This window comes from Ceratotherium simum, chromosome 3 (assembly GCF_057802395.1).
Source record: "Ceratotherium simum simum isolate JZ-2026a chromosome 3, ASM5780239v1, whole genome shotgun sequence".
In the NCBI taxonomy this organism is placed as follows: Eukaryota; Metazoa; Chordata; class Mammalia; order Perissodactyla; family Rhinocerotidae; genus Ceratotherium; species Ceratotherium simum.
This window is the reverse complement of record NC_141902.1, coordinates 10900032-11020326: the sequence shown is the minus strand read 5'-3', so window position 1 is coordinate 11020326 and position 120295 is coordinate 10900032. Positions and strand designations below refer to the sequence as shown.

The 120295-nt window shown below is 37.2% G+C and overlaps 1 protein-coding gene across 4 annotated transcripts; it reads left to right on the top strand.

Moving 5' to 3' along the window:
• The first annotated feature begins 9645 nt into the window (after positions 1-9645).
• Positions 9646-109671, top strand: MIA2 (MIA SH3 domain ER export factor 2). Of its 4 annotated transcripts, XM_014792106.2 has the most exons (30): positions 9646-9781; positions 12104-12237; positions 14373-14459; positions 17408-18641; positions 25139-25357; positions 25464-25564; positions 43130-43261; positions 45512-45533; positions 45628-45716; positions 56113-56184; positions 57747-57773; positions 58308-58418; positions 59264-59335; positions 59890-59994; positions 64132-64254; positions 65838-65943; positions 67166-67212; positions 67987-68077; positions 71018-71156; positions 75533-75634; positions 76578-76638; positions 77189-77224; positions 81055-81122; positions 82302-82384; positions 84264-84392; positions 88237-88395; positions 102647-102769; positions 107005-107063; positions 107728-107962; positions 109042-109671. In XM_014792106.2, exons 1-30 carry the CDS (start codon positions 9667-9669, stop codon positions 109218-109220), a joined length of 4260 nt encoding a protein of 1419 aa, XP_014647592.1. In that variant the 5' UTR covers positions 9646-9666; the 3' UTR covers positions 109221-109671. The 4 variants fall into 4 exon arrangements, with proteins under 4 accessions (XP_014647592.1, XP_087278425.1, XP_087278419.1 ...); XM_087422299.1 differs by lacking the exons at positions 9646-9781; positions 12104-12237; positions 14373-14459; ... (1 more) ...; positions 25139-25357; positions 25464-25564 and adding an exon at positions 30207-30225; XM_087422293.1 differs by lacking the exons at positions 9646-9781; positions 12104-12237; positions 14373-14459; ... (1 more) ...; positions 25139-25357; positions 25464-25564 and adding an exon at positions 31237-31539.
• Positions 109672-120295: the final 10624 nt, after the last annotated feature.

Genomic DNA, 120295 nt, shown 5'->3' with positions numbered 1-120295 from the left:
GATGGCCCAGTGGTTAAAGTTCAGTGCCCTCACTGCTTTGGCAGCCCGGGGCTTGCGTCCTGGTTGCAGAACCACACCACCTCTCTGTCAGTTGCCGTGCTGTGGTGGCTCACATAGAAGAACTAGAAGGACCTACGACTAGGATTTATAACCATGCCCTGGGGCTTTGGGGAGGGAAAAAAAAAAAAAGAAGAGGAAGATTGGCAACAGATGTTAGCTCAGGGTGAATCTTTCCCTGAAAAAAAATTTATAACTAGAAAGGGAACTTGTCATTCCTAAACCAACCATAATAATCACAACATTCAGATAATTCCAGAAACTTCCAAAATAGTATGGTTTGTGAAGATGAATTCCCAGTGTCTCTTTCATCACATTGGAGGAGATAAAGACATAAAATATAATCCCACATGACCCAGGAAAAAAATCACAAGTTGTCAGCTTCTCAGAGTGACAAGCCAGGATGATATCATGCCACATGTTTCTGGAATCTCAACTAGCAACCTTGCCCCACAAAGCTTATACGTTAGTAAAAATTGCCCTGGGTCCTATCAATTTGACGTAAAGAAAAATATTACTTGGTGGAGAAAACATATATTTAAGAAGGTTGTTATGTGAAATCTTGTTGTAATGAAAAACGTAGATTCATATACATCATAAATGGTAAATAGTGTTTGAAAATCTTTTGTCTTGAGGAAATGTAAAATAAACTCGATAGAAATACAAAAGGCTTGAGGCATTTGTTATGTGACTGCCTTCTATGAAGCTGTGGTGAGCTCAAGTCATGGTTACTCTTGAGGCTAAAAGGATGGGTATATTTAGTAATATAATTACAGCAGATTTAGTGGATTAATTCTGGTTGGTGGGCAAACTCTTGGAAAGCACCTTCTCAAATGACTTCTTGTTGTCTTCATCATCAGCAGTACATTGTTAATAGAGTTTGCTGAATTAAAATGATACCACACGCTTATTCTTGAGGTTAGTCAGACTGTACATTTTTGTCGTTGTTGTTGTTTAGACCGAACAGTAGGCTTGTATGTGGTGAGTCATTGAGTGTTACCCTGTAGATAACATGCTTCGGAGAAGAATAAACGTGTGCTTGAATTAGGGCATCACCTGCTGGATCCCTTCCATCTCTAGTCTCTTCTGCTCCATGAGACTGCCCAGGGAGGGGAGGCCAGTACTCACGGTCCAGAACCGGGCTGCACACACCTCACCTCATTCAGCCCTCAGCTGAGGCTGCAGAGAATGAGGATGCTGGTTTTTCTCCCTTCCTAACCTTCCTGTTGCTTCTCCCTTCCCTCTTCACTGCCATCTTCTGCCACCACTTGATTAGGAGCCAAGCCTAGTTGGAGGACAGTTATGTAAAACCACATGAAATTGCCTGGCAGTGTATTGGGACCTGAATGAGTCATGGAAATTATTTCTGTGAGAAACATTTTTAAAATCAGTTATTGTGTTTCCAAATGTATTTCAATTAAATTTGATGAGTCTGATAATTGATTTTTATTTTGCGTTTATTTTTGTATACTCAATGTCAGATTTGTGTGATTGATCTAATCTTTGACTAATGAAAAAAAAGGTCACAAAAGATACATGTATTTGTTTAAGCATCTACAATTTTGAACTGGCAGACAAGCTCAAAGGTAAGCTTTATTGGAGTTTTATCTTGCAAAGATCAAAAGATATATTTATTTTGCTTTCAATGATCTTATATATTAAGTATCTTTCTATTCTGCTAAAGGATTATAAGCTTCATGAAGAGAATTGGCAAAGTTAAGAATTTTCCACGTAATTCAGAAAAAATAAGTTTTTGGCTTAAATGTTAACTTTAAATTGACTTAGAACTGTTCTATACGGTGGTACAGTGGTAGTGGATACCCAACTACGCGTTTGTCAAAATCCATAGAACTGTATGCCACAAAGAGTTAATTTTACTGTGTGCAAATTTAAAAAAATCAACTTGGATGGCAGAAGAACCCAAGATGGAGTGTAGGTTATGACAAATAAATCTAACTGTATTACAAATGTATGACATAACCACACTGAAGGGAATGGGGAAGAAAGGAGCTGACCTAAATAACTTTGTAAAAAAGTGTTTTGATTAGATACTGTAAGGCTATAGACAAAAAGAGTTGTACACAAACATCTAACTGATTGATAAATTCATTTATCACAGGGTATGGGTTATCAATTTTGAAACTACTTTACATTTATACTCAGGTTGAACGAATATGTAAATATATTGTAGTTAATATGCCAAGTTTCTTATTGTTGGAGAACTCACTGTTGAGTTCTTTGATACGCGTCCTTCTAGCAGGTGGAACTAAGTTCTCCTCTCTTGAAAGTGGGCTGGACTTAGTGACTCCCTCCAAAGGAAAAGAGTATGAAGACAAAAATAGTTATTTTACACTGAAGACACCTGACAGACAACATCTTAACCATGTAATCACGATGAACAATACCAGTAATCAGACCTATTGATATCATGTGTACCGACTGACAGGCTGTGATGAGATGGGCACAACACTCTGTGGTATTCCCCGAAAATCTACAACCTCAGTCTTACCACAAGAAAGCATCAGACAAACCCAAACTGAGGGACATTCAAAAGTGTCAAGATCATGAATGCAAGGAAAGAATAAGAGACTGTCACAGAAGATTGTCATAGAAGACTGAGGAGACATGACAACTAAACACAATGTAGTATCCTGGATTTGATCTTTGAACAGAAAAAGGACAATAGTTGGAAAACTAGGGAAATCACAGTCAAGTCTGTAGTTTAGTTCATGTATTATACTAATGCTAATTTTGTATTTTTGATCATTGTACTATGGTTATATAAGATGTTAACATTAGGGGAAGCTATGTGAAGGGTATACAGGAACTCTATATGTGCAACTTTTCTGAAGACATACAATTATTTCAAAATAAAAAGTAAGCCTTCTGAAAACAGGCTTATGAATAATTTCCGAAAACCATTGAATTTTGGGAAATAATATTTTTTTTCTGCAAATAATTTGCATCACTTTACTTTCACTCAGCACGTCCTAAACCAAACTGGTGATCTTCCTCTGCTCTATTCCAAACCTGCGCCTCTCCTGTGCTCCTGCCTCAGTAAATGGCACTCCCACGGTCTCTCTCAATTGTCCACCTAGGAAATTGAAAGTCTTTCTTGACTTTTCCTTCTCCCTTGCTTCACTACGAATTAATCACGAATTCCTACTCACCAATCCTAAATGTCTCCCTCATATTCTTTAATTTATTTGTCTTGTTTGTCTTCCACCATAGGTTACAATCTCCATGGGGGCAAGGGCGCTGTCTACTTGACTCCCCATGTGCTCCACATGCCTGGCACGGTGTCTGGTACACAGCAGGCACTCAAAAGCTATGTGTTGAATAAGAGAATGAACGTATATTTTATTGTATGTTACCCTTTATTGGTATTTTCACATCCCAACTCCCTTGTATCTAACATAGTGGGATGCATCCATATACCTCCTTTATTTATTTTTAATCTGTGGTAATTGAGTTTTAGAAATCAACTGTGGCCTCCTCATTAACAGAAGTTTCACTAAGTCCAATTTGATGTTCTGATTACAGAAGTCAGTGAGATTTTGGAGAATCATGGAATATCTGAGCTGGAAGACTTGTAAAGGTCATTTAGTGCAAGTTTCTCATTCTATGAACAAAGACCTTGAGCCTCCAAGAGGCTAAGTAGTTTGCCAAGTCCTAGCAGGCGTCCATTGATGGAAGAGGCATTTATTTCAATGTCCTGGGGAATCTGGAAGAAAGGAGAGAGAAAAAAAGAAGGAAAAGAATGGCATCAGATCCATTATTCTACACATCTTTGAAAGAAGTGGATAAAATAAATAATAAATAATAATTATAAAAATTTATCTACTCATTTCCATGCAGAAATTTTATTCTATAAACTCTTTTAAAAATTTAATTATTGGGGGGAGGCATAAACATTGAGTTGCTGATTTTTTGGTGAGTTAATTTTTTTTCTTTTTGCAGGGAAGGGTTCATCCTGAGCTAACATCTGTTGCCAATCTCCCCCCTACACACTCTTTTTATTTCTCCCCAAAGCCCCAGTTCATGGCTGTATATCCTAGTTGTAAATCCTTCTAGTTCTTCCATGTGAGCTGCTGCCACACCATGGCAACTGACAGAGGAGTGGTGTGATTCCACGATGGGGAAGGAACCCAGGCTGCCGAAGCGGTGAGAGCACCGAACTTGAACAACTAGACCATCAGGGCTGGCTCTAATTTTTTTTCTTAAAGAGGCTTGGGGGCATGAGGTACTTAGGGATATGGATACCAAAAGAGGCAAGAAGGAAAACGTACATAAATGGGGAGAGGATGGCAGCAGGGAGTGAAGGAGGATGATTTTGCAGGGGATGGTGTAAGAGTATATACAGTTGACCCATATGGGTTCTTAAGACATTCAGGCTATTGATGATTGGAAATAGTTGGAATACTAAATATTTCTATACTGTTGCTCATTAACCTACAAGTATATAGCAACTTGTCAAGCATCCCTTACAGCAATTTGGGAATCCAAAGGCTTTTTATAGCTTTGCTTGCTGGGTATTTAGACTCTTACTGATGCTACTAACATCAATCCAAAGACAGAGATAAATAGGGGATCCAATTCTTTTTGTCAAAATTTTTTACAGAAGAGAAAATTCAACATCAAAAGGATTACTTGACTTTCCTTTTGAAATGAGAGAGCAGTTGAGCTACACAGCTGAAGATAGAATTTCATTTAGTCATAAGGCATGAAGAATTTCGCTCTAGAAAAGAAATCAATTCGTTTATTCATTCACGAATATATTTTCATTCATTCAAAAAAAGCTATTGAGTAATATATTTATTAAGTGATTTAACCTAAGAGACTTGAAGAATAAGTAGGGGTTAGCTAATCAAAAAAGTGAAGTTGTATGATAAAGACACAAATAATGTCATTCCCTTCCTTAAAGCTTCCTCTGGCTTCCCACTGCACTTAGAATGAAACTCACACTCTTTTCCACAAAAAATGCATGATTGGACCTCTGTCTCCTACTCCTTCTCCTACCACTCTCCATCTGCCTTTATGTTTCTTGATTATATATGCCTGTTAGTTTCACCTTTAAGCCTTGTTTCTGACATACTGGAATGCATCCAATATGCCTCCTTCATTTTTTCTTTAAATCTTTGGCGATCAAACTTCAGACAATGAAGTACGACTTCCTCGTTAATTCTTCCCCCTGCACAGAATGTCTGCCTTCCTATTCCCTCCTCTTAAGTCAAATGTCGCTCTCCGGAGATGCCTTCCCTGACAACTTTATCTAAGTAGACACTTTTCTGCATAATAACTTATCAGTACCTGCAATTATCTCGTTCATTTATTTGTTTGCTTGTTCTTGTCTGTCTCCCTTCATTTGCATGCAAGGTCCATGAGAGCAAGGACTTTGTCCTGTTCACTCCTGTACCTCTAGTCCCTAGAAGAGTGACACATCATAGGCATTCAGTAAATAAAGCTTATCCTGGAAGATGAGATGTGTATGTGAAATACATACACTGATACAAAGTTGGTGCTCAACAAACATTAAATTTCTTTCTTACCCATTGATGAGACTAATCAATTCAGTCCCCTGATCTGCACATATCACACAGATATCATCTTGGATGTAGAGGATGTTGCATGCTATTATTCAAAAATACATAGTAAAGGAATGATGACAGTGTGTGGGGTATTCTCTTTTTGCTCCTCCCAATCCACTCTCCACTCTTTGCCCCTCTGCTCTGTGTCCCTGGAACACAGACCTTAGGACTGCCTCAAAGGGTTCCCTTATTCTCTGGCATCTGGCTGGGTTTGGTCAATGGGTGCTACCATCAGATCAGAAATTAGAAGAGTGAGGTTCTCTTGTCTGAGTTCCTTTACCGAAGGCTTCAAGTTCCTGCCAGGCAGCTCTCTCCTATAGTTCTCTCCAGGCGGTGGACACCGTTGCTTCAGGCCTGGGGATGTTACATCCCTTGTTGGTTTCCCTTAACCCTGCCCACACCTTTGTAAATAGTCCTTCATTAAAATCTCCTCAATCGTTGAGGAGTGCCATCCCTCAAAATGGAATACCCTTCTGTTACCTGCTAGAACTCTGACTGATACAGACAGAATGAGAAAAAGTGGGCAGAATTGAAACACGGCCTTCAGCAACACAAAAGAAGCAAAGGTAAAAAGAGCCACTGAGTGACTAGCGCAAATGATGGGCCAAAATGTGCGTGTTCTACCGTCTCCTCTTTTTGCACCTGTGGATCACTAGCTTCTGAGGTTGGTTCCTCTCGCAGTAAAGGCTGAAACAGAGTTGGAATTCAAGGGATCAACCCCTATGAAAGGAAGAGGGAGACAGCAGGACTGGGCAGAGGGGGAAGTCAAACTGCACTGCAGGCTCTACAAAGCTTCAGTCAACCCAGCAGGAGCTCTGGAGGGAGAGGTGCCCACATTAGGCTGCCATTGCAGCCCTGCCTTTGTACTCTCTCGTCATTTATTCACCAGATTCACTAGATCACCAGGAAGGGGCAATCTTGGGTGAGGCGGCTCTCTGCAGCTGGGGCAGACCTTGAAGTAGCTGCCAGAGGGAGGCTGTCTGCTAACTGCACTCCCTGCAGCTGCGCAGAAAGCCTCTTCTTGAAGAGGGAGCGTGGGGGGCCACCTTCATGTCTTCCACACCAGTTGGAATCTCAGTCTCCCCTGGGCTTGATCTCACGCTGCACAGCTGTCTGCCACGGGAACTGTTTCCAAAGGCTCTGTTCTAGCGCCCCTCCCGAGAAAACACCCTGGCTTCCTCAGCTCAGCTTTCCCCAAGCAACTTCTAATCAAATTTCTCTGTCTTATAGATTGCCAGACCAACAGACAGCTGGTGGAAGGAAATATGTTCCCACTTCAGGAAATCTGAGGTATTGAGAGAGAAGATAGTACTATACAGATTCAGAAATAACCTTACCAAGCAGTAGAAGTGCAGCATTGGTGATGATATCTTTACATTCTCGTGGAAAGGGTTGCTCTGTGATACTATTGCTGAGATACTGAACATATGTGGCTTTGATGATTCATTCTTTAGCTTTATGCAGTAGGTTCTCTTACCTCCTGTATGGTTTCTGAAGAATGCTACAGGCTTTCCAAATCAGTATTCCTGACTGTTACCATAAAGTCTTCCTCAGCAGCAGCATTATATTTTAATATTGACACAACACTTGATCTGAAAAATGCATCAGCAATTAGATAATATCTGGCTAAATTAACATGACTGTTGTTATAGCGAAAGTTCGATACTTTGGTTTCTTTAAACTAAATGCTCTTATCCCTTCCTCCATCACCTCTTCATCCGAGTCTGTTGGATACAGTTACCATTGTGCTACCACATTTTCAGATATCTTGTTAAGATATGTTTAAATAACAATCTAAACATGGAATGAGATCATCTGAGTGCATCAAGTAGCAAGAAAGTGGGAGCATTTCTATAAAAGCAAATCTCTCCAGGCTGCTATCTTCGGCAACAATATTTCTCGTTTTTCTTGACTCAAATCTCCTTCAGGCCAATCAATAGACAAATTTAAATTTATCTGGGTTCTTCTCTGTCTTAACTTACAATATAACTAAATTAATTGGTGCAGAATTGAGCCGTAATGTCTTTAATATTGAATACAATAAAGGATAAAGTATATTAATTATGAAATATTCTCTATTTGATGTTATAAATTATGCTAATAACCCTGTGCCAAATTTTGAAGCTGAAGAGCTAATCTTTCTTTAAATGTCTTTGACGACATAGCCTATAGATTTGCAAAGGTATTCAAGAAACTAAGCTACATCTTTTTGAGTGTGGATGTGCACAGCTATGCCGTGCTCTGAGTGCAAGCCAATGATCCTCAAATTCATGCTCTATCAGATCCTAAGGACGTAAAAATCTTTGATCCAAGAAAGCAGGCTTCCTACTAATTATTGTTTTTGGAAAACAAACAAACAGAAAACACACGTCCTTTTTTAGGACTTTGAAAGCAAAAGTCCTTCACTTTAGTTTGCTCAGGTACTGGATATTTGTCTTGTTTATGTCAGGCACTAGAGGGGGGTGTGGTGTCATACAAGGGCTGCATTCTGTAAACCGAGTACACGCTGGTAGGCCTGAGATACAGGGAGAGGGTACAGCAAAAAAAGGCTTAGAAAAATATTTTCTCAAGAGTGAAGTACGACAACTGTGGTTTCTGAAAATCTACTGAGATCTAGTGTTTTACACAAAAACTCCCAATATAGGGCTTTGATCCCTTTTGTAAACCATAATAACATTCAAATAACGTGATTTTCATAGGTTTACTGTTATTTTAAAATGATACATCCTCACTGATTTTAAAAAAGAAAGTCAAACAATATAGAAAAGTACAAAGAAGAAAGTGAATACAACTTGAAAGCGCACTGTGTACTCCTACCGTATGGAGGAAGATTCTTTCAGACATCTCTCTCATTCTCTCCACCTACAGAAAAATGTATGCAATTTTAAATATGGACTAAGACTGTACCTGCTGTTCCTGGAATAGCATTGTTGCAGACAGCGTGGACATCTTTCTGTGGCAGATGACTTGATTCTTGGTGGTAAGGCATAGCGGTTATGAGTAAGGGGAGTCGCAGGGCTGAGGTTTAAATTCTTCTCCACTCCCTGTGTGACACTGGGCAAGTGATTTAGCCCATCTCTATGTACCTCAGTTTCCTCATATGCAAAAATGGGGATGATAATATTACCCGCCTTAGAGAGTTGGTGTGAGGGTTAAATCAGATCACATGATTAAGTGATTAAGACAGTAGCTGGGACATAATAAGTACTTACTACATTTTAATTATTATTCTTTTTTTTTCCCCCTGAGGAAGATTCGCCCTGAGCTAACATCTGTGCCAATCGTCCTCTATTTTGTCTGTGGGTCCCCGCCACAGCATGGCCACTGGTGAGTGGTGTCAGTCCGTGCCAGGAATCTGAACCTGTGACCCTGGGGCAGAGCTTGCCAGACTTAACCGCTAGACCACGGGGCCGGCCCCGTAACTATTATTCTTAACTAAATACAAGTTTCAACTTCGTAATAACACCAAAGATTTTTAAAATATGAAAGTGGGATATTTTTTCAAATAACTTTCATCATGATATTTCAAAACCACGTTTTTAACATAAATGATTACTGCTTCTACACGTAACTATATACTTTCTCCACTGATGCTGGTGTCTGCATGCAGCAAACACTCAGTTTGTACGTTTTGACCGAGCTCCCTGAAGAGAGAAATCAACTGCCTTTTTGTGGAGGCCTGCTTAGGAATTGTCCTGCGGAATGCCAGGTGCCTTTAAGGGAGACAGTGTTACATGGGCCACCTTTGTAAGACGTGAGTCCAACTAAAAATCTCTGTTAATTATTAAACCCTTAGGTATTATCTGGATACCTGACACTGCAGATTGAGAACGGAGAGTGTTTTTCTCTCAAGGTAAGCCTAAACACTGATAGAAAAATGTAGTTACGAAGGGAGTAAAAAGAACCAAACCCCTTTCTCTTGTATTTAGTGAAGAGAGTGGGGTGTCTCCTGTTTGGGCTGGCGGACCTACAGCCTAAACAGTCGGTTTAAACCTTGTTTGGGGTTCCTGCTTGTTTTAGCATGGCGGAGCTGGGAGTTCACAGAATCCTCCTTTTGATTATTTCTCTGACAAAGTGTCTGGAAGGCACAAAACTGCTGGCCGACTTTAAAAAATGTGGTGACTTGGAATGTGAAAGTAAGTTGCTTTGCTTTTTTTCCCTCTTAAATTGAGGCTCTGAAATGACATAAAATGTTATTGTGGACATGTATGATAAAAATGAGCGTTAATTCGTTACAAAATATTTGCAATTATAAAGTATAGTTCACTATAAAAAGGAAATGCTGGAGGCAAAGCATTTTGTGATAGTTTTTAATGCAAATATACAAAGCGGCAAAGATCAGCCTGGTACATAAATATATCAGAAATTATAAAAATATTAATCCAGACCTCAAAAACACACAAATCAGATCTTTTACTGTTTTATAAGATAAATGTAATTGATTTGCATTAAAAAAGATATCAAGCCATTTAATAGTTCTTTATTTATGAAGCCCTTATATTTTTTAGTTTTCTAAAAATGTTTTTATTTCAAACCATTGTGATTTATTGTCTAAATTTTATCAAACATTAATCATTTCTGTGTCTACTTATTAAGTAAAAATACTGAAATTAGTGTTAGGAGTACATAATTTTATTTATATCCTTGAATATTAAACTTCTATATTTTACCAAGAGAAATTAATTTTCATTTTATTGCTTAAAAACTTAATTTTCTGTTATTAGCATTATGGTGCAGAATGAATAGCATCCCAATATATTAAAATTGCTTTAAATATGTTCTATCTCTTTGGTATGTGAGAATTATTTCTAATTTGCAACATGTAAATTAAAAGTGCAAAATATTATTAGTATAAACATAAATAATTTATAAGTAAATTTTTTGAGTAAACATTTTCCTTAATCATTTGGATATGTAATGTAATATATAGAGAAAGTTTACTAGATTTTTTAAATAATAATAATAATCTTTCTTTCCCTTTTTACAATCTCATTTTAGTTTCCTTAGGGCCAGACACAGAACATGGAAAGGGAACATTCAAATTTATAGTAATATATAATGTTATTTTAACTTTAATTGCATGACTTAATTAAAATGTTTTACATATGTTAGTATAATTATAATAGTTAATATGGTATGTATATTACTTTATGTGTTAAAGGCCTAAATCTAGCATATGTGGTTATGATCATTCATGGTTATTGAGGGCCTGTCATGTGCTGGGTCTGAGGGGCTGGGGGGTTTTGATCTAAGAAGAAGAAAATAAAATATAAGTTTCTTGCCCTCCAAGAATTTTCATTCTAGTGAATGGTGACAGGACAGGTCAATATGAAACAATAAATAGTGATACAACATAAGAGTGAAGTTCAGGGGCTGGCCCGGTGGCGCAAGTGGTTAGATGCTCGCGCTCCGCTGCAGCGGACTGGGGTTCACCGCTTCGGATTCCAGGGGAGCACCAACACACCGCTTGGCAAGCCATGCTGTGGCGGTGTCCCATATAAAGTAGAGGAAGATGGGCACGGATGTTAGCCCAGGGCCAGTCTTCCTCAGCAAAAAAAGAGGAGGATTGGCAGATGTTAGCACAGGGCTGATCTTCCTCACAAAAAAAAAAAAAAAAGAATGAAGTTCAGAGAAGGGGCAGAGTAGGCTGGACCGATTAGGGATGTCTCATAGAGGAAGTAGGATATGAGTTGACCCTGAAGAGAGACTGAAGGGGCAGAAAGAAAAGCACAGAATATGGAACGTCGGGCCGGCCCTGTGGCTTAGCGGTTAAGTGCGTGAGCTCTGATGCAGGCGGCCCGGGTTCGGATCCCGGGCTCGCACAGAGGCACTGCTTCTCTGGCCATGCTGAGGCCGCGTCCCACATACAGCAACTAGAAGAATGTGCAACTATGACTTACAACTATTGCCTGGGGCTTTAGGGGAAAAAAAAAAAAAAAAAGAATATGGAACGTGGATGGTGAGTGAAGAGAGCCTCAGTGCAAATCTGGCTCCTCTAAGACGTAGTTAAAGGCTCATGTGTTAGCCTAAGATGAGATTATTTACCTCATAGGTCTGTTTTGAGGATTTAATAAAATAAAGATAGGAAAGAGCTTATCATAATGCCTAGAATATAGTAGGTGCCTGGGAGAAAACTAATGATCTTTTCCTTCCCTTCCCTACTGACGAGAATGACAGCGACACATTCCAGGGACAATGGATAGATGAGCTTGACTGTAAAGAAATAAGAGGAAGTCATTTTAAGTAGGGAAGAAGGAGCAGGTTATGACAGCCTTGAATACCAAGCCAAAGAGCTTAGAATTGATTCTGTGTGCAGCGGGAAGTCTGTGTAGGTTTTTGAGTTCATAAATGTTATGAAGAAATTAGCATTTGGAAATACATAGGATGGATTGGAGGAGGGCAAGATGGGAGGCAGAGAAATGACATTTTAATTTAAATTTTGTGTTTTTCTTACATAGCTTTAATAAGCAGAGTCTTAGCCTTGAGAGATTACAGAGGACCTGACTGCCGATACCTGAACTTCACTAAGGGAGAAGAGATATCTGTTTATATTAAACTTGCAGGAGAAAGGGAAGATTTGTGGGCAGGAAGTGTAAGTATCTAGTCTTAAAAATTGAATGCAGAATAAATGACCAACTTGCACAAGGATGCTCGCTTTTCATCCCTAAAGAAACTTTCCTGGGCGGCCTGGTGGCGCAAGTGGTTAAGTGCGCGCGCTCTGCTGTGGTGGCCCGGGGTTCACTGGTTCAGATCCCAGGCGTGTACTGCTTGTTAAGCCATGCTGTGGCAGGCATCGCATATAAAGTAGAGGAAGATGGGCACGGATGTTAGCTCAGGGCCAGTCTTCCTCAGCAAAAAAGAGGAGGATTGGCATCAGATGTTAGCTCAGGGCTGGTCTTCCTCACACACAAAAAAAGAAACTTTAAGAATTTCAAAGTGATATATAGGTATATATATAGGTATATAACCTTTAACATATTTAAACAAGCAAAAAATGGTCATATTCAGTGTTGGTTCCAGAATTTCCATAAAAGCAGAATTTTGGGAAAGCAGTCTGGTTGGGATGGAGGACTAAGAATGCCTTGAAATTATTTTACATAGCATGCGTGGTTTTTGAACTTAGGTTTTATATTTACTTGGAGAGTAAATTTACCTACTTCAGAGTTACTGATGGAGATTATGAGATAGCTAGGCAACCCCAGGGATTCCTTGGTGCTGCCAATGGCCAAATTTAAGGGAGATTGGGAAGTTTTAGTTAATCAAATTAAAAGACATGTGTTTCTGAGCAAATGAAGGACTGAGTTGCTATTGAAGAGATCCTCAGAAAGATTAGTAGCCTAGGGAAGTGAGGTATATGAATTTTTCATGGGAAAAAAGAACAACTGGGAGAGACTTTTATTTGGCCTAAATTCCGATTACACTGAAATTCCTAGAAGTTTGAATCATGTCTGTGAATGTAAACACAGGAAAATTAATGATTAATGTTTTCAGTTGAAAATAGGTTTACCTCTTTGATTGTATCGTTATGCTTTATAATGAAAAGATGCCATGATAAACAATTTTACTTCCAAGTTAGACAAGCATGACCAACCTGATGCATACATCATTTCCATACTGAATACACCTCACATCTCTCCCTTGTGTAGCCTCTGTGATCGCTATTTGAAGGAGCAGAGTCTATTTGGATCTATCCTGCTTTTTACCGTCAGTGGCTGTAAGACCGAGCGTCTGACTGTCGCTGGCCAGAATTGTTTGTCTGGTCTCTGCAGCTCCCAAGATTCCTTACTGCCTATGGTCCCTTAAACATGCCAGTGTATGTCTTGAATGTGTTGGAGGCATCCAATGCAGCTACAAGAAAAATGACACAGTAGGTATCATAAGAGGAAAAGAAAGTGTGATAGTTCCGCACAAAAGCAGCGTGTAATGTGTGGAGCCAGGGTGAAGTTTCAAGCACCCTCAGTTTTGTGCATTAGGTGTTTAGTCCGGGCAGACAGCTATTTAAGCAAACGGGCTGCAGAGTTTCCAAATAGTAGCAGCAACTGCAGAGCTAGAAGAATCACAATTGACGTGTAATGGTGCCGGGTCAAAGGACCAAAAGAAATTTGTTCTTTAGACTTTGACAGGGTTAGGAAATGGGCTGAGCATGGTTGTGTGAAGGCTTCACTTTCAGGGGACATCTCGCATATGCTTAAACTGGATTAAGAGGATCTCTGTTCCCAAGGTAGTCCCAGAAAAGTTGAATGGAACCAAATCCTCTCTGGAGGACTCATAGATCTTTACTATCTTGATTTAAACCTCTGACCTGAGATTGACATCTTGAAAAGGCTGACCATGTCACAGCTCCGTCTAGCTTGGCTCCTGCCACCATTCCCTTGCCTTTGATATCCCGGGCTTACTTGTGTAAATCTGTGGTCCACCTGGGCAAGACAGGTCTTTAAAGAACACAAAAAGGAAGAAAATGAGTATGTGGGATGGTTTTCCCTCCGAAGTTTGAAAGTCTGAAAAAGCTTTACAGCTTGGCTCTTTGTTCCCTCAAATGAATGCTGTTCTTTTGGATAAGGACAGGGATATGATTTCCCTCACTTTCTTTTAGACAGCAAAGGAAAGCCAATTAATGTTTGTGATTTGAAATAGATGAGAGCCAAGGACACGGGGCAAAATTAGGCTCAATAGTTATTATTGCTTTGGTCACTCTTCCTGGCTAATCTTTGTTCTTCATTTCGATAGAAAGGAAGGGACTTTGGCTATTTTCCCAGAGATGCAGTCCAGATTGAAGAGGTGTTCATATCTGAGGAAATTCAAATATCAACTAAAGTGAGTAAACTCATTTTGGTTATTAATTGAATTTAAAATTTCTCGGCTAAAACAGTTTTCTGTAGTATAAGTGCCCATGTGTTATGTATCTTGTATAGTGAATACATAAAATAGTTGGTCTGAGAACTCACTCTAGGAATAGTTTGAGTGTGTGAATAAAATTAGGTAAGACAAAGTTGATGACAGGCAAAGATTTTGCCTTCTGAAAAATTAACAGACAAGCAGTAGAGTGCAGTGGTTAGAGACGGATTCTGGAGGTGGACCAAGTTCAAAACCTGACTCAGACACTTAGTAGCTATGTGGCCTTGTGTGACAATTTTCTCATCTGGAAAATGAGAATGATTATAATATAATGCTATCTCATAAATTTATTGAGGAAAAAATGAGCATATGTAAAGTACATAGAACAGTGCTTAGTAAGTGCTATGTAAGTGTTAGATATTATTACTAATGTTATTGTCCTACTAGGAAAAAATTTATTTCCCTTCATACTCTCTAGGTCTCGTATCTGTACAACCTCTGTTGCCACTGGAGGTTTAAATGAGCTTGATAATATTGGGTTTGATAATGTTGGGCTTGATAACGGGAAGGGGAATCAGAAGGTGACTTTTCAATATGTGAATTTGATTAGCCCCTTTAATTCAGATTCCAGATTAAGCCAATTTACCTTAAATGAGGTCAGTGTGAAGTGAGTCTGCCTAGTTAAGCAAACTGTCTATTATCAGTTCTTTCTCAGCACAAATTCTGGGACTAACTGTCCATTTACTGTATAATTACTGGTCCTGTCAGTTTTATCTCCAAAAAATATCTGGAGTATATTGTCTTCTCGTCATTGTCATTCTCCCCGTACGCCTAATCTAAAGCATCATCATCTCTTGAGTACAATACTAGAGCAGCCTTCTAACTGGTCTCCCTGCCTCTACTTGTGCCCTCTTCCAATCCATTCTCCAAACAGCAATGAATCTTATAAAAACAAAAACAAAAAAATCAGACCATGTCATTCCTTTGGTTCAAAGTCCCTTAATGGCTTTTCATTGAACCTGGAATTAAGCCCTGAATCCTTACCGTGGCTCTGCATGACCCGCTCCGGCCTCCCCTGCTGACGCTGTCTAATGCCACTCTCCCCTCATGCACTATGCTCTTGGCCACACTGGCCTGTTGACTGTTCTTAGAACATGCCAAGCTCTTCCCAGCCCAGAGATTCAAACAGGCTGTTCCCTCTGGTTGGCATGCTTTCCCCAAGTTCTTCACTTGGCTAGTTCCTTCTTATCCTTTAGGTCACAGCTTAAACATTAGTACCTCAGAGAGGCCTTCCATGACGATTCTAACAGAATTACTGCTCTTAATCACAGATTCCTGTTTGTTTCCTCCATAGCACTTGTCACAAATTATAATTACTTTTTTTCATTATTTACTGTAGAATTCCAGCACCTAGCATAGTGCAGAGCACATAGTAAGCATACGAAGCCCCAAATTCTTAGGTCAAGTTCTCTGGGAAATAGATTCTGAGCTGGACCTTTGCATCTAAGAAGTTTACTAGGGAGTACTCTTGGGAATAGCACCTGTGAGGGAACAAAAGAAAAAGTGGGATTGGGCAGAGAGAGAAAGCAAACTGTGATGCAGTTGCAACAAAGGTCTCAGTTGATTCCATAAGGAACTCTGAAGCTGGGATGGCCTTTCAGAGTTGTCCTCAAAAGAGGCAAGGGATTGAGCCTTTTTACGCTTGCATTAGTGGCTCATCTGGGGCAGTGTAACCTTGGGCTAGGTTAGGCTAGTGTTTTCTGGAGACAGTTACTGTTCTAAGCACTTGATTCATTTAATCCTCACAACACCCCATAAGGTAGGTACTGTCATTATTCTCATTTTACAGATAAGACTGAGGTATAGAAAGCTCACGTAGGGGCCGGCCCCGTGGTGTAGCGGTTAAGTGTGCGCGCTGCGCTGCTTGTGGCCTGGGTTCGGATCCCGAGAGTGCACCAGTGCACCACTTGTCAAGCCATGCTGTGGCGGCATCCCATATAAAGTGGAGAAAGATGGGCACGGATGTTAGCCAGTCTTCCTCAGCAAAAAGAGGAGGATGGGCATGGATGTTAGCTCAGGGCTGATCTTCCTCACACACACACAAAAAAAGCTAGCTCATATGATTCACCCAAGGTTACAGAGCTAGTAAATGGCAGGGTCAGGATTTGAATCCAGAGAATTTGGCTCCAGAGTCTGTTTTTAATCACCTCCTATATTGCAGTGCCAAAAATATATAGTAAAATTGTAATTCTGAAGCTTATTTTCAAAAATTCTGAACTTTATTCTCATTTCATAGGGGTGATATTCAAAGAGCAGTGCATACATATCACTGTTTCATACCTTCAGATTTAAAAAAGAATAGCTTCACCATTTTTCTTCTTGATGATTTGGTTGTTCTGTGAGATGAGTGAGAGAATCCCCACCTCCATTGGCTATATGCAATATCTCAATAAAAGCAGTCTAAATGTTTTAGTGCTGCTTTTAACCAGGGTTTCAAGCTTTACAGTTTCTGGTCCGTCTGAGCTGTGACCATGTGCTGTGAAACTCCTCTCCCTCAAATCACTACACAGCCTCCTGTGTCCATTCAGTGCTCTCTTAGGAGGAGTAAGAGTTTGTGGACATGTATGCTATTTCATCAGTTTATTTGCAGAATATACCCAAAGCCTTGATTGTTTCTGCTTCTCAAATTCTTCAACTATTTAATAACAAATAGATCCTAATGTAAAAGGATTTTTATTTAAGTTTATATCATTAACCCTGAAAAGTCAGCTGTGATACAAGTGGTTGAGATTAGGAGATTTGATTTTAGTTTTTGCTCTGCTGTTGAGCTAGTTGTGTGGTCTTGGGAAAATTATAGTCATCCATTTTAAATGATTTAGGGAGAAACATGGAGTTTTGTATGTCAATCATAATTTTTTTCCTTTTAGGAATCTGATTTTCTTTGTCTTCTTGGAGTAAGCTACCCATTTGAAAATGAAGATAGTGAGTTAAACAGTGATAATGGTGAAAATATATATCCATATGAAGAAGATAAAGACCAAAAATTTAGTGTATATGAAAGTGATTTTCAGATAGAACCTGGATTTTATTCAACTTCTGAAAGTACTCTGTTTGCAGACCGATTTCCAGCATCAGAGGCTCCTGAAGGCATCAGAAGTACTAGTGAATCAAAAGACTGGGAAGGAGCAGAAGCTGGTCATGTGGAACAGGATCCTATTCCAGAAGTGGATCATGTCCCACCATCTTCAACTGTGCCAAACATAAAAGGATGGTTTGGGTTCGGAAGGGAACAAGGTGAAGGGAAGGCTTTTGACTCAGTTATTGAGCCTCCACAAGAAAGCTCATTTCGAAGTAGAAAAATAGCAGTAGAAGATGAGAATGACCTAGAGGAATTAAATAATGGTGAGCCCCAAACAGAACATAAGCAAGAACCTGAGTCAGAATTCGATTCAGTGCCAAAGAAACAGTCTGAACTAACGGCCGAGTCAGAGCACATTCTCCATCCTCAAGCCACTGGTTGGTTTGGTAGTAGATTTATAAGTTATTTAGGCTTTGGGGGTGAGGATACAGGGCTTGAATTATTGTCCAAAGAGAGCAATCCACCACTACAAGATGTTCCTAATTCCATATCATCTGAGGAAGGACCCACAGTTCCGTGTACAGAAATATTAACCGAAAAAGAAGACACAGTCACTAATGATAGCTCAATTCTCAAGCCAAGTTGGTTTGATTTTGGTTTTAGTATGCTAGGCTTTGCATATGCCAATGAAGATAAAGTTATGTCAGATGATGGAAAAAATGAAGAAGGGGGTGGAGAAGATAAACATGAACATTCTCCAACAAGTGAATTTGACCCTGATAAAGAACAAGAAATAAAAACAATAAAAATTATGGAAACTGAAGATCAAATAGGCAAGGAAAGAGTCTTAGAGAAAAGAGATGATTCTGATACCTTACCATATTTTAAAAAGTTCTTGTATAAGTTTGACAACCCTTGGAACTTCCAGAACATTCCAAAGGAAAGAGAATTGCCATTTTCCAAGCAGACACTAGATGAAAATAATGCAGCTGAAAATGATGAAACAGAGGCATTTTCAGTTGAAAATTATCCAACAGATAATATGAAAGTTATAAAGTTGAAAAGCAGATACAGTCAGTCAGGTTGGTATAAAAATGTCTATAATATAATACACTTTTTATTTATTTATTTATTTATTTTTTTTTTTTTTAAAGATTTTATTGATTTTATTTTTTTCCCCCCAAAGCCCCAGTAGATAGTTGTATGTCATAGCTGCACATCCTTCTAGTTGCTGTATGTGGGACTCGGCCTCAGGATGGACGGAGAAGTGGTGCCTCGATGCGCACCCGGGATCCGAACCCGGGCCACCAGCATCGCAGCGCGTGCACTTAACCACCAAGCCACAGGGCCGGCCCCTAATACACTTTTTAAACATAATTTATTTTTATAAGTACAAATCAGATGAAAAAGTCCAGGAATCCATGTTTTTCAAAATACCCAATAATCAACAACAACCTTATCAACCACCCTTTTACCAGTTTCTGGTTTACTTTGGGACTTTGATCTTAATTTTATAAAATAAAATCCCAAGGGAAAAGAATGATTGGAGATATATGGATGTTCCAAGAAGTTCTTAAGGAATTTTACAGTAAATTTTATATTTATCAAAGTATTATATGTAAACAGGTTTAAAAATATAAATGGTGCTAAGGCTTTTTTTTTCTCTCTTAACAAAAGCAATTTCTGTTCCCTCTGTCCATCTCTACTCCCACTTCTGTCCCAGGGACAATAATTTTTTTTTTAAAGCAAATTTCTTTTAGTACTTATCTCTATTTTCTAAATAAAATCTTCATATTGTTTTGCTTTGATTAATCTACTTTAAACTATTTCCGGGCCGGCCCTGTGGCTTGGTGGTTAAGTGCGCGCGCTGCAATGCTGGTGGCCTGGGTTCGGATCCCGGGTGCGCATCGAGGCACCACTTCTCCGTCCATCCTGAGGCCGAGTCCCACATACAACAACTAGAAGGATGTGCAGCTATGACATACAACTATCTACTGGGGCTTTGGGGGAAAAAAATAAAATAAATAAAATCTTTAAAAAAAAAAAAAAATAAAATAAACTATTTCCATGGACTTCCTATTCTGGTAGATGACGATTTTTGCTTATTTACACTCACTTTTAGCTCATTTACGTCTTCCCAATGTAACTGTATTTGAATGGTTTTCTTAGAAACCTAAGCTAAGGGAAACTTTAATAATTCAAAATAGTCTTGATTCCTAAATAATATTTTATTCTAGGTCTGTAGTCCCCTCCCCTACCCCAGGAAGACCTATGTTACCAAGGGTTTTCTTTAAGTGTACAAAATAATAAGGAAACTCAAGCAAAAATAAGGTAAAAAGTTTTTAACTTTCTCCCTCCAGTCTCAATTCTGAGAGCTCAACAGAGGGCAGCAGAAGACGGCAGAGTATCAGAGGATACTTCTAGATCTAGATGTCCAGGTATCTAGTAACTGCTATGATTAAAAACATGTGGACTGTATTTTAAGTGAAGCAATATATAATATGACTTTCCCACATCTTCATTCTGATGTCTCTATGATGGACAGATTAGAAACTCAGCAAATATTAGCCAATAATACAGAAACAATTGAACCCTAAAATGACAGAAAACCTTTCCTGAGACAAGATCAACAATGTTGCAAACTCAGAAGGAAACACTTTTCCATTAGACCTAGTTGATTTTCTTGACTTTCCAGAACTATATGTCATTTCTTAATATTCTCCAAAATGTGAGCTCTTTACTTGATCAACATCCTCAACCAGAATATAGACTTTAGATTCTAACCCTTTTCTAAATAAGAAAGGTGTAGGTGTGATGCTTTTCATGACTAAAAACATTGGAGAGCTAGATGGTCAAAGGCTAAAGAAGAAATTATTTTGTTCTAAACTTATTAGATCCTAAAAGAATATTTGTGAAAAAGCAGATAAGAGTAATTGGGAAGAAGAGAGACTAAGACAACACAACAATATCAAGCCCAGAAATACAGAAGATTCAAAATATAGATCTATAAAAATATTTTACAGCATATTTACAGAAACTCCAAAGCATCTGAATATCATTTTAGTAGAATTTATTTATCATTTCATTTACTGATGCTGGGAGAATTTCTAAATATGAAAAACTTGGTGAATAATCAAATGAGAATCGGGCATTTATGCAATTAGAACTAGTTTTGAGGGACTTTTATAAAAATATTCAGAAATTCCTTTAAGTTTCAGAAAAAGGATATGTCATACTATATAAACAAAGTGGATTATTCCAAAATATTACAATATTAATTAAACTAAAAACAACCTAGGGTCATGCAAAATTTGTTTTAGAAAAAGAATACTAAAAGAAGGATTCAGATAAAACCACAAGCCATATTTTCTGGATATTGGAGAAATAGCTAAAACAGCCAATATTTTCGGATAATTTCAATAACTCTTTTAGGGAATAACAAATGAAAATGTGCTTTACTTAGAAAGAACGCATAAGAAAAATGAATCACTGACCTTGAATCAATGTTTGTGAAAGGCTGAGACTTGAGATAACCACGTTTACAGAAAAACTAATATGCTGATATAAGAATTTGCAAAACAGATAAATTAGAGAGCAGTGATTTATATTATAATATTAATAATTATTTTACAAAAGGACTCCAGTTGAGCTTATTTAAATAATGAGTTCCCCAAGTACAGTTAAATATGAAAAATTATTCATTATTTTATCTGAGAAAATTCTGTTTATAAACGATTATAAGAAAGGCATATCTGTATCTAACATAAATCTTTTTTTTTTTTTTGTGAGGAAGATCAGCCCTGAGCTAACATCCATGCCAATCCTCCTCTTTTTGCTGAGGAAGACTGGCCCTGGGCTAACATCTGTGCCCATCTTCCTCCGTGTTATATGGGATGCCGCCATAGCATGGCCTGTGGTGGTGCCTCGGTGCTCACCCAGGATCAGAACCTGGGCCGCCAGTAGCAGAGCACGAGCACTTAACCACTACGCCACGGGGCTGGCCCTGCTGATGTATATCTTAAAGCTTAGATTTAAGTCATGTGAAAATAATACCTTGAAATTGTAATTAAATATGAAAATACTATAGGAAATATTCATTTTTCTTAACATATATATTTATTTCTAATGTAGTTTAAAACAATATTTTAAAAGACTCAATTTAGCCACAGATAAATTTGACTGTAATTAATTATTGAATAAGCCCCTTTTCCCTTAATGCATTAAACATCATTGTAGATCACTATGAATCCTGTATTTACAACAGTCCCCTTGTATTCAGACTCCTGACTTGATTGCTCATTTTTAACTTTAATGTCCACAGATGGCATTATTAAATTACTGATATGTGTTTGCTCACTTGGGACCTTCATCTTTTAAACAATGCTAAATAAGTGACAGCATCAACATGCTGTGTTAAATTCATAGCTAAATTAAATGTTGAATAATTGACATACTACTCTTTAATATTGATTTTACAGACTGCACTGACACTTTGCTATCCTTGTCTCAAAAAGTAACTGAGAAGTAAATCCCAAAGTTTACTTGAATACTATACTTTAGGCTAAGACTAGTCAGAACTTTTTTTTTAAACTTTTTTTTTTCTTCTCCCCAAAGCCCCAAACATGGTTGTATATACTAGTTGTAAGTCCTTCTAGTTCTTCTATGTGAGCCGCCACCACAGTATGGCAACCGACAGCCAGGTAGTGTGGTTCCGTGACCGGGAAGTGAACCTGGGCTGTCAAAGCGGAGGGCATGGAACATTAACCACTAGACCATCAGGGCTGGCTCAGGACTTTTTTTTTTAACCCTGTTTGATTAGTTAATTCAATCAAGCGATCTGTTTAAACTATGTTTGAAAATTGAATTAGTTATCTTAAAATAAATTGATAGCTATTTGACATGGCATGCACACAAACATATGATGCAACATTACAAATGTGGCAAATTTTGACATATATGTTTCAGATTAAAATTTTTTAAATTAATTTTGGGGAAGGGTAATCCTTTTTAAATGAAGGTTCTCAAGAGAAGTGCATACACCTTTTCACTCTAAATTTGTATTCAGGTATATTATCATTTAAAGGTATAAATCATTTAAATATTTAATATGTAGCAAAAAAACAGAAAAATCAGGAATATTTTATTTAAACTTCTATCAGCTTTGTTTCATTGAAATGCAAAATAAAACATTTTCCTAAAGTAACGATCACATTATCAGTTGGATAATATGCATTTTTATTTGACAGTATAGATTTATTTGACTTCTGTAAAAAAGCAGTGATAAGATTTAGAATTTCTTGAGTTCCCTTTCGGAAATTTATGACACTTTCATCTTACTGAAGCAATATGTGAATTTCACGAGATCACCAAATTAAGGAAACATCAGTATCAGGTGAAGATTTGCCTTTTACAGACACATTCATAGTATAGAAATGAAATTCAAAATACAATTTACTATTGATTTTTTAACTTGATTTCTCGGCACAGCCTTATGCTGTTATTGGGTCTGGAAGAGGAAAAAAGCATATACCTGTGTATACTCATGGCAGCATGTATTTTACTAGCAGGTGAATGAGACTATCTTGTAGTTATTATTTTTATATTCTATTTAAAATATCAGTATTTTTCCTTTACTGAGCCAACACAAACATACAAAATGTTATTTTAATGCTGTCAATCTTTTCTTGATAATTTCTAAAATAAGTGGATAATTCCTAAAATAAATAACAATGTCAAGAATATATTTTGAACGTAATATTATCTGTATTTGTTTTACTCAACACACTCTAGTAAATTGGTAAATAATATAATGTGCTTTAAAATAGAAAATATCCTATAAGTACTAACCAATAAGGATTGCTCTCAATCATATTTTCCTCCAAAATTTTAACTTGATATAAAGAATGTATTTGATTTGGGGATTTAAAAAGCTTTTATTCATTCTTTTTTTAATATATTCACTGGATGATATGATATGATAAATAATAATCTACTGGACATAGGATGAAGGGGAAAACAAAGGTTGAACTTTGAAATTAACATAGCTCCAAGAGAGAAGAAAAAGTACAATACCTGACACTTGATTGGTACCTTATCATTTTCAAATTTGTTTCAAATATCCTAAGATTATGGGTGCCTTTCTATGCAAATGGCTAATATAGTTTCCTTAGTGGTAGGTGGTTCTTCCACCTTTGGAGTAACCTCATTAAAAGTTTGAATGATAATGGCCATTATATTAATAGTACATATTAGCAAATATGTATCGTAGATATGCATGATCCAGTGGACTAGATTTCAGAACTTGGAAATTAATTGCTGTAAGTTCTGATGTTGCCTTTCTTTCTAGCTCAGTTTGTTCTATTTATTAAATAGAATTTACTATCAATATCGAGTAGGCTGTAGATAGTGTAAATAATTTTGGTTATTTTGACTCTTTCTGGTTCTATAACAGGTTAAGAAAAATCTATTTCACCAATTTTCTTGAAGGGCAGGGATATATATATTTGCAATGTCTTTTAAATATTATACCTTCTTGGATAATAAATGTATTTAAGAGAAATGAAATCCTATAGGGATTTATTTACTATCTTATTCTTAGTCATAAGCTTCTACAGTAGAATACAGTTGTTGTTGACAGTTATGCTAGCTTTTTTTAAACAGTTTTTAGAACAAAAAGGCAATATAGAGAACTGAATTGTATACAGTTTTTAAACTCTTCCTTGGCTGAATAATGGCCCTTCAAAGATGTCCATGTCTTAATCCCCCCCCCCAGACCCTGTGAATATGTTACTTTACATGGCAAAAAGGACCTTGCAGATGTGATTAAATTAAGCATCCTGAGACGCAGAGATTATTCTAGTAGGCCCAATATAATTGCAAAGTTTCTTATGGGAAGGCAGGAAGGTCAGAGTAAGAGAGAGAGATTAGAAAATGCTGCATTGCTGGATTTGAGGATGAAAGATGGGGCCATGAGCCAAGGGATGCTGGTGGTCTCCAGAAGGTAGAAAAGGCAAGGAAATGGATTCTCCTCTAGAGCCTCCAGAAGGAACGTGGCCCTGCCACCACCTTGGTTTTAGGACTTCTGATCCCCAGAACTCTAAGAGAATATATTTGTATTGTTTAAGTCACTAAGTGTGTGGTAATTTATTACATCAGCAATAGGAACTAATACAGGCGACAATTATGTTTTGGTGAACTCTTTCCATAATGAAGTGTCACAATGACCACAAAGGTTCAAAGAATGACCTGCCTAGAAAACAAAAGGGAAGCCCACAACAAAGCAAATATTAATAAAACCCACCAGGGGTCAGCCTGGGTTAAGTTTGGCGCGCTCCACTTTGGCAGCCTAGGTTTGCAGGCTCGGATCCCGGGTGTGGACCTACATCACCCATCAGCCATGCTGTGGCGGTGTCCCATGTATACAGTAGAGGAAGATGGGGACAGTTGTTAGCTGAGGGCCACTCTTCCTCAAGCAAAAAGAGGAAGACTGGCAACAGATGTTAGCTCAGGGCCAATCTTCCTCACCAAAAAAACCGAAAACAAAATACCCACCAAAACATTTCTCTATATTTATTTGCAGATATGCCCTCTAATGTAGAGTTACCTATGAGAATTCACGAAGAAGTACATTTTGAAACTCCATCTTCTGAAAATAATGATGAAAAATCAAAAACATCACTAGATACTGAAGAGCCTACTCAGGTAGAAATAGACAGATCTGAGGAAAATACTCTGCCAAACAGTCAGATAGTTTCAACTGATTACTCTTTGTCTTCTCAAAATTACATTGCTCAAAAAGGTAAGAAATAAGTTATTTGTTCTCTATTGCAGCAATTAAGAAAGAAATTAGTTTCAAAAGTTACATCACATCAATTGTTAACATATTTTTATTTATAAATCAACAGAAGATGCTTCCGAGTGTCAGATTCTGAAATATTTATTTCAAATTGATATTTATGATTTCATGAAGTCTGCATTTTCACCAATTGTAATTCTTACAGAAAAGGTAAGTTGATCTTTTAAATCTTTTGCAATAATTTTACCTAGTTTGCTAAACATAGGAGCAGCTGAAAATTATGTTTGAGTGAATCCTCCCTATGTAAACGTTACATAATGTTTCTCTTTCTGTAAAATCTTACATGTAAGATTTCTCCTTAGGTGAACGTTTTGTTGCATGGATGTTGTTAGAATTTTTTTTAAGCTTGCCTTAGGCTTCGTTGATCTTGCGCATTGGTTTTTTCCTTCACTTTTTTTTCAAATCAGGGAAAATTATACTAAATGAGTTAACTCAGAAATAATATGAACTAAAAGTGAGTCATAAGCAAATCATTAGTGTCTGCATGACAGCTGTGACCTCAAAATGGTGTAATGTGAGAATCTCATAAAAGCAACTAATATCTCAAAATTTAACTAAGCCATAACTAAAATTCCACTGTCTGCCCACTTTTTCATTTATTGTAAATCCTATTAATCTTTTTTTTATAATTTTATTTATTTATTTTTCCCCCCAAAGCCCCAGTAGATAGTTGTATGTCATAGCTGCACATCCTTCTAGTTGCTGTATGTGGGACGCGCGGCCTCAGCATGGCCGGAGAAGCGGTGCGCTGGTGCACTCCCAGGATCCGAACCCCGGCCGCCAGCAGAGGAGCGCGCGCACTTAACCGCTAAGCCACGGGGCCGGCCCAATCTTTTTAAATCTTATCTCATTTATTGTAAATGAGATATTGCAGAAGGACCTAGCTGTAGTACTTGGCACATAGGAGGCCTTTTACAAATGTTAGTTCCTTTTCTCACCTACTGCTGCCATAGAAATAATTGAGGAAGCACTTTTATTTGCTCATTTCCATTTTAAGATGAAATTTAACAGTGGTTGCCTTCAAGGAGCTCACTCTAGTTGGAGGACACAGGTAAGAAAAGCAATAATTATAATACGGTGCTGTAATGGCCACAGGATGCTACTGATATGCAGGAGGAGCTGCCTAGTAGATTGACTGGACGTGGTAGGTAGAGAAGGAGGGGAGGAGAAGCCTGGAAAAGTGTCCCAGAGGAGATCATACTTGAGCTGATCTTGCAGGAAGAGTAGGAGTTAGGCAGACAAGGAAAGGATGAGCATTTTAGGTTGAAGAGAGAACATTTTAAAAGTACAGAAGTGGGAGAGATCATGGCATTTTTGGACAACTATAAGCAATTCAGTCTACTGAATATAGGGTGAGACTGAAGATGTATACAGGGATTAAATCAAGAATAGCTTTGCAGGTTATAATAGGAAGATAAACTCTATCTTGAAGATGATGGGGCACTCTCAAAGAATTTAAAGCAGGGAGTAAAGTGAAAAAGTTTCATTTGTAAAGTCTGTCAACATTATCCAATAAGGATTGAACAGGTAAAGACGAGAGGCAGGGAGCCCAGTCAAGAAGTTATTGCATTAGTTCAGGAAACAAACAGTGGAGGTCTAAATCAGGGTTTACAAACTCCAAGAAAATGTGTGAAGCAAAGGTGAAGGTGAGAACTGCAACCAGCTGGAGAGTGTAAGCCTTCTTCCAAGGACGTAGCTGTTACTTACCTTCAGCCTGGTTTTGAGGGATCTTCTCTAATATTTCAAGAAAAGTTGGAAATCTGGATTTTTTGTGTGACAGACACATATTCAAATTTTTAATGCTGGCAAATATCCAGATTAAAAAAAAAATACTATTCAGGTCACATAAAACATTCTGTGGGTTGGGTTTGGTCCACGAGCCACAGTTTTTAACTTTTGGCCTAATATCTGATGGTGGTTGTTAAAATGATTAGAATGACAAACTAGATATATTTTTTTGTAGATACTATTCATTAGATTTAATGATCGATTGAATGTAGCGAGGAGAATAAAATGGAGAAGTGAGGATAACTTACCAGGTTTCTAGCGAGGGTGACCAGGTGGATGATGGTGCCACTGACTGTGCTAAGAGTCTTTGTGAAAACTGGGCTTAATGACACAATATCATTTTGCTTTCAGTGGCTTCCTCCTCACTTTATTTCTTTGCTAGTTCCCAGAAAGTTGACATTACTTGGTAAATAAGCCCAGAGAAGTAATTAATTTTGGTCTTGAAGATGTTGATTAAAAACTTTTCTTAGAAATCTGCTCTAGCATAGGAGAAAACAAAAACTAATAATAAGAATAATTATAAAAATAGTCATAATAAAGCTTTCAACCCCCCATGGAATTAATTCTACTTATTGGCATGTCCTACTGACCTACCCCTCACCTGTCATCCCACTCCCCCCAAACCATACCAGTGAAGTTACTAAATTAAAAAAATAATTTATTAATCAGTATATCATATTCACTTCTCATATAAAGTGCTTATTTAATAAAGGCTATGCTAAGTATGCTTGTTTTTGTGGACTTAGTCAACATAGTCAAATACATTACTTGAACCATTTTGGTTGAAATTCTTTAGACATGAAAATATTCAATTTAATGTTAATTATCTTGTGACTTTGGAAAGTCACTTATTCTCTGGGCGAGTCGCAGATTTAAAACTCTAAAAGCAGAAGCTGAACCTAGATGACAGGCTGCTGGTCAAAACTAGCTTGTGCATTGCTTAAAAAATTATGAACCAGTTGCCAACATTTAAAAGGTGAGTTCATATAGAAAATCTGGATTTCTGGGTTCTCTTGAAAAAGTAGAAGACTGTAATAGACAGCCTCCCATTCTCATATGGCCACGGGCAGCTCAAGCTGAACAGTGCTTGCATTTAATAGACAGGCATTCTTCCTTTCCCTACACTTATTTCAACTATTTGGCCTCTACAGGGCTTTACGTTCACAATGTTTGGACTAAATGTTCTGAAGATTTCCTGCCAGATCTAGAATTCTAACAGGCTTAATGCATCTATTAAGCATCGATGATATTGTTTTGAATAGCTGCAGTAAATGAAAAATTTGAGCAATTTTCCAGTTAAATTTAGATGAAAGGGTTTCCTTTTCTTTTTGCCTAATTGTTTCAGGCAATTGTTTCTGTTTGCTGGTAATTCCAGTTAGATTTTCCACACAACATACTTTCTTTGAATTGTTCAAGTAATAGGAATCAATATCGCTTTTTATCTACTTTATTTTATAATTGAGGAGGCTCTGTAAGTTCTAACATTTATATATTCTTAACTAGAATAAACAATAGAAGTTACCCGGCTCTTGTTCAACAGGCAGCACCTGATTCAGTGTGTTCTGAGAACAGCTCCTACATCACTAGCCCAGAGAATGAAAACGCGGCTCAGCACGTTTGATTTTCTGCCAAAGGACTAGCTCTTGTAGCCTGTGCCACTGCCTGTTGAATTAAACGAGAGTAACTAGTACTTACAGTTTTGCAATGGGGCCCTTCATAAGGGAAATCAATTTCAAGGTTGTGGACAAGATTTACTGGTTAGCATGTTTCCAACGCTCTTGGATGCTTTCCAGTAGCTGTCACAAACACTAACAGCATTTTTTCTCCATTTCCTTTAAAGCAGGCCCATATAAGACAGCAAAATCCCACGTCTACTTAAGGAGAACAATCTTTGACTCTCTCTTACTTGGTAAAAATCATGTAGTCTATATGAGTAGACCATTGAATGAAACATTCAATTTAATTTTTATCTGTTACCAAATTCAGGATTTCTCTTTTCAATTGTAGCGTTTAAGAGGGTAGTAATATATATGATCGTTAAGAAAAAATATATATATTTAATCAGGAGTGATGTCCATGAAATTGGATTATGGATTGGTAGTCACAACTCCACCTATAGCACCCCATTACCACACAAGTGTCAACACAGGATCACAGTCAGTGTGAAAACAGGAGTGCGGGGTGTACTGGAATCTTTCTCCAGGATATGAGGTGCTTAGTAGAACTTTATTTACCTGTTAGGACATTTTAACATGAACTTTTTAAAAAAATGGAATTGAAAGATCTAGAGGAACAGGTAAGTTCTATATGACTATTATGTGTACAGAAAAGAAATTAGGTTTGAATCTGGCACTGAGTTTTACTGTGTTTTTGCTACGGGGGAAACTTTTAGATTTTTCTTTTTTAAAAAAATTTCATTTATTCTTTTGTCCCTAATCTATGTTTTCAATATTTGGAATGGTAATTATTGAAAAATTGAAAAGGGGCACAGACAGCCTTAGGGAGGGCAAAGGGATTTTTTTTTTTTTTTAATGTTTTAGCGTATAAATAAGTCCTGAGAGCTGAAAATGATTCTGGAGTTCCCTAAAAATGTTCAGACTTATTGAACAATTTTAATGAGTAATACAATGTTCTGATTGAGGCATACATTGTTCTAAGATTCTTGGATATTCTAAAGATAAAATTTTGGTTATGCTTCTGTTTTGACTTAACTATTCACATAATGTAATTTCGATACACATCGTCCAACACGTACGAAGGTTGTGTAATACCTTAAAAATGGAGATGAAGCAATTTCTGCTACTCTCTGACACTGACAGTTCCTGAAACTCCTTAGGCTGATGTGGCAACGGAGAGAGAGCACTTCGAGTTGCGAAGAACTAGGCCGCATTTTGGTCCTGAAAATCACTTGCTGTGAACTCGGGCCATTTTTTGATTCTGTTTCGCACAATAGTTCTGTTGCTGCCAGAGCTTACATTAGGGAAATTTCCTCAGGATTTTGTTCAACTATTGAGTTCTCTTGGGTGAGTCGTTTAGGAAGAAGGATCTGTTCCTTGTTGGGTTGCTTCACTGAGGACCTGAGGTAGAAGGCTGGATTTGGTGAGAATGGTTATTAAGCTGGCAAGGAAGACTCAGAGGTGGGTTACCCCTGACATCTATGTCAGCTAAAGCCGCCTCCCACGAGCAAATCCAGCCCTCGGTACTTTACTCAACGGACCTAAAAATAGGGTCCTAAATTTAGAGGGCAAGGTGCTACTTTTAGCTGCCCTCCCAGGGGAGAAGAGCGGCGCCCGGCCAAGGTCCCCCGGGTTTGATGAGCATTTGGCTAACTGGAGCTCGGGAGCTGAGGCCAGTCCAGCCGGGCCTGGGCCCAGGTAACTCAGGCGGAAGAGGGGACCCCAGGCCCGGTGGACGCTCTCCTGCGTGGGAAGGTTCAACTCTGCCCCGACCGCAGCGCACCCGACACGCCTTCCCGTCCAAAGTCCAGAGTCCGGACACGGTTGGCAGGACGCGCGGGCGCTGGCCCTGCAGGCCGTTTTCTGGCAGGAACGCAGGCGGCGGCGGGGTCCCCCGCGGTACGACACCGGCGGGGCTTCCGCGGGGCGCAGACTGCAGGCTCCGGCGGGGCTGCGGGAGGAGGCGCTGGGGCTGGGGCTGGGCCTGGCGTCGGCCCGGGGCCACGCTGAGGGGCCTCCCGGAGAAGCCTCGCCGCCGCGGCCACCCCGTGTGGGGGGTCCCGGCCACTGCCCTGCTCTTCAGAGATGTGCGGTCTACACCACAGCGCAGAGCCTGAGGCCGAATCCCGCTCTCCCAGCCCCGGGCCCCTCGACTTCCACTGCAGAGTGCCTTCGCCAAGTGGAGCGTCGGCCCCTTTAAGAGCGAACGACCAGGACACGTCTACGAACCTCGCGCGAATCAGGAGGGGGGATTTGCCGCGGCCCCGCCCCCCGCCGAGGCCTGGCCTAAACCAAACCGGGGGGTCGGGCGGCCGGGGGAGGACAAGTCGCAGGCTCCTGCGGGACGGGCTGGGACTTTCGGGTCCTCGGGACGGAAAGCGTAACGTGGGGTCCGAGGCTGCCGGGTGGGCGGTGTGGGCACGCGAGGCCTGTCGGCGCCGTTCCCTCGGCCGCCCCCCGCAGCCGGCTCCGCGGTGGTCTGCTCCGGTTGCCGGGTGCGGGTTTGGGTTCCGGACGGAACGCTGCGCGTTCTCTGCCGCTTGTCGTGGCTCGGCCAGGCCTGGCTGCGGCGGCTCGAGTCCGGGCGACCTTGGCGCCATGGAGGGGCCCGGGACTGCCCCTCCGCCGTACTTGGGGCTGGTCGTGGAGAAGCTGCGCAGGGTGAGTCCGGCCGCGGTCAGGGTCACTTGGCCCGGGGTCGCGGGAGCCGCCCGGGGAAGGAAGCCGCAGACTTGGGATTTGGGGTCTGAGCGGCAGTGCTCGGGGGTCCCGAAGCTGGTTCTCACCTGCCGCAGGGCTCCGGCCTGGGTCCGAGGCAGCGGCCAGGTTCGCAGGACGCTGGGGCGGTCTTTCTGTGTGGTGGAAGGGAACCTGGAGATCAGGCAGGTGAAGGGAGCAGTTGCTTAGCGGGACTTTGCAAAGACGTGTTAGATGTTTCCCGATTCCTAAAACGAATTAGCCTTTCCGTCCTGTTATTTATTTAGAACAGGGGTCAGTGACGCGTGGTTCCTCCGACTGTGAGAAACTTGAGCACTGATCCTCTGAAATGCGTTCCTTTAGTGAAACTTCTCCTTGTCTTGAAAGGACACCTAAGGAGTTGGGATTCTGGTTCTGCGTTGTTTTTTAATAAAGAATGCTCTTTTGAGATGCTTTGCCATAAGTTAGCTTGTTCTTCACTTCTTGCTGTGTCTTGTTAATGTAAAAGGTCATGTTAATGTAAAATCTGGAGATATTAAACTCCCAGTGTTCAAACTTTCTTTAATTTTTTTAGATTCAGTTTATAATCGGGTTGTAGGGATTTTTCTAAGTGTTTATAGGTATCTTTGTGGACATGTTTAGGAGCATTTATGTCGCCGTGTTGTTAAAACCTGTTTGCATTAAAAATTTAAAAAGCCTTTTTAAATATTGGGGCAGTTAAGATTATTGGTTTCTTGTTAGTATAGTAAAAAGTACTGTTGCCATGGTAGCCATTCATTCCATCGCAGTGAGTCTAGAACGACAGTGCTATGGAGATTCTAAATGGACTAAGACACGGTTTGGATCCCTGGTGTACTTGGGATGGGAGAGAAGACAAAAAAACAATACGAAGTAGGAACTGATGAAGTGCTTGCTGAAGCAGCACACAAAGTGCTGGGGAAGTTGAGGGGTAGGAGAGATGACATTTTCTTGAGTGTTTAGGACAGCCTTTCCAGGCTGAGCGAACAGTTTAAGCAGAGGAGGCGTGAAGCAGCATGGTGTGTGCAGTGAACTAGGGGCTGTGTTACTAGAGTGTAAAGTGGGATCAGGGAGTGGTGAGCAATGAAGCTTACTGGCGTCATGAGTAGGTTGCAGGTGATGTAGGTGCTGGAGGGCTGTTGAAGAATTTCAGTGGTTAGACCTTTGGTTTAAATAGATCTTCCTGGGCTGGCCCGGTGGCGCAAGCGGTTAAGTGCGCGCTGCGCTGCTGCGGCCCGGGTGCGCCGGTTCGGATCCCGGGCGCACTGACTAACCACTTGTCAGGCCATGCTGTGGCGGCGTCCCATATAAAGTGGAGGAAGATGGCCGTGGATGTTAGCCCAGGGCCAGTCTTCCTCAGCAAAAAGAGGAGGATTAGCAGATGTTAGCTCAGGGCCGATCTTCCTCACACACCCACACACACACACAAGATCTTCCTGATAGTAGCGGGTAGGTTAGATGTAAGAAAAACAAAACTAGAAATAGGGCGTAAGGAAGAGATGACAGAGTGGTCAAGTGGGGAAGGGGAGGAGGGTGCTGAATGGGAAGTATTTAGTAGCTAATCGCTAAAATGGGTCGGACTTTATTGACAATGTGAAGGATGGGAGAAGGAATCTAGGATGACTCCCACCTGGCTATGGTAACTTATTTATTCACAGAGGTAGGGGTTTGTAGGAAGAACATATTGTGGGATGAGAGAGAATTTCAGATTGCACGTATTTCCTTTTCTTCACTAAAAACAACAATAATCTAAACTTAGTTTGTATAGAACTGTCAATGGAGAGAGACATGGAGAGGGGTAGCCAGATTTTGCAGAATTTTTTCTAGTCCTGTGAACACCTGGGTGATTTTTTTGCTAAATGCCACTCTGCCCACCACACTGGCCCCGGGGGCTAGGATGGCACAACACTGCTCTGCTTTTTAAATTTTTTTTTAATTTAAAAAATAATTTATTTTTTATTGAGATATACTCACATAACATAAAATTCCCTTTTATAGTGGTCAATTCAGTGATTTTTTTGTGTGTGTGTCAGGAAGATCGGCCCTGAGCTAACATCTGCCAATCCTCCTTCTTTTTGCTGAGGAAGACTGGCCCTCGGCTAACATCCATGGCCATCTTCCTTTACTTTATATGGGACACCACCACAGCAATGGATTGCCAAGCGGTGCGTTGGTGCGCACCCGGGATCCGAACCGGCCAACCCTGGGCCCACGCAGCGGAGCGCGCACACTTAACTGCTTGTGCCACTGGGCCGGCTCCTGAATTTAGTGATTTTTTTATTCACTATGTTGTGCAAGCCTCATCACAATTCCAGAATGTTTTCATCACCTGGAAAAGAAACCCTGTACTTATTAGCAGTCAGTCCCAATTCTCCCCTCCCCTGTCCCTTGACAACCAATCTACTTTCTATGAATTTGTCTATTCTGGACATTTCTTGTGAATGGAATCATACAATGTGTGGCCTTTTGTGTATGGCTTCTTTTACTTAGCATCCTTTCAAGAGTCATCCATGTTATAGTAGGTAACAGTACTTCATTCCTTTTTATGGCTGAAAAATATTCCGTTGTATAAAGACACACCACATTTTGAATATCCATTCATAGTTAATGGCCATTTGAGTTGTTTCCACTTTTTGGCTATTATGAATAGTGCTGCTATGGACATTCATGTACAGGTTTTTTTAAATGAATGTTTTCAGTTCTCTTGGGTATATACCTAAGAGTAGAATTACGGGTCATATTTACTGTGTGTTTAACTTTTTGAGGAACTGCCAAATTGTTTTCCACAGAGGCTACACCATTTCCTATCCCCACCAGCAGTTTATGAGGGTTTTAATTTCCCACATCCTCTCCAACACTTTTTTTTTTTTCAGTAGCCACCTTAGTAATGAGTGTATAAGTGGTATTTCATTGTGGTTTTTGCTTTGCATTCCCCTAATGACTAATGATGTTGAGCATCTTTACACGTGCTTGTTGGCCACTTGTGTATCTTCTTTGGAGAAACATCTGTTCAGTACTTTTGCCCATTTTTAAAATTGGATTATTTGTCCTTTTATTGTTGAAGTCGTAAGAGTTCTTTATACTTTCAGAATATTAGACCCTTATCAAATATGATTTGCACGTATTTTCTCGTGGGTTATCTTTTTACTTGATGGTGTGCTTTGAAGTACCAAGGCTTTTAATTTTGATGAAATCCAATTTGTCTGTTTTTTTCTTTGGTTGCTTATGCTTTTGGTGTCATATTTAAGAAACCACTGCTTAAAATAAGGTCACAAAGGTTTACATCTATGCTTCCTTCTAAGAGTTTTAGCTCTTACATTAAGGTCTGTGATCCATTTTCGGTTAATTTTTATATATGGTATAAAGTGTGGGTCCAGATTCATTCTTTTGCATATGGATATCCACTTGTCCCAGTACCATTTGTTGAAAAGACTGTTCTTTCCCTGATGATTTGTTTTGGTACTGCCATTGAAAATCAACTGACCATAAATTTAAGAGCTTATTTCTGGATACTCATTTCTATTCCATTGGTCTATATATCTCTCCTTTGGCCATTGCCAAACTGTCTTGATTATTGTAGGCTTATAGTAAGTTTTGAAATAGGGAAGTATGAGTGCTCCGGCATTGTTCTTCTTTTTCAATATTGTTTTGGTTAATATATGGATAGATAGATAGGACTGTCTACAGGCCTATCTATAGGACTATCTATGGCTATGTATCTATATATAAGGAAACATTGTCCCTTGCATTTCCATATGAATTTTAGGATCAGCTTGTCCATTTTTGCAAAGGAGGCAGTTGGAATTTTGATAGGGATTGTATTGACTCTGTAGATCAATTTGGGGAGTATTGCCATCTTGACAATATTAAGTCTTCCAATCTATGAACATGGGATGTCTTTCCATTTATTTAGATCTTTAATTTCTTTCAGTAGTGTTTTGTAGTTTTCAGGGTATAAGGTTTACACTTATTTTGTTAAATTTTCCTAAGTATTTTATTCTTTTTAATGCTATTGTAAATGGAAATGTTTTCTTAATTTCATTTTCAGATTGCTCATTGCTATTGTATAGAAATATGATTAATTTTTCTGTATTGATTTTGTATCCTGCAACTTTCCTGAACTTATTTATTTGTTCTAATAGTTTTTCTGGTGAATTATCTAGGATTTTCTTTTTTCTTTTCTTTTTTTTTTCTTGGTGAGGAAGATTGGCTCTGAGCTAACATCTGTTTCCCATCTTCCTCCTTTTGCTTAAGGAAGATTGTCCCTGAGCTAACATCTGTGCCAATCTTCCTCTATTTTGTATGTGGGACGCTGCCACAGCATGGCTTGATGAACGATATCTAGGTCTACGCCTGGGATCCGAACCCGCAAATCGCGGGCTGCCGAAGCAGAGCGGGAACTTTACTATGCCACCGGGAGGGGCCGTAGGATTTTCTTTTTCTTTTTTTTTTTGTGTGGCAACATTGGTTTATAACATTATATAAATTTCAGGTGTACATCATTATACTTCTATTTCTGCATAGATTACATCATGTTCACCACCCAAAGACTAATCACAATCCTTCGCCACACACATGTGCCTAATCATCCTTTTCGCCCTCCTCCCTCCCCCCTTCTCCTCTGGAAACCACCAATCCAATCTCTGTGTCTGTGTGTTCGTTTTTTATTGTTTTTATCTTCTGCTTACGAGTGAGATCATATGATATTTGACCTTCTCCCTCTGACTTATTTTGCTTAGCGTAATACCCTCAATGTCCATCCATGTTGTTACAAATGGCTGGATTTCATTGTTTCTTATGGCTGTGTAGTATTCCATTGTGTATATATACCACATCTTCTTTATCCATTCCTCTCTCGATGGGTACTTAGGTTGCTTCCAGGTCTTGGCTATTGTGAATAATGCTGCAGTGAACACAGGGGTGCACGTATCCTTATGCATGTGTGTTTTCATGTTCTTTGGATAAACACCCAGCAGTGGAATAGCTGGATCGTATCGTAGTTCTATTCTTAATTTTTTGAGGAATCTCCATGGGCCCCTAGGATTTTCTATGTATAAGATTCTATCATCTTCAAATGGAGATAGTTTTACTTTTTCCTTTCCAATTTAGGTGCCTTTTATTTCTTTTTCTTGCCTAATTGCCCTGGCTAGAACCTCCAGTACAATGCTGAGTAAATGTGGAGAGAGTGGACATCCTTGTCTTGTTCCTGATCTTAAGGTGAAAGCTTTCAATCTTTTACCATTAAGTATGATATTAGTTGTGGGTTTTTCATAGATACCCCTTGTCAAGTTGAGGAAGTTCCCTTCAGTCCCAGTTTGTTGAGTGTTTTGATCATGAAAGGGTGTTGGGTTTTGTTAAGTCTCTTTTCTGTGTCTGTTGAGATGACCATGTTTTTTTTTCCTTCTTTGTTCTTTTAAAATGGTGTATAACATTGATTTATTTTTGTATATTGAACCAACCTTGTATTTCTGGGATTAATTCCACTTAGTCATGGTGTATAATCCTTTTTATATGTTGCTAGATTTGGTTTGCTAGTATTTTGTTGAGGATTTTTGCATCTCTATATATAACATATATTGATGTGTGGTTTTCTTTTCTTGTGATGTATTTGTCTGGCTGTTAATACTAACCTCATAGAATGAGTTAGGAAGAGTTCCCTCCTCTTGTTTTTTGAAAGAGTTTGAGAATTATTGGTGTTAATTCTTCTGTAAACTTTTGGTAGAATTCACTGGTGAATCCATCTGGTCCTGGGCTTTCCTTAGTTAAAGTATTTTTTAATACTAACTAAAATCTACTTACTTGTTATAGGTCTAATTAGATTTTCTATTTCTTCTTGAGTTAGTTTTGGTAGTTTATATGTTTTTAGGAATATATCCATTTCATCTAGGTTATGTAATTTGTTTAGCTGCATCCCATACAGTTTGGTATGTTGTATTTTTGTTTTCTTTCATCTCAAAGTGTTTTCTAATTTCCCTTGTGATTTCTTCTTTCACCTGTTGGTTATTTAGGAGTGTATTATTTAATTTCCACATATTTGTGAATTTTCCATATTCCTTCTTTTATTAATTTCTAATTTTATTCCGTTATGGTCAGAGAACATACTTTGTATGATTTCAGTGTTTTTAAGTTTCTTGAGACTTGTCTTATGGCCTGACATATAGTCTAGCATGGGGGATGTTCCATGTGCACTTGAGCAGAATGTGTATTCTGCTTTTGTTGGGTGAAGGGTTCTGTAGAGATATATTAAATCTAATTGGTATATAGTGTTGTTCACATTTTCTATTTCCTTGCTGATGTTCTGTCTAGTTGTTCTATTCATTATTGAAAGTAGAGTTTTGAGGTCTCCACTTACTGTTGAATTGTCCAATTTTCCCTTCAATTCTGTTAGTTTTTACTTCATGTATTTTGGGGCTCTGTTTTAAGGTCAATATATATTTATAATTGTGACATCTTGATGGATTGACCCTTTTGTCATTATTTAATGTCCTTCTTTGTTGCTAATAATTTTTGTCTTAAAGTCTATTTTGTCTGATAATATAGCTACTCCAGTTTTCCTTTGGTTATTGTTTGCATAGAATATCTTTTTCATATTTTTACTTTCCACCTATTTATGTCTTTTGGTCTAAAGTGTATATCTAGGAGATGGCATATAGTTGGATTATGTTTTTTAAATCCATTCTGCCAATCTCTGCCATTTAATTGGAAAGTTTGATCTATTTTAATTTAATATAATTGCTGATACTTCTGCTATTTTGCTACTTATTTTCTATATGTCTTAGATCTTTTTTCTCAGTCCCTCCATTTCTTTGTGTTAAGTGGATATTTTCTGCTGTATCATTTTAATTCCCATGTTGTTACTTTTTTTTTACTATATATTTTTGATTTATAATGATCCACTTTGGATTAATACAACCTAATTTCAAAAACTTCGTTTCTATATAGTTCCATCCTCATTCCCTATGCTGTTTTTGTCACAGCTTACATCTTTATGCATTTTGCACTCATCAAAATAAATTTATAACTATTGCTTTATGCAATTATCTTTTAAATCAGATAGAAAAAAAGATCTATAAACAAAATACATTTATAACCCTTGTCTGCTTTTATTTAGCGCTTTGGGCTAAGCCCAATTCCTCATGATACAGCTGAAGCAAGACTGAAACATTTAAGTAAACCTTTACTAAATGTTTGTATACTGAAAAAGAAGAAACCACAGTGAATAAGACATAAGACAATTTAGCCTACATAATATACCTTCCTCTCCAGGTTCCTATGCTCTGTCCCATTTTAGGACCTGGAATATTTTCACGTGCAAGGCATCTAGCACTCTTCTTCAAAGTCTGGGTATCAAGAGAGAATGACTGAAGTAGAAATGGGGTTTTTTTTTTTTTTTTTTTTTAAAGATTTTATTTATTTATTTTTTCCCCCCAAAGCCCCAGTAGATAGTTGTGTGTCATAGCTGCACATCCTTCTAGTTGCTGTATGTGGGACGCGGCCTCAGCATGGCCGGAGAAGCAGCGCGTCGGTGTGCGCCCGGGATCCGAACCCGGGTCGCCAGCAGTGGAGCGCGCTCACTTAACCACCAAGCCACGGGGCCGGCCCATTTTTTTTTTTTGGTGCCGAAACCCGGGAATGAACCAAAGAAATGGGGGTTTTACCAGCTTAAGATCAAATACTGGTTTTCTTGTAGAGGTCCTCTCCTTTTATCTGGATGATTGGCTTTGGGAATGACCACCTCCCTCTCCATATCAAGGGTGGTACCATAACCATTTGCAGGAAGTTTCCCCATTTAGGTAGAACACAGACTGTAGCAGATGGTCCTTCTGTAGAGTGACCGCCCCCGGGACATCCAAGTAGATTTGTCCAATAAATAGGTATTATAAAACTCAGAGTTGGAGTCACAAATTTGTGAGTTATCATCATAGTGGTAATTAAAACTGTGAAAATGGATAAGATTAAAAGCAGAGTATGTTTTAAAAAAGTTTCTGGAATATAATTCATTAATAAATGTGGAATTAGTGAATGGGTTGGTGGATGGATGACTGAATGAATATTAACAGCTTCTCATGAGGTAATTATTAATTTTTCAGATCCCGTTTCACCTTATTTGGGCTGAACTCTAATTCTACCTTAGCTCTGTTTAGACCGTTTGACTCTAAAGCTCTTTTGACGCCCCCCCCCGTTTTTTTCCCCCCTGCTGAGGAAGATTCACCCTGAGCTAACATCTGTTGCCAATTTTCCTCCTTTTTGCTTGAGGAAAATTAGCCCTGAGCTAAGGTCTGTGTCAGTCTTCCTCTATTTTGTATGTGGGTTGCCTCCACAGCTCGGCTGCCGATGAGTGGTCTAGGTCCGTGCCTGGGAACTGAACCCTGGGCTGCCAAAGCAGAACGCGCTGAACTTAATCAGTAGGCTATGGGGCTAGCCCCTCTTTTGATCCTCCTTTTTTTTTTTGGTGGGGAAGATTGGCTCTGAGCTAACATCTGTTGCCAATCTTCCTCGTTTTGCTTGAGGAAGATGGCCCCTGAGCTAACATCTGTGCCAGTCTTCCTCTATTTTGTATGTGGGATGCTGCCACAGCATGGCTTGATGAGTGGTGTGTAGGTCCACGCCCGGGATCTGAATGTGTGAACCCTGGGCTGCTGAAGTGGAGTGCACGAACTTAACCACTATGCCACTGGGCTGGCCCCTTTATCCCCTTTTGAAGGGAGAAGTATTATTTTTTATGGTCACCAGTTTACATTTATGTAAAATAAAAAAGAAAATTGAGGCATACTAAAAATAGTTTTCATCGTACTTTCTTGTGAATAGTGAGTGAATCAGTACCCCTTTAAAACTTTTTGGTGGTTTACTACTAATTATAGGGAAAAAAGTCTCAATTTTTTAGCCTAATACATAAAGGGGCAATTATCTTTCAAGCTTTATATCTTAGAGAAGTGTACGTTCATGGAACTTTGCATTGTCATTAAGTATTCTGAAGGCATGTATGTTGACATTCTATTATGTTGTTTTTTATTAATATATATGATATTTATTTGAGGTTAGATGAAAAAGAATTGTAATTTAACCTTACTGTATTTTGTCAACTTGATTAGTTGATTCTTTTAAGATACTTGACCTAGAACTCCTTTAGTACTCATGTTTGGGAGTGGAATAGGTTTTAAGTGTTCTGTGATTAATCACTATCATATTTTATGGAGTGTTACCCATCACTTTTTTTTTTTTTTTGTGAGGGAAGATCAGCCCTGAGCTAACATCCATGCCAATCCTCCTCTTTTTTTGCTGAAGAAGACTGGTCCTGGGCTAACATCTGTGCCCATCTTCCTCCACTTGATATGGGATGCCATCACAGCATGGCCTGACAAGCGGTGCATTGGTGCGTGCCCGGGATCCGAACCCGGGCCGCCAGCAGCGGAGTGCGCGCACTTAACCGCTAGGCCACGGGGCCGGCCCTACCCATCACGTCTAAAATTTAGGACCCACTTACCAAATCATGTGTAATTGTGTATTGCATTATATTTATTGATGTTTGATAAATTTGGTTATTCTTTCTATACTTTTGTGAGATAGGGTACTATATTGTAGTTAAAATTTAAGAGTGGAAAATCTCTATGAGACATCCAAAATAATTAAGGCTAGAGCATTGGATTTGAGATGAATTCTTGAGGCTCAAATTCTTTGCTATTCCTCAGTCCGCCAGATCCAACCAATTCAAGGCTTTAACCTAGAATTTACCATCTCTTTTTAGAATAGAAGGGCTGATAAAGTGCTGTTGAATTTAAGAACTATCACCATCCTAAATATAATTACATATTTGATCTGAGAGGTGTTTTTAGAATTGTCCCTTAAAGTATAAGTTGTAAAGAAATCATATAGATTATTAGATTTTTGAAGTAGTGTGCATTTTATATTTTAAAATAGTTAGCTGAAAGTAAGATGGTTGGAGAATACATAAACTGTAAAGAAAACTTCTTTTCTTTCCAGTATAGTGTGTCGAATGCCTCTTTTTCTCTGAGACGGAAATAAAGATTTTTTTTGTCATTGGTTGGTTCTAAGTGATGTCACATTCCTGTGAACTGGTAAATGGGACAGTATAGGGAGAGGCAGAGGCAGAGATCAGCTGAAGAGGTATTTTTTAGAGGTATAATCAGGTTTCTTTAATACAGGGTAATGAACTATAGATAGCAATTTGGAAGGAGTACATATATGGATCAGAGTTATAGAAAAGATTTTGGAGAGGAGAATAGATATTAAAGGGTGTTTTTCTAGGTAGAAAGGGCCTAAAAATGGAAGATTTGCTATAGAGGGTTCCAGGTTAAACCCTGGAAAGAATCAAACCTGACCTGACTTCAGGTTGTTTTTAAAAAGGCACATTTTCTTTTTTCCCCTACCTTTCTCCTTTTTATATGATTGAGTAATATGTGAGAGCCTGGTAACAAAGAAAAGAATAACTCCGTTGGATGAAGATGAATAATGAGCTGACCCAGAAAAAGATGAAATACAAAAGCAACTGCAAAAGCCTTAAGGTGTTTGGTACTGAAGACCTGCTAGGGAGAGAAGTCATGTGGGAAGGCCATAGTTACAGGATCACGGTCTTTGGAGGAGGAATAATAGAAAGAGTTACTTCTATTGAGTCCCTGCCCTGCATGTTCAAACAGCATTATTCCCATTACAGATAAGAGAAGAGAGCCACACAGGTAGGGTAGAGGGATTCAGATTCCAAACCCAGAGCTCCATCAGTGGTTTTCAAACTTTCTTTTAAAGCTGCAGATCCATTTTTTTTTCCCTATAGGGAACTCTTATACGGAACGCAATATACTCGACAGATAAAACCTAAACTGGTTGAAATCAGGGTAAGAGCACCTGAATTCAGCTTCTTTCTTTGGCCTTCTTCCTCTGGCCGTCTCTCCTCTTATTCTTGTTCTCAGAAGCTCTGAGGCATCTCTGTAAAACTCCAGTTTGAAAATCACTGCATTTCCCTGTACTGCTGTTCTTCAGCACTTGGTGAGAGTAGTTGAAAGTTGCCAGAAAAATATACTCCGATACCCTCTGTTTGTGGTAGTCTGACAGCCCATTTCCTGAAAAGGGTGTTAGTCGTGTTTACATTTGTGCTTGTGTTTGTGTCTGAGTCCGTTCAGGCTGCTGTAACAAAAATACCATAGACCGGGTGGCTTAAACAGCAAACGTTTTTCTCACAGTTTTGGAGGCTGGGAAGGCCACGATCAAGGCGCCACAGATCTGGTGTCTGTGAGGGCACACTTCTTGGTTCATGGTCTTCTCACTGTAACCTCACATGGTGGAAGTGTCAGGGGGGCTTTCTGGGGCTTCCTTTATAAGGGCACGAATCCCATTCGTGAGGGCTCCACACTGATGACCTAATCACCTCACAAAGGCCCTATTTCCAGATACCATCACATTGGGGATTAGGTTTCAACATCTGAGTTTGGGGGAGACACAAACATGCAGTGTATAGCAGTTTGTAATCAATACTTTTTATCAAAAGTGAATTTTTAAGAAGTTAATTTTCTTTGTCTTGAAGGTTGTGGCAGCATTGCCTGAAGATATGAGACCAGGTTCTAATTTCTATGGTTTTCCATGGGAATTGGTGATATGTACAGCTATCATTGGATTTTTTGCTGTTTTCTTGTTTTTGTGGAGAAGTTTTCGATCGGTAAGTAACCAATACAGTTTACTAAGAGATGTTCATTCTGTCTTCAGGTTGGACAAGTAATATGAGAAACATATCTTTTATTATAAGGAAACAAGTTAGGTTGTAGTTATGGGAGTTACTCATGTTGATGTAAGGCTATTAGAAACTGAATATGGACTTAGAGAAATTTTTTTAAGTGTAAAAATTTTAAAGAATTTCTTTGTAGAAGTATTCTACACTAATACTAAAATTCTACCTTTACTTCTTATTTATTTATTTATATATTTTTTGGTATGTGTTTGTTTTTGACAGTATACTAAACATCTGTGAATGTGCCACCCAACCTGGAATCAAAAACATTACTGTCACTTATCTTTAGGTGATCCTCCCTCATTTCATTCCCCTGCCTCCCTGTACTAGAGGTAACCCTGTTCTGGATCCTGTGTTGATTATTCCCTTGCCTTAAAAAAATTTTTTTGTGGTCATATCTACATATATCCTTCAAAAGTATAGTATGTAATTTTACATGGTATCATGCCATATATTGTGTTTTGGAACTTTTTTTACTCCATCCTGTATTGCTAAGATTCATCCATATTTTTGAATGAGGCAAAAATTTTTCCATTTTGATTGCTCTAGAGTATTACTTTGTAAGAATATCCTACAGTTTATTTGTACACTTTATGGTCTTGGGCATTTGGGTTGTTTCCAGATTTTTTAAATTACAAATAGTGCTGCTGTGTATATTCTTATTCACGTCTCCTGATGCATGTTTGTAAATTTCTCTTGGGAGTACATATTGATTATTGATGTGTATTTGGACTGGTTTCTTCCAGCTTAGTTTATTAATTTGTTCCACTTTTTATGTTTCTTTTTACATTCATAAGTAAATCTTCCTGCTAAGAAAAGAGCCTTAGCGTACTCTCACATCCTTTAGTCTCTTTCACTTTCTAACCCACATCGTGTTGGTATAATCTAGATATATTTCTCTTTTTCTTTGTTCTTTACTTTCTCCTCCACCCGTTCCCCATCCCTCAAGACAACAGCAAATATTACCAAGATATTTGATCACCCTTAATTTACATATCTCTTGCAGGGTCTCCTGGATTTGATTCTTCTCATATTAGAAAACTTCTGTCAGGACTGTTTTAGTGTGGGTCTTTGTGTGGCAAACCTTCTGACACTTGGTTTTGAATGCTTGAGCATAGTTGAATTAAGTCCTTAAACTGGGATGGTGATTTGTTCCATATCAGCATTCTAGGTCCAAAATTCTGTCCTTTTAATACTTTAAAAACCTTACTTCCTTGTCTTTTTACGTCTAATGTTACTTATTGAAAAGTCGAATGTCAGTGTGATTCTTACTCATTTGTAAGTGATTGGTTCTCTGTGGAAGCTTTTAGAATCTTGTAATTTGATATTCTTATTTCAATATGTGTCTAGGTTTGAGCTTTTCTTTCTACTTTTTAGAATTCTCTGGAATCTTTTAATATGAGATCTTTTATCTTTTTTAATTCTGGGAAATTTCTTCTGCATTTACATTTTTTCTTACCGCTTTTGGGGACTACTATTTTTTAGATGTTGGCCCTTCTACCTCTAACTTCATATCCCTTAACTTTTTTTTTTTCAATTTTTTTGTGGTTTCCTGTTGCCTTTTGAGATAGTTCCTCAATCTGATGTTTAGTTCACTAATTTATTCCTCATCTGCTGTATCTTGACTTTAAAGTTTTATCTCTTTTTGTTTTATCCTTGTACATCTTCTGTAGATGATTTGAGTCCCCATTGTTTTTTCTACTTAATTTATATTACCTGATAATATCCCCTTACAAGTGGAATTTTTCCTTCATTATTTGGGAGAGAGAGACAGAGAGAGGTTAAAGAAGAAAAAGGTTTTGTTTACTGTTCTTTATATCAGTTCAGATCCATGGCCCTATGGTGACGTTTCTCAAACTGTGTTATTTTGTATATTAGCACTAGGGGAGACGATAACAGGGGCTTGCTGAAATATGTTTGAGGAACAGTGGACCAAGTGAAGTGAAACAGGTGTCTTCAAGGTAGACTTATTTCAGAGCCTTTCATGTGCTAATACACAAGGTGAATCTTCAATAGGGAGACTTTAATAACTAGCGTTTTTCTCATTGGAAACACATTTTGGCTAACTTATATTCATACTAAGGCACTGAGTTATTTTTAAGTTGGCAGTAGAAATTAAATGTTAGATTTACTTGAATGTGTATTTGTTTTAATGTCATTTTTGTTAAAAATTTGTTTCAGGTTAGAAGCCGGCTTTATGTGGGTAAGCTCTTTTTTCTATTTTAGATCTCATCATTGTTTATAGTTTTAAAATGTAAAACAAAATTACACATGATAGTATTAACTTCTTTTTTTAGGAAGAGAGAAAAAGCTTGCTGTAGAACTTTCTACACTATTGGAAGAAAAATGTAAACTACTTGAAAAATTTAGCCTTGTTCAAAAAGAGGTAAGACATTTTTGAACATGTTAACATTCATGTTAGAGTCAGAGGACTTGACACTTCTCAATTCAGGTACTTCTGTGTCAGTTTAAGATTATTAATGCTTTGTTTGCGAAGTGTGCGAGTTCAGTTGCTCTGCAAATTACCAATCTTATTAATTTCACCGTTGTGGTAGGCGTATAGTAGTATCTCATTGTGGTTTCAGTTTGAGTGTCCCTGACTAATTAGGTGAAGCACCTTTTCATATGTTTATTGGTCATTTGGATATCCTCTGTGTGAAGTTGCCTGTTCAAGTTTTTTTTTTCACAGTTTTAAAGGTATGGTTATCTGTCTTCTTCCTTTTTGATACATAGGATTTTTTCTGTATTTTGGTTACAAGTCCTTTTTCAGATACACGTATTGCAAATATCTTCTTCTACTCTAGTTTGCCTTTTTATTTCAAATGGTGTCTTGGTAAGCAGAAGTTCTTAATTTTAACATAGTCTAATTTTTCAGTCTTTTCTTATGATAACTGCTTTTTGTTTCATACTTAAGAAATTTTGGTCTACTCAAGGATGTGAAGATATTCTTCTGTTATCTTTTGGAAACTTTTATTGTTTTACTTTTCTCATTTAGTCTTTGTATTAGTTTGCTAGGACTGCCATAACAAAATACCACAGACAGGGTGGCTTACACAACAGAAAGTAATTTTTTCACAGTTTGGGAGGCTGGAAGTCCAAGATCAAGGTGTTGGCAGGTTTGGTTTCTTCCTAGGCCTCTCTCTGTGGCTGCAGATGGCTGCCTTCTTGCCTCGTCCTCCCATGGTCTTTCCTCTGTGCAAGAGAGTGTTTCTGGTGTGTCGCTGTGTGTCCAAATTTCCTCCTGTTATAAGGACACCAGTCAGATTGGATTAGGGCCCACACTAAGGGCCTTATTAACTTATTCACCTCTTTAAAGGGCCCGTCTCTAAAAACAGTCGCATTTTGGGTGCTGGGGGTTGGAGCTTCAACATAAATTTTGAGGGGAAACAATTCACAGATTTAATCAGTCTTTAATCCATCTGGAATTGAATCTGTGATGGTGTGATTTGGAGGTCAAGATTCAATGTTTTTCATATGGGTGTAGAATTAACCAGTACCATTTATTGAAAAGACCATCTTTTCCCTTTTCCCTTTGTTCTGTAGTGTCATCTTCTTAAAGATGTGACCGTGTGTATCTGAGTCTGTTTCTATAATCTGTTTTGTTGGTCTATTTTTTTTATTCTTGTACCAGTAGCACGCTTTTTTTATCAACTGTATTTTTATAACAAGTCTTAATGTCTGACAGTGTAAATTTCCAGGTTTGTTATTCTTCAAGATTGTTTTGGCACTTTGGCTTTTCATATAAATTTTAAATCAGTTCCATAATTTACACACGCACGCATGCATACGTGTAGCCTGCTAGGGATTTGATGGGGATTGCATTGAATATATAGATTAATTTCGAGAGAATTGACATTTTTACGATGTTGAGTTCTTATCCAGTATTTTTTTTTTTTTTTTTTTGTGAGGAAGATCAGCCCTGAGCTAACATCCGTGCTAATCCTCCTCTTTTTGCTGAGGAAGACCGACTCTGAGCTAACATCTATTGCCAATCCTCCTCCTTTTTTATCCCCAAAGCCCCAGTAGATAGTTGTATGTCATAGTTGCGCATCCGTCTAGTTGCTGTATGTGGGACGCGGCCTGAGCATGGCCGGAGAAGCGGTGCGTCGGTGCCCACCCAGGATCTGAACCCAGGCCGCCAGTAGCGGAGCACGCGCACTTAACCGCTAAGCCACGGGGCCGGCCCTATCCAGTATTGTTTTATAAATTTTTGCGTTGAGATCTTGCACATCTTTTCTTAGATATATTTCCTGGTAGCTGATGGTTTTTGAAACTATTATAAATAGTGTAGTTTTTCTTTAACAGCTTTGTTGGGATATAATTCACATACTATACAATTTACCCATTTAAAATGTACAAATGAATGGCTTTTAGTATATTCATATAATTGTACATCTATCACCACAATCAATTTTTTTTTTTTGGAATATATCAGATTCATTTAATACCACCTTTAAATACTTACAGTTCATACCTTTAAATATGTTTAATCAAATTGTTGGATTAAATATTTATATGCATATATATGTACACACATTGTTTTTTATTGCAGTAACATTGGTTTATAACAGTATATAAATTTTGGGTGTACATCATTATATTTTGATTTCTGTGTAGATTACATCATGTTCACCACCCAAAGACTGATTACAACCCATCACCACACACAGGTGCCTAATCACCCCTTTTGCCATCCTCCGTCCCCGCTTCTCCTCTGGTAACTACAAATCCAATCTCTGTCTCTGTGTGTTTGTTGTTGTTTTTATCTTCTATTTATGAGTGAGATCATATGGTATTTGACTTTCTCCCTCTGACTTGTTTCACTCAGCATAATACCCTCAATGTCCATCCGTGATGTCACAAAAGGCCAGGTTTCATCATTTTTTATGTCTGAGTAGTATTCCATTGTGTGTATATACCATGTCTTCTTTATCCATTCGTCCCTTGATGGGCACCTAGGTTGCTTCCAAGTCTTGGCTATTGTGAATAATGCTGCAGTGAATATAGGGGTGCGTATATCTTTACGCACTTGTGTCTTTATGTTCTTTGGATAAATACCCAGTAGTAGAATAGCTGGATCGTATGGTAATTCTATTCTTAATTTTTGGAGGAATCTCTGTACTATTTTCCATGGTGGCTGCACCAGTTTGCACTCCTACCAGCAGCGTGTGAGAGTTCCATTTTCTCCATATCCTCTCCAATGCTTGTTATTTGCTGTCTTGTTAATTATAGTGATTTTGATGGGCGTGAGGTGATATCTCATTGTAGTTTGGATTTGCATTTCCCTCATGATTAGTGATGTTGAACATCTTTTCATGGCCATCTGTATATCTTCTTTGGAAAAATGTCTGTTCATATCCTCTGCCCATTTTTTGATCGGGTTGTTTGGTTTTTTGTTGTTGAGTTGTATGACTTCTTTATATATTTTGGAGATTAACCCCTTATCAGATATATAATTTGTAAATATTTCCTCCCAGTTGGTGGGTTGTCTTTTCATTTTGTTCGTTGTTTGCTTTACCTTGCAGAAGCTCTTTAGTCTGATGTAGTCCCATTTGCTTACTTTTTCTTTTGTTTCCTATGCCTGAGCAGACATGGTATTTGAAAAGATGCTGCTAACACTGATGTCAAAGAGTGTACTGCCTTTATTTTCTTCTAAGAGTCTTATGGTTTCAGGTCTTACCTTCAAGTCTTTAATCGATTTTGAGTTAATTTTTGAGTATGGTGTAAGATAATGGTCTACTTTTATTCTTTTGCATCTGGCTGTCCAGTTTCCCCAACACCATTTGTTGAAGAGACTTTCCTTTCTCCATTGTATGTTCTTGGCTCCCTTGTCAAAGATTAGCTGTTCATAGATGTGTGGTTTTATCTCTGGGCTTTCAATTCTGTTCCATTGATCTGTGTGTCTGTTTTTGTACCAGTACCATGCTGTTTTGATTACTATAGCTTTGTAGTATATTTTGAAGTCAGGGATTGTGATTCCTTCAGCTTTATTCTTTTTTCTCAGGATTCCTTTGGCTATTTGGGGTCTTTTGTTGTTTGATAGAAATTTTAGGATTCTTTGTTCTGTTTTCATGAAGAATGTCATTGGGATCCTGATTGGGATTGCCTTGAATCTGTAGATTGCTTTAGGTAATATGGGCATTTTAACTATGTTTATTCTTCCAATCTGTGAGCACGGAATATCTTTCCATTTCTTTATGTCATCTTCGATTTCTTTCAATAATGTCTTATGGTTTTCATTGTATAGGTCTTTAACCTCCTTGGTTAAATTTATTCCTAGATATTTTATTCTTTTTATTGGCATTATAAATAGAATTGTATTCTTGAGTTCTCTTTCTGTTAGTTCGTTATTAGAGTATAGAAATGCAACTGATTTTTGTAAGTTGATTTTGTACCCTACAACTTTGCTGTAGTTGTTGATTATTTCTAATAGTTTTCTGATGGATTCTTTAGAGTTTTCTATGTATATAGAATCATGTCATCTGCAGACAGAGTTTCACTTCTTCCTTTCCAATTTGGATACCTTTTATTTCTTTTTCTTTCTTAATTGCTGTGGCCAAAACCTCCAGTACTATGTTGAATAAGAGTGGCGGGCGAGAGTGGGCACCCTTGTCTTGTTCCTGTTCTCAGAGGGATGGCTTTCAGTTTTTTGCCGTTGAGTATGATGTTGGCTGTGGGTTTGTCATATATGGCCTTTATTAAGTTGAGATACTTTCCTTCTACACCCATTTTACTGATAGTTTTATCATAAATGGGTGTTGGATCTTGTCAGATGCTTTCTCTGCATCTATTGAGATGATCATGTGATTTTTATTCCTCATTTTGTTAATGTGGTGTATCACATTTATCGATATGTGGATGTTGAACCATCCCTGCATCGCTGGTATAAATCCCACTTGATCATGGTGTATGATCCTTTTAATGTATTGCTGTATTCAATTTGCCAATATTTTGTTGAGGATTTTTGCATCTATGTTCATCAGCGATATTGGCCTGTAATTTTCCTTCTTTGTGTTGTCCTTGTCTGGTTTGGGGATCCACAATCAACTTTTGAACATTTTTATTACCCCAGAAAGAAACCCTGTACCGCTTAGCTATTATCCTTTACCCCATCTTGCCCACTCCCAAGCCTAGATGACTTATCTACTTTTTGTTTCCATAAACTTGCCTATTCTGGATTCCATTTCACATAAATGGAATTATACAATATGTGGTTCTTTGTGACTAGCTTTTTTCTCTTAGCATGATATTTTTAAGCTTCATCCATGTTGTAGCATGTATCAGCACTTAATTTCTTTTTTTTCCAAATACTTTAACTTTACTATATTTAACTTTTTGAAGACCTGCCAAATTGTTTTTCACAGTGACTGTGCTAGTTTATATTTCCACCAGCAGTTTTGAGTGTTCCAATTTCTCCACATTCTTCTGAACACGTTATTATCTGTCTTTTTGATTATAGCCATCCTGGTGGGTGAGAAGTGGTGTCTCACTGTGGTTTTAATTTGCCTTTCTGTCATGACTAATGATGTTGAATATCTTTTTATTTGCTTATTGGCCATTTGTATATCTTCTTTGGAGAAATGTGTATTCAGTTCCTTTGTCTATGTTTTAATTGGGTTGTCTTTTTATTATTGAGTTGTAACTTTATGTATTATAGATATGAGCTCCTTATCAGATATGTGATTTGCAAGTATTTTCTCTCATTCTGTGGGTTGTTTCCTCACTTTCTTGATGGTGTCTTTGAAGCATAAAAGTTTTTAATTTTGATGATGCTCAGTTTATCTTTTTTGTTCTTGCGATTGGTTATGCTTTCGGTGTCATATCTAAGAAATCATTGCTTAAAACGAGGTCACAAAGATTTATACCTGTGCTTCCTTCTAAAAGTTTTATGGGATTAGCTCTTATGTTTAGGTCTTCGATCTATTTTGAATTAATTTTTGTGTAGTGTGTGAAGTAGGGTCCAACTTCATTCTTTGCCATGTGGATATCCAGTTGTCCCACACTGTCTTGATTAGTGGAGCTTCGTAGTAAGTTTTGAAATTGGGAAGTGTAAGTCCTCCAACTTTTCAACATCGTTTTGATTATTCTGAGTCCTTTGCATTTTCTACAGAGTTTGGGATCCGCTTGCAATTTCTGCAGATACGTTAGCTGGGATTTTGATATGGCTTGTGTTGAATCTGTAGATCAATTTGGGGAATATTGCCATCTTAACAATATTGAGTCTTTGGATCCAGGAATATGGGATGTCTCTCCATTTATTTAGGTCTTCTTTATTTCAGTACTGTTTTGTAGTTTTCAGAGTATAAGGTTTGCACTTCTTTTGTTAACTTTGTTCCTAAGTATTTTATTCTTATTGATGCTATTGCAAATGGAATTTTTTTTTTAATTTCATTTTTGATTTGTTCATTGCTGGCGTAGTGTTTATTCTCGTGTTATTTTCTAAACATTTATGGGACCTTTAGTGAGGTCCACTCTTTTATTTCTGATATTAATTGTTTGTTCTTCTCTCTCTCTTTTTTTTACACCTTTTCCAGCCTTGACAGTGGTTTATCAATTTTCTTAGTGTTTTCAAAGAACAATCTGTTGGCTTAGTTGATTCTTTTTACTCTGTTTTCTATTTTATTACTTTCTTTTTTCACTTTTCTTTGGTTTATTTGCTCTTCCTTTTTTTATGACTTCTTGGGATGGGTACTTAAATCATTGAGATTTTAGCCTTCTTTTATAATTTCTGCATTAAAGTTATAATTTACTCTGGGTGTTCGGCTTTCATTAAAGCACCTCACCAATTTTGATGTGTCATGGTTTCCTGATCATTCAGTGTAAAATGTTTTAAAATGTTTATTGTGATGTTTTCTTTGAAACATTGGTTATTTGGTAGGGTATTTATTAATTTCGTATCGTATAGGGATTTTGCAATAATTTATTTGTTATTAACTTTTAGCTTAATTCTACTTAATTATGAAAATATACTCTGTATGAGTTCAGTCCTTTGTTGTTTTTAGAGACTTAATTTATAGCTTGGCATAAGATCGATTTTGGTAAATGTTTTATATACCATATAGATACATACATATCATTATCCTTGTGACAATACCACACTATTTTATCTACTATAGTTTGTTGATATGTAAACATAAAAACTAAGTCACTTGTTAATTTTTTATTCATGTCATTTGTTGGTTATTGAGAGAAATATGTTAAAATTTCCCATTATGATTATGGATTTGTTTTTCTCTTTTTTGGTTTTGTCAGTTTTATGTACATTGAGGCTATGGTTAGGTGGATACAGATATTGAATTATTTTATCTTCCTAGTTAGATTGACCCTTTTACCATTATGTAATGCCCCTATTTATCTCTAGTAATTCTTGACTTTCTTTGATATTAGTGTAGCTATCCCAGCCTTCATTTGGTAAGTATTCACATGGTAGTTCTCTATTATTTTACTTTCAACCTTTTTATATACTTACAGAACAGGTACTCTTTTTTCTCTTCTCTTTTGTTTTCTTTTGGATTGAAATAGTTTTTTATTAATTCAATATTTTCTGTATCAATAGGTTTGTTATTTATGGATTATTTTACATTCTTTTAATGGTTACCTGAGAGATTGCAACATGTATCCTTAATTTATTAAAGTCTAATATAAATTAGTGCTGTTACTCCTTACTGGACAATGCAAGGACCTTAGAATGCTTTAATTCCATTTGCTTCCTTTATCCAAGAGCTGTTGTACTATATTTTGATTTTATATTTATCTAAACTTCCAAATCGTTTTGTTGTTATTTGAAATAGCTGACGTTCATTTGGATTTATCCACACAGTTATTCTTTCTATTGCTCTTCATTCTTTCCTTCATTTCCAGCTTCCATTTGGGAAGATTTTCCTACCTCCTAAAGAATACCCTGGTTTTTCCTTTTGTGGAGTATACTGTTGATAAATTCTCTCAGTTTTTGTTTGATAATGTCTTTATTTCTTCATTTTGTATAATGCTGTTTATAGAATTCTAAGTTGGCAATTATTTTCTTTAAGTGCTTTGAACATTTCATCCTACTGCTTTGTTTTCCTGCCATTTTTTGTTGGTCAAAGTCAGCTATAAGTTTTATTGAATTTTGATGGTATTATGTCTTTTTCTGTATCTTTTTTTCGCTTTCAGTTTTTTAAATTGAGATATAATTTTCATATAGTAAAATAGACATTCTTACATATGCAGTTCAATGAATTTTGACAAGTATATTCACCCATGTATCTACCACCCCTGTCAAGATATAGAACATTTCTGTCACCCTTAAATTTCCCTCGTGCTCATTTCAGTCAGTCCTCTACCCCTGCCAGCAACCACTGTTTTTATTTCTATGACCATAAGTTAGTTTTGTTGTTAGAGAGTTTGTATAGATGAAATCATACTCTTTTGTGTCTGACTTTTATCAGTTAGTGTTATATTTTTGAGATTCACTATGTTGTTGCATATATTAGTAATTTTTTTTTTTTACTTCTAAGTAAATTTGTGTTGTATCAATATACCACAATTTGTTTATCCATTTCCCTCTTAGTATGGTTCTTTCCAGCTTTTGGCTATTATGAATAAAGTTGGTATGATCATTCTACCAGTTTTTTTGGTGGGTGTGTGGTTTCATTTCTCTTTAGTAAATACCCAGTATTGGAACTGGTGGGTCATAGGGTAGGTATGGTTTAACTTTATAAGAAACTATCTGGCTACTTTTATGATTTTCTCTTTGTCTTTGATTTTCAGCAGTGTTATTAGTTGCCTACATGTGGTTTCTTCTGTTTCTCATTCCTGGCGTTCATGATGCTTCTGGAATCTGTGGTATAATGTCTTTCCTTAGTTTTGGAACACTCTCGAGTGTTATCTTTTCAAATATTGTTTTTGCATTTTTTTTCCCTTCTCTCTTCCTGGGACTCGAAATACTTATATTTCAGTTTTTACTATATTCCATATATCTCTTATATTCTTTTCTGGATTTTCCATCTTTTTGCTCACACTTTAGTCTGGATATTTTCTTCTGATCTAGCTTCCATTTTACTAGTTGTCTTCATCTACGTCTAATCAACTTTTAAACCATCTTTTTACATCTTAATTTCTTTATTGCCTTTTTCAGTTCTACAGTTTCAGTGTGGCTCTTTTTGTAGTTCTTTTCCTCTGGTTCACTATTGTCTTTTAGTTCGTTTTACATATTAAGCTTACTTATTTTAATGTCTGGCTGAGAACTCCATTATCTGCATCCTCCAAGAGTCTGTTTATCTTGCTCATTTTTTTTCTTGATTCTCAGTCAGATCTTGTCTTCTTGAATGCCACGTTATTTTATGTTGAGTGTCGGTGATAGTATAACAAAAATTGTAGAGATAATTTTGAAGCTGTGGGTGGTATTAGCTTTTTCCAGTGAGCATTTGCTATTACTTATCATAGGCAGCTAGGCTAGGGACATCAGAAATCTTAGATTACTTTAATGATAGACTGAGATATTTGGAAACTTGGCCTCAGTTCAAAGGATTAGTCTGTTTCTGGTTTAGACTTTCTTAGAAGGTAGCCAGTGTGGGTTGGTATTAGTTTCCTGTTGCTGCTATAACAAATTACCACAAACTTAGTTGCATAAAGCAACACAAATTTATTCTCTTATAGTTCTGGAGGTCAGAAGCCTAAAACCAGTCTTATAGGGCTAAAATTAAGGTATTAGCAGGTCTGTTTCCTTATGGAGGCTCCAGGAGAGAATCCATTCCTTGCTTCTTCCACCTTCTAGAGGCTCCCCACATTCCTTGGCTCATAGCTGCGTCACTCCAGTCTCTGCTTCCATCTTCACGTTGTCTTCTCTCCTAACTTTGATCCTCCTGCCTCCATCTTATAAGGACCCTTGGGATTATATTGGGCCTACCAGGATAATCTTGTATATTCTCCCCATCTCAAGTTCCTTAACTTAATCACATCTGGAAATTCCGGGGATTAGAATGGAATTTGGGGAGGTCATTATTCAGCCTGCCACAAGGTCCCATCCTAAAACGTAAGCATTATGGGTCATCCTACTTAGCAGGTCCTGAACTCCTAGTTTTGTCTTCTCAGCTGCCAATTCTACTAATATCTCTGCTCAGTTTCTCAGCCTATCATCTTCTACTTTGGGGGCGGGGTGTGTGTGGAAGGAAATGTCAAATATTGGACTGGTCTTTTTGAGGATTCTCTCTTCTGTCACAAATTCTCACTATTTTGATAACTCTCTGAGGCCTTTGACATATCCTGTTTTTTGATATTTTTGTCCAGCTCTTCTTCTTGTTTTTAGTGAGCAGGTTGACCCCAAAAAACCTAGTCTTCCATTTAATCCCTTTTTTTGAAGCATTGAAATAAGTGCATTTTGATAAATCTTAGAACATTGTATGTTTCATTGCCTTTATTATACATTGTTCTTGGTTCTCTTTATCTTTTAAACATTTTCTATTCCCTACTTGCTTTGTTTGTTGTATGATTTGAATTAGAAGTGAAAATTTCTGATGGCCACTTAGTATAAATTTCTCTTTAATGACTAGGCAGACTTTGGACAGCTCTCTTAGTCTTAAGTGTGCGAACCGTTTGTTGCCCAAACTGGTGGGTTGTGGTGTGTTAGCCGCCCTGGCTTTGTTTGTTACAGTGGTCAGATTTGAAGAGCTTAAAGCTAAGTAAATCCAAGTAAATTTAACATACATGTGGAAGTGGATTCTGTCTGCTGTTTAGACACCTATCCAGATAAAATTTGAGATAAAATTTGTGGAGTTTTTACTTACAGGGTTGCTTTCTTTCAGTATGAAGGCATAGAGTCATCATTACAGGATGCCAGCTTTGAGAAGGAGTCAACAGAAGCACAAAGTTTGGAGGTAAAAACAAATAGTATAATTATAATTATAAAGCTGGAGGAAAGATTCTTACGAAATAACATAAACTTTAAAAATAATCTTCTCAAAACTATTTAAAAGGAAATATGAAAGAGCATCTCTGGTTGTTAAAATGTAAAGAAAAGGTAAATATAGGAAATAGAACATTATTAGGTAGCATAAAGTATTTTAAAAATTTGAGCTCTTGTCGCTCACTTGTTTTGAGTGAAGCATATTTACTTCACTGGAATCTAGGGCTATATAAGAAGCTCTTTATTCTTCATTCCTGGGAGGTGTATTAAGGTGGCCATTCCTTTTTTGACTCAGTGTGCTCCAGAAAGGAAAAATAGGATTCATTTTCATAAATTTAGGAATAGTTGGCAACAGTAAATTATGTAAATTGTGGCAGTACTTGCCTTTCCTTCATCCCAGTTTATTAGGAACTGACTAGAATTAGACTGAAGATGTATAAGCAGTGGTGTCCTGGTAAAGGGTAGGCAACTGGCTCTCTGAAAAGCAGGAGCCCTTATTTGTAGCATTTGCTGAGTTCTGTTGTGTAAATACTCCCACCGTGATGATGTCACTGAACGTGGAGTTTGGAAGAGAGAGGCGTAGTTGGCTTTCCTGATCTGGGTGTAATTTGGCTAATAGTAAGAAAGGAAATTTGTGATAATTTGTCATTTAGGTAAGCTACGACAGATTAGAGGAAGTAATAGGAGTGCCTTAGTACTGTTGGGAGATGGAAGTGTTGTAGAAAGCACACTATTATTAAAGCAGAAAACAATGAACTTTGTACCGTTGGTCCATGTGTTCAGTTAGTCCAGCTTGGCAGTTATCAGTGCTGAGGTCTCTAATCATCAGAAACTATGTATCATGATTCAGAATTTCCTAGTAGAGTCCAAAGGAAGTTATAAATTGAATTCCAAATGAAATACATTTCTTAATCTTTTCTTTCTTCATTTGTTACCTATTAATATCCTTAGGAACTTGTTAAAATTATTATATTTTATTTGTTGACACTCAGTTTTAACTACTACTATTCCTGTGGTAATTTATTAGATTGATTAAAAAAGAAGGAATTTTAGAAGGCATTTAGCATGTGAACAAAAGGGCGAAAATGGGAGAGCAAAGATGTTTACTCAAGCTTGGTGGTATTGTGGATAAAATAAAACACACCAGTTTATTCTCCAGGCATTGAATTTACATAATCTAGCAGTAAAATTAGCTGAATTTTTACTTTAAAATGAACATTTTGGAAGTCTTCTCTAATTTTAGTAATTTTTTAAAACATATGTTTATTTTCAAGATTGGTAAACATAATTGAATATAAACTATAATGTGATATAATTTAAGAAAATTTGATTATTGAATCTGTAGCTAAAATCAAAACAGTACTTTTGATTCAAGTCAGAGAATTTGTATAACCAGATAGTCGAATTTGGGGAGATATATATATATATAAGTAAGTTTTTTAACCACTATAAACCAGTGTGTACTTGTTCTGCTTTTGTTTTGGCCTGCATTAAATTCTTTGAATCTTTTGGTTTATTTTTTTTTTTAACAAGTTTGTTGAAGGATCACAAATATCAGAGGTATGTTTATTATAGTGTTTAAATCCAGAATAATCCAATAACTAATCATTTTAAAAAGTCACAGAAAATATGTCTTAATTCAATGTAGATTATTATTATGAATCAATCTTAGTTTTTTGAATTTATTTTTTATTTTACTATGTCTTTAATTATATTAAATTAGATTTATTTTTCACTTTTCTCTTTATAATGCTTTAGAGCTGACATTGGGCATACCAGATTCTTGGCTCTCCACCTGTTGTTGTAAATAAAATTTTACTGGAGCACGGCCATACTCATTAATTTACGTATTGTCTTTGCTTTCTCACTACATGGGCATTCTTGAGTACTTGGCACAGAGACTGCATGGCCTGCAAGCCTAGAAAAAGTTTACTGATGCCTGCTAGAATTGCTGTTATTTCAATGTTGAGAAAATGAACAAATATATAAAGTAAACTTAATTTAACTTACAGTATATGTATTTGATTATACTCATCTGATTACCCTGACCAAAAGTTCCCATGTCTGTCTTATAAAGTTGGCTTCCTCTTTTAGGCAGTCTGTGAAAAGCTGAGCAGATCCAAATCTGAACTTGAGGATGAAATACGCTTTCTAGAAAAAGAGTTAAAAGAAGAGAAATCTAAACATTCTGAACAAGACGAATTGGTAAGGCTTTTGTGTTTGATGAGACTATAGGAAAAAGAAAGTTATTATTGAGTTTTACATGCACTGTAAATAATCCAAAGAATACAGCAGGCTGTGAAGTGAAGAGTAATATTTTCCAGATCCTCTAGCTTTTGTCATTTGCTAGGGATCACCATTGCCATGGTAACTTTCTTGCATATTCTTATAGAAATTTTCTGTATGCACTGTGGAAGTAGCTCACATAAATAATTTAAATTGAATAATCACATACGTAGCAGATTTTTTCTAACTCAAAAGTTGTGTTAAGAACATTTTAGGGCCTGCCCCACGGCTTAGCGGTTAAGTGCGCGCGCTCCGCTGCTGGCGGCCCGAGTTCAGATCCCGGGCGCGCACTGATGCACCGCTTCTCCGGCCATGCTGAGGCCGAGTCCCACATACAGCAACTAGAAGGATGTGCAACTATGACATACAACTATCTACTGGGGCTTTGGGGGAAAAAAATAAATAAATTATAAAAAAAAAAAAAAAAATTTTTAATTTTCCTTTATTTGTCATTCTATTTTAAAATCTGTCTGAAGGAAGCTCCTGATGTGTGTGAGATTGTTTAGTTAGATATGATATTAGTGGACTTATCTTGAGCCTGTATGACGTAAATGTTATAAAATTTTAAAGATGAGATGAAATACTATTGTTATTTAACTTTCATATAAAATCCCTTTAAGCATATGGCTGAGAAGTTTTCTTAATTTGAGTTCTCACTTTTTGAGCAAAAGTGATAGGTTAATAATATATCTAATATATATGGCATCTTGGAAACTGGAGGAGTTTAGTAAATACTTGTTTATTGATTGATAATGTCTTTCCAGATGGTGGATATTTCAAAAAGGATACAGTCTCTAGAAGAGGAATCAAAATCCCTCAAATCACAAGTAGCTGAAGTAAGTTGAATTGGTCTAATAGGTCTGTTGCTTTTGAAAATCATTTTAATTTTACTATTACTTTTATAATTAAGGAATAAGATATAATATTAGAATTTGAGATATAGGGGTTCTTAGATATATTTTTTTAATGCAAGTTACCTCAGGAAAGTTCATTTTTTCATTGGACAGGTATTTATTGAGCTTTTACCAAGTACTGGTCACTGTTGAAGGTGCTTGGCACTTAACATTCGTAGACAAAATAGACAGAAAAGCTCTCATGGAATTCAAATTCTGATAAGAGAGACAGATAATAAAAAGTTAACAAAATTTGCTACATAGTACATAGAAGGTTATCAGAGGTTAAATCATTTGTCCAAGTCACATGGCAAGTTAGTGGCAGAGCCATGACCAGACCTTGATTCTAGGACAGCCTTTTTTCTGCTTCACCATGCTGCTTCTCCTATTAATATTGGCATGTTTTTGACTTTAATTCCATGTTTTAGGGATTATATGTAAAGAAAGAGCTATTGTATTAAATCAGTTCTTATAAACTCGATATGTATTTTACTTAGGCCAAAACAACCTTCAAAATATTTCAAATGAATGAAGAACGACTTAAGATAGCTACAAAAGATGCTTTGAGTGAAAATTCCCAACTTCAGGAAAGCCAGAAACAGGTTTGTATTGCATAGGGCCTCTTCAACCTGTGAATATGTAATTATAAATGTTCTGGGCATACTCGTGACTGACCCATACTAGGGGCAAGAGTGGGCTTTTCTTGGAGAGCAGGACAGTCTCCTGTGTATCCTTTGGTGTCTCTCTCGTATAGGAGACAAAAGTTTATACTCCCGGCATCCCCTTCCCCCAGGAGTGAAAGTAGGCCAGGGCATTCAGCATTTGATAATCACAGCAAATAGCATTTAGCTCCAGCTCCTCAAAGCCAGACTGAAGGAGGGCGGAGAATGAATACCCATGCGGGTTACTGAAGCTGTGGCTCTGGGGCCTCTGGATAGAAGCAGTTCTGGTGGCAGATCAAATGAGGACTGAGCTTTTACCCTCTTCCTCCTCCACACACCGAGATATATTTCTTCTTCCACTGTTCTCCCAATATAGTTATAATTTTTCAGTAGGAAAATTTTTCAGTGATTACATTATTTGTGATTTTCTAAGTGTTACTCACAGCTGAGCCACGTGATGTGCTCTGATTACATATTCTGTTTTACTCAACATTTTATTTGCCCTTGAGTTAATAATTGTCTTGTTTCTAGGGGCCGGCCTGGTGGAGTAGCGGTTAAGTGCGCGCGCTCTGCCGCGGCGGCCCAGGGTTCGCGGGTTCAGATCCCGGGCGCACACCGACGCACCACTTGTCAGGCCATGCTGTGGCGGCGTCCCATATAAAGTGGAGGAAGATGGGCACGGATGTTAGCCCAGGGCCAATCTTCCTCAGCAAAGAGGAGGATTGGCACTGGATGTTAGCTCAGGGCTGATCTTCCTCACACGCACACAAAAATAATTGTCTTGTTTCCTGTATGCCTATCTGTAATTCATCTGTATGCTCTCTTCTAGAGATGTAAATATCTTATTTATGCATTCAAATGCTTTGGTTAATCTACTAACTTGATTTTTTTCTTGAAGCAATCCTTCCTGGATGCTTCCATCTCCTGGTCCAATAGGAGCTTGTTCTCTAGGTCTATTATGCTTCTGTTGTCCTGAGGTTTTACCTCACCTCCTTCCTTCCCCTGGTCTTTCTCCTGTGTTAGATCTTTTACTTTCTGTATCCAAGACTTGCTGTTTTGTGGTTAATTCTCTTGATTAGCTTCCTGAGAAAAAGATGTAGGAGGTAACTTTTAAAAAACTTGCATGCCTGAGAATGTCTTCTTCTCTCATACTTACTGACATTTTGGTTGGATATCTTCTGGGTTGAAAGTTTTTTTTCTTGAGATTTTGACATTATTGCTTCGTTGTCTTCACTTTCCAGTTGCTTTTGAGAAGGCGGATGCTATTTGGATTACTGAACCTTTTTTGTAATAGCAAAAAAGGAAGCTTTGACTCTCTGGAAGCTTTTAATATCTTTCATTGTTTCCAGTTCTCCAAAATTTCATGAGGACATGCCTTAGTGTGGGTCTTTTTTCATACATTTGTTGAACACACTCAGTCTGGAAACTCTTGCTCTTGATTCAGTTCTGGGAAATGTACTTGAGTTCTTTCATACGTTTTTGGGTATATTTTGTATGAGGTATGATAATTATTTGAAAATGTCTTCTTTGGTTTTCTTTGTCTCTGTGGAACTTTTGTTCACTTACTATCTGATATTTTTTTGCTTGTAAGAGTTCTTTCTTGTTTTGCTTATGCCTTTTTCTTGTTTCATGGATGCAGTGTCTTATCTTGCTGAGGATATTATACTTTTTTTTCTCTTTTGAAGTGTTTTTCAGTTCCCCGAGTTGCCTTGTTTCTTTGAGTTCTTTCATTTTCTGTTTTATCTAAGAGTTTCTTTTTTCAGATATTTGATGATTCATGGCTGTCTGCTCATTTAATAGTGAAGCTCTCTAAATCTAATTGGAAGCTCTGTGTGCATTACTGGTAGACTCTTCTCTAGGGTAAGCTGGCTAGGGTGTTTCATTGGATGATCCCCAATTGTTGGTGTCTGAAGACCATTTTCCACAGGGATGACTCCTCTACAGTTCCCATTTGAGAGGTTAAATGGAACAACAGTGAGGTGAGCAGCTCAGTGAGGTCAGGGGTGCTGGTATCTCACTATTCAGTAAGTCACCTTTCACATTTTCGCTGTTACTCACACCTTCACCTGGACCAGCTGTCCCAGAGTTTCAGGTTCCACCTCTCTAGAGACTAACCCTCTAGGCTTTTGCCAGATGTGTGTGTATGTGTAAATATGTGTGTGTGTGCATGCATGTGTGCATGCGTGTGAGAGAGTGGGGGTTACGGTGGAGGGAGGGGTGATAGAGAATAACGATGTGTGTATGTGTATGTGCAGGGAGAACATGGGGGACTTTAGCTGCTTCTTATACAGACTTTTGGGCAGTCCTCCTCTACTCAGTCCCTCTTACACCCCAGTGCTTATGCCTCCAAATCGTGAGCCTTTCTGGGTTGTATCAAGTCAACCTGTTTTTGGACTTTCCCATCTTTTGCGTTAGATTTCAGTTCTGTTTGGTCTGCTAAGTCTTTTACCGTGCTTCCATCTCTTTCCACTTTCCACTTCTAGAATTATCTTTTTCGTCATTGCCTGTTGTCTTTTTTTCTTGTGAGTTTATGCTTTTTTTTCTTTTTCTGCTGAAGAAATTAGCCCTGAGCTAATATCCGTGCCCATCTTCCTCTACTTTGTATGTGGGACGCTGCCACAGCATGGTCTGATAAGCAGTGCATAGGTCCACGCCTAGGATCCGAACCTGTGAACCCTGGGCCGCTGAAGCGGAGCACGCAAATTTTACTGCTGTGCCGCCAGGCCAGCCCCAATGCTTTTTTTTCTTAATCTCTCTAGTGTCATCTTAGTAGAGTTCAGGAGAAAGTAGTGATAAACCCTGTGTTAAATTTGCTGTTATAATCAGAAGTGGCCTTTTCTACCTTGAGAAAAAATTTCACCTACATTGTCTTACTCTTTACAGCTGCTTTTATTTAGCTCATTTTTAATCACCAAAGTTCTTAAAATAAACTGTTCTGTATTCACTGATTCCGTGTTCTAATACACTCTTTCCTTAACCTTCTGAGGACTCATGCTGTGTGTGCAATCTCTTCACTAACTCACTGGAGACCACCTAATCACCAAACCCAAGTTTTTTCCTTTAATCCTCATTTGTTTTTATCAGTCAGTCATCTTATTTTCTTATACGTGCATAGACCACACAATCACCAAATCCGAGTTTTTTTCTTTAATCCTTATTTGTTTTTATCAGTCAGTGTCATTTTATTCTCTTTTCTTGTGCTAGGGAATATGCTAATGAAGCCTTAGTTTTGCAGAGAAACCCAGTAATTGCTGTTGGATACAATAGAGTTTTAAAGACTTTAAATAAATTTGGACTTTTCTTTTATATATATAGATATATATATATGGGCCATTTCTTTTGTGAGTTACTTGCTCATTCTTTTTTTTTTTTGGTCCTATTTTTCTTATTGACTTTTAAGAGCTCTTTGCATATTGAGCTTATTAACCCTTTGCTACATATAAGAATTCCTTTCTAGTTACTTGTTTGTTTTTAAATTTTGTATTATTTTTTGATTTGTGAAGCTTTTATGCATTATGTAGTCAAGTCTACCTTTTATAATGATCTTTACCTCTTATGTCATGTTCAGAAAGTTATTCCTCTCCTGCAAAAGTATATACAGTAAAAGATTGTTTATGCAAAATTCGGTCTGTTACAGATTAATAGTATTTCTAAAGGTTAGTAATCTTAACTACAAAACAGCACATGATTAAAAAAAATAAATTTTAATACAGGTAAGGTATGGCATGTTATATGGGATATCAGGAATGGTAAGAAATGATCAAATCTAACAGATAGGTATGTCTCAGAAAACGTTTTATTTGATATAACTTTATTATGTAAATCAGTTGAAGAATGTGTGTCTGTTATTTTACATTACCCCCTTTTTGAAAGTTCTTTGAAAACAGGAGCCCACCCTTTCTTCCCTCTCTTCTCCCCTCATCCCATCCCTCCCTTCCTCCCTCCCTTCTCGACAATACATCGTGTTGTATGATATCTGTTAATGATACACGTAAATATATAATTAAGCACATCTATACATAAGTATGATAAGGCAATATGAGTTGCTTTTCTTTTTCTGTGGGATTTGACTTTTAGCTTTTACGAGAAGTTGAGGAATGGAAAGAACAAGTGAGTGAACTTAATGAACAGAAAACAACGTTTGAAGACTCCAAAGTGTATGTGGAACAAGTTCTGTGTGATAAAGAAAATCAGATCAAGGTAAATGGCCCTGCTGGTTTTAGTGACTGCGTCAGCTAGAATTTTATACTAATTCTGAAATTTGAAATTTTGGGGTTTTGACAGCTTTTATATTGATAATTTATTTGCCCAAATTTGAGGATGTGTACTTTGTGGCATACATTCCAATTTGTACCAGTACTGTCAACCTTGCTGCCAAATGCTCCTTGAGTGCTTGTAGATTTGTAGTATACATATCAACAGTCTGTGTCTCCTTTTTTCCTCTCCTCTGTATTTTAGCCTAGGCATTTAATGAAGAAAGAAAAATAATAATGGATTTTACCTTTTGTATTTAGACTGTCATCTGTTTTTGTTAATAATAAGAGATTGGAAAAAGTTTTAGAAATTGGACAGAGGAAGTTATATGTATTTGGTGAATATCTTTAATACCTAGATTAGCTGGTGTGTGTACTTGTACAGAGATGAATACTTTTTAAAAATAGATCTAATTGAAACCTGACTCTAATAAGAATAGAATAATTGCTCATACTGTTAAGACTTGTTGACTTTTTCCTGCTCCCTGTCTCCCTCTCCTACCCCTTTTTCCTGTCTGCTCTTTAAAATCTTATACTTTCAAGATACTCAGGTGTGAGTATCAAGTAATAAGATGTAAAACTAACATTCTGTAATCTACACAGACATAAAACTAACATTCTGTAATCTACACAGAGAGGTGGACATTGTCATCTTGAAAGCTATACATTTATGCTATTTATGTTGCTACTAAGAATGCTTTCAAGATTTCATCTTTAGGAGTTGTATTCATAATTTGGCATATTGTTTTTTTTTTTTCCCCTAAACTTACTCTACTAAAGGACTTGGGATTCTTCCTAAACAGAACAAGAATGACTTGCTGATCTCAAGCTCTACTCAGAGCTGTAGGCCGTGTTATCTGTGCCTGGAACTCTCCAGAGGGAGGAGATCGAAGGGTGGAAATTGTAGAGCAGAATGGGTTTTTAGGTGGGTCCTTCCACAGAAATACATGGCACAGTCGCTTTATTTATTTGTAGTGCTAGAAAATCTTCTTGTAGTCAAGAAAATTCAAAAAGTACTGTTGGACAACTCATAATCTTCCAGTTCAGATTCTCTTGTATAATTTCTTTTTCTTTATGTCGATTGAACTTTTAAGCTAGTTGTTTACTTGAATAAATCAGATCTGTGATCATTTTATATATCGCATATCTCACTTGCGGATTTGACTTCACACAAAATTTACTCTCACGTTAATGGCCACTCTTATTTGTGACATGTGAGAAATGTCATATAAGAAAATGTTTTGCTACTTTATAGTCGTGATATATTTAGCAAAAATGGGTCATTATCAAGTATTGTATTTGATTTAGGAATAACTGGTTTTGGTTTTTAACTTCCAGAGTTTAATAGTCAATAAATGTTACAGGTTTTCAGAATATTTACGTATCTTAGTACCAGGTGGAGAATAAGAGCCCATGTACTGTTATCTGTGTGGATTGATCTTTAAACTACTACTATACGTTCAGAAGTTGTCAAGCCTTTAGCATAAGGCATTACCCTTTCTTTTTTTTTCCCCTTTGCTAAATGTCAAGTCTCTGACTGAACGCTTGCTCAAGATGAAAGACTGGGCTGCTGTGCTTGGAGAAGACATAACAGATGATGATAACTTGGAATTGGAAATGAGTGATTCAGAGAATGGTTTGTACTTAGGTGTTAAGTCCTGACTCATCCTCTTTTGCTAAAAATGATAACTGGCTCTTGTATTGCCTTTTAGTTCCCATGTGCGCTATGTTCTTTACACACTTGTGCTTTGGCACAACTTGTCTGCCTGTCTCTAATGCTCTGTCCCTCTCTCACTGTCCCTATAGTTAAACTTCAGCTGCAATACCACCTTTTCAGTGAATCTTTCTCCAACTCCTCAGATAGACTTACAGCTCTTTCTTCTCTGTTCTTTTTATATATTGTACATATCTTCGTTATAGCAATTTTCACTTTGCATCATAATCATTTCCATGCCTGTTTTTTCCTGTACTGTAACCTAATCAAATGGGTGGGTGAGTAGTTTGAAAAATGAGTGTGATATAAATGAATACCTTAGATTACTTTTTTTTGTCGTTTCAGTTAGATAGTTCAGATGGTCATAGTACTTCAATATTGGCCATCCCAAACTGTTGTTGCCATTGCTGGTTGCAGTCTGGAAACTCAGGCAAAAGTTAGGTTTGCTATAGCTACTCACTGTATTCTCAAACCAATTCCTTTGACGGAATTTTTATTTTGACATGATTATAGACTCACTGGAAGTTGCAAAAAGAGTACAGAGAGATCTTATGTATCTTTCATCTAGTTCTCCCCAGTGGTAGTTCTGACTTTTGTGTCCTTTCTCTTTTCTCTCCCTCCACCTCCTGCATAATTAACAAATTTGTTAAGGAGGAGAAGGTATGATTTTTAAAAATTTTCTTTGATAATAGCATTAATGTGTTAGAAGAAAATTACATTCTCAAAGTAAATACATACAATTCTCTTTGTACTTTTTCACTTCTGCTTTATCTTGTAAGAAGTAATTGTTTTTCTAATAAGAAAACTCATGCTTGTTTACTGTTATTTTAATTTGGAGTATAATTCTACATATTTTGTATGCTGAAGGATTCCAAGAATAGTTGAGACTGTGGACTATATTTTGGTGAATACCACATCCTTGTTATAACTCGGTTCTTGGAGGTAGTAGTGAAAAACCTTGTTAAGTGGTATAATCCTCAGTGCTTTCACTGTTTAGCTTCCTGGGAGCAGGTCTGCCTTATGTCAAAGCAAGAAGAGGGATTATACGACTCTAGTTGAGTGAACTAATAAAATCATTTGGATGTCTGTTGTGGCATTGCACTATTTTCTCAATTTTTTTTTATGTTTTTGTTTTTTACTATAGATAATCAACCAAAAGGAGCTTTGAAGAAACTTATTCATGCTGCTAAGGTTTGCATTACTACATAAATATAAAGAATTTAGAGAAAGAAATAGAACATTCCTTAAACCCATATGACCTTGTAACAGTTTTTTTAAAAGTCCATTTTATAGTTACACATAAGTTTAGATCAGAATTTTTGGAAGTGATCAGAATTTTCTCCATCCATTGCTTTTTTCTTTTTTATAATAACTTTAGAAACTCATATTGTTAATTTTTAGAATTTATCATTATAGAAATTTTCGAGATGTATACTCATTTTGTTGGGTAAGGAATATGTTAAAAATATTTATTATATTTTCTCTCCTATTTTCCTCTGAGCATTCTTCTTCCTCTGGTCTCAGTGTTTTCCCACCTCCTGCATAATTGCCCCATATCCTATCTTGGGAAGTAAATACTAGATTCATTTCATTCTGGTTTATCCTTTCTCTTTTCCAACCTAGTAGTGGTATCATGATCTTTACTGATCTGTTTGAAGTCTTGCTAATGTAGTTTGAAGATTGCTTTAATCAAAACTTATGGTTTGAAAGTAAATAAAGTGAGAATAGCCACAGTTTAAGCATCAGCCACTGATCTTCTGTATCTCTGTTCTGAAATTTACAACTATTGATGACTTGGCTCACTTTCCAAGGTGGAAGCCTCATTGTTGATTTGTGCATTTTAGGCAATAATTTCATCAAAGTGATAAAAGAGCTTCAAAAGGTTGGGATGGTATATTGAGATTTTGGGGAGGTTTTTTGTATAACTGATTAATGTTGCTTTTTTCTTTCTCCCATTCTTTGAAGTTAAGTGCGTCTTTAAAAACCTTAGAAGGAGAAAGAAACCAAATTTACACTCAATTATCTGAAGTAGATAAAACAAAGGAAGAGCTTACGGGTAGGTAATCTACATACTTTTCAAGTTTTTCTAAGTAAATACAACTCCTTATAGAGAATGGTGCCATTAATTGAATCAATTATGGGAAGATCCATAATTGATTGTATTTTTTACTTTTACTTTTGTTGGTTATTTGTGAAAAATTAGTCCTGAGTTTTTTGTTCTTGTTGGTAAAGCCATATCAGTTTCCTTCATATTGATATGAAATTAAAATAATGGAATTGTTTTAAAAAACATGTAAAACCATACTTCCTTTGGATTTCAGTGTTATATGTGTAGTATGGTTTAGATTTTAAAAAGTAGCAACTTAAAACTTAATTTTAAAAAATCTTTGTTTATTGCAAAATTGATCTTCGGTAGTGATACTACTGTGTTTTACAGGTCTTGTTACAGTATAATTTTCTCCTTTAATGTACATGCATAGTATATTAGCATCTGTAGAAAGAGGGATATTAGACCTGCAGAGCTGAAGTTTTTCTTTTCATTGAAAACATTTTTAATTTGTTGAAAGTGTTTTTTTTTTTAAAAGTAAACAAATTCTATCAGCTGCATTTGAAATTTTTTTAGGTTGATATAAGTAACGTCCATTTTGTTAAAAAAAATTTTAGCATAACAATTTGCATAAAAACAGAATGGAAGGACATACTCATATGTCAACAATGATTATCTTTGAAGATGGCATTATGGACAGATTCCTGTTTTCTTTTTACTTATCTGTATTTTCAAAAATTTCTGCAATGAGTAAACTGTGTTTATAATAAAACAGTTTTGGAAAAGGTTGAAGCACCAAAGATACAGATTATTAAAAAAATTATCAGGGCTGGGCCTGTGGTGCAAGCAGTTAAGTGTGTGCGCTCGGCTGCAACAGCCCAGGGTTCGCGGGTTTGGATCCCGGGTGCGCACCAATGCACTGCTTGTAGCACCGTGCTGTGGCGGCGTCCCATATAAAGTAGAGGAATATGGGCATGGATGTTAGCCCAGGGCCAGTCTTCCTCAGAAAAAAAAAAAAAGAGGGGGATTGGTATCAGATGTTAGCTCAGGGTTGATCTTCCTCACAAAAAAAAAAAATATCATAGCCCTGTTCACATGATGTTGGTAGTTGGATTATTTTTGGATTTGAAGAACATTAATATTAATTTAAAAGTGAAGTTTTACTATATGTAAAGCATACTACTAAAAGCCATGGGAGAGTCACTGAAGGAAAAGATATGGAGCCTACTTTTTAGTATATTCACAGACTCTAGTGAGAACTGTGTATAGTAAGTACCAGAATAGCAAGGAATTTGCTTGCAGTTACCCCATCCCTTAATATAATTTCTTGGTAAATCTTTATTGTTTTCTAAAACTAGTATTTGGAGACCCTATATGTGCCTGTACCCTTCTTCCAAATCTTTCTTCTTCTTCTTTTTTTTTTTTTTTGCTGAGCAAGATTGGCCCTGAGCTAACATCTGTTGCCAGTCTTCCTCTTTTTGCTGAGGAAGGTTCGCCCTGAGCTAACATCTGTGCCAGTCTTCCTCTGTTTTGTAGGTAGGTCGCCACCACATCATGGCTGCCAATGACTGGTGTAGGTCCGCACCGGGAACCGAACCTGGGCTGCTGAAGCGAAGTGTGCTGAACATAATCACTAGGCCGTGGGGCTGGCTCCCTAACTTTCTTTTTTTAATGGGCCATGAAAGATAAACTTTTATGATTGATCTTCTATTCATAACAGAAAGGTTTTCTTCTAAACTGTTTCCCCTCTACTTCTGCCTTTTTTTGGTAATCATTTACAGTGCTATTCTGAGATACAGAGAATTTCTGAGTTACAGTAGAAGTAAAAAATATAGTGAAGACTTAAGTAGTGGTTTATAGTTTTTTCTTCAATAGGGGTGATCCATTTTAATAGAATATCTAACAGTAATGTCTGTTAAGTGACTCTTCTTGGCAATGGCTTAAAGCCTAGATAACAGATTTTTTTCTGATATAGATTTAAAAATTTCTGTGGAAAGACAGATGTGCACAATTTCCTGCACATTTAATCATTTGATGTTAACATATTAAAGTATCCTTTTGGTGTGTACATTTAATTAATAGATGTTGTAGAATAATTATATACTATTATGTACAATTACTAGAATTTTGATGCTTGTTAGTATGATTTTGAAACTGCCCTCTTTAGGCAGAGTGAGTTTTGTCTTGCATTAAGATTTGTGGTGGTGATTCATATACCTGTTTTGGGAGATGGTACCTTAATCTTAGAGGAGTTCAGAGTTGAGGATATGTTGGAAGAGAAATGAGGTTTTAAAAACAATCAATACACTGATTATAAAGCCTTCATAATTATTTTAGAATTATTAATTTTTGTTTTTATCGATGATTATTTTAGGTGGTTTAGCAGTTGAGACAAAGCTAAAGTTGGTATTTTTCCCTCCAGTCTTGATTTGGTTTAAGCTAGCAGGAGCATTTGTTAACAGAAGATCCAGGTTTCTGGCTTGACTTATAACATATATCAAAATTTTAGCATAAAAGGAGGGCTGGGTAGAAGTTTAAGTATTGACAGGTAAACTTTTTACTAGATAAAAACTGTCATTGTTCATCTTGTGGAAGCAGTTTCACAAGGAATGTTGAACTAAAAATACTTGCCTTCAAAACTCTCATCTCCAAAACTTTCATGAGAATTTTAGTGGCTTTTGGCTCTCAGACAGAAAATTAGATGCTAGAATTAGAATATTGAAAGTTTTGGGAAATCTTTAAATGATAAAAAAAATTTATAACAATTTATATAACTCTTTAAAGTATTAAAAAACATTTAGGTGAACAAAATACCTTATAGATTTTCTGTTGGAAAGAATTTAGTTTATTAATAATTTATTATTTTTAGTAATTTTTTCTTTATGAAATGTTAATGTGCAACTTAAAATATTTACTCTTTTAATTGTGACTTGTAAAATTTTTCTATAGAATGCATTAAGAATCTCCAGACTGAACAAGCATCTTTACACTCAGAAAATACAGAGTTTGAAAATGAGAGTCAAAAACTTCAGCAGAAACTTAAAGTAATGACTGAACTGTATCAAGAAAATGAAATGGCACTGCACAGGTAATAAAAATTATGTTGATGACTCCACTGAGTGGCAAGTAAAATAGCTTAAAAATGTTGCATATTCAGCTTATATTATTATTCAGAGTTCTTAATTTATGATTGGATTATTGTTTATCAGTTCATTTTTAAGAAAATTATTTGATCTTGAAACACTTCTTCAAGGAAGAAAATGTTGTGAATGATGTTGGAATTTCCAAGCTAGTTCATAAAATCCTTTTAACTTCTAATAAATTGTCAGCAAATTATTGCCTGAAACTTCCTAATACTGCAAGGTAGGTCAGGGAATCTGGGTGGACGTCCAAGTAATTGAACTACCCATTAATTCTGTCTTTGGTGTATGTAAAACTGATTCCTGCTGCCTGTGTAAATTGCTCCTGCCCAAGAGTTCCTTGTCTCAGTAAATGGCAGTGTCATTTGCTGAGTTGAGTTGCTCAGGGCAGCTGCTCAAGCCATCCTTGACTTCTCTCTTTCTTTTATATCCCACACTCATTCTATTGTCAAATTCTTTTGGCTTTCCTATATCCTGAATCTGACCACTTTTCACCACCTTCCACACTACTACCCCGATCCAAGCCATCATCAGTTAGTACTGCTTTATTGTACTGTATAGTACAATAGAGTATAGTAAAGTACTGCTTTATTGCAGTACCCTCATGAGTAGTCTCTCTCTTTTTGCTCTTAACTTCCCGCACTGTGTTTTCAGCAGCATGATCTTTCTAAAACATAAATTATGGGTATTGTCACTATCTTGCTTGGAACTTCCAGGTGCCTTCATATCACACTTAGAATTTAATCCAAAGCTTTTATCCTGGCGTGGCCTATAAGACCCTGTGAGATCTGGCCCCTGGCTACCTCTTTAATTTTAGTGTATTCATTTTCTTTTTCCCTCTCCGCCCTCCAGCCACACTGGCCTTCTTGATGATCTTTAGCATGCCAAGCACATCTGCACCCCAGGGCCTTTTGTACTTGCTGCTTCTGCCTGAAACGGCATTCCCCTGTATAACGTTCAGTTCTTCATTTCATTTGGGTATAGGTTCAAATGTTGCCTCAAAGAATCCTTATCTGGCTGCACTAACTAGAGTAATACCTACTACTCCCTATCCCCTTATCTGACTTTATTTTTCTTTGTAGCCTGTGGTATCCTCTGAGGATTCATTGATTGTCTTTACTTTTTAAATTTTCCCCACATTAAATGTAAACTCCATAAGAGAATTACTTTGTTTTCTTCTCTTCTGTATTCCCAGTGCCTAAAACTATGCTTGGCACCTGGTAGCTATTCAGTAAATATTTGTTGAATATATGAATAAATCTGTTTAGTGCCTTTATATATTGGCATGGAAGAGTGTGTGCATGTGTGTGCTGATGCCCAAATGCATAGAGATACCTATCTGGAGACCTTTGAGATACCTATCTGGAGACTCCAGATTTTCAAATACCACTATAGCACATATTTTTCATCATAAAAGAAAATGTAACAGACTTTTAAGCCCTTTTGAGTACTTCATAAAAGTTATACAGTTGCTCCTTATTATTTGTAGATTCTATATTTGTGAATTCACCTACTTGAGAAAATTTATTTGTAACCCAGAATCGATACTCATGGAGTTTTAGTGGTCATTTGCAGACATGCACGGAATGGTGAAAAATTTGAATTGCCCAGTAGTTGAGGTCAAACAAGGCAAACCTCACTTTCTTGTTTTAGCTCCTTTCTGTAAAGTAGTGTCTTTTTAACAGTATATTTATTACCACATTTTTTATGCTTTCTGTTGGTGATTTAGCTGTTTCAAATGGCCCCTAAGTGTAGTGCTGAGGTGCTGTGTAGTGTTCCTAAGTGCAGAAAGGCTGTGGTGTGCCTTATAGAGAAATACACATGTCAGATAAGCTTTTCTCAGGCATGGGTTATAATGCTGTTGGCTGTGAGTTCATTGTTAATGAATCGACAAAATATATTAAATAAGGTGTCTTTAAACAGAAACACATAAAACAGGGTTGTGTATTGATTGGTTGATGAAAATGTGACCAGAGCTCACAGGAACCTAACCCTGTATCTCCCTTAGGAGCAGTGGTTCAGTATTTGCTAACTTAGGATTTGTGGTGACTTTATAGAACTCAACTAGCAGGAATAATGAGATTCTGCTGTGTATATTTGGAAACTGGTAGAGAATATTAACACTCCATTGACATCAGGTTGCTGGGTGATTGGCTAGGCTCATTCACTGCCAAGCTGTGTACTTTACTCATGCTTTGGATTCAGTTCAGAATTTAAAAACTTGCTGTTCATGGAATTCTGGGCCACTTGGGACTGCTCAGGGTATGAAGGAGAAATAAACTTAACTAAATGGAAGAGCTGCAGAATAACCTTACGGTTTCCATCAATGAATCTAGGAATGGACCCTTCTTTTTAGGTTAGGACAAAAGATACTGTGAGTAAATTTTGGATATAAAAGGGATTATTTGAGATGAAAGAAACGCTTTTTTTTTTCCTGAGGAAGATTTGCCCTGAGCTAACACCTGTGCCAATCTTCCTCTATTTTTTTTATATGTGGGACACTGCCACAGCATAGCTGGTGACTGGAGTAGGTCCGCGCCCGGGATCCGAACCCGCGAACCTGGGCTGCTGAAATGGAGTGCGTGGAACTTGAATCACTTGGCCACGGGGCTGGGCCCGAAAGAAATACTTTTAAGTGTATCTTTTGAAGAAAACAATAAAAATATATGGTTGATTATAGAATTTTAATGAGTTATGTTAAAAATTTCAAAGAGGAAAGATGTTTTCTATAGATGTTCATAGCAAGGATGGGACACTGAGTAGAGTCCTAGCTGTGTTTGTGTTCTTCACGTTGTGATTTCATTCATTAGTTTGAAATGTTTTGAATTCCCAAAATATTGTACATTCCATTCTCATATTTAAATTAAAATATTCACTACTCAAATTTAATGCACTGAATGTTCTTCAGAGTAGACTGTAGAGATAGTCCTAGGAAGATGTTAAATTAAAACTCTTGCCTGCATACCGTCTGATTCAGATTCAGTCATCTTCTTAGATGCTACATTGATGTTTTTCATGACTGATATATTACGTTACTAGCACTTTTCCAAATTTCATATTGGAGAGAAGTGAAATAGTAGGACATAGAAACTTGATAGGTTGCTTTAAATATGTGAAGACAGATGTGATGGTTTTTTAGGCATATCACTGGGTTTTCTTTCACAGCATAATTTCCATCATTAATGAGCCCACCCAAATCCAGGGGGAAGGTTCATAGACTTTACCTCCCAGTTGGAGGGGTGTCAAAGAATTTCTGGCCATTTTCAATCGACATAGTCTGTAAAAACATACCTCACTTCCATCTCCAACACTTCCGTGCTCTTCCTAAGGAGATAACTTTTATTTTATTATGACACCTATGAAACAATTGACCTGGGGTGTGCTTTCTAAGCAATAGGTAATATAGTGTGTAGAAAATAAAACATTTACTGCTGCCCTGTAGAATTTCTTCAGTGGTTTGTTGTGTTCCTCCCCAGAATTCATGAAGAAAGGGAGACATCCATAGTTAGGACTCCAAATGTGTTTTCCTGTGGTGTTCAAGAAATATTTCTTGAGGGACCGGGGTTCTTCATGACACCATGTGAAACGACATGAGTCATATGGTACAATGGAGTCACTGCTCGCTAGGTCTGTGCCTTGGTCCAGTTACTCAGTTTCTCTGTGCTTCATTTTCCTTTTTGTAAAATAGTACCCTTCTTGGAGAGCTGTTGTAATAATTAAATAAGATAATACATGTAAAAGTCTGAGAACGGTTTCTGATGTATACTAATGGCTCAGTAAGTTAGCTGTTATTATTAAAAGAACTAGAACTAGTAAGTAGGACTACTACTTCTACTAACTTTGTTTACTTTGGGTTCATTATAAGTTTTTTTTTGTGAACTGGCCTGTAAGCCTAATCACTGCTTTAACAACTTAACAACCAATATAAAAATTATTGAAACACAGTCCATTAGTTGGTGACTTGTTGTCTAATAAATGTAGTGCTTCGTTATACAAGAAGGCATGATAAGTAATATATAGTCATAATAGTTTTTTATTAATATTTACCCTTGATAATCTTATTTCTATGACAAATTCTTATAGAAAACTCTTGAAACTTCCATATTAGTAGTACTGTATTGGACAAGATTCTTTACAATTTGAGTTTATAATATTAAATTCCACATCAGGAACATTTACACAGGTACTTTTTTTCTTGCATGTGATGTTTTTAGTGATATTATGCAGATTGCTTTGGGAAATACCAGTTGTGATATAATTGAAAAGATATAATTGATTATTTTATGACATGCAGTAAAAGAAATAAAATGCTTTTTTTCTTAAGGAAATTAACAGTAGAGGAAAATTATCGGCTAGAGAAAGAGGAGAAACTTTCCAAAGCAGATGAAAAGATCAGCCATGCAGCCGAAGAGCTGGAGACCTACAGGTATTAAACATATTTTACCCTTTTCTTTTTGAGGATGGGAGGGTATCCAAAAACCCAATACCAGAAAATATAATAAAGCAACCAAAAAAAAAAAATAAAACAACATATTTTTGTTTTATTTAGATGTCTTGCTATTATGCAATTATACAGAAAATATAAAAAGGAAGAGATGTTTTTCTTTCAGTATGTGTGATTTTTAATCTTTTGCATTAGTTGTATTTGAATGTGGGCAATCTATTTTATGTTCCTGTCAAGAAATTTATGAATAGCTATTAATTTCAAGGTCTCTACTCTGGTTCAAATGGAGAAGAGTGTATACAGTATTAATGAATTCAAGAACTATGCCACAAAAAGAAGAGTGAGCCACAATTAAAGTTCTGAAGAAATGTTTATAAGACTATAAGTGTAGTTTTTACCTTGGTTCACTCCTCATTAATTCCGTGGAAATAATAGAAAACCTAAAGAAAAGATGGGGCAAGGTTCAGCTTGTATCCCAAATAGTTGTGATACTTCATTTTATGTTAGGAAGAGTAAGCTTGAGTTTTATCCAAAGAAAGAATTATCTTGTTAGTCTTATAAAGGTAATAAGTAACATTTTACTTTGCACAGATTGTTAATTTCCTAGAATTCTGTTAAGATTATAGACATGTGAATAAATCTTCCAGGATCATGCTGCTTAAAAATAAAAATGAACCAATATACCATGTAAATCTTTGCATGACTTTTGGTTTAGGTAAACCTAAGTAAAGCTTAATTAATGTTAAAATTATATCAGGAAAAAATATACTTTAGAACTTCTTAAAGGTGATTGTCCTCTGGAGTTCTGGAGTTATTTTTTACAGGAAACAAAGCATTCTAGGTGTCTTAATATTTTCAGTAGAGATAGTGTGTTCTATCATTTCTTAGTATATGTTAATAGTAGAATGATTATTGTTTTTTATAGAAAGCGAGCCAAAGATCTTGAAGAAGAATTGGAGAGAACCATTCATTCTTACCAAGGGCAGGTATGTGTGTGGGGGTGGTGGTGGTGTATTTGTGTGTAACTTAAAACAATTCAGATTTGTTTGAATTGGTATCTGTATTTCGATGCAGGAGTATAGTTACCTGACTGGGATTGTGTCCCTCTCTTGAGGTTTTGCATGTGGCTGTGGAACATTTCTAGGGAGCCACAGATTCTGGGATAAGAGACCTTGTTTCAAGTTGCCATGTCTCCTGCTGCTTTGGGAGTGTGGATTGCATAAATAAATAAACGTGTCAGCAGTGGGGTCTCATATTCAATTGGGCTAGTTATCTCTTAATTGGCAGCTCCCGTTGTAGTTGATTATTGCATAAAATAGAAATTTACTAGACAAAAGTTTTAGTTGTCTTTACATTCAGTTTTTGTTTTAAAAGTGTAATAAATAGAGTAGATCATAAACTTGCTTTAAAATGTTATTGACTTTTCAGAGATACTTGAGTTATTTTTGAGTTTATGAATTGTGTACTAAATCATAGTGGTAGATGTGAATGTTTTTAATAGTTATCAGTAGTATTTTAATGACTTTCTTTTTTCAGATTATTTCCCATGAGAAAAAAGCACATGATAATTGGGTAAGTATTAAATTCTCTTAGGCTCTTTTCTTTTTCCTAATTTAAATGAGCAGTGTAAAAGTTATACTTTTACACTGAAAATAAAGGTAGTGTTTTAAAAAATCAGCTTCTTTTAATTCACCAGCAGTGAAATTATGTTCCTCATGAACTATATACTTTGTTACAACACAGTCATTCACAAAATCTGATTTTCCCCTCTCTGCTATGGCATATTGCCTTTTTGCAAGGAGTTTATACTCTCTCTAGGGGAAATGATGTAATGTTCATGGATTCAGTCTTTCAGGGCACTGAGTTGCCACTAATTACTTGTAGAAAAATTACTTTAAATTCTCTGGGCTTGTTTACTCATCTGTAAAACAATGGGAGTGGCCTAAGTGATATCTAAAGCCCCTTCTAGTTCTAAAAGTCATACAGTTCAGGTATCTGATCTCACTGTTGAATTACTTGATAGACATTAAGAAAAAGGCCATCATGAGAAATGGCATGTCCGTGCTCCAGAGGAGAACTGTGTGAGGAAAGGACCGGGTTTTGACTAGTTATGAGAACGATCCCTCTAACATGTAGAGCGGTTGTAATAGCCGACCTTTGGCAGGCTTGTCCCTAGGAGTCTTCAAGGGGAGGCATTTTGCACAGTGGGTGCATACATGGGGTCTGGAGTCAGCCTGTCTTGTTGGTATCCTGGTTCCATCACCTACACCAATTTCCTTACCTATAAGATAGACGTGTCAGTAGTACCTGTTTCCTAGAGTTACTGTGATGACTAAATAAGATAACTCACGTAAGGCTGTTAGCCAGGTGCCTGACATAGAAGCACTCAGTGTTAACTGTTATTATCACTGTTGTTATACTGAAGCTTGGAAGGTGTTTCTTAGGCATAGATGTTTCTTGCAGTGGAGATTCCAGCAAAGGGTGAGAAACAGGTATGTTGAATGTCAGGTTCCTTTCCACTTCTAAGATTTTGTATGTATTAAGGGTTCACATGAAGATTTGTTAATGAATTAAGCTGAGCTTGGAGATGAATTTAGTCTTCCTCACTACTCCTCACCAGTTTCTAAACACTCAGATGCAGATTACTTTTTTTGTGTGTGTGTGAGGAAGATCAGCCCTGAGCTAACATCTGTTGCCAACCCTCCTCTTTTTGCTGAGGAAGACTGGCCCTGGGCTAACATCCGTGCCCATCTTCCTCCACTTTATATGGGACGGTGCCACAGCATGGCCTGACAAGAACCTGTGAACCCCAGGCCGCCAAGGTGGAGCACACAAACTTAATCTGGGCCAGCCCGCAGATTACTTTTTAAAGATGGACAGGAATTGAGTTTATTAATGTCTCTTGTGTTCTAGGCACTGTACTTAAAGGCATTTTAAATATATTTCTCATTCAGTCCACAGAATAACCATAAAATAGCTATTGTAATTCAAGTTTTGCACATGAGGAAGCAGCCCAAGGTCACATGATCAGAGAATGACGAGTAGAGATTGAAATTTTGACCTTTTAGATTCTAAGTCTTGTGCTTTTTCTGTTACTGTACATTGAATTTCTTGTTTAGTAAATAATGACGTTAACTTGATATTAAAACATGCAAAAATGCCCTTTGTGTCTTAAAATGAAAAGATGTTCTTCAGATTTTATAAAAATAATATATACTCATTAAACAAAAATTCAGACCGGGGCTGGCCCCGTGGCGCAGGCAGTTAAGTGCGCGCGCTCTGCTGCGGCAGCCCGGGGTTCACCGGTTCGGATCCTGGACGCGCACCGATGCACCACTTGTCAAGCCATGCTGTGGCGGCTTCCCATATAAAGTGGAGGAAGATGGGCATGGATGTTAGCCCAGGGCCAGTCTTCCCCAGGAAAAAGAGGAGGATTGGCAGATGTTAGCTCAGGGCCAATCTTCCTCACAAAAAAATAAAAAAAAAATTCAGACTATATAGAAAGGTACACAGAAGTAATCATCAATTTCACTTTCATTTATTCCATACTTTTTTGAATACATTTAGACATAAAAGCACATGTGTTTAAAAAAATAGAATCATATTGTATGTTACTGTTTTATAACCTGCTTTCTTTACTTAATATATCATAGGTATTTTTCTATGAATGTTTCATAATTTATATAAACCTTTTTTTATTTGGTAAACCTTTAGTTTGTTTCCACTTTTTTACTATTATAAATAGTTTCATAATTTCAGATGTTGCTGTTTCCTTTGAGCATTTCTTTGCTCCATCCTGTCGGATTTCATCTTTTCCTTGCTTGAACTCACGTAGTGCTTTGTTTTTACGTGTCCTGTGCCAAGCACTGCGGTCGTTTATAATTTGTCCCTACCACAGGTTTAAGCTTCTTAACATAGGGACTGTTTCTTTTTTCTTAACATCTATACCTAATAGAATGCTTTTTGGCAAATTGTAAGTATTTAATATCTGAATACAGTGTTTTAGAAAACAGTGTGGTCATTCATTGAAATTACAGTTTTACTTAACCTTTAAATGTAAGCTTTTCAAAAACATGTAATCATTTGCCATCATTTATTTTTATATTTTTTTGTTGTAGGTATATCTTTTAATATTGTCAGCACTATAATCACAGTAGAATTTACTTTTGACTTGTTAAGGTGCATTGTTTTGTGCCTTATTCTTAAGAGTAAATATGTTATACTATCCTTTGTAGAAAACATTTAGAAGTAATTTTGGTTCTGCATTGTTGTAAGTTAACTGAATTGATATTTTAGTAACTAAAATTGTTAAGGTGTAATATTCTTTTTTGTTAGTACAAAATTGACTATATGATTATTACATACTGGAAAAAGATTTACACGTGGAATCTTCTTGATAGCGAGTGCTAAAATATGGTTAAGCTATGTTTTTTGTGAATGTTTACATAATTTATTCTTTTGCCAGTTAAAGTCACTTCTAATGTGTAGTTCATAATTTTAAGTGAATATATTTGATAGCATAGTTTTTTTTACTTGTAAAGAGTTATGGTTGTAGACCGAGTCAGTTTACCTACCTCTGTCTGACAGATGCATTTGCCCTAGTGGGCTGTATCAGTTTGGCAGGTCTGATGTTCCATGCACTGCTGCTTCTAATCTGCAGAGTCCATGGAATGACTGGGAAACATGCAGTGTTCCATACAAGTCTAGCCTGTGCCCACACTATTTGGGAACATTGCATGTTCTTGATATTCATTATAAGTGTAAGCTTTGTTTTCTCTAACATATACACTCTGATTTTCTAACCTTTTGTTTTATTAAATAAAAGTGTCACCAAACAAATGTAAAAGACTATAGGAATATAATCTTTACAGTGCTGTGTACTTAATAGACATGCAGCACGCTTTGATTATATTCAGCCGTTTGAGAAAATGGCCTATATTGCATTCTGTGAACTGTTTTAGACCTTTGTGGTTTCACAGAATTACAGTGATTTCTCTCCAGAGATGGTTACCTGGTTTCATGACGGGGGCTCCCGTGTATAGTGATCCTCAGTCTCCGTTCCCATCACCCTAAGCTTGCGTCCTCTTACGTTATTGCTCTTGTCATGTTATTTGGATATTGACAGCACCCAATAATGCTAATCCTCGACTTCACATCTAGATAACAGCATTCATTGGCAAGTACATGATTAAACTCCAGCCTTAGGCTCATGTGTTCTGGTTACATGAAACTCATTCCCTTTAAAAAAATTCCCTAAATTAAAAATTTTTACATTGAGTTTACTGAAATGGATAATCAAGTGATGGTGATATTTGTGTGCCATCATTGTGATATTTATGTATGCTTATCTTTCATTTTAAGTTTGTATAAATGTATTTTAAAAATGTGTTATTTTCTTTAAGTTGGCAGCTCGGACTGCTGAAAGAAACCTCAATGATTTAAGGAAAGAAAATGCCCACAACAGACAAAAGTAAGTATCTTAGTGGGAACACCTTAAAAACTTTAGTTATTATTTTTATTCTTAGTCGTTATTTTATTAATTAGTTAATACTCTTATAAGGATAAACAAGAAAACTTGCAATGAATTCAGCATATCTAGTGGTGAAATATTTATTAGTTTTACTAGAAGTTACTGGATTTTTTATTTGAAAGACTTGTCTTAGAGAGGTCACTCTAAAAAAATTTTTTTTAAAAAACCAATGTAGGTAGAAGGAGATTACAAGGGATAGAAAGGGAAAGAAGGAATCTCTCTGACATAGTAATTCTCAGAGTGTCAACATCTTTTAGTTTATAAGTGGATAGAATAAATGTATATTATTTCTCTTCATCCCCTGGTTTTATTGTATTGGATGGTATTGCTTTACAGTAATAAAAAAGGGAGAATGAATGTTTACAAGGTACAGTTGAAGGGTAGAGTAAATGCTTTTCTATGAGGATTGTAACAGTCTTCCCGGAGTGTTATAATTTCTTGCCAGAATGTACTATTAACATTATTTAATATTAGTTTTCTTGCTTGCCTTTTCTACTCAGAAATTAAAACTAAATGATTAAATGTTTTATTTCAGATCTGATGATCAAGAACTAGAAATAAGATTCTTTAAAAAATTTTAAGACAAAAGGAGTAAAATATTAGGAAGGGTTAATTGGATTTCTATTTTATGTTATGATTAAAATCATATGGGTAACATTACGATGGAAAGCGTACGTGACTCAGAGCCAGGAGCCCTGAGTTTTAATCCAGGCACTTTTATTTTGAATAAATCATCTAAATTCCTAGCCTCAGTTTCCGTAGTTGTAAAATGATAGACTCGCACTGGTTGGCCTTGGGGGACCTGCTCTTTCTAGAATATGGATTCTGTGATGTAGTACTCATGGTAGTCTATTTTCGAAGAAAAAACAAAACAATTCCAAACCTCAACAAAACATCACTGTCACTAGGCAAAAAGAAACCTGTTACCCCAACATCAGTAGTGGGGGATATAGAAAGGTATTTTGCTCAGAATAATTTGAGCAAAATATTTTTCTCTGTTTCTTCTATGCAGATATTGAGATAGTGAAGAGTAGTTTGTACCTGATAGTGGCATTTTTCTTGAAATGTGGGTGCTTCTCTTGGACGAGTAACTTAGAGATGTTTGTTCTTTATTTGCAGATTAACAGAAACAGAGTTTAAATTTGAACTTTTAGAAAAAGATCCTTATGCACTTGATGTTCCAAATACAGCATTTGGCAGAGGTAGTCTTTTTTTTTTAACCCCTCATTTAAAATACATATATATGTATATATTGCACATACAATTTATATTAGAGTAAATTAACACTATTATTTATAAATATTTTAGATTTTGAAGCCAGGGTTGTAATCTTAGTTCTGTCACAGTCTCCCAAGTTTCTGAGTTTTGTTTCCCTAGCAATAGTATAAATAATTGCTGTCTCCCTTTCTCAGTGGGATTTTGTAAGATGATATGTATTTAGTACCTTGAGTTCCTTGAAAAGGAAAGTACTTGGCACAAAGTAAGCTACTTATTAATTAGTTTTTGGGAGAATGAATAAGGAATGCTTAAATGGAATAACGTGATTGTTTATGTATTAACTATTCTTTGCAATTTGCTTGAATTAAAAAATAAGAATTAAAACAGTTGGGTTTTAATTATTTAAAAGTATTAATTAAAAAGGTGGGAAAACCTTAATTGCTTTAATTATCCCCAAGAGAGGACCAGTTTTTTGGAAGATGTATTTAATATTTCTATCCATTCATTAAGGAGTTAGCATTAATACTATTCCAAATACTTTAAATTTTTCAAAATAATTTTGGTTAAGTTGAAATTAAGCTTCTGAGGCACTGAAAATAAACCCATCTTTGTATAGGTAGAATCCCATTTTAATAACCATTGAAAAGTTATAAAAATCACTTTTGAGAGTCCAGTTTCATTAACTTGGAAGTCTATTTCCACATTTTAAACATAGCAGATTATTGTGAATTTCAAATAGTAACAAAGTTTGGGGTGGGGAGAATTATACAGAAGGAATTTTTGTCTGAACCTAATGCAGAAGTCTCAGAAAGGGTAAATAATGCTTTGATCTTTTGTCATAGCTACATTTGAATATTATATAAGCTACACAATAATTTAACAAGATTAAAAAGTATTATTTTGGTGGTATTTAAGTTTGTTTGTTTTTTGATGTTGCTGTTGATTTTTGGAAACATAACCATTATTTGGGAGTGGTGAAGTTTGTAAATGACAGGGCTCTTGGTTATATAGTTTATAGATAAAATGATTTATTTGATGAATTAGTATATATAAACTGAATTTTCGCTGGTAATGAATCAAAAGTAATTTCTGATACTTCAGCGTATTTTGTGTTTTTTCCTACTTTTCCAAATCTGAGGTTTACTGAAATAATTCATGGCCCAATACAGCCTATCTGGCTCTGATTTTTTTTTTTTTTTTGTGAGGAAGATTGGCCCTGAGCTAACATCTGTCAGTCCTCCTCTTTTTCCTGGGGAAGACTGGCCCTGGGCTAACATCCATGCCCATCTTCCTGCACTTTATATGGGATGCCGCCACAGCATGGCTCGACAAGCGGTGCCTCGGTGCGCCACCGGGATGTGAACCGGGGAACCCTGGGCTGCCACATCGGAGCACACGCGCTTAACCGCTTGCGCCACCGGGCTGGCCCCAGGTTGGCTCTGATTTAAACTGAGCCCTTCCATGTTACAACCCTCACCAGCTGAAATATCTGGAAGCATACTGCCATTAAAAACAAAACAAAACCAAACAAACTTTATGCCCCACCAATCCTCTTTTAACTCCAAAATATCACCAGTATCCTTTACTTAATATTGTATGGTTATTTAAGTGTATTACTTACTAAGAGGGTAATGTTTTTGTTGACTAAAGTGTCCATTTGGTAGACATACTTTAAAAACACAGGGTTCCATATTTAATTCTATTCCATATTAGCAAAACCCAAGGCATAATTAGCGTTCATGACATGGATTAACCTTAAATTGGCAATAGGATGACCTGATGGTAATTGTTGAAATGGAATTCTAATCTACAGTGTAGCTAATTGAAACTATGAATTTAAACATGCTGTTTTAATTATTCCAGAGCATTCCCCATATGGTCCCTCACCATTGGGTCGACCTTCACCTGAAACGAGAGCTTTTCTCTCCCCTCCAACTCTGTTGGAGGGTCCACTCAGACTCTCACCTTTGCTTCCAGGGGGAGGAGGAAGAGGTATATTGTTTAAACATCTTTATTACTCTAGATTTCTTCCTTACTTTATATTTTCATCTCAACTTATCCTTAAAATGATCTTTAAAATAAGCCTTTGGAAAATACAGGCATTCCTTGCACTTATTGTGGGTTACTTTTGTCTGGAAAAGGAGCTCTATGACATCTAATTTTAATATATTTTTCTCTTATAAACAGTGTTATAATAGATTACATTTTGGTCAAGCACTTGATGCATATCTTTAAAAATCGTATTTTGACTTCTCAAAAACTACATATTATACTATGTAATATATAATTTTATAAAGAATACATAATACACAATAACAATATAACCTAGCATAAAATTGTATTTAATGAGACATTATTATAATGTAGCATTTTTAAAATCTTTTTTTACCTCATTATCATGATCTTTTTATTGTAGAAAGTCCGAAAGGAAAGAACCTTTTTTTTTTTTTTTATAATTTTATTTATTTATTTTTCCCCCAAAGCCCCAGTAGATAGTTGTACGACACAGTTGCACATCCTTCTAGTTGCTGTATGTGGGACTCGGCCTCAGCATGGCCTGAGAAGCGGTGCCTCAGTGCACGCCCGGGATCCGAACCTGGGCGGCCAGTAGCAGAGCGCCCGCACTTAACCGCTAAGCCACGGGGCCGGCCCAGGAAAGAACCTTTTTTTAGAGTCAAGGAATTCAGAAGTGCTCTCTTGTAGGCAGTTTTGACAGGAATCTGAAAGGAGACCTAAATCACTTGCTAATACTTGGCAAAACCGGCCCAAGATCGTCTGCTTTGTTCCCCCTTCTGTGTGTTTGAGACTCAGGAGCCATCTCCAGCCTGGCATTGGCTGCTGGGCTCTCCGCACTTGCTCATCGGCACTCAACCTGGTGTTCCCTGCGCACCTGCATTTCTTCTGTTGATCGCTCACCATACTGTGTTCACTTTCAAGTTGCCTTAAAGTTTCCCCTTGAATTGTGGCAAAATTCAGAGACAGAGAGCCCTGTTTATTCCAAGATCAGAAGTCTTATGTTTTTAGCCCAAGTCTGTTTGGTAAGAGCCGGTGGTGTTCCTCCCTTGTGTTGTGTTCGCATCACCCCCTTTTGATCGTGATTTTAGCAGATTGAATCTGAGGTAGGAACAGAAAGTAATGAGGCTAAAGAAAACACCAAACTAAACCTAGCCTACCGAAGCTCATATGCTCACATGGATACTGCTCGTCAAACAGTGTCTCAGGGAGTCCGTGTACTGCCCTGTTGAAGCTGCCATTATTGTAGATATTTTTGGAACTCTTTCTTTGGAATTGCCTTCAAAGAATATGAGAAAATCAATTTCCTATTTTTTGGTTATGGGATATTCTTCCTTTGCCCATTTCCTATTTATAGCCTCTTGCCCCATCCTCAGTTGGGTACACTTGGTCCCTCCTGCCTCCCAGTACCACAGCAGATGGTCCCACAGTCTGGGGACACTTCAGAGAGAGCCTTTGCTCGTGTTGGCTTTGAACTGAAAGCTCCTAGGGAAAGAGATGAGTTGCAGACTGACACTGGGAGGCCAGGAGAGCTTTGCTTTGAGCACTCCGGGAAGGAGACTGATTTTGAAATTCACATATGTGCTGTAAGTGCCCTAAATCCATTTTTCCCCCGATTTTTTACCTTGTCCTACAGTAAGAAATATATTTTATATCATGTCATATTACATACCAACATAAATGTAATTGAAACCAGTTACATGAAATAGTGCTACTCTTACTATTTTTGATGCTTTTTGATATTTTCTATTCAGTTCTATTCCATTTCGTTAAAAAAATTGCTGATTAAGTAGATTTCATGCACCACAATGTGTTGCAGCCACTAGCCTGAAAAACAGTGCCCTAGAAATAAGGGTACAATTGGCCAAACTGCAAATGTGAATCACTGGGAGTTGAATGGCATAAGTCAAGGATTGCTTGTAGCCAACTGAATATTTGGAATGAGAGTAAAAATTACCCTTGATTTCTCCTCTTCTATTTAAATTACTTTCCTCTCCTTTTTAATTACTTTCAAGATCTGATGTGTTTAGATCATTTGCAAGGGTTTTTTACTATTTGTTAGAAAAGGTACAGAAGTTTTATTTAGTTACCAGCAGGTCTTAAAAGAGTCGCTTTGGCCAGAAAGTTTCTATGACCCACGAGAGAAGGGTGACCAGTGCCCTTCCCTTTCCTTCCCTTTATTATCTTTTTAAATTTGGTAGTTTGGATGAGATATATGTTTGAATAAGGTTGAGTATAAGGAAAATAATTTCCTTTTAGAGTAAGTTGTATGTAACTGTTGGTCTGAACGAAACATTGTATCCTTTAGCATTTTCACATGTGTAATTTTTCACCTGGAGGTCAGTGAGTTGGCCTTGCTGTGGTCCTCTGGAAGGGAGCCTCAGGAGGAAGCCTTGGAATGTCTCCTTTAAGGATCTGTGCTTCCCTCTAGATGAACTCGGCCTCATCGACTCTGGAACATTTCTCACCAATTTAATTTTCTGCTGTCCCAGCCTTTTTCTTCTCATGAACTGATTAGATGGATGAACAAGCTAGAAGGGAAGATTTGGGGAATTTAATAGAATGTATAACTGTAAGGAAAAGAGATAGTTGACCTTCTGACATAAAAGTCAGTTGACCGCCTGACTCTACAAAAGAGAGTAGATAGAAAACTTTAAAAAAGATTACTATATATTTAAAAAAAGAAGAATACTTATGTTGATTTGTACATGTTACTAAGAAAAGGCCAAATTAATTTTAGTCTCTGCTCTTAAAGGAGGTACTGAAATGTGGGAAGCATTTTAGAAAGATTTCTATTCAAATATGTTTTTTTTAAAGCTGTTCCTTGAGGGAACAAGCAATATAATTTAGAGAAGACCTCATTCCCCCCTCAATGAAATGTTAATATATTTTGTTATTTAATATTTAAATTTTTTTTTACGTTTGTCTTTTCCATCTTAACTGAATATGGATTATTAATTGAGGTACCATCCTTTCTGTGGTCATAAGAAGGGAACTTTAAAATGATTTGCCTCCTTTATAAATGTAAAGATTTTCTTATCCAAATGAGGGTTATTTTGTTCAAAGTGTTTATTCCAACAGTGCTGTTATTTTCGAAACACTTATTTTAGATTTGCCTTTAGCGTTGTGAGCTCTTTTTGAAGGTAAATTTGATATTTAGAAATTGCTAAAAGCCATTTAAAGCCGTATTTATCTGGTGGGTATAAAGTTTATAATCAGACTGGTTAAAATCATTTTTGGGCAGAAATAGAGAGACATGTTACAACATTGAGATGCAATTTCTTGAGTGGCTCTTAAATTAATCTGAGTACATTTCTAAAAGAGTTGTTCTTAAAAAATACTTTGAGTAGTTGCAGAATTATTGAAATAAGTATATAGCCTCTAAGATGACTGTTTTAAAGGAATCATGCTCTTTTTGACTCTTAGAATATTAGTTTAAGAAACAAAACCCTCATTTTATAATTATCTTATTACATCTGGTATAGAAATCTTTACTTTGCTGTTTACTCTCTCCTCTGGTTTTTCGGACTTAGTATTTATAATTTATGATTTAACCACTGGTTTTTATGTGTAAATGATGATGGTGATAACATTTAAAAATGAATTTTATAGGCAAATGTTTGTTTATGCACTTGGCAAAATTATTCTTTCCTCATCCTAGAAATGGCTTGGGTAGGATAGAGTTATAGTCTAATGTGTCTTAGGTAACTTTGTTGGAATCTGATTGTTTTCACTTTTTAAAAAGTGTCTAGATTTTATTTGATGATAGATCTTCTACTACTTTTTTAGATAAAACAGAATTGTATTTTTTTTCTTTAATTAGGCTCAAGAGGCCCAGGGAATCCTCTGGACCAGCAGATTACCAATGAAAGAGGAGAATCAAGCTCTGACAGGTTAGCTGATCCTCATAGAGCACCTTCTGACACAGGGTCCCTTTCACCTCCGTGGGACCAGGATCGTAGGATGATGATCCCTCCAGCAGGTATGGAAAGAGTGTAGTTATTATGTGTATTTGAAGGGCAACCAGTGAGTGTCACATACAGGAATGGAAGAAACGAGGCGTATGTGCGTGCCATGTTTTAAGAAAAACAAGGATATATAGTAGGAAGCAACAGTAACATAGATTTACAAACAGAATAATTAGGGATAATTGTTCACATTTCAGAAAGCTGTTTTACACCCCCCCCAATGGAATGTCTTTATTGTTTTTGTTGCTCATAGAAGTAACAGATGTTTATTTTAGAAAATCCAAACAATGGAGAAAAGTGTAATTAGGAAAGTGAAAAAATCTTCCTCATCATTTTAGCATGCCCCTCCCAGAATTTAGTTTTATATCTCTTAGGGATTTTTTTTTTGATATGTGTTCATAAACATAGGTATACAAATTCCTTCATCACTTCTGTGTAGTTATACTATTTGCCTTCTCGTAATTGTCTTTTCCCATTGAACAATATATCTTAGATTAATTGCCAAAAGAAAGATACTTACAGAAGAGTCACAGCACAGTATCCTGAAGTAAGGCAATAATTTCTGTTCTCCAAATAGTCCCTACTTTCCCAAGGAATGTATTTAAAATTATTTAGTTTGCTAAACTTTTTATGCGCAGTGTTTCAGGGGCGCTGTTAAGTGAAGTGAGCTATGCCTGCTTCGTATAAATTAATTACATTTTAAAAAGTATACCACTTCAGATTCCTTCTTCAGAAGTTGGATAGGGAAGAATATTGTGGTGACAAACTTTAATTCCAGGAATTTGCCTCTGCCGTGGTTGTGTGTGTATGTTCTGTGGGGTGGTGGCTTCTGATACTGTGGCTCTCCTGTCTGACGTCACTAAAATATCAGCTTCATGAAGACAGAGATTTGTGTCACTTTGTTCTCTGCTGTATCCCCAGGGCCTAGAACAATGCTAGGCATGTAGTATTGGCTCAGTAAATATTTATTGAATGAATGAGTACCTGAATAATTCTCAGAAAGCCGAGTACTTTTTCTTAGTGTTTTCATATTTAGAAACATATATACTGTGACTTACAAACTAAGAATCTGTTAGGGGGTGGTATAGGGCATCTTCTTTCAAAGATTCTTTCTTGAGTTTAACATTCATTAAAAAGTTTAGGTGTGGGGCCGGCCCGGTGGCGTAGTGGTTAAGTTCAGACACTCCACTTCTGGCGGCCCGGGGTTCACGGGTTCGGATCCCAGGTGTGGACTTACATACTGCTTGTCAAGCCATGCTGTGGTGGCATCCCATATACAAAGTAGAGGAAGATTGGCACAGATGTTAGCTCAGGGCCGATCTTCCTCATCAAAAAAAAAAAAAAGTTTAGATGTGATAAAAATAAAGATGAATAAACTACAGCCCCTTTCTTAAGGGACTTGATTGCAAGATTTTGGTGGATATCATATCTCTGCATCTGTGTAGAGGACCTTCCTTTAGAGAATCTACAAGCTGTCATAACCAAGAGTCCTCGTCACATGCTCTGCCCATCTCCCCAAGTGTTATCTAGCGTAGTGGTTCTCAAAGTTGGCTTATCGTCAGAAAAATGCAGCTACCTGGGTTCCACCTCAGATCAGACCTTCTGAACATGAACTCTGGAAGTGAGGCCTGTGTTTTTAAAACACTCCCTAGTAGATTCTGGGGAATAGCTAAATTTAGAAACCACTAATCTATCCATTGTCCTTACTATATGGAGAAGGGCACTGAGTTCCATAGAGATTAGCTGACAATCTGAGGTTAAGTTAGCTAGGCAGACAGCTGAGATTAGAACTCAGATAGTAATGACTTTGTTGTTATTGTTCATTCATAAAATTAGAAAGGATTTTATACGTCCTTTAAAAAGTGCCTGAAACTATAATTTTTCAGACCTGTGATATTGTCTCACAGATCCCCGAGTCTCTTTTCATTTTGTTTCCTTTTTTCTTTTTCTTTTGTCTTTTGGTTGAGTAATTTCTATTGGTCTATCTTCAAGTCTACTGACTCTTCCCTCTGTCATCTCCATTCTCCTATTACGCCCATCTAGTAAAAGTTTTATTTTAGATACCGTATTTTTCAGTTCTAGAATTTTCATTTTGTGTGTGTGTGTGTGTTTTGATTTCTCTGCTGAAATTTCTTATCTTTTTATTCATTATAAGCATTTTTTAAACGTTATTGAGCATAGTTTTATAATAGCTGCTTTCAAGTCCTTGTATGATCATTCTAACATCAGAGTCATCTTGAGGATGGCCTCTGTTGATTGTCTTTTCCCTTAAGAATGGGTCACGTTACCCTGTTCTTGATAGATAGAGTAATTTTGGATTGTATCCTAGACATGGAGATTCTGAATTCTACTATATTTCTCTGAAGAGTATCATAGGTTTTGTTTTACAAGACAGTTAAGTTGGTCAAACTCAGACTGTAGGCTTTTTCTCTCCTTGGTGGGCAGCAGCTCAAATATCAGTTCAGTTTTTAGCCTTATCCAGAAACTGCTTAAGTTTGTCTTTACATTTTAAAAAATTACATTTTAAAAAATATACTGCTTCAGATTCCTTCCTGAGAAGTTGGAGAGGGAAGAATATTGTGGTAAAAAAACTTTAATTCCAGGAATTAGACTTTGCCACGGTCATGTGTGTATGTTCTGTGGAGAGGTATTTCCACATGTGTGGTTCAGGGGTCAGCTATAGACTTGGGCAGAAAACTCATAATTTTAGTCTCTACTTCTCTGGCTCTCTTGGGCTCTGTGCTTTGGTTTTTCAAGCCAGAAAGTTCTATGAGTTTTGACTGCTCTGTGCTGCTACTCGACTGTGGTCTGCCTTCAGGCTAAATTATAAAAAATGGAAAACTCACCCCATACCAGTCCCTTCTTCCAAGTTCCTACTCCTTTCTCAGATCTGCCTACTTTTGTTCGTGCTTCAAAGCCTTCAGGTAGTTATTTTATTTTATTATTTTTTAAAATTTTTCCAGTTTTATTGAGATATAATTGATATACAGCACTGTGTAAGTTTAAGGTGTACAGCACAATGATTTGACTTACATCATAAGTAAAATGAATCATGAAATAATTACCACAATAAGTTTACTTAACATCCATTATTTCATATAGATGCAAAATAAAAGAAATAGAAAAAAAATTTTTGTTGTTGTGATGAGAACACAACAGGATTTCTTAAGACTTACTCTCTTAACTTTCCTGTATGTCCTACAGTGGTGTTAACTATAGTCATCATGCTGTACATTACTTCTCTAGTATTTATCTGTCTTATAACTAGGAGTCTGTACCTTTTGACCACCTTCACCCAGTTCCCCATCCCCCTTCCTTACACATCTGGTAACCACAAATGTGATCTCTTTTTCTTTGAGTTTGTTTTTTTTAGATTCCACATATAAATGAGATCACACAGTATTTGTCATTTTCTGACATATTGCACTTAGCATAATGCCCTCAAGGTCTATCCATATTGTTGCAAATGGCAGGATTTCCTTCTTTTTTATGGTTGAATAATATTCCATTTTGTGCGTGTGTGTGTGTGTGTGTGTGTGTGTGTACACCACTTCTTTTTATTCATTCATCCATCAGTGGACGGACACTTAGATTGTTTTCATACCTTGACTATTGTAAATAATACTGCAGTGAACACTGGGGTGCCGATATCTTTTAGAGTTAGTGTTTTCGTTTCCTTTGGATAAATATCCAGAAGTAGAATTGCTGAATCATATGGTGGTTCTATTTTTAGTTTTTTGAGGAACATCCGTACCGTTTTCTGTAGCAGCTGCACTTCAGGTAGTTATTTTTTGTAAATTGTCCAGAGTTACTATATGTGGGAGGGTCAAGTCTGTTATGAGCTTACTCTGCCATACTAGAAATGGAACCTGGTATCCATTATTTTCAGAGTCTAACTAAAAATTCAAAATTGTGAGCTTCTAAATTAATGTCTTCATAGAAGAGATATGTATCATTCTATAGAGAGTGTCTCCAAATAATGTACCTGATCTATTTGATTTAACACAAGTGATCACCTATGTCAACTCTAATTTTCATGAAATAGGATAATTCTACAGACACAGCAAAGGAATTTTCCAGACTATTCTAAACTTTATGGATGAGTAGGGTTAAATGATTCCTGAGACTCGAGCTTGAGTTGGAGTAATGCTGATAAATGATTTAGCTGTTAGCCCTATTCCTACCATTTTGTAATTTTACAAAAATACAAAAATTACAAAAATACTCAGCGTTTGCCCTTGGTACATTGCTGTCCCATCTAAATAGTCACTGAGCAGGTTTCTGGGGGTTTTACAGTTAGCTGATTGGTAATTAGAACACTGAACAAGCCATGAGGAGACCTAGGTTTGTATCTTATCATTGCTGTTAATTTTTTGTGTAGTCTTGAGCATTTCATTTTACCTGTCACTGTTTTCTCAGCTCTAAAATATGGACTTCTGTAAAACAGAGGTGGCGATAATCTAAAGTAATCCCCCCCTACATTTTATATTATGTTGAATTATCAGGACTTATGCAGAGTCCTGCTTTCTAGTAATAACTGTGTCTTTAACATTTTTCTTAAATTTTAAAATATTGTAGTGTAAAACGCTTGTTAAAAATAATAGAGAACTAAAATAACTAAATTTTCAAAGAATATGGATTCTGTAGTTGTTTGAGATTTTCTGTGATTTAGTCCTATTAAGTATACTTCGTAAAATTTATATATTCCCTTAACATATTAGTACTTGGCAGAAATTTTTAAATTTTTAATTGACTTGAGATGAGTAAACAGAAATAATTGTAAATGGTTCCAAAATCCAAGGAATCTTTTGTTTTTGCACTATTAAATACTTTGAAGAGGGGAAAAAAACTTTCTCACCTTACACAGTCAGAAAAGATAGGCTATAACTTGTCTTTTTCCTATGTATTCTATTCTGGATGTTGTCATTGCTTAAGGGTTTTGTTAGCAAGTAGAGACCTAGTTTCTCCAAATAATCAACATTTTCTTTTTTTTTTTTTTTTTAAAGATTTTATTTATTTTATTTTTTCCCCCCAAAGCCCCAGTGGATAGTTGTGTGTCATAGCTGCACATCCTTCTAGTTGCTGCATGTGGGACTCGGCCTCAGGATGAACGGAGAAGTGGTGCCTCGATGCGCACCCGGGATCCGAACCCGGGCCGCCAGCATCGCAGCGCGTGCACTTAACCACCAAGCCACAGGGCCGGCCCAACATTTTCATCTCATTATTTTTAGCGGCAGATTCAATCTTCGTATAGACCAGTATAGGTTTTAATCATCTTTTCTTCCAAAACTCTATGTGGAGTATAAATGATTCTTAAAGGTTAATACATAGATTTGACAACTGTATTAGGGTAAGGCTGATTCTGCTTTGGCGCAATTTGTACACAAAATTGATTTGAATAGTGTGCAGTGCAATGTATCTGTTCATCTAAGATTCTTGTATGTGTTTGTAACTCAGATTGCATGTTGTAGAGCAAGAATGGTTTAGGTGAAAAAGCATTTGGATTGGAATTTAAGAAATCTGGTTTCCAATCTTCACTTTTTAACCTTTTATGTGATTTTTGAAACTTGTTTCACCTCTTTGGACCTCAGTCCTTTTACACACATTGAGAAAGATGAACTAGTGATCTCTGTAATCTGTTTAGCTGAGTAATATAAAATTTAGCCAGGAGTTAATGGTTAATATTGAGGTTTGTTAGATAATTTTCAATTTACTTGGTAGACCAAATAACATGCATAGTGTTAGTCAAGCCAAAGACTATTTAAGGCACTCTTCTTTAAATCCAATTGATGAACACACCTTGTTCAGTTTTTAAAAACTTCTTATTGGGAGACTTCCTGTTCCAGGTCAAGCTGCAATTTACTTGAATTGGTAAATGTTGACACCAGTAAGCTGTGATAAGTTATGTAATACCTAGAGCAACCACTAAAAAACCTTTTAAAAGAGATACTCAAAAACACTGTAGGTCAGATAAATCAAAATGGAATTCTAAAAATGTTCAAGTAACCCATAGGAAGGCAGGAAAAAGAAAACAAAAATAAACAGAGGGAACAAATAGAAAACAAAGACAAATGGCAGACTTAAGCCCTAACATATCAATAATTGCATTAAATGTAAATTGTCTAACATCAGCAATTAAAAGACAGATTGGCAGAATGGATTAAAAAACAAACAAATCATAACTCAACTATTTGCTGTTCAATCAAAACTCATTCAAGTATAACAGTTTATAGGTAGGTAGGTTGAAAGCAAAGGATGGAAAAAGATATACTATGCAAAAAATAATCAAAAGAAAGCCGGAGTGGCTATTATTAATATCAGATAAAGTAGACTTCAGAGCAAAGAAAATTACCAGGGGCAGAGAAAGACATCAAATAAGGATAAAAAGGATAGAAGACAGCAAATCCTAAATGTGTATACGGCAAACTACAGAGCTACAAAGTATGTGGAGCAAAAAGTGATAGAGCTGAAAGGAGAAGCAGACAAATGCACAGTTTAGTTGGAGACCTCAGCTCCCCTCTCAACAATTGATAGAACAACTGGACAGACAGTTCAGCGAGGACATGGAAGAACTGAACGCTGCCATCGACCCATGGGACCTGGTCTACGTTTACGGAACACGTCACCCCGCAGCAGCAGAATACACATGCTTTTCAGGCCCCAAAGGAGCATTTCCCGAGAGAGATCATATCCTGGGCTGTGAAACAAACCTCAACAAATTTAAAAGAATTTAAATCATACAGTGTGTCCTCAGCCACAATGGAATTACACTAGAAATAGTGAACTCTTGATACATGCAGCAATTTGGATAGATCTCAAAGGCATTACATTGAGTGAAAAAATTCTCAAAAGGTCAGATACTGTATGATTCCATGTGTGTAATGTGCTTGAAATGACAGAATTCTAGAAATGGAAAGCAGATTAGTGGTTGCCATAGGTTAGGGTAGTTGAGGAGAGGGAATGTGACTATAAAGGGTAGCCTCAGGGAGATTTTTGCTAATGGATTGGTAATGGAATAGGTCTGTGTCTTGAGTGTGGTGGTGATTACACAAATCTGCACATGTGACAAAATGGCAGGAACTATTCACATTCACATTGTACCAATGTTAGTTTCCCGGTTATTATGTTGCACTATAGTTATGAAAGATGTAAACACTGGGGGAATCTGGGTAAAAAGTATGCAGGACCTCTCTGTCTTATTTTTGCAGCTTTCTGTGAATCTTTATTTTAAAATCAAAAGTAAAAAAAACCCTTCTTATCGGATACAATACACATAGAGGAAAGTGCAAGTATTCTTAAGCATATAACTTAATTTTTTTCACGCTTTGAGCACACCTGTATAACCAGCGTTCAGATCAAGAGACAATTTTCGGTTTACTTTTATTCATCTTATGAATTTAGTTAGAAATCTTTACAGTTTAAGCAGAAAAAAATGTTCCTGATGAATAATATAAATAAGTTATTAATACATATCATATGGTAATCAGAATGAGAATTTTAACAGGAATATGTTCTGAGGATAACCAGTCCATTGTAAATTCTTAAATACTGAACTGTAATAAAAATTTAACAGTGTGACTCACCTTGCTCAGTGCCTCATTCCATAGGAAATGGACCTTCATTCTGTGCGTCTCTCAGCCTTCTGCTGAAGTGCAGGAGGAGAAAAGCGGAAACACGCAAGTGCTTTTGTAAGCCTCTCTTTGAGTCACAAGAGCTAACCTGTGATTGACCGAAGCAAGTCACACGACAGGATTTAGACTCATGGGCAGGAGATGTATCCACCTCTCGAGGACGAGGATGCAAGGAGGGATGCAGAATTGAGGTCACGAATGCAGTCTACCCAAGGGATAAGACTTTCATAATGTGTTTTCACTTATTATGTAACGATGTTTAAAAAGTATATTTGTGTTCTCTAATTTCTTAGATTTTAGAATTACTCTTTGGAAGAAAGGAACATTTCGTTTTTTTGTTTAGCTTTTCTAATAAATGGCCCCTAAGTAAATTGCATTGCCTCTTTACGCTTGCTCGTTTACAAAGCTGTGCATATTAAGCAGTCTTGAGGAGTAGTAGTTTAGGCAAGTTTTTAGGAAATCTTAAAATGTGATCTCTTAACTCCCATATTTAGTAGTTACTAATACATTTTAAGAGGTATGGATATTAAAATATTCTTAAGCCTTATATGACTATAATCAGTAACATGTTTCAACAATATTAGTAACAAATAATTCAAATAAGAAAAGTAATGGTAAAATTTAAACGATAGCTTTTTGCCTGAGGATTTTTGGCTTTTAGCCTTTTAGCTGATTCCTGAGAATTATGTCTACGGGGCAGTTACAAATAATTTATGGTGCAGGTATTAATCTGAGTCACAATTCTTCATATGTAAATGTTCATGAATCTAACAAGAAAGATACTAATGGTGTCTAAGTGCTTGTAAATATTTTATTTTGGTAGAAATTTAACTTAAAAAAAAGAGTAAGAAAACCACAGATACTTTCATGAAACAAAGTTTCTGTTTTGATCAGTTTTTTGCCCTTTGGAGTTCTTGATCTCTCAGTGCTCCTCTTGGTCTCAGAGCTCTGCCTTCAGTTTCCGTCTATTCCTCTCTCTAGCCGCACAGCCTCCTTTTCCAACAGGGAGAAGTAATAGAGAAGAGTAAAGAATCTTAATTCTGAGCAAATCTTACTACCGAGCATAGAGAGATGAATTAAGAGGAATCATGTCACTTCCGCTCCTTGTCCTTTTTTGAGCTTTTAATATTCTTAGTCTTCATTGTTAAAAGAGCGGGGAGTATGTTTGTGGCTTCTATTGTTTTTGTCAGTGCTTATCTTTCACTGGTTTGGATAATATATTTTATGTGATGGGTAGCAAAGAGACTTAGCAGCTGTACCTTGGTGGTGTTATCACGAATTAAGTCTGGTCTTCAGCCTTGCACATTTAAAAACTTGCTTTTCTCTTTCTCTTGAAGAGCTGGACAGATAAGAGACATATGCAGCCACATTGGTAAGGACAGGTTTAAATTCACTTTGAGAAACAAAATCAAGCTAAGCAGATCAGAACTGCTAGCTTTAGAAGCACAGGCGTAGACTTTTACTTCACGGGCTCTGATTTGTAGGCGTTTCTGCAGACCATTGTCCTGCATTGCGAACATTTTTTTAGACAAGATTTATTTGATGGAATTATAGTTTGTCTTCACTTAGGCTCATTTTAATCTCTTTGTGGAGGTGTTGAAGTCTTCATAAACTTAAGGTGTCCTAAAATCTTCAGCGATGGTTTTGTCTTCTTAGACGATATTTACGTTAAAATTGTTTCCAAATTTTGGGGCTACCAGTTTTTTGGGAGTGTGTATCTCGTATCACTTATATCTTCTTGTATAATGGTCCTGTGTAAATTCTAATGATTAGTATTTGGTTGATAAAGTACTGCTATATATGTTTACACACATAAAGTTTAATTTTCCGTCCTCCTGAAGAGAGGGTAGGATGTGGGGACAAATGTAAACAACTTTTTGAAAAAATCTGCTTTGAATAAATGCAAGAGATGAGATTTGTAAAGATTGAAAATATTACAACATGTTTATTTGCTGTTGGGGATAATCCAAGATAGGAGGAGAAATTGATGATGTATGGGAGAGGGTATAATTATAAAAGTGAAGCCCTTGAGCGGTAAACAAGAAGGATGAGATCCCGGGTGTAACTGAGAAGTCAGATAGGAGCTGAATCGCTTTATCTATTGCACAAAGAAGGCAGGCGGAGCACGGGGTGCAGATGTGGAGAGGGGGTGAGGGTCAGCGAGGGTGTCCAGTCACATCAGTTTTCTTGGTGTGGCAAGGTTATTAACTTGGGCTGGGGGAGGAGGGGATGGCCAGAGATTTGCAGGGAGAGAAAAAGGTATACAATAGCCGTTGAGGAGATTGAAGGAGCTGAGATATCGGTGAAGTGTGGATGATTACAGCGCAGAGTTGAGTATCTGTCTGAAAGTTCTGGTCATAAATTTGAATGAGACTAGTCAATACTATAGTAGAGATTATAAAAATTTAATTTATCATTCTGGTTACTTTGGGGTGTTTACTTTTTGCCAGATATTATGTTGAGTGCTTTTTATTAGTCATTCTAATACCTTATGAGTGTTATTCCCATTTTGCAGATGAAGATAACAAAAACAGATATGTAGCAAAATTCTGTATATCACCTCCCAGAATTTACATATTAATAATTTGCTTTAGATATATATGTGTGTGTGTGCGCGCACATGTGTATGTGTAAATAAAACATAAAAAGAAATAGCACACTATGTAAATGAGTTGAAGTCTATTCTGTGTCCTCTCCCGGAGCTGTTACCTTCCTTCTTTCCCAGAGGAAACTGCTCACGAGTTTAGTGCTTGTAAACTTACAGTCCATATATGATTAAAAAAAAGGTATATTTCTGTTTTATCAAGTTTCTTTATCAGCATTATGTTCTTGAATGCTTTCCATTTTAATTTGTATCAAGTTTATTACTTTAATTGCTGTATAAGTATTTCAATATATAAATATACCACAAGATATTTATCCAGTCTCCTCTGATGAGCATTTAGGCTGTTTCCAGTGTTTCACCATTACTAAAAATACTGCAGTTAACATGCTTTCTGCATGTTCTTTAGAGATGACTCCAGGGAATGAAATTGCTGGGTAATAGGTAATGCATATTTTCGATTTTAATAGATATTGTCCTCAAGAGTACTTACGTGTGAAGTATTTGAGAGTAGCTATTACTTGATGTAAAACTTTTTTGAATATTTCCAGCCATATGAGTTAAAATTATCATCTCATTTTTCTTGGTGGTTCTTTGATTATTAGTGAGTGAGCATCTTTTCATGTTTATTGGTCATTTGTATTCCTCCTGTAAGTTGCCTGATCCATTTTATCTCTTGCTTAATAGGAATTCTTGGTATACTTTGGATACTAATCTTTTGTCTTTTGCAAATATTTTCTCACTTTGTTATTATGTATGTTATTGTTATACATAAGTTTCAGATTTTAAGTAAGTATAATCCATCCTTATTTTTATAGAGTTTTTGTTTTGCTTAAGACCTGTCCCTAGAATGAAAAGATATTTTGTTTTCTTCTAAAATTTTAAAATTTTGTTTTGATTTTAAGCCTTTAATCTGAATTTTATTTTTGTTTTAGTGTTTAGTATGAGGAGTTATTTTTTTCCCCATTGGTTGGACAGTTATTTTAATACTGTATATTGGTTCATCAACTTGAAATATTACTATTATCTTAAACCAAATGTCCATGTTTGTATAAGTCTTCTTTCTATAGACCTCCTTTCTGTACCGTTGATCTCTTGATCCCAGAGTCATAACCTAGTCACATCAATGCTTTTATCAGCTACTTTCTGGAAATTTTTCTTTCCATTCATTTAAATTTCTTTTCTTATCTTTTCTTTGCTGAGGAAGATTTGCTCTGAGCTAACATCCGTTGCCAGTCTTCCTCTTTTTTGTATGTGAGTCACCGCTCCAGCATGGACACTGACAGACGAGTGGTGTAGGTCTGTGCCTGGGAACTGAACCTGGGCTGCCTAAGTGGAGTGCGTCAAACTTAACCACTAGTCCACTGGGGCTGGCCCTCCATTTAAATTTATTAATCATTAGATTTAACTATTTCTTCACATTCTGTTTTAAGTGAAGATGCTTATTTTACCTGATTAGTTACCAGCATTGAACTTAAAAAAATTTGAATCCTGGGGCCAGCCCTGTGGCTTAGCGGTTAAGTGCATGCGCTCCACTACTGGCGGCCCAGGTTTGGATCCCGGGCGTGCACTGACGCACCGCTTCTCCAGCTGTGCTGAGGCCACGTCCCACATACAGCAACTAGAAGGATGTGCAACTATGACATACAACTATCTACTGGGGCTTTGAGGAGAAAAAGGGAAAAAAAGAGGAGGACTGGCAATAGATGTTAGCTCAGGGTCAGTCTTCCTCAGCAAAAAGAGGAGGATTGGCATGGATGTTAGCTCAGGGCTGATCTTCCTCACAAAAAAAAAATTCGAATCCTTTATCCATCTTTATGATTCTGTTATCAACCATGCTAATGTTCCTGTTATGTGATAGAACCCAAATCATCAAATAGTTACTCAAGAAACCACTGCAGTCCAACGTATGTTACGCAATGGAAAGAGATGAACGATATTTTTGTTCAAACTAGACATCGTGAGTTTTATTCTAATTCTTAGTTTATGAAACTGCTTCAGAATGCCCCTTCCACTTATTCTCACTCTTTATTTGTTTTTTTCCCTGATCCTTTTCCTTCTCACATTCTTTGTTTTTAATCATCTTTTCTTTTATGAGATTGGTAGAAAACAAAGGTAAGAAAGCAAAAAAGAAAGAAAGGAACCATTCATGTCCCTGTTTTCTGTATTTCAGACTTTCCTTGGTCATATGCCTTCCACATAGCTTTATCTCATTACAGTTACTCTGTGTGTGTGTGTGTGTGTGTGTGTATGTGTGTGTGTGTGTGTGTGTGTATGTGTGTGTGGATCTATACGTATATGTATCTTTGAGTTTAACCAGAATACCCTTGTTTACTCGTTCATCCTTCCTTACTTTCCTTTCAGGGCAAGCTTTACCTCCTCTGTGACCCCATTTCTGATTCCACCAATCAGAATTAGATAGGCCATCTTTCATATTATTTGTATGCCCTTTTATTAAGGCATTGATCACATTGTATTTAGTTCTTTCTTTCACCATTAGACTATAAGAGTACGGACTCTATCAAAACCAACTTTGTATCACTAATGCCTGGCACGTAATAGGCTCTGGTAGATTTAAGGAATGGATTATTTTGCTAGTGGAGGGCAACATGAGCATATGATTTATAAAATAGTGTACTTGTAGCAAAATTGTGTATTTCTGAGGTTGCTGATATTATGAGGATGTATTTTAGAAGCAAAATAATGATACGGTATCTTGAGACCTGATTAAGAAAGAGTTGGGAAGTTTTCAGGTTTCCTCCATTTTATCGCCTTGCCCAAATCTGCCATTTAATTAATCCCATGTTTGAAGTAGAAGGGGAGGCCTCGGTTTAGATCTCAGTGGTTGGTATTGGCCTTTTCTTCCACTGGACTAATTCAGACCCGTTGAGACAGCTCTTTGGTAAGATTCTGAAAAGAGGAGGAAATGAGTCCTGAAGACTATCCGGATTTGTCTCTCCTAAGCCACATCCCCTGACCCTTGGGAGCTCATTAAATATAATTCTCTCCACCAGCTCTGGTAGATGCCAGGTCGTTTCCTTGGCTTTGTGTGGGAGAGGTGTGTCAGTAAGGTCCCAGGCGGCTGAGCCGGATGAGGAGTGACATATCCAGTACTGTATGGAGTTCACATTATGAACCGCTTCCTAGGACAGTCACTGAAGGCAGTTTGGGGCTGTTTTTTCCGTATCCATAGGGTAAGAGAGAGTCACACAATTCACTCCCTTTGACCTTCCCCATATTTTTAGAATTGGGCATATGTATACCTAATCTATCAGAGTCGGCCATCACCTCTCAAAGATGAGATAGACTACCTATATTTTTTCAAGAATGGTGAGTTCCACAAGGACTCAGGAATTACCATTTTGTCATCATAAATGACTCCTGGGGACAAAGGAGGGTGGCTGTAGAAGCACCTGAGTGAGTCTGCACCCAAATTTGTGTCTATTTAGATGTCCTTAATCTGAGCATTGTGAACCTTCCATTCATCTGTTGAGTCAGAGAACTTTCCCTGTAGTTTTGGAGGGATGCTAAATTCCAACACATCAAATTTGATCACTGATGACCTCTGAATGATACTTTCTGCTTTGGTGACCATTTCTTTTATCATTGTTTGTTCCGCTAAATTTCTTGCTATGATCACAACATATTCTGTTTTTTTCTTTCTTTGTTAATAGCTATCTCCTCAAAGTCTTTTTTGACATATTGATGTATCCACTTCTTTCCACTGTTATTAAAATTGAAAGTTAAATGAATATATCTAACTAAATTCTATTCATATATTCTAATTTACACCCGGTAATGGAAACTTTGAAAATCCAGAGTAGCATATTATACTTGTGTTTACTACAAAAGCAAAGTTATTGCCTATAGTAAAATATGTAATTTTCCTAAAATTGTTTACTATTGTTTACTAAGAATATGGATCAAAGTCTTTTAGGAAGCAAGAGAAATGTCTATGTTCAATATATTAAATTTAAGTAAACTTGATTTATTTTTATACTAATGAAGATATTTTTAAAACTTGTTTTCTAGGTCAACCATATCCTGATCCAGCTCTTCCTCCACAAAGGCAAGACAGATTTTATCCTAATTCTGGTAGACTATCTGGACCGGCAGAACTCAGAAGTTTTAATATGCCATCTTTGGATAAAGTGGGTAAGAAATACGTTGTGTGTGTATGTGTTTTATAATAATGGTGGCACTCTAAAGAGCAGGAAGCTGAATAAAGGACTACTATAATGCTATCTCTAGTAGCTCTTAAGGCCCAAGTCTCTTTCCTGAAAACTGCCCAGTTTTATGTTTGTTGTTGTACACGTCTGTGGCATCTATACATATGTTGGTGGTTGGTTAGAGCACCATGGTAGTGGGTTTACTATATGTACCTTTGGGAAAAATTTACCCTGTTCCATGATTAATTTTCTAGTTTTTCCAGTCTGCTTACATATAGCCTGTTTAGTAATCAGGGAAATTAGGCTAGTGTGAATGGATGTGTGAACATTCACCAGAAAAATAATTTGAGTGCATGCTCTGTTGATGGTTTAATCAATCACCTTGTTTAAACATTTTACACTTAGATAGGTTTAACTAACATTTACTGAGCAACCTACTAGTTATCGGGCACTCCTTTACTCAAACCACCTCAGCAACCCACTGAAGTTGGGAAATGTATATAACCAGTGTATCAATCAGAAGTGCATAACATTAAGAAAATAAAAAGAGTAAAAATAAGTAGAAAATTAAAATAAATTTATTGGTAAAAAGTTCCTCAGCAAAAGGTATATATGGGGGGGGGTGTTGCCAGTTATCATATTTATTATTTCAGGACATCAGTCTTTTTTGAGTAATAAGCGAAGAAGCAGACCTATGGCCTGGATTTCTGTTATAATCAAGTTAATTCTTTTTAACTGTTTGGCTTTTGGCGTTGTTTTCCCTTATTGATTCAAGCTTAATGGAATGAAAGTATATATGGATTGAGCATCTGTTTAATGCTATTTAAAACTTTTTACATATCCTTTTTTTATTTTGGAATTGAACAATATCCAATTTAGCAAATAATTTTTAAGTGCCTTCTGTTTAGAAGGTACCTTGCATGACATAGCAGATAATATAATTATAATGAGATATAGTGTCTGGCTGTAAGAAGCTAATAATTAAATAGGCAAAAAAGACAAACATATATTTAACTAATACTGGTCAGAATAGTAAGTCCCATGAGAGAATATGCTGTGTTCACAGAAAGGGAGAACTCCCATCCAGTTGAAGGATCAGGGGAAACTCCATGAGGGAGGTGGCATTTGAGCTGCTTTTGAAAAATTAGTTGAGAGGTGGAGGTCTGTGCCAATAATAATGAGCAGCATAAGAAAAATAAAGAGACAGCACGAGTCATTGATGATAATGACTGTAAAGCTGAGATATTAATCACTTGATGAGGTCTTACAAGGGTTAATGAGTTAATGTGTGTGAAAGTGTTTTGTAAATAGAAAAGTTCTATACATGTGTAACGTATTATTGCTGGTTTGTCCGTATATGTTATTTACACGAAGGAGAATGGTGAGAGATATGGTTGAAACACATTGACTAGCACTAGTGCTCAGTAAACATTTATTGAATGAAAGTGAATTATCTCATTTAATCTTCACAATGAACCTCTGAAGTAGATGCTATTATCCTCACTTCATAGATGAAGAAACCAAAACTCAAAAAGATCTCAGGTAGGAAGTATCAGAGCCAGGATTTGAGACCATATCTGTCTGACACCAGAACCGTGGTCTTGATCCCTGTACTTTGTTGAAATGAGAGGACTCCTCCACTGATGCACTGAATGGCTGTTAGAATGCTTACGGTACGACAGGCATTATGGCACGCTGTATTTCAGTGGCGAATGGGAGCTCCCTCCTCATTCCTTATCCCTTGAGGTCTAGTAAAGCCCTAAAGCCCTAAGGCAGTTGCAGTACAGTGGCCAAAGTCATGAGTACAGGGTGTTATGGGAGCACATGGGGCACTCACCAGGATGAGGTGTTGTTCTGAGTGTGGGATAGTCAAGAAAATCTTCTTGGAGGAAGTGACATACAAGCTGAGAATTAAAGGAGGGATTAGCTGGAGGAAAATGGTGGTGATAATGCTCTAGCAGGAGAGAATAGCATCCTTAAAGTTGTAGATTTAAGCATGCCTAGTAAGTTATGGCGGTAACATGGAGTGTGAGTCAGGGAATACTGAAACAAGTAGTGAAGAGGTAAGCAGTGCATAAAGTTTTCAAGGCCTTGCAAACCTGTTCAGAAATTTGGACCTTATTCACAGGATAATGGGAACACATTAAAGGATTTTAAACAGAGAAATAATATAATCAGATCTGCATTTTAGAGAAATTACTCTGGTTGCATTATGGTGAATAGATTGGAGGGAGTGGTCAAGATTGGAAGGAGGATAACTTTTGAGGAGACTATGACATCTACATGAGTGATGGTGGTGATTTAGCAGAGGGGATAGAGACAACAGAATTGAGAGGATTTAGGATTCATGGTGTGGGAGTGAGGGAGAAGGAGTTTTGGCTGATGTCCAGATTCCTGGCTGTGGCACCTGGGGCCATTCATCGTTCTGAGACAAGGAACAAGGAGCAGCAGAAAGTTTGACAGGAAAAGTTATGTTCCATTTTTAACTTACAAAATTAGCAGCACCTGTGATACACCTGTATGAATATTCAAGTAGGCAGTTCAGGCTTTGAAGTCCTGGGGGAAATAGCTAGAGCTGAGTTACACATCTGAAAGTTGTTAGTATTACACATCAAATTAAAACAGTAAGAGAATGGGATTTCTCAAGGGGGGAATGAGAAGAGAAGAGGGCTGAGGGTGAAACTCTGAGGAGACCACGATTTAAGGATAGTCAGAGGTAGTGGAGACCACCAAAGAGACTGAGAAGGAGCAGCTAGAAAGGAGAAAGAGAGAGAAGGAAGGGACTACCACAGAAACTGAAGGCTGGGAACACAGCTTTAAAGAGGGAAGGAGTAGCCAACAAGAGAAATAATATAAAATATGGACTAAAAGTGTCTTTTTTAATTGGGCAAAAAAAGACTATTTTTGATCTTGGGGAAAATAATTTCAGTGGAGCAGCATATATATAACACTATTCCAAACACTATATGTAGAACAGTTCTTGGTTGTGGAAGGACAGAGGTGGCTGTAGGGGGATTCTCTTTTTCTGTCTCATTTTTAAGTAGCAGTTGGGAGAAACTTGCTGATAGAATGGATCTAGCAGAAAGGGAGGAGAGAGACAACAGGGGGAGGAAGATCCCTGAGGAAGCTGGATGGGAGGGATTCTGGGCACAGAAGCAGGGTTACAGAAGTCTAGAAGGATCCTTTTCCATGGTAATAGGAGGAAAGATCATAGGAATATAGTTGCGGATACATTTATGTTTGAGTACAAAAAGTTCAGGGAGTTTCTAAGTGGTTGGTGGAGTCGGTTTGAGGAGAACAGACGTTTGAAATTGCTGAGGAGAAAACTGACTTAGAAGACACAGAGGGAAGGCTGGGCAGTAGGCAGCTGGAGGTGTGGCTGGAGATCCATCAGTCTGGAGTGCTGCCAGTCTACACGGCTCTGGTTTATTTTACTCCCAGAAGTGCTTAGTGGCTCAGCTATAGACAAAGTGGAAGCAGAGAGTTGGATTAGTCGAGGGCTGGAATGTTGTCAAGCACGTGTGAAAAATGGCCAGTAGAGCCAGCACCTTGATGACTGGCTGAAGTGGTGGACTTTGAAGTCCAGTTAATTAGAGAAGAAGTGAAGAAAGGAGGAAGCTGAGAGCTCCATCAGAGGGCTGGAAGCTTCAGTGACATGCAAGGACAGGTATAGTGAGAGTAAGTGGGAAAGCCAGGAGAGGGTGGGTAGTTGTGTCAGAGAGAAGGTGGTTTGAATTTATGTTCTCAGAGACTGAGTAGTTCTTGATGACAAAGTCCAGGAGCATTTTTTCAGAAATAGTGGCTAAATTCAAATGCTAGTCCATGTTACCTGATGGAGGAATAAGAAAGGAAGGATGAGAGGGAGGAAAGGAAGAAGGGAGAGTGGGAGGGAGAAAAGAAAGGAAGGAAGGAAGGTGGGATAAAAATGAAAGAAGGAAGGAGGGAGTGGGCTGCTCCCTCCTAGAAGTCTCCTGGTGCTGCTGCTTGCAGCAGTCACCTGGGAGCAAGCTAGAAGTCACTGCCACATGCCTTTGCAGAGTCTGCCAAAATTTCCAGGGGTCTCAAGCTGTTCTTGTGGCCCCAGTGCAGGATGCTGGTATCAAGGGGCTTTATGCACTGACAAGGGGGGTGAGAAGATATCAATGTCCTTTGTGATCTGGAGATATTCCAGGAATGGAACGATAAATCCTATATTTTTCATGGTTTAACTTTTGTGTCTAGATGGGCCAGTGTCTTCAGAAATGGAATCCAGTAGAAATGATAGCAAGGACAATCTTGGTGTAAGTATTGAAAATGGAATTTTATTCATGTATTCAAGAACCTTCCAGTTTCTCGGTTTACTAGGATAGACATTTAGCTAGCAATCTAGTTTTTGATATAAAACTGCTTCTCTTTTTTTGACAAATATACTTCCTACTTAGCATTATAGCTGTTTCTTTTCTGGATTGTACCCTATGGTGATAAAGTACAACTCACAGACTAGAGGCGTGAGTGAATTTACTGTAGTTAAACGAGAATTTGGATTTTCCCCCTTGGATTTTTATTTGAATGTTTTAGAGTATAGTTTTGTTTACTACATTTATAATCTTGGTTTTGGTCACTTTGAAAATATAAACATAAGCATCTTTTCTTTTTTTTCGGTATATGCTTGATAAAGGAGTGTATATTTTGATATTCGTGGACTATTCTTGGGTTTTATCTTTAGCTAGAATATTGCTTTGTGGGGTAGAGCTGTTTTCTGTTGAGTTAATAAAATATTTGTGATAGCTCAAGTCCCTCTGAGGTAGGACACAGCTTGGGTCTTTCTCCGGAGCGTTTTGAGACTGTCATGGGCCGCTTTCTGCCTGGGTGCCCAGGTGTTTGCTTCTAAGCTGAAGACGTTCAGGGCAACGATTGCAAATTTTGCTGTTGTTTTAGTGACTGTCGTATGTCGATTTGTTATAGAATTTAAACGTGCCTGATTCATCTCTGCCCGCTGAAAGTGGAGCACCGGGCCCTGGCTTTGTTCCCCCACCAATCCCTCCAGTCAGAGCTCCATTGTTTCCAGTGGATACCAGGGGCCCGTTCCTGAGAAGAGGTCCTCCCTTTCCTGCACCTCCTCCAGGAGGCATGTACGGAGCCCCCCGCGATTACTTTCCACCCAGGGATTTCCCTGGCCCGCCACTTCGTCCATTGCCAAGTATGTTTTTTTTCTTTTTAAGCTTAATATGTGTTTTATAGAGCAAATCAGAGATATTAATTCTTTCTATTCATGCAGTCAAACAGTGGAGGAAGATTTTTCTCATGTTCTGTGAGTGTACAGTTACTTTTCCAAATTGCGCTGGTGGCCGGCCATCAGTAGACTGTAATGAGGCTTCGACTTGATTCATTTTAGTAATGTGGAATTACTTCTGTATTTCAGTAATCCAAATCATTGGCTTTTTGCAGGAGTCTTATGTTACGACTAATATTTGTATCTTATTTGATAGAAACTGGTTACTGCATCAATTAGTAAAAATAATTACAATTTATATTTTAGCATTAAAATTACTGGCTAAAGTATTTTTAAAAATCTTTTTCATACGTAGTTCGCATACAGTCCTACTTATTTAAAACCTAAAATGTTTATCATCTTTAGCCTAACTGTTGAATTTATTGAAATTCTTTCATAGCCTCACATAAGAAAAAAAGGAATAATTTATTGCTTCTATATCTATACATTGCCATTTAGAACTGTAGGTTTCTGCAAAATAAATACATGGTTATCAAGTACTAGACAAAAGTCTATTATTTGCCTGATATAGTTATTCCTTCCTTCATTGCTCCTCTATTTTTAAAGTTTAAGGTGAATTAAAATGAGTTTATTTGGGGAATGTCAAGATGGTCTTTGATATAACTGGAAATATTTTAGGATAATATCAAATTAGAATCAGGAATTACTGATATAATTTTAAGTCTGGTGAAAATTATGTTATGTGAAACTTTTTTTTAAGTAAGTTTTGTAAATTTTGAAGTAATTCTCCTTTTTTAAAAGTGTTAAGATCTTAGATTTTCATAGGACAAAAATTGTCTGAAGTTGATGATATTCCCTTTAATCACGTGTAGTTGAAGAGTGTGTGTTCTCAATGTTGTAAAAATTCATTTCTTAGATCAAGTAATTATTCTGGTGTCAATTTTGGATATAAAGATAGGTACTGGAAGTTATAAGCTAATAATTTATTAGGGCCTCAGTACAGGTGCTTAATGTCACAAAGTGTCTTTTACCATCTCTTTGAACAGTGAGAAATGTCTATGCACCGAGAGGTTTTCCTCAGTACCTTCCCCCAGGAGCAGGATTCTTCCCCCCACCCCCACCCCCACCCCCACATCCGGAAAGTAGAAGTGAGTTCCCGTCAGGGATGATTCCGCCTTCAGATGAGCCGACTACTGAACATCCAGAACCACCGAAAGAAACTTGACAGTGTTTCTGTTCTCTCGTCAAAAGTGATTTTGACTTCTCTCTCATTTGCAGTTTAAGTGACTGCTGTTACTTAAGTGATTATACCTTCGCTCAAATTGCAGCTCAATGCAATTATAATTCTCAGGAGAGTATTTTGTAAATAAAGATGATTTAAATATGAATCTTATGAGTAAATTATTTCCCTTTTATTTTATTCTAGATAGTATAATTATTTTGATTTGATTAAGGAGTCCTCTATCACATAAACAATGATGGGTGTTTTATATATGTAATCTTGCAGTTGGGGATGTTTTAAACTCCAAAGGCTGTGTCTTTATGCCAAGAACTGTATTTACTATGGTTGTAGACAAATGTGAAAGTAACTTTATGCTTAATTAAATAAATTTTAATTGATTAAAAAACTTATTTGACATTGATAATAATAATAAAATCAGCTAGTTTTTTTATAAGTATGGCTCTGTTAGTTAGTTTTTTTTTTACTTCTCCCAGTAGCTTTGAGGCTCAAAACTAATGCTTTATATGGATCTTTCTCATTTGGTTATCTTACCAAAAATGTGCTCTGTTTCTTGCAAATAGACATGAAGGAACAAATTAATCCACTTTTGAAAGTCAAAATTGATGATATTTTAAAGAGAACCAGGATATTGTCTAATGGTAGATTTCATAATTTGGATCTTCTTCCTTCATTCACTGAAGTCGTGTGCAATTTTCTTTCTTGTTTTTCTCTTCATTTGTAAGATATTTACTGTTTTAGTGGGGAATGTGGAGATTTACTGTAGGATAACTGTATTGAGGTGATGTGTCATCATTTTTAGCTTTGGACTCATTATCTTTAGAATATTTCCCTAACTCAGGTTTGTGTTCTATTACTCGTCTTCTTGCACATTAATATGAGTATGAAAGGAAAGCCAATTAAGTATAGCTAATAAATATTACAGTACTTTTTTTTTTTTATAATTTTATTTATTTATTTATTTTCCCCCAAAGCCCCAGTAGATAGTTGTATGTCATAGCTGCACATCCTTCTAGTTGCTGTATGTGGGACGCGGCCTCAGCATGGCCGGAGAAGCGGTGCGTCCGTGTGCGCCCAGGATCCGAACCCGGGCCGCCAGCAGCTGAGCGCACGCACTTAACCGCTAAGCCACGGGGCCGGCCCCTAAATATTACAGTACTTATGTTGACAAGATGGTGGTTTCTAGTTGTTTTCTTGGACTTTTCCTTCAGTGCCACGTAGATATTCCTGAACAAAGCAATGATGCGTTTGTAGCTGGAACTCGTTATGCCAGCCTTGCCCAGCTGTTCTTTGAGCCTGTTCTTGTGAGGTCTTGCCACTCCCTGTCCATTCTCACCCCACCTGAGGAAAAAAAGGCTGAAAAGAAAGACTCCACATGAAATGCTTGGATAAAATATCATGGAGAAAGAGGACTGTAAGAGTATCCTTACATTTGGTGTTTAAAAGCCAGATTTCAGGGGGAAACGCCCTGAGCTAGCATCTGTCGCCAGTTTTCCTCCTTTTGCTTGAGGAAGATTGGCCCTGAGCTAACACCTTTCCAATCTTCCTCTGTTTTGTACGTGAGCCGCCACAGCATGACTGAGCTGCCACTGCGTGGCTGCCGAGGAGAGGTGTAGGTCTGTGCCCGGGAACCGAACCCAGGCTGCCAGAGCAGAGTGCACCAAATTTAACCACTAGGCCACGGGGCCGGCCCCTAGACTACTTTTTTAAGTGGGAAAGTGAAAAGAAAATGAGACATCGGACAGGTGTGATGTAGTACATTCCAATCGAGTGAAATTTTGTTGTTTGCCCTAGGACAGAGGAGTAATACAGAGGAGAGGGCAGAGGAGAAGACAGATCAGACATGATAGAGAGAGGGCATAAACTGAGGACAGAGAACCGTGAGGAGTCAAGGAGGGCACTGGAGGAGAGCACGGGGAAGACGGGAGACTCGATATGGGCTGAGTGGTCTGAAATCCGGTGGGGTTCCAGAATAAATGAGTGTACTTAGCTTTCAAATATATTTTTGTTAAAGTAATATAACCAAATGGGAACAAATCAAATAATAGAGAGTATTTTAGGATGCAGAGCAAGTTTTTCCCCACTTACTCCTTATCCCCAGTTATACCTCCTAGTTACTCTTTTAAACTCTTTTTCCCTGTTTAATTCTGGTGATTTCAGAATTTTAGAAGGTACGTTTATACCTCTAATCCCTGATTTATTAACTTGATTTATTAAGTTTATCAGTTTGTGTATTGATTCCTTGAGATGAAAAATTAGGACTTAACATGCACTACTCCTGTCCCCATTTTCCTTTCCTCTTCGTGTTTGGTATTTTCTTTTTAAATTATATTTTATTTATTTTTTGTGAGGAAGATCAGCCCTGAGCTAACATCCATGCCAGTCTTCCTCTTTTTGCTGAGGAAGACTGGCCCTGGGCTAACCTTCATGCCCATCTTCCTCTACTTTATATGGGACGCTGCCCCAGCATTGCCTGACAAGCTGTGCGTGGGTGTGCGCCCAGGATCCGAATCCAGGTCGCAGCAGCGGAGCTCACACACTTAACTGCTACACCGTGGGGCCGGCCCCTGTGTTTGGTATTTATTTATCCAGCTTGAAGTTTTCTGTTGTTACCTTTGTAATTTTAATATATTTAAACCTCTATTAATACTCCTCATTATTTCACCTCGCCTCTTTCCCTACCTTGGCTCAAATCCTATTTTCTTCTCTTAGCTATACCTTAATATTTTCAAGGTTGCTAATAATTATATTATGCCTACAAGCATAACCTAGCTTCTATACTTGGTCCATAGTTGATCTGAAATATGAAAATCAGTAAGTAGCATTTATATCATTATTGTCATTTCAGTATTGTTCACTATCAAGCCAAATCGTATACTAAATTTATGTGTCCTCCTCTAGGAATCCTAGACCCATAATTATTTAATTATTTAGGAAGTTAGCAATTAGGAATTATTTATATTTCCTTCTCCATGAATCCCAGTATCATAATTTCTGGGGTAACTCTGAAGAGAATGTTCTTAGACATCAAGGTCAAATGAATAATTTTTTATTACTCCACTCTCTCTATTCATTTACTAATAATAGCCCAATGACACATTTTGGTTGGTTTTATACTTGGGGGAAGTATAGTATCCCCTCCCACTTTTCTAATGTACTTCTTTTTTTTGCCATTATCATGTCCTGATTGTTTTTTTTTTCCTGAGAAAGATTGGCCCTGAGCTAACAGCTGTGCCCATCTTTCTCTACGTTATGTGGGATGCCACCACAGCATGGCTTGATACGTGGTGAGTAGTTCCATGCCCAGGGTCTGAGCCTGCAAACCCTGGACTCCCAAAGCCGAGCGTGCAAACTTAACCACTGTTCCACCGGGCCAGCCCCTATCATTTCCTGATTTTTAAAAAATTCTCTCTCATGTCTTTTCTGTTGGGTGTATTATTTTTTGTTTATTAAGGACTATTTTGGAGGCCTTTGACCTCCTGCTACAAACCAGACTGGCTGCTCTCTAGGCCTGTGAACAGAGCCTGCATTTTGACTGATTTGTTGGGATTGCTTCTCTGTTTCATAGATCCTCTATCTTGCTGTTTTCTTTTTTTTTTTTAAAGATTTTATTTATTTATTTTTTCCCCCCAAAGCCCCAGTAGATAGTTGCATGTCATAGCTGCACATCCCTCTAGTTGCTGTATGTGGGACGTGGCCTCAGCATGGCCGGAGAAGCGGTGCGTTGGTGCGCGCCCGGGATCTGAACCCGGGCCGCCAGCAGCAGAGCGCGCGCACTTAACCGCTAAGCCACGGGGCCGGCCCTATCTTGCTGTTTTTTTAAGTCTTTTGTTTTGCTGGAGTTCACTCTCAAGTAATTTCCTAAGAAAGGATGTAGGGAATGTCAAATTTGTGAATCCTTGCGTGTCTGAAAATTTTATTCCTCCACCTCCTTTTTTGGTGTTAGTTTATCTGGATATCAAATTATAGGTCAGAATTTTGAATATATTGTTCTTTTAATATCAATTAATATCAGTATATTATCTTTTAATACCCATTGTTGCTGGTGAGAAATCTGAAGGGAATTTGATTCTGTTCTCTTGTTGGTAACCTGATTTTTTCCTAGAGAAACTTTTAGGACTTTTTCTTTATCTTTGGTGTTCTAAAAATCAGTTTGATGTGCCTACACGTGAGACTTTTTTCATTTATTTTTGTGTTAGTTCAGGTCCTCTGAGAATCAGATTCCAAGGAGGAGTTAGACGTTGAGGAGGTTTATTGAGGGAGAAAACCTGTAAAGAATTAAGGGGAGAGAGTGCAGAGTCGGGTGGAGAGAACCTCCCCTCTGTGATGCAGGTCTGACATCTGTGAAAGGAGAGAGGGAAGGAAGGAAGGTGGGGGAGGATGAGCCTCAGGTTGCAGGCTGCTCTGAGGAAGCCTGAGCCGGGGCAGTGCAATCCCTAGGGCACGGCTTGCCTGTTAGAGGTGGCCCTCGTCTGGTCGGAGTGCTCTGCTCTGGGACCCCTGTGTGCTCTGTCCTTGGCTGGGAGCCCCTCGGGAGACCCTGGTCTTGGCGCGAGTGCTGAAGGTGCAGCAGCAAGGGGCTGTCAGCTGACCCCCCTGCTCTGCAGCAGTCTCTCTCTTGGAGGGAGACAGGACTGCGGCGGTCCTGGCTGCCACAGTCAGGCGCTCACACTGAAGGCTCATGTCCTAAGGCTCTGGGAAATTGTTTTTTGTCGTGCTAAATTCTTTTTCTACTTTTTCTCTCATATTTTTTTATCTCTCTTTTTTTTCTGGAAAATTTTCTCAACTATATATTTCCATCCTTAAATTTTTCATTCTCAGCAAACATATGTTTAATCTTTAAGAGCATTTCTTATTATATTGTTCCTTTTTCATGGATCCTGTGCTTTTTGTAAGGATCTAATGTCTTGAATTTCTCCATATTAAATGAGAGGTTTCTAAAAGTGTTCTTTTGAATTATCTCTGTTTCCTGTGGGGTTAATAATTCTGTTTGCTCATCTCGAGCTTCCTCTCCTCACATACCTGGTAAGCCTTAAGTCGTCCGTGTTTAATAAAGATGAACTAGTTAGCTGATTCTGGTTTATACCTTTTTTTTTCTTTTTTTGGTGAGGAAGGTTGGCCCTGAGCTAACACCTGTTGCCAGTCTTCCTCTTTTTGCTTTAGGAAGATTGTTCCTGAGCTAACATCAGTGCCCGTCTTCCTCTATTTCTTGTATGTGAGACACTGCCACAGCATGGCTTGATGAGCGGTGTGTAGGTCTGTACCTGGGATGCGAACCTGTGAACCCCGGGTGGCCTAAGCAGAGTGTGCAAACAACCACTATGCCACTGGGCTGGCCCCTGGTTTATACCTTTTTCTAGGTAAGAAGGACTCTTTTCGTCTTAGATCTCTTTCTTGAGTGAGGAATCGGATGGGAGATTTTGTGTGTGTTGGGGGGCGGGAGTGGAGACAGGGAGTCAGTGGCTGACAGGCTGTGCCTTAGGAGGAGCAGATAGGAGCTGGCTGAGTGGGTAGGCCCTCTAGATACCGGAATGAGAAGGGCCTTCTCTAGGACACTGCAGTTCACACTAGAAGCTTTTGCTTGTTCCAGACAGTTTAATTTCTTTAGGGAATATCTGTACGGTATTTCAGCTGGAGCAAATCCTGGCTCGCTGCCCTGTGCTTGGGGTTGTGGCAGGGGAGTGGTGGTACGGACTAGTCGTCATTCTGTGAGCAGCTCTTTAGCTGCTCTCCCTGTTTTCACATTCATCCCTCAGTTGGGCACGCGGTATCCACCTGGCTCTGAGCCCAGCTTCAGGTTCTGTCAGGCGGACGTCTCCCAGCCCCTGGGACAGAGTCTAAGCTGTGGCTTTCTCTACCTATTTTATCCTTCTGTCCTCCAGAAAATTTTGAAACCTCTCATTTGTTGGTGACCTCTTTTCTTTTTTTCAGTGTTATGGGGTTTGTTTCTCTTGGTTCTTGTTTGTGTTTATTTCAGTGGGGCCTCAAGGGGCAGGTGGCAAATTCATGCACTTAGTCTGCTATCTTGAAGCTTAAGTTTTCTCGTTACTGTTATTATCACCATCGGAAGGGATGGTTAAAGGGAGAGGTCAAAGTTCAAGATGTTGGACTGAGCATGATTTTGGACTGATTTGCAGTAGGCTTGAACATTTCAAGAAAAAATACTTCTTGGTCCTGGTTGGATAACTTTTCCCTCCACTTTGATCTTATAATTTTTTAAATAGAAAAGTAATACATGGTCCTATAAAAAATGTTAAAAAATGGTCAAAAGCAGAGAAAAAAACAATCATCCAGGGTCATCACCAAAGCAAAGTACTTTTTGCATTTATATTGTGCTCCTTCAAGCCTTTTATCCTTCAAATTTCTTTTGTGTTGTTGTAATTACGTGTGCCTATAATTTTATATTCTTTTCTTAAACGTAATCCTCTAATATAAATAAATTTTGTAAACTTCATTTTTAATGGTTGTATAACTTTCCTTTTTGTGAGTAGTTTACTTGACTATTCTCTTCTTCTTTTTTTTTTTTTTTGTGAGGAAGATCAGCCCTGAGCTAACATCCATGCTAATCCTCCTCTTTTTTTGCTGAGGAAGACTGGCTCTGAGCCAACATCTATTGCCAATCCTCCTCCTTTTTTTCCCCCAAAGCCCCAGTAGATAGTTGTATGTCATAGTTGCACATCCTTCTAGTTGCTGTATGTGGGACGTGGCCTCAGCATGGCTGGAGAAGCGGTGCGTCAGTGCACGCCCGGGATCCAAACCCGGGCTGCCAGTAGCTGAGCGCTAAGCCACAGGGCTGGCCCGACTATTCTCTTCTTGCTGAACACTTAAGCTGTTTTCCTTTCTTTTCCTAGAATTTTGAAGCATTATATATGATCATGTAATATCTTTGTGCATATATTTTTTGCCCTCCTGGATTTAGGATAATTTTTTAGAGATATGTTTCTCAAATATATTCTGGGGCTAGAATTTGGGGCAGAGGAGAGAAGGTAGTGAAGAGGAAAGGAGATCACATTCTTTGGAACCAGCTTGGTTGAAAAAAAGTGGAGTTTTGTTTTTTTTTTTAAGCCAGACAGTTTGTAGACATGGTTAGGTACTATAAAATTATTTTGTGAGTACAGTTGGTGATTTTTAGTCTGCTTCTGCAGGTGTGGCTCCGGGTTCACCATGAGTCTCTAGAGAAGAGCATCTAGCCTTATAACCTTAGCAAACTAAACCTCTTGTCTCTTTCAAAGTAGCAGCTGCTTTGACAGAATTTGATATGAGTGCTACAAAAGAGGTGGTGTGTTTTTTGGTGGCATATGAGAGCTCTCTGTAAAGAGCAGTTAAGCTTACTACATTGTATTAGGTGTCTTGCTTGTGAGACAGAAATGCAGCTCAAACCAATTTGAGAAAAATAAATGGAATAATATAGGTTTGTGTAACTGAGAATTTCAAAGGTTTCATAGTTATATCCAATGGCTTAAATTATATCATGAAAACATGGTCTTTCTCCTAATCTCTTAGCTCTGCTTTTCTGTAGTTTCATTCTCAGGCATGTTCTCTCTCCAAGTCGTTGCAGCATCTGCAGACTTACATGGTATTTAGTGTTTACAGTCTCAGGAGGGGAGAGAGCCTTTATTTTGAAAGTTTCCAGTAAAATTCCTGGGGATGGCTCTTACTCTTCTGGCTTAGGGTAAAGGCCCATTTCCAAACCAGTCCCCTGTGGCTGGAGCATGGGATCAGGAGCTGTCCCCTGTGGTTGGGCAAAGTCGTCACCATCTGAATTACATGGAATAAATTTCCTATAAGAAGAAGGGCTCTGTTATAAGAATGGAGTGCTGGGCAGGCAGAAACAATAAGGTCCATCACACACAGGAACAATCTTACCTCTCTTTTCCTAGAAAGCTAGGGTTTTTTGTTTGTTCTGTTTTGTTTTTTAGGGTTTCCAACTTGTGTAGTACTGGCTCAGCTTTGTGTGAAAAATGTAAAAAAAAAACGTGTAGTAAATATGAAGTATTTTTGGATTAAAAAAATTGTTTGGTAGTGGTTCCTGTGTCAAAGATCTGTGAGTTTTAATTGCATGGAGTATAGTGTGTGTGCAGCATAGTAGGATGACGTGGTTGCTGGAAGAGGTTAAGGATTTATATAATAGAAAGTCAGCATCCAAATTAGAATAAGCAGCAGTTTTTGGATAACTTCCTTCTATTCTGGATGTCATCTGTTCAATGTGCCTGCAGGTTGTATCCGCTTAGTAAATATTAAATGATTTGAGGATATGTGTAATTGAGAAGGGAGATCTAAGAGTGTAGAACAGGGAAATATCCCTGGTGCCAGAAACAAAAGAGGATCTTCAAATCTGAGAAAGGCTTGCAGTGATGCTGTGGACCAGTGATGCTTTAATGTCTGAATGTGTATAGACACTCCTACACAAAGCTAGGACTCTTAAAAGAGCACTAAAAACTTAATATAAACTCTCTAGAAGACTTGGCAGAAGCTGTGCTGTAGTAATACTTTCACTGCCATGACTTTTGTGTGCCCATACTTCCAACCAACATTGAGCTCACAATACAAAATGTGTGCCACTGAGGGAAAACCAGTAGACACAACAGACAGGAAAATTAACAACCCATTAATTGAATTAAAAGAATAGCATGAATGAGGTGATAGAGTATATTTTTAAAATAATTTGAGAGATAAAAGAAGGAATAAAAGCCACAAAGAACAGGACAGTATGAAAAAGGCCAAGGCATAATTGTAAAGAACCAGAATGTTTAAAAATGAAAAAACATTCATTAGAAAAACAAACTCAAGGGATGAGTTAAACAGCAGATTGGACCTAGCTAAAGTGAGAACTAAAACACAGATCTGAGGAAATCACCAGAACATAGCACAGAGATAAGGTGGTGGAGGTTATGAAAGAGAGGTTAAAGGATGTGGAGGACAGAATGAGAAGTCCAAGAGGAGCCTTGTGTGAGTTCCAGAGGGAGGGGCTGGAGGAGAGGCAACATTCAAAGAAATCGCTGAGAATTGCATTGAATTGATAAAAGACATAATTCCTCAGATTGAAGAAGCACTCTGAGTTCAAAGCAGATTAATAAAAGTATCCCTACATTTGGACATATCATTGAGAATATGTAGAATACCAAGGAAATAAAATTCTAAAAGCAACCAGTGAGACAAATTACCTATAAGCAGACAACAGACTGATAATAGCCTTCTCGTCAACAATAATATATCTATAGCGTAGATATCTTTTTTTTAACTTCAGTTATAATTGACAAAAATGTAATGTATTTAAAGTGTATAGCATGATGATTTGATATAAGTATACATTGTGAAAGGATTCCCACCATTGAGTTAATTAACACACCCCTCACCTCACGTATTTACCTTTTTTTATGAGAACACTTAAGTTCTACTCTCTTAGCAAATTTCAATGGTAACATACAGTATTCTCAACTCTCCTCACCGTGTTGTACGTTAGATCCTCAGACCTTATTCATCTTATAACTGACAGTTTATACCCTTTTAGCAGTCCCTTCCCATTTTCCCCAGCCCCAGCCTCTGGCAATGACCATTCTCTCTGTTTCTGTGTTTTCAACTTATTTCACTTAGGATAATGCCCTCCAGGTTCATCCATGTTGCAAATGGCAAGATTTCCTTCTTTTTTAAGGCTGAAAAATATTTCATTGTATATGTATATATATATACATATGTGTATATATATATACATATACATATATATACACGTATATATATATAGACAAACATACATACCATATTTTCTTTATCCATTCATCTGTCAATGGACACTTAGGTTGTTTCCATGTCTAGGCTATTGTAAATAACGCTGCAATGAACATGGGAGTGCAGATATCTCTTCAAGTTACTCATTTCGTTGCCGTTGGGTATATGCCCTGAAGTGGGATTGCAAGATCATGTAGTAGTTCTACTTCTAGTTTTTTGAGGAACTTCCACACTGTTTTTCCTTAGTGGCTGCACCAGTTTACATTCCCACCAACAGTGCCTAAATTTCCCTTTTCTCCACATTTTCACCAGTGTTTGTTATCTATTGTCTTTTTAATAATAGATAACAGGTGTGAGGTGATACCTCATTGTGGTTTTGATTTGCGTTTCTCTGATGATTGGTGATGTTGAGAGCATCTTTTTATGTACCTGTTGGCCATTTGTATGTCTTCTTTAGGAAAATGTCTATTCAGATCCTCTGCTCATTTTAAAATTTGAGTTATTTGTTGTTTTGCTATTGAGTTATATGAGTTCCTTGTATATTTTGGATATTAACCTCTTATCAGATATGTGGTTCGCAAATATTTTCTCCTATTCCATAGGTTGCCTTTTCATTTTGTTGATGGTTTCCTTTGCTGGGCAGAAGCATTTTAGTTTGATGTAGTCCACTTGTTTTTGATTTTGTTGCCTTTTCTTTTGGTCTCAAATCCAAAAAATCATTGCCAGGACCAATGTCAAGGAGCTTACTCCCTGTGTTTTCTTCTAGAAGTTTTATGGTTTCAGGTCTACGTGAAAATCTTTAATCCATTTTGAGTTGATTTTTATGAATGGCGTAAGAGAGGGGCCTAGTTTCATTCGTTTGCATGTGAGTAGTTTTCCCAACACCATTTACTGAAGAGACTGTCCTTTTCCGATTGTATATTGTTGGCTCCTTTGTTGAAAATTAATTGACCATATACGCATGAGTTTATTTCTGGGTTCTCTATTCTGTTCCATTGGATGGTGTATCTGTTTTTATGCCAGTACCATACTGATTTGATTACTATAGCTTTGTAATACAGTTTGAAATCTGGAAGTGATGCCTCCAGCTTTATTCTTCTTTCTCAAGATTGCTTTGGCCATTTGGAGTTATTTGTGGTTCTGTAGAAATTTTAGGATTTTTTTCTATTTCTGTGGAAAATGCCATTGGAATTTTGAATAAGAATTGCATTGAATCTGTAGATCACTTTGGGTAGTATGGACATTTTAACAAATGTTCATTATTTCAATCCATAAACATGGAATATGTTCCCATTTGTGTCTTCAGTTTCTTTCATCAATGTCTTATAGTTTTC

What these genes read in the sequence shown, in the direction of transcription:
- MIA2 (XM_014792106.2), top strand. Translation starts at nt 9,667, where the DNA reads ATGGCGGAGCTGGGAGTTCACAGAATCCTCCTTTTGATTATTTCTCTG. An exon ending in AAGGATCACAAATATCAGAG is followed by an intron (nt 57,774 to 58,307) that starts GTATGTTTATTA and finishes TTCCTCTTTTAG; the next exon opens with GCAGTCTGTGAAAAGCTGAG. An exon ending in AAAAAGCACATGATAATTGG is followed by an intron (nt 77,225 to 81,054) that starts GTAAGTATTAAA and finishes ATTTTCTTTAAG; the next exon opens with TTGGCAGCTCGGACTGCTGA.